Here is a 144,179-nt window from a genome sequence, read left to right as displayed (position 1 = left end):
ATCAGATAGAGTGTTTTTTTAAAGAATAAATGTCAAAATTCTCTTTTAACTGATTTTATTGTCAGCTATGAAAATCTAGACATTTCACTTAAGCCTTTCTGGGGGCACATGTATCGCACGAGCAGATGATCTGGAAGTAGGTAGGACACAATGACTTGGAACAGCGCACTGCTGGACGCCATATCTCTAAGATGGTCCCCGATGGACGTGATCAAAAGGCGTCTCATTCATTCAGCGAGGTTCGTGGTTTCGATATAAACACCTCCTGGATCGACTATAGTTTATGAGCACCGAGTAGGTCTCCATTTACAACCTTGGAGGTTGTTTGGTTCGAGCAAGAATCAAACCAAGCACTGTAATCGATTGAATCGATCAATTAATTTTTTTTTTTTGATGAATTTCGAAAATTTTTCCGAATTTCTAGCTTAATAAATACAGATTTGCAATATGGCTTATAAGACGGTTGACAAGATGTGGGTAACCTGGCAATAAATAATTACTGCACTCTAGCGGGTGTAAATTGAACTAATATGGCTGCAGCGCCCTCTATCAGACAAAATAATATTTTGGATCCAAGATGGCGGCCTCGACCAGATGAAAACAAGATGGGCGGACATGACGTTATACTAACTGACGATAGCTGACGATAGCTGACCTTGGCATTAGTGGTGGGAGGTCAATCTGCCAGTGGTCTCCGTGGAGGAAGGATCCATGGCCATTTATTTTTGCTCTCACCGAGTTCGAACCAAGGACTCTATGATGTAAGATCGTATTTAATTAAAATTTTATTAAAATTGTATTGAAATATTTCTTTTTAAATTTTAAAAATTCTGAATTTTTCTGATAATATTTACGGAATTTCAAGATGGCGGATGATATGTTATAATTTCAAAATGGCGGAACAGTTTTTATTAAAATGCTATAAGTAATTTTTTATTAATTTTAAAATTTTTCTCAAAATTTTTTGATAGTAAAAACAGATTTTCAATATGGCGGCCGTAACTAAAAACCCAACGGTGACGCCTTGCTTTCAAAATGGTGTAAATGACATCATAATGGTCAAGTTCATGTCCTCAGCAGCTTAGGGATGCTTGTAGATGAGGAATTTAAGTTAAGCAGCTTTGAGGAATTTTCAAGTCTCTGGCATTTTTTGAGAACTTAAAAAGGAAAATTTCCCTGAAAACATAAGTAGTTCCCTTGGAATAGTAAATTTTTTATTTTCCTGATTTTTTGAGATTTCTTGGCATAATTTCCCCCCTAAAAACTAGGAATTTTGGCTATATTTTGACAATTTAGAACAAATATTGAGTAGTTTTTGGCAATTTTTGGCAAATTTTGAAGGTTAAGGTCAAGATCAATGTCAACAGTTAAGTTCAAGGTTATCCAACATGGACGCCATGACGTCACAATCCAAGATGACGGACACCGACACCACCTCGCACCGGCACCTGGCGCAGGACATACTAATATATACTACTGAATTGGCGTTCTGTCAGGTGAATAATGAGTCTGGTGTCTCGATCATTACGACCAATCCAACGGTCAGGGACTTCAAAAGTTAAACTTTAAATGAATCGCACGTGGAAATGAAATTACAGATTGCATAAACATGAAACGCTTTACGCTCAGGAGTCGCCATTTTGCGTCAGTAACGCTGCAAGCGAGAAAAAAAAAGCAATACTCGCACAGCCCTTATTTAAAACTGTTTGAGTTACTCTTTAATTGTGAACCTGAACCAAAATTCTACATGGCTTACATTTGATACTATTACAATTTATAACTGGGACATTATTTTAATGGACATACTGTATTTTCTTAAGCATCAAAGTGTGACGTTGAACCCTGTCAAACAAATACACCGCTTCATTACCACACCGGGACGCTGTTATTGGTCAGACCACTCGCCGCACACCAAAGCGATCTTGATTTCTGAGGCCGATGTGTTTTCCTTGGATACTCCCGTTTCCTCCACATGTTCAATCCGTCATCGCTCCATTATGATCTCATCAAGTTCCTTCGTTTCTGATGACCTGATGTCAACGAGACGTCAGTCCGTTCATCCTTGCACTCCCAGACCTTGTTTGGCGGTCTTTTCCACCCCCCCCCCCCCCTCCTCCTCCATACGCCCAACAAAACAAAGGAACAATTGAAACATATACTCTTCCAAACATTTTAAACCCAACCTGGAACTTAAAATTCGCCCGGGGATTTGTTAATTTATTCTTAGGACATTCTTTCCTGATAAATTATCCTCGGGTCAGTTTTATAAATGCTGAAGATCATATTTCCGATATGATCACATATTTGAAAGCTTCTCTAGTACGAAGTCGTGTATTGAAAAAGGTATTGACCTGCACATAAAGTTGCAAGGTGTTTAAAAATGCAATTTCCCCTTTTTCCCGTTGATCAGGGGCGCAACAACAGGGGGGGGGGGGGGGGCAAGAGTATTTTGCCCCCCTCTGAAACCTTGAAGTGGGTGCAAACAGGGGCACAGAAAGTGCTGTGTAATCAATTTTTAGATAATAAAACTGCTTACATAGCACCATTTTCCACCTTGAAATACAAATTTTCCCGGGGGAGGACCCCCGGACCCCCCGCCAATAGGGGGGATCGATGATTCTTTATAAAAAGGTATATTCCCCCCCCCCCCCCTTAGGAAATTTAGTTGTTGCGCCGCTGCCGTTGATGTCCATGTTTTTTAACGGACAGAAACAGCCAGGACCGAGGCGGTGGGGGCCCCGGTGGGCACGCCCCGTGGCCTCTGCGGTTTTTCACGGCCGCGCGGTCGCCATCTTGTTTCGCGACGCCCACCCGTGAACTTGGCGCAGGCCGCTCCTAACATGGCGCGCCTCCCGTGGCGGGCCCGCGTGACGCGCGACGCCAAGGCCGGCCATTGTTCCCGCCTTTGTGTCGCGATGGGAAGCCTACAACTCACGTAGTTTCGGTTCCCTGCAAGAATTTCCGAAGATTTCCGAAGTTTTGCGTTTTGGTACTAACGCCACTTCAGCCGCTAAATCAGAATTTTCCAATGAAAACAAGCATGTTGTGACTGACCTAACATAACCTAACCCTATTAAATTTTTGAGAGAAATCCGAAGTTGCACGAACGTGGTAGGGAACCGAAACTACGTGAGTTGTAGGCTTCCCGTGTCGCGATCTGGCGAGAACGTTCCGAAACATCCGCCACGTTGGGGAGACCTAAGATGCACATAAAGTTCTGCCATTCCCGATTACACCCGAACAACTCACCTTCGGCCAACTTCGGTATTTGTTTTATTTTTGCGCAGGAAAAATGAATTCAAATATTAAAAGTGGTCGGTTAGGTTAGCCACATTAAAACACTTTAAAACACTATGGATGGTTAGTTAGGTTAGTATAGCTACATTAAAATAAACAGAGAAATATAAATATATATAAATAAACCCGAGGTTGGCTGAAGGTGAATTGTTCGGGTGTAATCGGGAATGTCAGAACTTTATGTGCATCTTAGGCTTCCCGCGACGTTGGCGCGACAAAAATGGCGGACGCAACGGATCCCCCGGCGTTACTGGGGTGCGTGTCAGAGTTTGGTTTTCGGAAGTCGTTTGAACTGGTGCATTGGTAATTCATTTTTATTATTCTCGTATTTTTTAAAGATTTGTTTACTTAATTTATGTGTGAAATATCTGAAACTGTTTTCGCACAGTGATTTTTTTTTACAATTGATTGTTAAATTAAATATTTACTCAAACATATCCATGCAAACATTGATGGCTGTCCTGTGTTTGCTGTTAATGTATCATATCATCAAGAGACATTTTATGTAAAGTTGTTTATTTTTATGATTCTGCAGGGGTTCACCACTGCCTCTCGCAGCATGGAGTTGAAGAGACGGCAAAAAAAAAATCCTGGAAGCGAATATTCCCCATGTGAAATATCCCCAGCCAGGCCCCTGAAGTCTACTCACTGAGTCAACGTGTGTCGGAAAACAATGGAGTAGAGGCCGTGCGTTGCATTTAACTGCAAGCGTCCAAGTCTAGGCTACGCCTAAAGAGGTTAGGAATTTCATCAGGTTAAATGGCCAAATCTTACAATGATTACGAGAAAGGCAACGCATCGTTTACAAGAAACATTGAACATGTCCCCCCTATGGTAGGGATGGAATCATGTTCAATTGTTAGAGACCGGAAAAATTCGCGGATTAATTTCGTGATATACTAACATTCAAACAATTATACCTTTGTGCTGCTTCTGCCATTGGTTCACTTTTAATCTGGAGGAGCGAGGGCCAATTAGAGACGCTCAACCATGGAAGTATCGAATCACAGGCCACCCAGTCGAGACGACTCACAAATAATCATCCAATGAACAGGTGACATTTGCCTGAATGTACAAAGGATTTTGGAGGCTATCCTAGAGGTCATTGAACCCGCGAATTTTTCCTGTCTCTACCAATTGTCGTTTTACTGCAGATAGGAATCACGTCCAAGACCTGATCCTTTTCCACAGCAAACAAAAGTTGCATGGTGACGAAAGGCAGTCAGTTTCAAAAATACCATTGTGTACAACAAACAGGCCTTACGAATAAATGTCACATCTTCATCCCACACGCCACGTTGATTTTTTACGTTTTTTTCCCTTCATTATTTTTATTTGATGTCAATTTATAAAAATTTCAACTCAATACCTCTATCGCTGTTTGTTGTTCTGTTACAAATATTTCCAACAGTTATTCACTAGAGTAGTATCAAGGGTGCAAATTTGGGCAAAGTGGTGATAGGTACGAACACTTGCGGTGCCTTTTTTACACCCATGATGTTACACTACGTGACTATCTGTTGAAAATATTTGTGGCAGAACAGATGCAAGGGAGAAATAGAGTTAAAATTTTAGAAAAAGCGCTTACATTGATCCCTTCTCAAAGAAAGTAATAGTTATATCTTTAATCAATATCCCAAATTCAAGCAATAAAAAGAATATGTCATTGTGTAACTGCGTCCGTTTGCAGAATCGCTTGAGAACAAAGAACGATAGAAGGTAACGGAAGAGTTGACGTCACACAAGTATGGACAGACAGGTTCAAGACGGCACACCGTGACCTCCAATATTACAATGTGCCCCAAACAACATGAATAAATAAATTATGCAGACGAATGCAGCGTTTCGGGATGGCGTAAGCGAGGACAATGGAATATGTATACCTAGTTATAGGACTGTTTTATTCGTGTTACCAAACAACACTTTTTTAGGTTTCGAGACTCAACGCAAGCGTGATCGGTGGCGTAGGTACGGAAGGTGACACGGGTGACAGTCCAGAAAACAATAGTGTTTTTTTTTGCTCGAACGCAATCACAATCCCATCAACTTGTAGGGACTGGAAATTTTGTTCATCGCCTTAAGGCTGGTGCTCACAAACCAAGGTAGTTATTTCATTTTCTTGTATTACTATTAACTAAGGATATGTTACATAGTTACTGGTCCACGCGTTTTTTTCCCACCAAATAGTCACAAAAAGTTATTTTAGAGTGGCAAAAGTCACGCCACTCATGATTATGAACGATTGCGTGACTTTTTAACCCTTGTAGATAAGTTTTAGAAAAAAAATCTGTTGATACACAATATAAAACTTACAGTCCTCAAATAATAGTATTGAGAAGAAAATGTAATACCCAGAATGGCGTGTGATATTGAGAATTTTAGAAAACCACACTTTGTGTAGATGTCACATCTAAAATATGAAATATTTTCTTCACATATACGCTGCCCAACTCGTGCGTACACGGCACGAAGACATCGTCAAATGATCCTTGAAAAATTATTTATCACACTTTGAAATATTCTATAAGCATAACAGAGGAATCCTCCGAATAGTAAAATTTCTTGTTATGTTTTTTTTGTGGCTTTGACAACATTTTAGGTATTTATTTGAGAAAAACTTACCTTCTTTCACTCGTAGTTTTTTATTTTCTTCTCGTCTATTTCACCCTCCTTATTGCTATTACAATCAGTTTTAATGTTTGCCTTCTTAAAAAAATTTCCATCTGAAAAAAAAAAACTAAACTTGACGTTCCTTTAAAATATTTTTTGTTTGTCCTGGGAAACAGAACGGTACTGTATTATTGCCACATGGTAACATTTATGCTAACTTCACATACTCTCTTTCTGTGACGTGAAAGTAATTAATTAAAGGCAAATCAACCTGGCTCTGAATATTACGTAGGTAGTAAGAAAAACGGAAGTATGAAACAGGATGGTGGGCTAGGATTGAGAAAGGAGTCAATGTCGGCCACCATCTTGGATTTGTGACATACCTGCTGCTATCTTGGATGACCTTGACATCGAATCCTTACATTGTAATACGATACCTTGATTGCAATTTGACATCTCGAGCACGTTTTGGCCTAAAAATTCAAAACAAAAATTTTACTTAAATATATATAAAAACCTTTATGAAAAAAATTAAATAACAATAAAAAACAAAGCGCCAGTAAAAAATAAAACGTCAGTAAAAAATAAATAAACGTTAAATTAAATAATAAAAGTAAAACAGAGATCCAAAGTTCGTGTTTCAGCGGGAATAAAAAAACACGAATTAAAAATTTGGAAAAAAAAATTAATAATGTCTAAAATAAATATAGGGATTATATGAAAAACCTACTAACGTCATCGACTTTGGAGTTTCGGTTCGAACCCAACGAGTGTACTAATAAAATTTTTCACTTAGCAGTCTTACTATAACCATAATTTTAAGCTAACTTACCACCCATCCACTATTTTTCGCTATCGATCAACACCCACTGCTACCACAGTCAGTGGTAGATACAGGAGTATTTTCTGAGGGATATGGAACAAAAAGAAAAAAAATTCAAATTAGAACACGTGTAGTAAAAAATCCTTCATTACTATTGACACTAACACACTGTCATGTGGGCCTTCAGTAGTAGCCGTTGGTGACGTGGTTTCTAGCTCAGTGCCATAATGTCTTCACTAATATGTTTCCAATATTTCATTACATTAGGGGAGTGGGAGATAATCTCCCCCCACCCCTTTCGACCGCTCCTGACCACACTACTCCCACCAATGTAATGTCATCGCAGCCATATTATATACCACCACATTTTATACTCTTTTCATTTGCAAGAATGTGCTAGTTTACATCGTCATCTTACTCGTTATCAACTTGAGCAGAATATTGTCAGTCACACCATACAGCTTGCCGGCCACCAATCTTGAAGGCCATTTTGGCACAGATCTTGGAAATTCTTATGTATGCCGAAAATTCTAAAACAAATTTTAAAATGTTATTTTCCAAAATTTCATTATTTGGAAAAGTACTGAGGTCCACTCGCTCGGCAATCAAACAGTTGATAAAAAATATAAACATTCTGGAACTGGTGACAGAGGGCTATGAAGCAAAAATTAGCTTTGTGCGGGTTCACTCTGAGGATAGGGTATGCTCCTCAGAGGCAACTAGATGGTAAGGTGAAGATTCAATCAGGCTCACCATGGGTGAGAAGCTAAGTTCCTCAGAGGCAACGAGTCGGTTAGGTGAAGATTCAGTCAGGCTCACCATGGTGGAGAGAGTATGCTCCTCAGTGGCAACGAAATGCTTAGGTGATGATTCAGTCCAGCTCACCATGGGGGAGAAGCTAAGTTCCTCAGAGGCAACGAGATGGTTAGGTGAAGATTCAGTCAGGCTCACCCTGGGAGAGAGAGTATGCTCCTCAGTGGCAACGAAATGCTTAGGTGATGATTCAGTCCGGCTCACCATGGGGGAGAAGCTAAGTTCCTCAGAGGCAACGAGATGGTTAGGTGAAGATTCAGTCAGGCTCACCATGGGGGAGAGAGTATGCTCCTCAGTGGCAACGAAATGCTTAGGTGATGATTCAGTCCGGCTCACCATGGGGGAGAAGCTAAGTTCCTCAGAGGCAACGAGATGGTTAGGTGAAGATTCAGTCAGGCTCACCCTGGGAGAGAGAGTATGCTCCTCAGTGGCAACGAAATGCTTAGGTGATGATTCAGTCCGGCTCACCATGGGGGAGAAGCTAAGTTCCTCAGAGGCAACGAGATGGTTAGGTGAAGATTCAGTCAGGCTCACCCTGGGAGAGAGAGTATGCTCCTTAGTGGCAACGAAATGCTTAGGTGATGATTCAGTCCGGCTCACCATGGGGGAGAAGCTAAGTTCCTCAGAGGCAACGAGATGGTTAGGTGAAGATTCAGTCAGGCTCACCATGGGGGAGAGAGTATGCTCCTCAGTGGCAACGAAATGCTTAGGTGATGATTCAGTCCGGCTCACCATGGGGGAGAAGCTAAGTTCCTCAGAGGCAACGAGATGGTTAGGTGAAGATTCAGTCAGGCTCACCCTGGGAGAGAGAGTATGCTCCTCAGTGGCAACGAAATGCTTAGGTGATGATTCAGTCCGGCTCACCATGGGGGAGAAGCTAAGTTCCTCAGAGGCAACGAGATGGTTAGGTGAAGATTCAGTCAGGCTCACCCTGGGAGAGAGAGTATGCTCCTTAGTGGCAACGAAATGCTTAGGTGATGATTCAGTCCGGCTCACCATGGGGGAGAAGCTAAGTTCCTCAGAGGCAACGAGATGGTTAGGTGAAGATTCAGTCAGGCTCACCCTGGGAGAGAGAGTATGCTCCTTAGTGGCAACGAAATGCTTAGGTGATGATTCAGTCCGGCTCACCATGGGGGAGAAGCTAAGTTCCTCAGAAGCAACAAGACGGTTAGGTGAAGAATCAGTCAGGCTCACTCTGAGGAGAGGCTATGCCCCTCAGAAATAACAAGCTCACATTGTTAAGTTCGTTAATGCACTGTATAGCAGTCCCGAGTTTGACTGTCAACCGGCAAAGCATTTATAGTAATGAAAATCATGAGTACTGTGCAGTTGCAATTAGGAGAAACAATAAATTAGATTTAAAATAAAATTATGTATTCCGTCATAATTATTAGGATAAAGGTTGGACCATAGTTGTATTCATACATCATTAAAAATTAATGTATTTTTGAAGAGTGTTAGTAAATATAATACAAAGGAAAGGGCTTAGGTTACAGGTCTTACTTATGACATAATGTTATAAATATATATTTTTTTATTCGAGAAACAATGTAAACCATTATTTTAATACATATGTTATTATAATTGGCAGGAAAAAATATTTATTTTAAAGGCATACCTACATCATAAGATTATAATTATATAACAGTTTAAAACTATTTTAATACCACAAGGTACTATATTTTATTGGTAAATGGAAAGGTGCAGTCTAAATACACACTGATGGCATAATATAATAGTTATTTTAACATTTAATTTAAAAATTTATTTTTTAATTGTTTTTGATATAATGTACGAATGAAAAATGCATATGTGAATGACATAGGTACTACCTAAGCAAGCAATATAATAAGAAATATAATAGATTTTTTTAGAGTCTAGGACTGATGACATAACTATGCTTTAAGATTATATAAAAATATTATCGTAAAAAATTATCTTTTCTTGGCTAGTTTTTGCTTTATATATCTCTGCAATACCAAATATTGTTATGTTGGCTGAGTAGAGAGATGTGTATGATTGTGCTTGGACAGATTTAAGATAAGCAGTATGGGTACGGTTTCTACTTGGATGGGTGACCACAGTCTTTTTATATACCTAACTGTTAGTAAAACACAGTGATACTAGCTCGCGCTCTCGTAGTAAGCTCAGAACTATTTATAACATCATCGTTCTGGGCCCCTTCCCCTTTCCCCTTCCCCCACCATCGCGCCCTCCCTGGCCCTTCGCCGTCCGACATCCCTTTGATAATTAGCACAATCCTCAATCCTTCGCCTCTCCTTGAACCCCCATTTTATATCTTTTTTCTACGTTTTTCCCAATAACAAATCCTAACCTAAAAATAATCTCCCTTTTGTCCCGACTTCGTACCTCGGTGGGGCATTATTTTAAGCCTGGGTCACAGTACCGCCCGTGGTGTGCTGCAGCTGTCGGAGTGCGCCCTGTGACAACACTGCCAACCACCGCCTTTGCTGTATCTAATATAGATGTTCTTTAAGGACCATTATCAGCAAAATTGACAGCATAAGTGTTCAAGTGTTATTTATCGGTTTCTTGCTCAGTTATGCAAATACAGACTGGCAGCATTTAAGTTTGAATTGGTGTTTTTGTTGTGACACTACTTCCGCTCTGGGCAAGCAGAAGTTGCGCCTATGTGTTCCCTGCTTCAGTCTAGCATGATCCACCGGCGAGGGGTGATGCTGTCTCAGGCAGCTCCCGAACAATCGTTTTGCTGTAACTGATCACTTACCACAATAGGTATTTAAATATATTTCATTCAACCTTATTTACATCAGTAGCTTCGTGTGTATCTCTTTTTCTTCTAAGGAGGGGACCTAAACCATTTCCTTCAGTTTATCCACCTCTTACAGTTATGGCACGCGGGAATGCTTACGGGACAGTTCGACTACAGCATTTTATATTTAATATTCTGTCCACAGACACATGTCGGAAAATCTCGGTTTCCGACTGAAGCCAGTGTTACTTTAAGCTTTTAAATTAACGAACGACGAGGGGTGAGATGTGGATTTAGTTGTATTTTGTTTGTTCATGTTGTCGTTACAATAAACCGGAAACCTGCAGTCACTGCACTGGTGAGTACTGTCTTAACCCCAGTCATCTCTTTACCCGGTAGTGCCTGCATGAGAGTACCCAAGCTGGTCTATGCATGGGTGTATCTACAGGCCTGCAGCATGTTGACCAACTAGTGTTCTGGCCAGCCTTCTCACCACTATAGTTCTCCGACATGGGTACGTCCTCGGGAAGCTACACTGGGCCGAACTGGTTCACTCCAGCTTTTGATTGAGAGGCTGTTCTGAGAACTGGCATCAGGCAAAACAATCATAATCAGCAGCAGCAGCAAACACTCCCGAGCGAGTCCGCTATACTTTTACTCTCTATGTGGAGACCAGCCCACCTCATTTGGCAGCACGAATATGTGGCATACTACAACTAGTCCATAGGAGAATTTTGTGTGGTGTGTAAATGGTAAGGACATTGTTGTACAGCATGAGTGCAACAATCGGGACAATTGAGATACCCCTCTAGGCAGCACTGCTCTTCATCACACGACGATGCCAAGCGACCTTCCCTACCACCCTCCTCCACGATATCAAATCACTGCGACACACGATGGATCTTCTGATAATGCTTCACTGATTCCCATCTTGCTTCCAGATCAGATAACACATTGCCACTTCCCTTCTTGGAGCGACTTCTTATCCCCCCTCCTCCAACGTGATGTCACACCATGGAATGCTAAGATATTGTTCGACTAACATATGCCACGATTCCATTCTATCGGGACTCGAGAACGGGCGAGACCTTTCGCATGTGTGCAGACAGTTTCAGTGAAGAATGGGCAAATTATTATGATCTAGTAAACTCAAATATAACATGTGTTTAGAGACCTGCAAAATTCGCGGTTTCGTTGGCATTCAGGATAGACTGCACATTCTCCTGTACACTGGGAAAATAACGCAAGTTCATTCGTTGTTGACTTGTATGTCGTCTCAGCTGGTTTGTCTGTGATTCGATCCTTCTTTGCTTGAGGGTTTATAATTGGTTGAGATTCGCCAAAATGAACAGTAAGCCAATAGCAAAATTATCTAAGAGGTATATGTGTTTGAATTCTAGCCTATTACCGAATGAATCCGCGAATTTTGCAGGTCTCTACTTATGTGGCACTTAAAATTAATAAAAAAATACAGACGACTGTCATGAAAGGTAACACTTTCAAAGTTGTTATATGCATTATATGAATATTTAATTGTAGTAAAATGGTACATTCAAAAAATGTATAAAAAGAGATTATGTAATCATATATAAAACATTTTTAAAAATAGCTGTTCACACTAAGCTTGGGAATAAGGTAGTTTTGGCCATAGCCAAACTCTACAACTACGTAAGATGCATTGTCACCTTTAGCCTTGGAAATAAAATCTGCCCATAGAGAGTGATGTTTTTTGTATTTCCTTTTGTGGATTTCCAGATTCACTTTGTAAGGATTGTTTGCATCTCTTAACAGCTTTTGGGAACACTCACAACAAAAATCACATATATCTATCTTAGGACATGTAACCCCATATTTAAAATGCTTTTATATCAGTTACGATAGTAATCATATGAAAGTTTGAGAGGCATGTTGGTCTTTTCTTGATATTAGTTCTTAAACATATCAAAAAGGCTTTTAACATTGAGTTTTGGATTTTCTGAATACTTCAGATTTATTTTATAAGTGTGGAAGATGACCTGGCCGAATAAGAGCAGAACCCTGAGATGAAACCTCTACAGATTGCATAGTGAGCACAGAGTGGGCACGAATAATAAATTGTATGATATAATTTAGATCCTTTAAACACATTTGAATAAAATTTATAATAATTAAGGATCCTAACAATACATATATTATACATTATTAACATCCATTTTTAATGTATGCTATAAATACAAGGTACCTAAGTATGAGGTTTGGGTTTGCTTGCTCTCATCCCTCCCCAAGTTATAGTGAGTCATTGCTAGTGATCATCGACCTATCAAGATAAGGATTGCGACATGTGGACAGTGTTTGCTTTTTGGATAATATGGACGTGTCTATAAGAGAGGAAAAGGAACGGATGGTGAGTGAACACTTACTGGCAAAGAGTAGAAGATAGGCAGTTCTTACTTAAATTCCCCTTGTACTTGATGTGTGCATGTGCGAGCTGATGTACTTCCAGCTTACTGACAATCAACACACAGGATGCTTAACTCCTGCGACTCGACACACGCTATCCCAAATGCTCCGAGCTGTAGTCGAGCATCGCCATACCATTTTCTGAGGTTGCTGGCTGTTCCAACCTAGAACAAACACACTGCCTGGAGGGCTGCGGAACCGTGATTCGCAATCCTACCCACTCAATAGGTGCGTCCGAATCCCTGATACCTGATAACTCGATGCATCATGTCCTTGTCTTTACTGTGCTGCTTCCAAGGCCGTGATACCACTGTGCCAAGCAGCCAACGTGGGAATTGGCAACCCGACCCACTTCCGAAGTGAGCATACAGATGGCCTTGACCTGGGTGTGTCCAGGGAGGGAGGCATTTGATGCTGTACCTCTTTAGGGCAGTTTTGTAAGCCCAGGAGCCAGCACTGTTTGTGGTCAGCTGCTGAAGTCTCACAAATCTCCCCAATAATAATTTTGCTTTAACTGTTTTCTTAACAACACCTTAGCTATTTTATTATTTTCTTCACCTTATTGACAACTGGAACTCTGTTGCTATCTCGCCAGTTTATCAGCCATACATAGTTGTGGCATGCAGGAATGGTATTATGAAACTGGCCAAATCTGGCATTTTATATTTATTTTCAGGCCACATATATGTACTGGAAAACCTCTGATTGGACTGAAACTAATGTTACCATAATCTATTAAATTCACCACTGAACTACAGACTGTGAGATGTGCATTTTTGTTGTACTTAATACTACATGTGGATGCTACAGTAATCGGGCCACTGAAGTCACTGGACTTGCAAGTAGGTACTATCTTAACACTAGTCATCTCCTTTCTCGGTAGTTAGTGCCCGCACTGGTATATGCAGGAATGTATCCATAGCTTTGGAACACATGGTTAAACTAGTGTTTTTTTAGCCTTCTTTTTCACCAACATAGTTTTCCGACTTGCGTAAAACCTCTAGAAGCCATACTGGGCCCCCACTTCAGAGGGTTAGGCTGCTCTCATGAGAGCTGGTGCTAGGCAAAGACATCATCATCAATGCTCCTGAATGAAACCTGCTACGTCTTCACATTCACTATGGAGACAGCCCGCATTTCTACATTAAACATTAAAAAAATTGTTTGTGAAATTTAAAAGTTGCTGAAGAATTATATCAAAGGTAACTTACAGAGATGTCTGGTAAAATTAAAATATTAGTGCTAAGTTTTAAATTTTGCCTAAATATAAACGAAATATGATTTTTTTTTACTTACCTATAGTGAATATTGCGATTATTGATTTTATTATTTTATAAAGAAGATCGATATTAACCAAAATATGCCATCTTGGTTTCAAAACTTTAAAACATTAAGGATCGTATAATTAAGGGCGCGGTTACACGGGACCCTGAACTACTTCAGGTGAACATGTTTAAGTAAACACGTTTACAAACGCGAAAGTGTGCGGTTACACGGTAGTTGCTGAAAAGTGTGTTTAGCTCTAAAACCGATTGTCTACTGTCAACGAATGACTGTGTTGTTGATCTCTATTTTTTAATTGCATCCAGAAAACGCGGGATTTTCTCACTTGTTTATACAGCATTATCAGCAGAAATGAAATGTGTTTACATATTGCTCAATATTTTTTTACAAATCGGGAATTCAAACATGCACAGTAAAATTTTTAAACTTATTTTTTATTATTTTTTGAGCGAGAGTACCTATCTCAGTTTTAAGAAAATTAAGGTCAGGATAAATTAAAAAATATGTATAATTATCTGTTGGTTTTTTTGTTGCATTCGGTAAAATATTACTCGAACTTGTGCCAGAAACACTTTCCATCTAGAATTTCTGCAAAAGACTGTTTATATTCTAACCAGCCAATCAGAGGCTAATGTAGAAGATATGTCGATCTGAACTACTTTGCCAACCTGTTTAAGTTAAATGAGAAATGGCCTCGAACGAAACATGTTCAGACTGTGTGTAACCGCACTCAACAGCTGAACATGTTCACCTGAAGTAGTTCAGACTCCCGTGTAACCGCGCCCTTAGTTTTGTTATACATGGCCAACTTTTGTTTCATTTCTGTTCCTTTATCATTCAAAAAATCTCCACAGTTTTAATTTTAGTTCTAAATTTTAAACCAAATATTTGTTCAACGATTCTTAGTGCTTAACAATATTTAATTTATTTACTTTTTCAATTTTTTCATTTAGAATTTCTTTATGACAGAGGAGAGGAAATTATAAATTTCATAGATTACAACAACCTCGTTATACATAATAAAGAGGGAGAGTTATATACCTACGACAGCATACATGGACAGGAGAATATCGACATTACTCTTTCGTCAAAAAATATTAGCAGCAAAATTGTCAATTGGCACGTTGAAGAATCCATCAGCGATCATAATGTCATTAAATGGGAACTCCAAATTTCAAAACTACTAACAATAACAGAAAATAGACTTCATAGATTAGTTAAAGATTGGAATGTGGCAAGAGAGAAAATTAAAAACTTAAAAGCAATCAACAAAAATGATAATATTGAAACTATAATTACAACACTTCAAGATAATATTATACAAGCATGTACACAAAAAAACAAAAACTATACAATCAACACAACAAAACGAAAAATATGGTGGTGGTCACAGGACCTCACGAACATGAAGATGAAAGTTCAGAAAGCACATAGGAAATTTCGAAGATGCTGCATCTGTTCAGCTAAAACACAATATCAACAAGATTATAGACATATAAGAAAACAATATAAGAAACTTATTATAAAACAATCAATAGAAAAATGGTAAGAATTCGTCACAACAGAAATAAAGAAAGACATTTGGAACTTTCCTGATAAATTAGTTAGGAAGAAACTACGAAAAACAGAATGCATTAGTAACATCAAGATCAATAATGAGTACACAACAGGAATTCAAGAAACATACACAAAGCTAATAGATCACCTACTTCCACTCGATCCACTACCAATAACATCAATCCAAGTAAATCAAACTTCAAACACAAGAGAAGAAGACATTACACTAGGAGAACTACAAACAGCCATTAACCACTCAAGTAATAATAAAGCACCTGGACCAGATACGATAACAGCTGAAACATTAAAAAATCTTTTCCAAGAAATAAAAGACGACATGTTATACATCCTAAACCGCTGTCTGCAAGAGGGCATATTCCCAACCAACTGGAAAATAGCAGAAGTAATACTATTATATAAAGGCCAGAACAAATTAAAAACAAATCCTAGTTCCTACAGACCAATATGTCTATTACCGACAATTGGAAAAATATTCGAAAGAATAATACTAAAACGGATCAACAATACAATACAGAATCACCTACACCAACATCAATTTGGATTCAGGCAAAAAGTCTCAACAGAAACAGCAATAAATAAATTATTAGAGATAAATAAAAATATTGAAGATAAATATGTCATAATACTTTTCTTAGACATCAGTAATGCATTTTCAAGTTTAAGATGGGACTTCATTAAGGAAGAATTCAATAAATTAAATTTAACTACAACAATGAAAAAAGTAATTTGGAGCTACCTTAGTGATAGGAACATACAGATAACGAAAAATGGCATAAATATCCACAGAAAAATGGATAGAGGCTGCCCACAAGGATCAGTTCTTGGACCAACAATGTGGAATATAGTAATAAACAAATATATTAACGAAAACCAAAAATATAACAAAGCTTCAACCATAGCATTTGCCGATGACATAGCCATAATACTTCACGGAAACAGTAGAGCAGAGCTCGAACTTATTTCAAACAAGATTCTTTCCGATACATACACCTGGATGTCAAAACACAACCTGGAAATCTCAACCTCAAAAACGGTAGCCATGCAAGTGAAAGGAGACCTCTACAAAAGACCTCCTCATATAAAATACAACAATAACAGTATAAAATTTGTAAAAACATTTAAATACTTGGGTATCCTCTTGGACTTCAAACTTAGTTTTCTACCCCATGTCAAGTATATAACAGACAAAACCAGACAAGTATTTCATCAGCTGCGCCAGAAGATCTGGAATATTAAAAACTACAGTAGGAAGAGACAACGGATAATTTACAAAACTTTATATGAAAATACTATCCTGTATGCTGCGTCAGTATTCTCACATAGACTGGAACATACACATATAGTTAGGACCATCAAATCAAATCAACGCTACATACTACTCAAGACAACATGAATGTGCTCTACAACATCATATATGACAACATTAGTGTTAAATAAAGAAATTCCATTGGAATATGCCATCAAAAACAGAAACTTGATATACCATTTAAAACACAGCAAACCAATGACTATTAACAACGTAGAATACACAGCAGAATTGAAAGAAGGGAAATACTTTTTTCTAAGAAACAATGACCATCCGCTAGATGAGAAATATTTCAAACTTTCTTTAAGAGAATCCAGCATACGAGAGTGGATCGAAACAGTGAACACTAATAATGAAGGCAATTATAACCTTAAGAATCATAACAAAAATTTCCAAGAATGGTATGATAGCAAAATTTACTTCAGTAAAGAAGTAATATCATTATTATCTGGTCACTGTCAGATCAAATGTTATTTTAAAAACATACTAAACATGGACATAGATACAACATGTCAATGCGGACAAGCTCAACAAGACACATATCATATACTGTACGACTGCCCATTCTTTGAAAGTGAAAGAAATAAACTGAAACACAACCTACAAACCCATAATGAAACATGGCCATTATCTCAGCGTGAAATATATAATATCGAAATATACCCACATATAGAAGAATTCATAAAAACAACTTATAATACAATAAAAACTATGAACGATGATCTCGAAGAATAAAAACCAATAGATGGCAGCTTGAAGATAGCTCGTAGACAACAACGACAAAACAAAGACTAAACACTGAAAACTGAAGAATGAAGACGAACGACAAGACGACCGACGATCGCAAATGACCAGCAACAGCAAAGTTCCTGACCTGTCACCTATAGAGCGTGAGAACAATAAAGATGACAGCTCGAAGACAACTTGAAAACCGAAAATTGAAGACAAAAAACGGAGACTGAAGTAGAAGAAAGTTTAGGCGATCGACGATCGTAGATGACCAACAACAACAACAGAGTCCTTGACCCTCGTCACTCCTCGTTTGCTTGAAGACAATACAGACAGAAAAACGAAGACTGAAGAATAAAAACGGTAGAATGAAGACAGAAGACCATACGACTAGACGATCGACGATTGCAAATGACCAACAGCAGAATAGTCCCTGACATGTCACTCCTAGAGCGTGAGAACAATAAAGATGACAGCTTGAAGACAACTTGAACTGAAAACTGAAGACAAAAAACGGAGACTGAAGTTGAAGAACGTTTAGGCGATCGACGATCGTAGATGACTAACAACAAAAATAGAGTCTTCGATCCTCGTCACTTCTCGTTTGAAGACAGTTGCAGAAACGGAAGAATGAAGATAGACGACCAAACAACAGATGACTGACAACAGCGGAGTCCCGACCCCTGTGAATCTTCGCCGCATGAATCAACTAAATAACTAAAAACTTGTGTAATTTTAAAAATATGCGTATTGTATTAGATATAATTGTTTAAACTTATATTAAGCCTATATATTTAACTATGCTTTATGTATATTAATGTATTTGTATGGTTTTGGTGTTTTTGGGGAAAAAAAAAACATAAAAAAAAAAAACATATATAACCTATACCTCATATCCTTAACCTTTCTGAGGGGCTTGGGTCGCCGGGCGGTAGCCTCCCCGTGGTCCCTGCTGGAAACCAGACAGATTATTAATTTTCGACAATATTTTGTCTGGGCTAAATACCGCTCTCCGCTGTGGGTGGAGTATCCTTCAGATGCTCCTCTCACGGCGGACCTCAGGGGATTTCCAAGCCGACAACCTGTTAACTCTCCCTTTAAATAATTATAAAAAAGGACAACAATAGTATGGCCGATGAAATAAATTAAAAAAAAAATAAAGATAAATTTAAACCTCGGTAAGGCCACAAGGCCAAGAGAGGTACAAATTGTGTTACTTGTTTATGTGTGTAACCGCACTCAACAGCTGAACATGTTCACCTGAAGTAGTTCAGACTCCCGTGTAACCGCGCCCTTAGTTTTGTTATACATGGCCAACTTTTGTTTCATTTCTGTTCCTTTATCATTCAAAAAATCTCCACAGTTTTAATTTTAGTTCTAAATTTTAAACCAAATATTTGTTCAACGATTCTTAGTGCTTAACAATATTTAATTTATTTACTTTTTCAATTTTTTCATTTAGAATTTCTTTATGACATAGTCATGCTATAAACAAAGTGTTTCGCTAAAGGAACATGTGATTTTGGTGTTTAATTTGATGCAAATTGTTTGATAAAGTTATAATCTTAATAATAAAGAGCTAAAGAAGAATATGTTATTTCACTTATAGCTAATTAATAAGAAAGCTTATTTCATTAAATTTCCATATAAAATAAGTAATCATAATTTGTGTTTTTTAAAATTTATGATCTCAAATCGAAATTGTAACCCAAAGCTTAAGTAATAAATTATAAGCTTAGAAAATGTGTTAGAGCTGTGTACTGTGGTAGTTGTAGTTGGTTAGGCACAAAATTAATTTTTTGGTTTAGATTAGAATTATTAATATTTTCCAAAGGTATTATTTACTGTATAATGATAAAGGAAAGATATCAGAAATATATGGTACCATATTGGTTGAAATAGATTTCATTCAATTTCAAATTTTAAACTATTTACGTAAAAGTATTCTTTGTTTTAGTAAATTAATACATATTTTGACATCGTACCTCTTGTGGTGGTAAAGCACTGTCCACACCCTGCCAGCATTAATCCTGCTGGCAAAATGCACCCCTAGCCCACTTCGCACGAATCAAGAGAGCGACCTCGTGAGTGGATACTGACGTCGTACCGACCGGAGGCCATTAAGCCCGGCCTCAACCCGCCAGTATTGGCTCCCGCTGGTGGAACACACCCCTCGCAAACTCAACCCGGGTCAAACACAGAGTAGATACGCAAGTACTCCCAGTGTATAAATTTTGTCATGGAACTGCACCTGATGCAAACAACCGATCATAATTCACGGAGTAAGCTCATCAAGCCATCCCCTTAAATTAACACATGATAAGAAATGTGCGTCGTGTTAACCCCCTCCGGGCACAGTGTTTAACGAACGTCCTTAATTCTCATTGCAGCCTAGAGCCTTAATTTAAGTAAGAAACAAAGTGCTGAAACAATATGAGAACAAACCCACAAACATAAACACAACCAGTGGTTTTTACCAACTAGTCAGTAGTCTTTAAGTTGACTCATCTTTTTAAATAATATTTGTTCAATTTATTAAACTAAAGCTTTAATCAATATTTCATAATACATTTAATGTCAGCATTAATATTTAAACAATGATCATTTACAATTAACAAGTAAGTTTTCAATTAAAAACCGAATAATAGTTATTTCTTTTCTTCACTCGTGGTTTGGCGCGCGGCGGAACTGTTTCCCCCCTGCGCGACAGCCCCCTCCGGCAGTCTAAATCAGCTCGCGGCCTGGGGTGGATGTGTTCGTGTGTTCGTTCCGTGGGAAACCTTCAATTTAGTAACTCACCGATTCTTCACTCTGGTAAATATAGTCATGAACCAAATCCTTTGTAACGTCAATTCCCCATGCGACGCCGGGTTGGTTTTTACGGTGCAGGGCTTAACCCGGCCATCGTAATTCCTGCCTTAAGGCCACGGGCCACAGGGCCGCCCTAAGGTCAGTCACTTTACAGACCTGGCCGACTCCAGGACAACCAACGAACTCCCCCCTCTAATGGACTGCCTTAGGGAGAGACAATCATAATTAATCAAGAGTAGTGTCGTGTAATATTGTGTATCAATTATGTCCAAACTATCAATCAAGAGTAGTGTGGTGCAATATCGTGTACCCAAATATGTCCGTTAATAAATACATGTACCACACGTTTTCAGTACCAGTGTTTGTATTACATCTGTAGTTAGGCACCAGCCACCTAATGCTGAACAGGGAGTGTCACCGTTGTCTAATAGCAGTTAATACCACCTTTAAGATACAGCCACCGAGTCTAGGGAAGCACGCTGGGGCCGATCGACCCACCCCATTGGTTATACATACGAGCTAGCCTGGCGCCCTCCCGGAAAAACACACCATAAAGCACCACCAGCCCCTTAGACTCACCGCGGGACTAGAACCCGAAACCCCGGCCGACTGCAATACATCAACGATAAGAGATAACAGAGCATTTAACTTTGTGGAAACAACGGCCGAATAGTGCAATGTCTAATAAAGTTAAGTCATGTATAATGTAGTTGGGCATAATACAGACAAGTAATTACGAGTGGAGTAGTTATAGAATATAACAGACAGTCTCCAACTTGGACTATGTTTTCAAACTATTATTTTACTGAAAATGATATTAACACGTCTTAAACCCTGAGCAGATGTTTATTAAGCACCAGTTTTATTTTCAAGGATCTGTGCAATTGTCATGTCCACCATTTAGGCCTCAGCCTACACGAAATCACTAGCACTGAGAGCACCTAATCTACCTCCCTTATCTTCAGGAGAGGTAATGTCACCACCCACCCACAGATGGTAGGGGGATAGATCTGCCAACAATATATATTAAGCAGACCTATAACATCGCTTGTGATCATTTAGGGTAAATGTTTTAAGTATCAAGTAGTATAATGGTGTATGATGTATTTGTAGAGATACACAAAGTCCAAAACCCATAATGTGTACATCAAATGTAAATAATATATACATACATATCCATAATATATGGTGTAAGCAGGCCTATCAAAGGCCCTTCTTCAGAAAAATCTGGGGAATTAAAAACTTGAAAGGTGAATTATTGGCTAAACTATCCTACTTTCTCTCAACTTCCCTAGAAGGACCATTCAGGACAACTCCAACCCTCTTCCTTGGAATGACCTTTTGGGAACAGCTCCATCCTCCCTCTCCTGAGTGACATTTCGGTCTGGTATCAATTCTTTGGGGACAATAACAAATCCCCAGCTTGTTTTCTTCATGTTTTCTTCCCCTCTTCCTCCACCATGCTGACCAAGAAGGTAGGTCATCCATGTACCAAGCAAGGCATCGGCTGACAGGTCAGGAAGGAAGAACAGCTGCCGGTCTACCATCGGGACTACTTCTCTGCCTCTCCAGCACACCAATGCCTCTGGCTGCCACTGGGGAATGGCAGCATGTATTTCTTCAGAGATTCGGAATCTAGTGGAACATGCTGGTGCCGACGACCCATCCAACAATTGGCCTAGCCCTTGAGCTAGCCCGGCATCCTCCCAGAGGAGCAACAATAAATTTATAACTAACTGCTACTAGGTTCACCCCACATCCCAATAAATGAACGGTGGGCGACAGCAATTTTAACACCATATGAAGTGTATTTTGATTATATTATTTAAGTTTCAAGTTATTCTTAAAATAAGTTTAATAATTAACACCAATGACTAAACAGCAAAAAATATTTGTATCTGTCAGTTTATTTGTTGATTCAGAAATTACACTTAAAGATTTAACTATGCTTCTGTAAAAGAAAATGTTGAAAATCAAACAATTTAAACTTATTAAAGCAAAGTAAATTAAATTTCAAATTTTTGAAGTTATACTTCTTTAGGCGCATTATGAAAAAATGATGAGAGTGAAATTTTAAGATGCGCGCGCATCACTGTAACACAAAAATAACAGGTTGAAGCTGCCCGCTAAACAGCTCATTATGTCTCGGGAAAAAAAAAAGCTACCAACAAAATAGAAATAGAACCATTATTAGTGGCGCATGTTGGCATGCTCGTCGCCCCTGATCACTGTTTTCATAATATATTTATAATATTTATCCACATGTTTCTAGTTTCTACATTCACAACACATGTTTTAGTTTCATACAAGTGCGAATTATATATTTGCTAATAAATTATATTCAGTAGTGATTTAAATTGAATATTTTGATTAATATTATTTACTATTTGTAAATATTAGTAAAAATAATTGTGCTTATATACTTTTTCAAATGCTCCAATATAATTGAGATTAACTATCCATATGAATTATTTTTGATATAAATTAAAATATTATTATTTAATATAATTAATAGTTAATATTATTTAATTATTAATTATTAATGTTAAATATTTATTATTGGTTATTTAATATTTACAAAATAAAGAAATAAATTTAATAAAAAATTTATAAAAAATTTGTGATAAAATTAAAATCGAACATCAAATTAAAAAAAAAAATAATTTTTAATATTTATTATTAAATTGAGAAAATAATAAATATTTATTCAAATAAATGAATAAATTTAATGAAAACCTTTTGATAAAAATGAAAAGTGAATATTAAATTAAGAAAATAATAAATATTTAAAAAATGTAAAAAACTTAAATTAATTTTTTGAATTTATTATTAAACTTATTTATTTTCTTTTAAAATATTAAATAATCAATAATAAATATTTAAAATCTTATAATATTTAGTACAAATTATGTCATATATATTTATTATTCTCTAAATTTTATTTATTTAATTTTTCAAATTTAAACTGAACTTTATTGATTGTGTTGACTATCTTTTTCCAGCCCTTTTATTATTTTATTTTAATTAATTATTTGCATGCAATTAAAAATTATTTTTTAATGATGCCAAAGAAGTATATCTTCTCACGCGCGTACATAAGTACACGCACCCATTTTTTTAATGTACAAAATTAAAGTAGAGCAGTTTTCAAAAAAATAAATCTTGAATTCCCAAATTATGTTCAAACAGCCTTGGAATAATGCAAAACAATTCAATATTGTAGCAATGGTGTTACAAACAAGTGTGCTCTATGGATACAATGATACATGATTTTAACAAAGATTAACAATTTGGTTTAAGTTGATTTCGATTACAGTTGTATGTATATAAAAATAGTGAGAACATCAAATCTGTTTGAAATTAAAGTAAAACGTTGCCATCTTGGTTTCAAAATATTTTATTAAATGATTTGGATTTCTTCATTTTTTATAATTTGGCATCATTTAAGCATAGTTTTAAATTTAAAGTAAGTTTTGAGGTAAATAATGACAGGCTGCTACAAATGGTGTACTCTGTGAAGTTATTTACACATAGTATTATATTTATTTATGGGTATAGCTCCAATTTCAATATTATGTTTAATAGATAAAATGTTATTATATTTCTAAATATATTAATATTGTTATTGGATTAAAAGAAGGCAAATTTTTAAGCACTATCCAATAAAAAATTGTTTGGGAACAAAACAGTTAAAATCTATCTATATTATTTCTTTTCCTATCTCTCATCTCTAACTTCATGAAAAAATATCTACATTCGCACACCTCATGGAATTACCTAATTTTAGAGTGAATTGGAAAAACAAATTCAGTAAAATATGATTTAGGTGGAGTCCAGTTCACCTCCTGCACCTAGGAAAATTAAAATAGTAAATAATCAGATGGTCATGGTATGATAAACACAACTGAACTGCCTGTTGCGGCATATCCATCACATTTCTCTTCTTTGGAGGTTTAATATGTTTTTAACGATTTTCTATTTTTAAATTAATTTTTTTTGTGGTTTATTTGTTAAAGAGGTTTTGGTATTTTTTTAAAAATAATGTTAAGTGTTGTTGGTTTTTTGTTATTTTTTAATTCCTGGTTGCCAATAGAAACAGCCAGTTGGCTATGGCTTTTAGAATGTTACAGTTCTTTCAAATATCTGAGTCAAGTGTAAGGATGTTTTATATAAAATATTGCCAATAATTTTTATAAAGTTATTTGTAATATTTTTGTCTTAATATTTATGTATGCTTTTTAAGTGGACTTTAAATGTTTGTCCTCAGTGAGTGAAAAAATTCAGGCAGAACTTTTTGTTTGGAGTGTGCCGTGAGAGGGTGTGATGTATGCTTGGTTCACTGCTTGACAGTCGCCGCTTGGCCAGGAAACGGGGTGCGCGGAAGACTACCATATCGGAAGACTACCATAATTACTGTATTCCGCTGGCCTCTTCGAAAAAGGCGGAAAAGTACCATAACGGAAACCTGCCATAAGTTCAAAGGGCAAGGCGGAATTCTACCATATTTACTTATACACTCCATGGAATGAGTACAACTGCTTTGCTTTCGAATTAGTGTATAGAATACATCGCTAGGTAGCACTGTTTGACGTCGTACCGACCATGGCCTTTAAGCCCGTGCTCCGCACCGCCAGTACCGTATCCCGTTTTCGGAGCGCGCCCCTTGCCCAGCCGGATTGAGTCAGGCGAGCGCCTCGGGCGTGACCCCAATAGACAACAAACCAAATTAACAGTCACCGCGGCCACTGGCCTTAATTAAAATGCCCGTGAATGTCGGAATAGGAGAAGTCCCTCTAAAACAATTCACAGTGGGACAACATGGTAGTAAATTTACAGTCGCCAACTTGATGTCACATTTTAAATAATTAAATACATTAAAACTATTGTTAAGCCTTAAGCACCAATTACCAGGTGCTACAATTTAATTGGGCACCTGGAACATGTTTTAACTGGTAATATAGTAAATTAAATTAATATAAGTTTTTTGACGCCGACTCACAAAGAAGAGAAAGTTTCTCTTCCTTGCGAGGCGGCCATGTCCGGCAGTCTCGAACCACTCCGCGCCGGGAACAGAAGACGTGTGTCCGTGGGCAGCATCCAAGTTTCTTTCATTTTATTACTTTTTATTCTGTACTAAATCTTTAAAATTAAAACCTTTTGTTAATTCACCGCTGCCCACGTCGACTCGGCGCGTATTTTGCGGAGCCGGGCCTATCCCGACCGTCTTCAGTGTGATACCGCGATACGTATCGTAGCACAAAACGTACGGTACTGGCCGACTCCAGCGAAAGTGTTTTTACTTAAGGACGCCGTGCAGATGCCTGCCGGCTGCACACACGTAAGTGTTTCGCCGAATTTAGGAGCCCGCTCATAGAGCACCCCCTGCACCCGTTAATGTTCGGCGCTGGCCGTCTCCAGCGAGCATCGACCCGCCCCGCGGCTACGGGTTTCGCGAGCAGCGAATCATCCGGGAGCAGGTGGACGAGATGCTGCACGACGGAGTCATCGAGCCGTCCCACAGCCGGTACAATTCGTGCATTGTGCTGGCCAACAAGAAAGACGGGACAAGCCGATTCTGTGTGGACTTCCGGCCGGTAAATGCCGTGACCGTCAGCGCCCCGCCCCCCCAGATTAGCGTCGAGGCCGCCGTAGCCGGCTTGGAAAGGGCCCAGGTCTTCAGCACCTTGGACCTAAAGTCCGGGTACTGGCAAGTGCCCATACGACGCGGGGACCGGGAGAAGACGGCGTTCACGGTGCCAGACGGACGGAGGTTCCAGTTCAGAGCCATGCCGCTCGGCCTAAAGTGCGCCCCGTCCACCATCCAGTGCATGATGACCCGTGTGCGGGAGGGCTACATCGGGCAGTTCGCCCTAGCATACCTGGACGACGTCATAGTGTACTCAGACACCTGGGAGGACCACTGCCGCCAACTGGCCTTGGTGATGGAGCGGTTGGCCACAAACCACCTGACAGCCAACCCAGCCAAATGCCATCTCGGAGCCGCCGAGGTCGACTTCCTGGGCCACGTGGTCAACGCGGAGGGGAACCGCCCCCAACTAGGTCACCTCCAGCAGATCGCGATGGCAGAAGTCCCACGCACCCGGAAGCAACTGCAGCGCTTCATTGGGCTGCTGAACTGGCTCCGGAACTATATTCCGAATTTTTCACAAGTCATCGCGCCTCTGACGGACCTGTTGTCACCCCAAGTCCGCTACCACTGGGGCTCGCCCGCCCAGACGGCATTCGAGGCCGTCAAGAGCGCGTTCACCCGGTGCCACACACTGGCCCGCATCGACCCCGAGCGCCCACTCGTCCTCCAGACGGACGCAAGCGCCCTGGGAACCGGAGCCGTGCTGTACCAGGTGAACGACCACGGAGAACGGCAAGTGGTGGACTACGCCAGCGCGAAGTTCGGCGCGGCAGAGTTACGGTACCACAGCAACGAACAGGAGTGCTTGGCGGTGGTGTGGGCCGTGAAGAAATACCGTCCACACCTGGAGGGCAGGCATTTCACCCTCCGCACCGACAACCGCTGCCTCACCTGGCTCCACACCATGCAGGGGAGGAAGGGGAAGCTGATTCGCTGGGCGCTGCTCCTACAGTCGTTCGACTTTACGGTCGAGCACGTGCCAGGCGCGGAAAATCAGCTCCCCGACCTGCTCTCGCGCGAGCCAGACGGCAGACGGGAGGTGCTGGACGAGGAGGAGTGGGACGAAATCCTGCTTCCATCCCACACCAGCACGACTGCCGACGGACACCCTACCTGCACCCGCTTCATGCTCGGCGTAGAAGGGACCGAAGACCCTCCCAGTACCGAGGCCGACCTGGAGCGGCGCGTCCTCACGGCCCAGCACCGCTCGCCGGACGCCGACCGGCGCCGCGTGACAGCGCGCGGAGGAGACCACCCCGCCTGGCAGCTCCGGGGCGACCGGGTCATGACCAGACCGCCGGGGGAAAAGGACGAGTGGAAGACCTACGTCCCACCCGAAGCGCGCGAGGCAACACTGCGATTCTACCACGATCATGACCTCGCCGGACACCCGGGCTCGGACCAGACCCGGAGAGCCGTCTGCCGGTACTACCACTGGCCGGGGATGAACCGGGATGTCCGGGTCTACGTCCGAGAGTGTGAAACCTGCCAGCGCCGCAAGGCCCGCCGAGGAGACGGGACACAACAACAGCAGCCTCGCCAGCCGTCAACACCGTTCCAGACGCTCGCGCTGGACGTGATGGGGCCGTACCCCTGCTCGCCGCGGGGTAAGCGCTTCCTAGTGGTCGTGACCGACATGTTCACCCGCTAGACAAAAGCCTACCCCTGCGGCAACGCACGGGCGGCCACCTTCATCGAAGTCCTGACGCGCGAGTTCCTCACTCGGTTCGGCTACCCGGAGACCGTCTTGACGGACAACGGCAGCCAGTTCCTGGGGGCCCGGTGGAGAGGGTTGTGCCAAGAGGCACACATCAACCACCACACCACACCCTCATACCACCCCAGGGCCAATCCGACCGAGCGCAGGAATCAGGATCTGAAAACTCAACTGCGGCTGCGCCTAGGGGAGGACCACACCCAGTGGGACCGCCACGTCGCCGACGAACTGTTCTGCGTTCGGCGGCGCGTGAACGCGGCCACTGGGATGACCCCCACCGAGATGATCCAGGGGCGTAACCTGCCGCTGCCCGGCGAGCTGGCAACACACGGCGTACCGCACCTAGGAGAGCAACCGGAGGAGCGCGACGAGCGACGAACCCAGGAGCACGACGCGGCACGCGCAAGACAAGCCCGCTACAGTCAGGGAATCACGCCCCAGACAGCGCGACCCCCGGCACAACTGCGGGCCGGCGATCGGGTGTACGCCCGAGCGTACCCCCTGTCGGCAGCGCCGCGCAATTACTGCGCCGGACTCGCTCCCCGCTGGGAGGGACCCTACACCGTGACGCGGCGCCTGGGGGCGACGTCCTACATGGTGGACTTGGGCGGCCGCCGCGTGCAGAAGATCCACCGGGACCACCTGCGAGTGGCGGCGACCCCCGGGGAACCACTCCCGACCGAACCCGAACATGGAGACACGGCAGACGGACCAGACATCCCCCTTGATGCACTCCCTCCTGGAGGACTGTAGCAACAGTGAGAGGAAGCCGCGGACACCGCTCCAGACGAGCCCGAGTACCTCACCGACAGGGAACTGGGCGCGGACGCACCCCACGACCCCGGCGAGGCACCCTGTCCCGCAGAAACCGCGCCACGAAGGGAGGCCCCCGAGAGCGAGCCGCCCCCGCGGCATGAGGCACCTACGGAGACTCACACCACGTCGCGCCGGCGGAGAAGGGGCCGGCCCCGCCACGCCAGGTGCCGGGTGACAGAAGTCGCGTCGGATGACTCCGAAGACCCCGCCAGAGCGACCCCTGACCCCGAACCCATCATATCCGACCCAGACGACGACGAAGAGGAATCGCCCCCGAGCCCGAATAGAGGTGGTTGGGGGCACGCGGCCTCCCTTGCCGACGCAACTTTCCGCGTCACCGTCACACAACCGCGCGAGGAGGGGGCTGGACGTCCCCGTCGGACACGACGCAGACCAGCGAGGCTGCGGGAGTTCGTCCTGAACACCACCCCGGGGCGGAGCTCACCCAGCCCAGCGCTGATACCCGAGCGGGAACGCCAGCCCTACAGATGGCAAGGCCCGACGAGCCCCGAGGGGAGTAGCCCGCGAGAGCGCCCCCGACGAGAGCGCCGACCCCCGGCCCACCTGGCCGAACACGTCCTGGGCAGTCTCGTAACGCCGCCCCACACATCACGTGCCGCGGCTCCGCCTCCCGGCCCAGCTGCCCACGCAGCAACCGAGGCGGCGTCCGCCTGCGCCAGCACCTCATGCGCCGCGGCGCAGCCTCCCGGCCCAGCTGCCCACGCAGCGACCGAGGCGGCGTCCGCTTGCGCCAGCACCTCATGCGCCGCGGCGCCGCCTCCCGGCCCAGCTGCCCACGCAGCGACCGAGGCGGCGTCCGCCTGCGCCAGCACCTCATGCGCCGCGGCGCCGCCTTCCGGCCCAGCTGCCCACGCAGCGACCGAGGCGGCGTCTGCCTGCGCCAGCACCTCATGCGCCGCTGCGCCGCCTCCCGGCCCAGCTGCCCACGCAGCGACCAAGGCGGCGTCCGCCTGCGCCAGCACCTCATGCGCCGCGGTGCCGCCGCCCGGCCCAGCTGTCCACGCAGCGACTGAGGCGGCGTCCACCTGCGCCAGCACCTCATGCGCCGCGGCGCCGCCTCCCGGCCCAGCTGCCCATGCAGCGACCGAGGCGCCGTCCGCTTGCGCCAGCACCTCATGCGCCGCGGCGCCACCTCCCGGCCCAGCTGCCCACGCAGCGACCGAGGCGGCGTCCGCCTGCGCCAGCACCTCATGCGCCGCGGCGCCGCCTTCCGGCCCAGCTGCCCACGCAGCGACCGAGGCGGCGTCCGCCAATGCCAGCACCTCATGCGCCGCGGCGCCGCCTCTCGGCCCAGCTGTCCACGCTGCGACAGAGGCGGCGTCCGCATGCGCCAGCTCCATATGCGCCGGGACCCCGCCTCCCGGCCCAGCTGCCCACGCAGCGACGGAGGCGGCGTCCGCCTGCGCCAGCACCTCATGCGCCGCGGCGCCGCCTCCCGGCCCAGCTGTCCATGCAGCGACCGTGGCAGCGTCCGCCTGCGCCAGCACCTCATGCGCCGCGGCGCCGCCTCCCGCCCCAGCTGTCCACGCAGCGACCGAGGCGGCGTCCGCCTGCGCCAGCACCTTATGCACCGCGGCGCCGGCTCCCGGCCCAGCTGCCTACGCAGCGACCGAGGCGGCGTCCGCCTGCGCCAGCACTTCATGCGCCGCGGCGCCACCTCCCGGCCCAGCTGCCCATGCAGCGACCGAGGCGCCGTCCGCTTGCGCCAGCACCTCATGCTTCGCGGCGCCGCCTCCCGGCCCAGCTGCCCACACAGCGACCGAGGCGGCGTCCGCCTGCGCCAGCACCTCATGCGCCGCGGCGCCGCCTTCCGGCCCAGCTGCCCACGCAGCGACCGAGGCGGCGTCCGCCAATGCCAGCACCTCATGCGCCGCGGCGCCGCCTCTCGGCCCAGCTGTCCACGCTGCGACAGAGGCGGCGTCCGCATGCGCCAGCTCCATATGCGCCGGGACCCCGCCTCCCGGCCCAGCTGCCCACGCAGCGACGGAGGCGGCGTCCGCCTGCGCCAGCACCTCATGCGCCGCGGCGCCGCCTCCCGGCCCAGCTGTCCATGCAGCGACCGTGGCAGCGTCCGCCTGCGCCAGCACCTCATGCGCCGCGGCGCCGCCTCCCGCCCCAGCTGTCCACGCAGCGACCGAGGCGGCGTCCGCCTGCGCCAGCACCTCATGCACCGCGGCGCCGGCTCCCGGCCCAGCTGCCTACGCAGCGACCGAGGCGGCGTCCGCCTGCGCCAGCACTTCATGCGCCGCGGCGCCACCTCCCGGCCCAGCTGCCCATGCAGCGACCGAGGCGCCGTCCGCTTGCGCCAGCACCTCATGCTTCGCGGCGCCGCCTCCCGGCCCAGCTGCCCACACAGCGACCGAGGCGGCGTCCGCCTGCACCGACACTCCATGCGCCGCGGCGCCGCCTCTCGGCCCAGCTGCCCACGCAGCGACCGAGGCGGCGTCCGCCTGCGCCAGAACCTCATGCACCGCGGCGCTGCCTCCCGGCCCAGCTGCCCACGCAGCGACCGAGGCGGCGTCCGCCTGCGCCAGCACCTCATGCGCCGCGGCACCGCCTCCCGGCCCAGCTGTCCACGCTGCGACAGAGGCGGCGTCCGCATGCGCCAGCTCCATATGCGCCGCGACCCCGCCTCCCGGCCCAGCTGCCCACGCAGCGACGGAGGCGGCGTCCGCCTGCGCCAGCACCTCATGCGCCGCGGCGCCGCCTCCCGGCCCAGCTGTCCATGCAGCGACCGTGGCGGCGTCCGCCTGCGCCAGCACCTCATGCGCCGCGGCGCCGCCTCCCGCCCCAGCTGTCCACGCAGCGACCGAGGCGGCGTCCGCCTGCGCCAGCACCTCATGCACCGCGGCGCCGGCTCCCAGCCCAGCTGCCTACGCAGCGACCGAGGCGGCGTCCGCCTGCGCCAGCACCTCATGCGCTGCGGCGCCGCCTCCCGGCCCAGCTGCCCATGCAGCGACCGAGGCGCCATCCGCTTGCGCCAGCACCTCATGCTTTGCGGCGCCGCCTCCCGGCCCAGCTGCCCACACAGCGACCGAGGCGGCGTCCGCCTGCACCGACACTCCATGCGCCGCGGCGCCGCCTCTCGGCCCAGCTGCCCACGCAGCGACCGAGGCGGTGTCCGCCTGCGCCAGAACCTCATGCACCGCGGCGCCGCCTCCCGGCCCAGCTGCCCAAGCAGCGACCGAGGCGGCGTCCGCCTGCGCCAGCACCTCATGCGCCGCGGCGTTGCCTCAAGGCCCAGCTGCATACGCAGCGACCGAGGCGGCGTCCGCCTGCGCCAGCACCTCACGCGCCGCCGGCGCTAAGGCGCCACGCGCTATGGGATCGCGTGTCGATGGGTGCAGGCTGAGCTAGGGGGTCGTCGTACCGCGGGAGCGGGAACACGGGGCGGAGACGGGCTTCCACTGGGGGGGGCATTTAACGTCGTACCGACCATGGCCTTTAAGCCCGTGCTCCGCACTGCCAGTACCGTATCCCGTTTTCGGAGCGCGCCCCTTGCCCACCTGGATTGAGTCAGGCGAGCGCCTCGGGCGTGACCCCAATAGACAACAAACCAAATTAACAGTCACCGCGGCCACTGGCCTTAATTAAAATGCCAGTGAATGTCGGAATAGGAGAAGTCCCTCTAAAACAATTCACAGTGGGACAACATGGTAGTAAATTTACAGTCGCCAACTTGATGTCACATTTTAAATAATTAAATACATTAAAACTATTGTTAAGCCTTAAGCACCAATTACCAGGTGCTACATTTTAATTGGGCACCTGGAACATGTTTTAACTGGTAATATAGTAAATTAAATTAATATAAGTTTTTTGACGCCGACTCACAAAGAAGAGAAAGTTTCTCTTCCTTGCGAGGCGGCCATGTCCGGCAGTCTCGAACCACTCCGAGCCGGGAACAGAAGACGTGTGTCCGTGGGCAGCATCCAAGTTTCTTTCATTTTATTACTTTTTATTCTGTACTAAATCTTTAAAATTAAAACCTTTTGTTAATTCACCGCTGCCCACGTCGACTCGGCGCATATTTTGCGGAGCCGGGCCTATCCCGACCGTCTTCAGTGTGATACCGCGATACGTATCGTAGCACAAAACGTACGGTACTGGCCGACTCCAGCGAAAGTGTTTTTACTTAAGGACGCCGTGCAGATGCCTGCCGGCTGCACACACGTAAGTGTTTCGCCGAATTTAGGAGCCCACTCATAGAGCACCCCCTGCACCCGTTAATGTTCGGCGCTGGCCGTCTCCAGCGAGCATCGACCCGCGTCCCGCGAGACTGCCGCGGTAACCATTAATGTCGCGTAGCGTTATGTTTTTTCTGTATTAATCGTGTAACGGCTAGACGTCGCCAAGTGTTGGTGAGAGTGTTTGTAGCGTGACTAGATTAAAGGTAATTCTCACCAACTCGTGTATACTAATTTTCCGGAGTCTCCCGTCCTCCACACGGCCGAGCGGCCTTCACAGTCAAGAGTGAACCATTCAGGGTAGATTCAAGCCGTGTACCTGGCGGGGCACGCGGGGGCAGAGTACCCACGACCCCACATCAACGGCCTAGCAGTCCGCTAGCCTGGCGCCCCTCCGGACAACAAGAGCACCGCGACGCCCGTAGCGCCCGTCAGGTACCCTCCGGGCCTTTCACATAGGTCGGGTGACGGCATGTTAACACCCTAGCTGTTTCTTAGGTTAACCTAAAAGGCTACAGATAGCGCTTATGACGGTTACGTTCTGTAGTTCCAGTCATAAATCAAATCAACAGATCGCGCACTAATAGAAACAAATGTTTAAAAAAATGAATTATAGGAAGCAGCCCTATATAAGGTAGGTAACCCAATGGTGGCCCGGGTTTTCAAGGTGGCCCGCAGTTAGTTTTTCATGTTGGCACTGCCACTAGCCGCAATATGAGAATATCTTGTTGGATGGAGTAGCAATCTAGGTAGAGAAACGAGGAACTAAGCCTCTTGGTTGAACGGCCGCCATGTTGTGAGCCATCATTAGAGTTGCGCTGTTCACGCAGGCCACGCTTGTTATTTTCAAGGTGAGTTTGAAACTTAAATAAAACTAGTTAATGTTTAGACATTTCATTGTTGTTATATAGTTTCGGAAAGATCTTTTAATGGGTGTTATGAATATGTAAGCATATATAACATGTAAGTTTTATTTTTTCTCTACGATACCAAAATACTGTTGAAAACGTTGTCGTGGGATAGGTTCCTAACGTGGCCATAGTGGGCCACCTTGGGAACCTTGTTTGAAATTTGTTTAATAATTAGAATAATATAAATATAGATAGCTGTATAGAGCAAATATGAATTAAATTTAATTTTTAACGAGGTACTTTATTCTGCATTCCTCTAGATTCATAAATATTTAGAGGTTAAAAGTTATATCATTGTAATAAACAGTAATTTCAAGCTTAAAGCCAGTTGACAAAATTGTTATTTTTTATGTTAGAATCCCGTGCTAGTAGCTATTGTTGTAATATTTTGGGTTTCTATTTTAGGCCATCATGAAAAGAAAGCTGGGAATATCATGAAAACAAGAGGATCTCACGAAGGCTATGGACAGTGTTTTAAAAGACAAAGTGTCGGTAAGAAGCGCTGCCATCACACATGCCATCCCCAGGAGGACTCTGTAAAATAATCTGTTGTCAGGCAGTTGTCAGAAAATTACAGGTAGGAAACCTGGTCTTTCTATTGACCAGGAGTTAGAGCTGTGCTAGCGGATCCTCAGATTAGCTGATGTAGGAATGCCACTCCAAAAGTCTTGAAAAGAACTGTGTTCAAGTTTTGTCAGCTTAGTAAAATAAAACATCCATTCTATCTCAACAAAGCATCGGCTGGAAAAAAAATGGCTTTGATTGTTCTTGCAAAGGCACCCAACTGTATCCTAAAGGAAGTCACAAAATCTTAACCCTGCAAGAGCACAAAAAATAAACAGATTTATTGTTAATGAGCATTTTGACAAATTGAAAAAAGTTATACTAAAGCTTGGAGTGATGGATAAGCCACAGTCAATTTATAACATTGATGAAAAGGGAAACAGACTTTGTCTTCACAAAGCAAAAACTGTTTTAGCGAAAAAAGGAGCTAGACGTGTACATTATGTGGCTAGTGAACATGGATAAAACTGTACAATAGTAGCTTGTGTAAATACGTTAGGTAATGCAGTGCCTCCTGTCATCTTGTACAAAGGAAATCGTTTGAAACCAGAGTGGACTGAAAATTTACCTACAGGGAGTCAGGTATTTATGACTCCAAAAGGGTCTGTGAATTCCCTGACTTTCGTCAAGTGGCTTGAACACTTTGCAAAATACAAGACTCCTGGCCCTGCCCTCTTAATTTTTGATGGAGCATCCTCACACATTGATGCAAACTTAGTTGTTGCTGCAAAATCACATGAGATAACCTTATATTGTCTGCCTAGCAACACAACACATGAGCTTCAACCATTAGACAAAAAATTGTTTAAGTCATATGAAGTTAACTGGGACAATGAGGTTACATTTTTTCGAACACAAAGAGGGCATGGAAATAATACTGACACAGAAGAAGTTGTTACTGCTGGTCGACTTATCAAGAGATATCAATTCGGAAGTGTTTTTTCTAGGGCCTAGGCTAAGTATGTCACCCCATCCAATATCTGCAGTGGATTTAGAGCAACTGGAAATATCCCTTTGATCCCAGTGCCATCCCTGATGAGGCATTTGCACCAAGTGAACCCACTTTCCAACCACTCATACTCGTAGAAGACACTCTTTCCATTATACCATCAGAAAATGATGCTTTCTTCACACATGAAAATAGTACCGAAGAAGAAATGGGTTTATCAGGGAGCCATCTTGCGGTTGGAGTACAACATACTTGAAGACAAAACAAAAGTCATGTCAAAACACCCAAGAATGTAAAGGTGGAAGCTCTTGCTCAGATTCAGATTACTCTGATCATGATTAAAGCTCTGAAAATCTTGATGTTACCGACCATTCAGAGTCTGAACAGTGTCAGTTATCACCTACGATAACAGAAATTTTGAGAACACCCAATTTCAAGAAAAAAGGTATACCCAAAATTAAAGAAAGATGCAAATCAGTAAACTACAGAGGTCAAAAGGTTATAGCTAGTCTTTTACAAAATGTCATGACTGCATCCAAAAAGAACAGCAATAAAATTACTTACAAGAAAAATATGGCTAAAAGAAAAACAATTTAGAAGAGAAATGAGAACAAATCTGAAAACAAAGAGATACATACTATGACCAAAGAGATTATTTCTGCAACCGAAGAAAAACATTCTAAGTCGAACATGATAAATTCTGAAGCGAAAAGTAAGAAGACCGAGGTTAAAGAGAAAATTAATCTGAATGAAACAAAAAAGAGAAAGATATCAGTGACACATTATGAACTGCCCAGCACATCTTCTCAGAAGAAAAACCAGCCCAATCATTCCTGGTTTTGCCACCTATGCAAGACTGACAGAGTTGAAGATATGAGACTTTGCTATCTCTGTTTGTGTTATGTGCTCGAAGCATATGAAGGTATTGCTCGTGACGATGTAATAGTCTACTAAATTTCCGTTGTATGTTTTGTCGAGATTCAGACTGAAAATTGATTCTGTAAATATGTATCACTTAATAATAATGCATATTTTTTGTGTTACACCTACAGACAATTAATTTAATAACGGTTGTCATTGATAAATAATGTTTTTAGTTATGATTAATACATTTTTATGCCTGAAAAAATCACAGCATTTCCAACCTGTGAACTGTGAATACGGAATATTTGTTAAACGTTACTTGAGAACGATTTACGTTTGCTGTTCAAGTTTTACTGATTAAGTAGTTGTGAAATTAGACCTATATGTTAACTGCCTCAATGACTAAGAAATAATTTAGAAATACTGTAATTTGCTGGTTAAGTGAAAACTTTTCAGAATATTAATTTACGAAAGCCTTGAAATCATTTTTATGTATGTTTACCAGGAGAATAGCCTATTTCCGATATAATTTTTCTTCTTATTCTGAAATGCTTGCTTGTCCGTAAACATATTAATAACGATGTCAATGCAGACGGCAAAACACAACGCCACAGTATAGCGACAATGTGAAAGGAATTAGCCATGACCTACAGTACGGAACCATCCTACCAATTTTCTAGAAAAGATTGGTGGGGTTGTATAGAGACTCACGGCCGTTGGTTTCACGTGAAAATGATATGTCAGCGAGTCGCTTTTAGTTTAATGGTTTAAAATAAAAACAATAAAAACGAGAACTTGACTACGTACTAAAATTTTTAATTCAAAACAGACACTAAATGGTAGCATACTGTTCATTTCGATTAATATTCGACGAAAATTCTGTTTAACATTGGCCTGTGATATGATAAATGAGATACTGAAGGCATAATATAAAAATTAATGTTTTTTGGTGAACGTAAAATCTGTATTGCCCAGTGTTGTCAGTTCTCTATACACAGTCACACGAAACAATGCGCTATCACATCTGAGACGTGAGCTACACTGAACAGAAATTTTTTCCGAACCTATATTAAAACTACGTGTATTTGGGAGGTCTAGGTAAGGAAGACTTAAGTGCGTCTCAGGCCGAAGCCTATATAGTTATGAAAATGTTAAAGCAAGATGATACACACTTTTTCGTCAGACTTTTTCTGGTACCCATATGTTTCGCTATGATTTTTTAGACGTTTCACGTCAAAATATGACAATTACCAGTCGGGATTTGAACCTATGTTCTCTAGGAATACGAATATAGTGTCTTACGACTCGATCCATAAACTTCGATAAGGTATCTTTTCTCATCATCAGATTGCCTTGTAGTGATTCCTTATGCTACAGGTGTGAGTGTAAGATTATTGCATAAAGTACAAATACATAGTTTCAGACTATAGAACTCCATGTAGGCTATCATCACATGTCTTGAAAAATTATTAACATCTAATATTATAAGTACAACTATCAAAAATTACGGTCTCCAAAATTTCAATTCATTCATTTTGAGTATATCGTGTACTAGTGCGTGTAACTACATGTGACTTTTTTTTACACATTTACCATGGGTGTAGACAGTATTTATAAAAGAGGAGGGCAGAAACCAGTCCCTCCTCTGGAAACCCTTTTACAAAGATAATGCTTGAAAATACATTTTTAGGTTAATTGACGATCCCTTAAATACTTTTTGAAATTCCTGCCATTGTAATTTTTGTACACTAATATTCTTTGTCTAATAAATCTGACAACCCTACTTCCCCCACCCCCCATTTTTACTACGCTCTTGACACTTATTGTTACAGAAACAGGTTCCTCTTTTGAATAAGCTTCTCTGAACAAATACATGTGCCTTGTTAACAGAAGTTTAAACAAATATGCTCATAAAACAAACAAAACACAAATCTGTTTAAAGAAAGTCAGTATCCATGTGAATATCAACAAATTCAGTGTAGTCCATTAAATAAAATTTCCACTGTCAAACAACATTTTTATTAATAGATAAATTAATTCAAGATGTAGTTTCGGACATACGCCATTACTAATTAAACTGTATGTCATGACACACATCAGTCTGTTTGTTGTTTGTGCCTTAAGAAGGGAATAGATCTCTTTCCCGAAACGCCGCAACTGTTCTCTTAGGAAACATATATTGTGTTAGTCTGCGCTATCATCGTTGTGGTTTTCAAAATATCTGTTTTTGTCGCTCAACTGTTGCTTACGGTGTTCGTCTGTGCTGTCATCGCCGGGTTCACCTGTGCGTCTCTGTGTAGCCGTTGTTTTTTTCAATTTTTATCCGTAAAGCTTCATCGTTGAGTTATTCTGTTTGCCGTTGTGCACCGTAAATTTTCTTTGTAAATTGAACAGAAATATTCATGTAAACTTACATATTTGTTAATTTGTACAATTACATGTAAATAAATGTATCACTACAACACAGTGTTACCATTTATGCTTCGTGTTGCCCCAGTACCTCCAATATTTAGTTATTTGCAGACAGTTGTTTGAATAGCTTTCCACGGTAAAACAAAAGAAAGCATAAGTAATATAAAAAGTTAACTTTTCTGTGGATTTAAAACCAAATAAATAAAATGTTTGTACATGTTTGTAAGTACACACATATTTTAACTAAACAGACTCTTTTAATATCTAACATTTATTTCAAAATAACTTTACCATTGACAGTGCAAGCTCTTAAATATGTTTTTACTAGTCTATATTTCTATATAATTATTGTACAGCAGGACTGTAAGTTTTTTTGCAGGAAATCAACTAAAAAATTGCCAGACTAATTATACAAATTATATTTCACTGTTATGAAATTACATAATTCATGCTGAACGAACAACATAAGAACACATAAATTTGTTCGTTACCGAGGTTAGATGTTACTGCACGTGTTAATGACACACGAAACTACAGTAAACTCGTGGAATAACATCATGTCAGTGTTAAGAAGACTGTAAATATTCGCTCTACCACTCTGGTTCTGGGGTAGAGCGCCTGCCTTGTGACTTGTAGGACCCGGGTTCGCGCCCCGGCTCCTCCAAGGCGGATTGCCCAGACAAAATGGTGGCATTTTCTCTGGTAGGAATACAATCCCTTGTAACAAGTCAGGCTACCAAAGAAACGGTGGGTGGAACAGAAAAAAACCTTCCAGGTGGCTTCCAAATGGGGAGCCCGTTTCTTTTCTTGGGCTCCCCATGCGGTGGCCATTCCGGGGGTTTCTCCGGGGGAACGGAGTTTTGCAAAAATATTTTTTGTAGTTTTGAAGCGTTTTAGTTTTTGTTAACTGTAGCATTATCATTCCATCATCTTTTAAATAAAGCTCAAACAAAAACTTAAAACATTAAACAATTTTTTGCTTTTGTACATAAAATGTTTGAATTAAATGTGTATCAGTCAGTGAGTGGTTGTATACCGATGTTGTGTGTTCAACCATTTATGGGTATATATTTTCTTGAAGTATTATTGACGGATAAATTTTAGTCAGTAACCTTTGTTTTGTAGTATTTTAGAAGTTTTTAACGAAAAAATATTTATAGGCACATGAATTTTATTCCTGTAAAACCACATTGTTTTCAATCAGGAATATCGTCTTTAACACACGCTTTTTTATATATGCGTGTGTACCAGTATAAATCCAGATATAAATAAAATATTCTGTTTATTTCAACATGAGCAAAGTCTTTGATTATTTCCAACATAATCTTATGATTAAAAAAATTATCATTTTTAGGCCTCGTCAAGCAATGCGCTGTATATACGTTTTAATTATCTTACAAATAGACGCTTTTCAGTCAAATTTGCAAATGAAATTTCATTGTATTAGGTATTTCACAAAATAGTAGTTTATCTCAATTACTCTTTAATATTTAATAAATGATATTCCAACGGTAATTAGAATTGATCATGAAAAGATGCTGATGAAAAAATAATATTATTGGGAAATATGTTTGTGAAACTATTCAGCAAGATATTTCAGCTGTCCGGATCTGATTTCCAAGTTAACAAACGTCTCTGAATTACGATAACATTAATTGTGTAACCTTTAGTCAAAAAACTAATTTAATTAATCAAAATTATCACATAGTAAGTAATGAGATTAAACGTGGTGTCTTCTTTTAAGACCTTCGAGTTATATTGATGCCAAGCTTTTTCTCACCAACCTGTATATAATACTATTAGCAACACATGGAGATCTGTAGGTTTTATTAAATTTAAATCTTTCTCTGCATCAAATGCTTTTAATTAGAAAAGAATTGAAAGTATGCATAAAACGTTCTCGAATTAATATTAAAAAATTTCAGGGATTTAAATTATTTTGAATATGCTACATTCCTATATAACCTATTTGCATTTTCTATTTATTAGATGTTCGATCAGTGATGCAATTATTTTTATTATATACATATTACTACCATTTTTGTTTTCTTAGACGTAATGACTCGGTTTGGATTAACTGATTTCTTCTCCCTGCATGGATGGTAAATAGGGGTGGTATAGTGGCGGACATGCCACTTGTCGCGCCATTGTGAACTGTCTCGCGTTATTCGACAATAGTTTTTCTGGGTAGTTTCACCAGTGAAAAAAAAAAAAAAAACCATGTTCCAAGCTGTTTGCAATGTGATGTACTTGTGCACTGGGAATCGGATATGCCCGATTGACCGATCAAACAGGGAGCAATTGTACTAGGGATCAAGATAAATATGGAAGAATCAGGGGAATGAACTGAAGTTAGAGTGTAGAAACCTAGAAACCCTGAAAAATCTTAGTGCTGTAATAATTCATAAATTTATTTGATTTAACAGTACTTTATGTATTGCTATGGAACACTTGGTTACATTCTTTGGAGTCACAGTATTTCTTAGCAGATCTCATGCCATATTTATATTATTCCGAAAAAGAAATTTGAGCAAGTCTTTCAGTAGTCGCCAGTGATGCGTGAACATCGCACCTCTGTGACGAGCACATTCATGTGTTCTCTTGTTGCAAATAAGCTTATGATACGAAACTTGGACTTACTTTCGACGTGATGTGAAATGAAATAATAACGCTATCTAACATACTATAGTGTGGCCATACTTACTTCATGAGACTGAAACTGGTGAATTTGTGATGCAGTACCTTGTGTGACAATACACCAATAATTAAATGTAACATAATCTTAAGTTTCTTTTTCTGAAGTAGGTATTATTTTTAGTCACAAAGGGATACCTAATTATTTAGAATCATATAATGTTTATGAATTTCTGTTTTTTTAAGTACTCTATATTTCCATTTAATTACATTTCAAAATTTGCGCTGTCTTTTCTTAGTTAAAATTAAGCAACATTTTGGTGTTATGCTTTCTTGGCAGCTATATTACAATTTTAAAATCCATCATAGGTTTAACCTCTAGTAAATTTGAATTATCTATATGTAAAGTGATATTATGCACAATACAAAAATGTTTGGTGAATTTACGGCTATGAAAGACCTGTGAATTAGTAGAATGTAATACATAATTTTAAGATCTTATTATTACTAAGCACTGACAAAGTATAGAACCAAAGGCCCTAATACATGAAATTCATCAATATGATAAGTTAAAGTTTAATTGATTGATTTTTAGGATTTTTTTCAATATTTTAAGGTTAGTAATTGCAGATTTTCAATGTGGAGGCAATATAATATCATCGGTTTTCTGGAGGCTGATATATAAGAAATTTAAACGTCTTTGGGTACAAGTCATCAAATTTATTCAAATAAGTAATTTTAAGGAAAAATTACCTTTTCTTGCCCTGGACAAGGATTAAAGCAAGGACTAAATCAATCAATAGATTAATACGTTATTATTAATGAGTTTTGGAATTGTTTGGTTGATGGATAAAGGTTTTTTCAGTATGGCGGCCAAAATGGTCGACAAGGTGGAGGATGCTAAGATATTTGACTGCCCTTTGATTGACCATAGTGTGCTCTAGCGGGTAAAAAATAAAACAATATGATGGCAGCGAATCTTAGCAGACAAAAAGAAACATGGCTGATCCAAGATGTCAGCCATGACATAATTTGGGCATTATACATGCCTTGGCAGTAGTGGTGGGAGGTCAGTCTGGTTGAGAACATCAATGAGGAAGGACATGTCACCATGTTTTTACAAGTTCATCCACCGGGAAACGAGCGAGTATCCTAATCGATTAAGTAGTAAAATATTTTAATAAATAATTGTTAATATATTTTTAGAGGTTTTTCAGGATTATTTTATACAAAAATGGAATATTTTTAAGTTGATGGTCAAGGCCATGACCTTAGACGGGGCCTTTTGAAGATATATGTCCCACATTGAGGAGTATTGTTCCTGACAGAGGAAAATTTAGCCTCTTTTAGGAATATTGTCCCTCTCAGGAAAAAAAATTGGCTCCTCTGAATGTTTTGAGGGGGAAAAAAAATGTACTTTACCTTCAAAACAGGGAAAATTTCAGTCTTTTTGGATCTTTTTTGAGGGACTTTTGAAGAATTTTTGATACCAAGATGACCACTGTGACGTCACAATCCAAGATGGCGGACCGGCTCCATAACTCTACACCCTGAACTCTGGCACTGGAACTACCAAACTATAGTACTTAAACCATCATTTAAATGTTATGCATGTATTAAAAGTAAAGTTTGCTTAACGTTCCAAGCTTACCACACAGAAAAAATATCTCAGACTCAGTTGTTACAAAAAAAATCATTTTAACTCCTACCTTCTTTGTTTGTGCATTAACAATTGTTAAAATTAATTTTTGTTTATTCGCACGAATTCACTCAATTTTTGGCAAGTAATACATTTTAAATGAACTGTTTGGTTTTATTTAAATAATATTTTCTATTGTGCTTTGAAAAATTTGTATCACACAATTTATTTTTTTGTAATATCATATCATCAAACTAGCATTAAAACCTTTGCTAGATCAGCTCCAACGTGATGCATGTGCGCAAAACGAATTAAATTTTTCCATACATCGGAAAGGCCTGTAAAATCAAGGTCACACTTCTGGGGAGATTTGAAAGAAGTGTGAATAATGGGGTAAGTGCACATACAAGCTGCCGAAATTACAACAGCTTTTGAACTGTCATAAAACATGTCTTGAACATGCTGTTAGCAAATTGTTGACGTTATCAAATATTATAGCGCTTTGTTACAGTGCATGAATCATCTAACAGTTCATGGCTTTCGCATTAAAGTATGCATTATTGAAATAACGAAATTTCATTTAATAATTTTAACATAATCCCAGATGTGTGGGAATACCAAAAGTGAACAATCACTTGTGACATTATAAACATTAGGTACTTTAGAGAGTTCTATTGGAAAATTGTGTGTCAATGATGAGATCATGCGTATAAGACACAAACCAGTCCATGTCATCATTCGTCCATGTCTTTAAAGAATGCGGTGTACGAAGAGTGTTCTCCTAGAACCCCACACAAAATGTTGAAACAAAATCAAAATCACTGTTGGATCCTTGACTCAGCTATGTCATGCAATTTCTCTACAAACATACTAGGCAAGGGTGTTTTGAAGGTTGACCATGGTGCCCGGACCCGTTATTGTGATCAAGCGCAGGGTTGCCATCCGTTCAAAAATTAATGATTGATAAATGCTCACATAGCCTTGTTTCCCACATTGACATGACAACAATAGCCACCTGAAGTTAGTCTCATTAATTCTGAACATCATGTAAAACGTTCTCATATGTGCATGTAATATATTTTTGGATTATTGTAATAATAAAGTGGTCGAGAATGATAAATCACAATGTAATAAAATAAATTTCTTTATTGTCACAAGTCTATTTTCACATTAAGTACATAGAGGATAGTCAATGACTTTCATAAAATTATTTTTTATTAGTCCGACTATAGTAAAACAGTGACTGAACTAAAAACAATATTAAAAAATGTTCATAATTTTCAACAATGGCAGACTATATTCGCAGCATAGCATTTAACAACATTCTTCTCTAAATATATACACTTGTAGAAATACATTTTTTCTTGGTAACGAAAGTGCCAGATTATAATGTCATCGAGGTACACTTAAACATATAATAGCACTGTGTTGAATTTAATCTTTCATGCGTTTCTTTTCATGGAAAAACTTAATTTTAAAATCAAACATAATTCGTTCACCAAAATAAATTAATAAAGTACTTCATTATATCTTGTGTAACTCTGCGGGTATAGAAACCATAATTTTAAGGTGGTATAAGTAACTTTTCACTCATTTTATGATCAGCTCTCTTGTAGTAACATTGATTAATGTTGCTGAAGCTTATTGGTAATATAACAGTTTAACGAGTGATTAAAGGATGTTTAAACTGATAAAAAACTTAAATTCTTGTAAAAATGAGTTATCAAATCCTACCCATTGTTCTGAGTAATCTGACATACGCAGCAATGAGGGAACCAAAACACGTCTGTGTAGAGATTATTTCCTCCACCTTCAAGAGCAACCAGTCTTTTTTGTACGAACTGTTGTTCGCAGCGAGATGTGTAGCCATTAGGAATGGTACAAAGTCCATTGCACTGATTTGACCTGCAACAGAGACGAATGCACTCTTAATCATTTTGTAACAAATAACAAAATAACCATTGGACAATTACTTAATAAATATGAGACGCCCTGAGTCTCAAGTATTTTTTACTTGTAATTCCAATTAATTAAGTAATTTGTATTTACTCTTAATTTTAATTTGTTTGCTACCCACGATTCAGACATTTAGCAGTACACTATTAAAGACTCTTTTCTGGTACGCGCGCCATAGCTTCTGTGTTTTGCGCACCGTGTTTGTGCGACGGGCCGTACCATAAAAATCGTCGTTTTGTGTTAAGTCCATTGAAATGTTACAATTTAAGGACCTAATATTGCATTTTTTTAGAGGACGCAATTTTATTTTTGGGACATGTTTGGGGGGTCAATAGAAGCTTAACCTCAAGTTTGTGGGATCGCCACCCTTGTCCCCCGGCCGCCATCTTGGAAAAAGGGGTGCAAACACTTTTTTCACGATATCTCGGAAACTATGCGTCCTACAAAAACTTTGTAATGACATAATTTGTAGCAAATTGCTTTGCCTACAAATATGTTTTTATAACTTTTTGCCCTAAATTTAAAATTAAAGAAGTTATAAGTAAAAAAGTAAGAACATTTCTATAAAAATTTTCTTTTTAGCTCTATAGCTTTTTTTTCATACATATTACAAAAAAAAATTACCTCAGACCAATCTAGTAAATAGTCTTTCGAGAAAAAAATTTCTCTATAATTTTTTTTAATTTCATTAATTTAAAACGCTGTTACAGCGCTCCAAAGTTGATCGGGTTCCTCAATGCTCATGAGAATCCGGTCAAAAAGAAATGTTTAACTTAGTTGTGTAACTTCTTGTCGAAATTGGGACTTTATAGAAGGTGAGAAACGTTGAGATGAGAACGGAGCATCCAAAGAAATTGCCAATTGGGATACCCCGAGGAAATTATCCAGGTTCGACTCCGCAACAAATCAAAAATAGTTTCGTTTTGACGGCCTGTAACTGAACTAAGCACTCGTCCAGCGCACCATCGCATCGGTCATCGCAAGGGACAGAGAGCTGACCTGGGCGCTGAAGTATGAGGGCGTTGGAGGGACAGCCAGCTGACCTGGGCGATGAAATGTGAGGGCGTTGGAGGGACCGCGAGCTGACCTGGGCGATGAAATGTCAGGGTGTTCGAGGGACCGCGAGCTGGCCTGGGCACTGACGTGTGAGAACATTGGAGGGAACGCGAGCTGACCTGGGCGATGAAGTTGTGCTGGGTGGATCTTTTAGGTTCCACAATGTTATAAGAAATGAACAGAAACAAGGTGTGATTCCGTCTGAATATAATTACGTCAAATTTATTAAAGGAAAATTTATAACAGATATTAAAAATATAAACATACAATATAAATTAAGTAATTAAACAGATCTCAGGTATATTCAGAATATATATATATATATATATATAGGTCAACCCTACATTCAATTATAAAAAGTTTCATTTACTAAAAATACATAAACCAATAAAAAATACAAATATATCTAAAGTATCCCAGTTGAGGTATGTACTTAAAGTCCAGAAATTATGTCTATATGATAAACTTTGTCTGACGACGTAATTTAGGAAAGTTCAAAAAAAGGTTGAAAAATACAGTAGCACCAGATGTCGGGGCTTCGTTTCCCGGAGATCACGCGGGAACCTGATGCCAGGGCGCCTGTGTGGTGTTGTGGAAGGGAGATGCAAATGCCAATTCGGCGTCCGGCTCTCGGACCCTGTCAGACAGGGAAGTCGGCTTCTATTTACCGATGCGTCGCCAGCCAGGAACTGGATCCCGCGAATACGCGGCTGGGCGCGGTCGTTTTCATCATTTAAAAGAAAACAATTTAAAAGAAAAATAACTATTACTCTTGTACTAAGCAGACAGACTAAACTACTTAAAAAAAATTACAGGGATAGCATCCCTTATTTAGGCGACTATATAGTCGGTTGCGGCCGCATGGAAGTCTTGGAGTGTCTCGTTGACTCGCCGATGATTACAAACGGTCCGTCTGCAGTCGCGACGCGAAGTCTCTCGCGAAGAACCGCGTCTTGTAATTAAAAGTAACTGTTCTATCAAAAGTGGAGGGGGGGGGGGAGACTGGGAGTCCGGACCGAAAGGTTCCGAAGTTCCCCGAGTGGGCATCATAAAAAATGACTGATGTCTCGAAGTTGGTAGCACTGGCCGACCTTAGTGCTACCTGTTGAGGGGTGTCTGAAATAAAAAAGAATCGACTCTCCCAAGGCGTCTACTTTAACAAGGGAATAAAGGGGCAGTCAGGAGCTGCACTCTGGTGGCCTACAGGGTAAGTTGGCTGGGCGGTTAGCGAGTTTGCCGCTAGATGTCATGTGCGGTCCATCTTTGCACTCACATTTTTTGTGCAAGGCGTCCTTGGAGACGGTCGCTGTCTGCTGGGGTTTATGACCGGTCATTGGTCTTAGGCGAATTCTTAGAACCGAGAGGGAAGGGGGTGGACAAAAGCGCAACGACGCTGGGAACTAGCGTCCATTACGTGACTCCAGGGGAGTGAACCTAATACGTATTCGTGACGGTAAAGGCTACGGTCAGCTCGTCTCTGAGAAATGGTAACAGCTCGTCCAGAGCTGCTGTATGCAGTTTTAGTCATAAAGTGAAGTAATGTTACAGGCCTGGGACGTGCCTGTAAGCGAGGGAAATTTCAAATGGGCTGCCAACAAAGTCTTAGATCTGCAAAAGATCCTATAGGTATCTGGGAAAGGTGCTTCTGTCTACTGGCACAAAGTTTAACTAAGGAGGGTACACCAGCCTAACAAAACGAAATCACCCAAAGTAACCAAATTATAAAGAAAAATAAAATTCCCAAAAATAATTAAAAATTATATAAACAATTAAAAAAAAAAGTGTCGAAATATCAAATTTCCGGCACAAAGTGTCAGAGCGTTGGAGGGACTACAAACTGACCTGGGCGATGATGTGTCAGGGCGTTGGAGGGACCGCGAGCTGGCCTGGGCACTGAATTGTGAGGGCGTTGAAGCGACCACGAGCTGAACTGGCCGCTGAAGTGTGAGGAAGTTGGCGGGACCGCGACCTGAACTGGGCGCTGAAGTGTCAGGGTGTTGGAAGGTCCGCGAGCTGACCTGGGCACTGAAGTGTCAGGGTGTTGGAGAGACTGCGAGCTGGCCTGGGCTCTGAAGTGTGAGAGGGTTAAAGGGACCACGAAATGGGTTGGATGGTGAATTGTGAGAATGTTATAGGGACCGCGAACTGGCCTGTGCACTGAAGTTTCAGGGTGTTGGAGGGACCGCGAGCTGACCTGGGCGCTGAAGTGTCAGGGTGTAGAAGGGATCGCGAAATGGCCTTGGCACTGAAATGTCAGGGTGTTGGAGGGACCGTGAGCTGACTTTGGCACTGAAGTGCGAGGGCGATCGAGGGACCGCGATCTGGCTTGGGCACTGAAGTGTCAGGGTGTTAAAGGACCACGAGCTGACCTGGGCGCTGAAATAACAGGGCGTTGGAGGGACCGGTAGTTGACCTGGGGGATGACGTTTGAGGTCGTTGGAACGACCGCGAGCTGGCCTGGGCGCTGAAGTTTGAGGGCGTTGGAGGGTTGCGAGCTGGCCTGGGCACTGAAGTGTGAGGGCGTTGGTAGGACCGCGAGCTGGCCTGGGCGTTGAAGTGTTAGGGCGTTGGAGTGACCGCGAGCCGGCCTGGGCGATGAAGTGTAAAGGCGTTGGAAGGACCTTGTGCTGACCTGGGCGCTGAAGTGTGAGGGCATTGAAGAGGCACGAGCTTGTCTGGGCACTTAAGTGTGAGGGCGTTGGAGATCATGTGAGCTGACCTGGGCGCTGATGTGTGAGGGCGTTGGAGGGACCACGAGCTGGCCTGGGCGATGAAGTGTGAGGGCGTTGGAGGGACCACGAGCTGGCCTGGGCGATGAAGTGTGAGGGCGTTGGAGGGACCGCGAGCTGGCCTGGGCGATGAAGTGTAAAGGCGTTGGAAGGACCTTGTGCTGACCTGGGTGATGAAGTGTGAGGGCATTGAAAGTACCGCGAGCTGACCTGGGTGCTAAAGTGTGATGGCTTTGGAGGAATTCGCGAGCCGGCCTGGGCACTGAAGTGTGAGGGCGTTGGAGGGACCACAAGCCGGCCTGGGCGCTGAAGTGTGAGGGCGTTGGAGGGACCATAAGCAGACCTAGGTGATGAAGTGTCAGGTCGTTGGAGGAACCGCGATCTGGCCTGCTCACTGAAGTGTGAAGGCGTCCGAGAGACCGCGAGCTAACCTGGGCTCTGAATTGGAAGAGCATTGGAGGGACCGTGAGCTTGGCTGGGCACTGAAGTGTGAGGGCGTTGGAGGGACCGCGAACAGACCTAGGCGATGAAGTGTCAGGTCGTTGGAGGAATCGCGATCTTGCCTGGGCAATGAAGTGCAAAGGCGTTGGAAGGACCTTGTGCTGACCTGGGTGATGAAGTGTGAGGGCATTGAAAGTACCGCGAGCTGGCCTGGGTGCTGAAGTGTGAGGGCGTTGGAGGGTCCGCGAGCCAGCCTGGGCACTGAAGTGTTAGGGGGTTGGAGGGACCGTTAGCTGGCCTGGGCGATAAAGTGTCAGGGCGTTGGAGGCACCGCGAGCTGGCCTGGATGCTGAAGTGTGAGGGCGTTGGAAGGACTTCGAGCTGGCCTGGGCACTGAAGTGTAAGGGCGTTGGAGGGACCGCAAGCTCACCTGGATTCTGAAGTGCGAGGGCGTTGGAGGGAACGCGAACTGGGTTGGGCGCTGAAGTGTGAGGTCGTTGGAGGAATTGCGAGCTGACCTGGGAGATGAAGTGTGACGGCGTTGGAAGGACCTTTAGCTGACCTGGGTGATGAAGTGTGAGGGCATTGGAAGATTCCCGTGCTGGCCTGGGTTCTGAAGTGTCAGTTCGTTATAGGGACTGCGATCTGGCCTGGAACTGAGAAGTGTGAGGGCGTTGGAGGGACTGCGAGCTGAACTGTGCGCTGAAGTGTCAGTGTGTTGGAGGGTCAGGGAGCTGACCTGGGCACTGTAGTGTCAGGGTGTTGGAAAGACCGCGAGCTGGCCTGTGCTCAGAAGTGTGAGGGTGTTGGAGGGACCACGAACTGGGTTTGGTGCTGAAGTGTGAGGGCGTTGGAGGTATCGCGAGCTCGGTTGGGCGCTGAAGTGTGAGGGCGTTGGAGAGACCGCGAGCTGACCTGGACGCTAAAGTGTCAGGGCATTGGAGGGAACGCGAGTTGGCCTGGGCGATAAAGTGCTAGGGCGTTGGAGGGACCCCGGGAGCTTACCTGTGCTCAGAAGTGTGAGGGTTTGGAGGGACCACGAACTGTGTGTGGTGCTGAAGTGTGAGGGCGTTGGAGGGACCACGAACTGGGTTGGGTGGTGAATTGTGAGAGCATTGTAGGGACTTCGAGCTGGCCTGGGCGATGAATTGTGAGGGCGTTGGAAGGATCGCGAGGTGACCTGTGCGATGAAGTGTGAGGGGATTGGAAGGACTGCGATTTGGCCTGGGTGCTGAAGTGTCAGGCCGTTGGAGGGACCGCTATCTGGACAGGGCACTGAAGAGTGAGAGCGTTGGAGGGACCGCGAGCTGACCTGGGCGCTGAAGTGTGATGGTGTTGTAGGAACCGCGAGCTGGCCTGGGCACTGTAGTGTGAGGGCTTTGGAGGGACAATGAACTTTGTTAGATGCTGAAGTGTGAGGGCGTTGGAGGGACCGTGAGCTGGCCTGGGCGCTGAGGTGTGAGGTCCTTGGAGGGACCGTGAGCTGACTTAGGCACTGAAGTGTGAGGTCCTTGGAGGGACCGCGAGCTGCCCTGGGCGCTGAAGTGTCAGGGCGTTGGAGGGTCCGCGAGCTGACCTGGGCGCTGAAGTGTCAGGGTGTTGGAGGGTCCGCGAGCTGACCTGGGCGCTGAAGTGTCAGGGCGTTGGAGGGACCGCGAGCTGACCTGGGCGCTGAAGTGTCAGGGCGTTGGAGGGACCGTTAGCTGGCCTGGGCGCTGAGGTGTGAGGTCCTTGGAGAGACCGTGAGCTGACTTAGGCACTGAAGTGTGAGGTCCTTGGAGGGACCGCGAGCTGCCCTGGGCGCTGAAGTGTCAGGGTGTTGGAGGGTCCGCGAGCTGACCTGGGCGCTGAAGTGTCAGGGCGTTGGAGGGACCGTTAGCTGGCCTGGGCGCTGAGGTGTGAGGTCCTTGGAGAGACCGTGAGCTGACTTAGGCACTGAAGTGTGAGGTCCTTGGAGGGACCGCGAGCTGCCCTGGGCGCTGAAGTGTCAGGGTGTTGGAGGGTCCGCGAGCTGACCTGGGCGCTGAAGTGTCAGGGCGTTGGAGGGACCGCGAGACTCACACGCATGTTTCCGTGCCGACGAGCTGGGTGTACCGGTCGTCCACTTCGGGCACGTTCACCACGTACATCCAGTTGCCCTCCTTGTTCATGGCGGCTTTGGGCGTGACGAAGCTGGTCGTGGTGGGGCACAGCGTGTTCTGGTTGCCGGAGCCGGCGGCCTGGCGCCTCTTGCGCCCGCCGGAGAGGTTCCAGCTGCTGCTGACTCCGTTGTTGCCCTCCGAGTTGGTGTTGGAGCGCGCGTACCTGAAACCGCCAGTCCGGCTGTTGTAGCCCCAGCTGCTCAGCCCTGGGACGGGGTCCATGCACGACTTAGAAACACAACTTATAAACTTCGTAACTTAGAAACACACAACTTATACACTTCGTAACTTAGAAACACACAACTTATAAACTTCGTAACTTAGAAACACACAACTTATAAACTTCGTAACTTTGAAACACACAACTTATAAACTTTTTAACTTAGAAACACACAACTTATACACTTCTTAACTTAGAAACACACAACTTATAAACTTCGTAACTTAGAAACACACAACTTATAAACATTGTAACTTTGAAACACACAACTTATAAACTTTTTAACTTAGAAACACACAACTTATACACTTCGTAACTTAGAGACACACAACATATTAGTGTCATGAGTTATAAACATGTAAGTTAGAAACACACAACCGTACCACACAATTTACAAACATAACTTTTAGCTTTCATAAAGTAGAAACACGTGACTTAAAAAAAACACAACTTAGAAACATAATATCCTAGAAACAACAACTTAGAAAAATTTATCCCGTGTGTGTTTCACGTGATGATAGCAACCCCCTCCGGGACGAAGCTTTTGAGGAATAATTAGTAAAGTCTCCACGTCTCACGGACACCGAGGTGTTAGAGACGGTGAAGGGCGAGGAGGAGATGAGATGAGCAGTCACCAGTGTGCCTATCATCTCCCCCCCCCCCTTAAAGTTGTATTGTTATGTCACTTCGAGTCATTGTGAAATTGGAGTTGTGTTGTTGGCGTATTAAGACAAAACAAATTACATCCACGTCTTACTCGGGATTCGAAGCCAGAGCCCCCGCACCGTAGTCCGGTGCGTTAGCGACTGCGCCACGGAAGCCGACTCTACTAAGCCTCTTGGGAATCCAGGAGGAGGATACGCAATATATTCATTTAATGCCAGTTTCCTTAGGTATTTTAAAACTTGTGTTTACTTTTTCCAATGACTATTTTAGTTTACCAATTATATTCCTGGGTAGTTTCATTATCATAAAGTTTTGTTTGCCACCCCAATACAGTTGGCATGTCCCATAATGTTTACGAAAGTAACTATATACGGGTTTATGCTGCTACACGTGTGTCCGCCCTCTGTGACACATTTACGTTCATCGATTTCCGTTTCACTGCCACAAAATTACTCCTACTAAATTTCGTATACCAAGAGCTAATGTGTTTACATAGCAGAAATTGTTGATATAAAGTGGGCAGTAGTATGGAATAAAAATGACGCTTTTTACACCATGGCCAATATGATTTCTGATTCAATTTCGGGCTCACCATAAACCTTATATGAATATGTTATTGTTGTTTCTTTGCCTAAGTAATTTAACTAAGAAAAAGTAAATCATCTTCAATCTTAAACTCAACTAAATGGAGCACTAGCTCCTTGTGTATTTTTAAGAAACCAGCGAAATAATTTCTTTTTGCTTCCAATTTATTTTGGATCGTATTTTGGTTAAAGCTGGGTGTTGTTTATTGGTTATATCTTCAGTTTAGTTAATGGATATTGGTATGATCTTGTAAATAACATTTAAATCATATGGTCTTCAAAACATATGTTATGTTAGGTACCCCTACCTAACGATTTTGCCCCTAAACGGCAGGACATCTGCGAAACGTCCAAGTCAAGCGGGTTGTATAACACTCAGGTATCGACAACTCCTATAGCTACAAGAGAATCGCTGGTGGCCACGTGCTCGGTAACAGCTAAGCGAACGGCTATTGGGCGCTGATGCGGTCATCCACCGAGGTCCGCGATTGGATACTAATGATGTCATTTTCATTTCGCCGAGTAAAAGAAGGGGTCGCCTGATAAGAATCAAGCAGAAGGTGCCTGGTGGGCGGCCAGAGGCGAAATCTTATACAACCTTTCCGAAGATACCAACACAACTTCACGCTGCCACCATCCGCTACGTCACACGTCAACACCACGACGCCCGAGCACGAGTCGGGACTTAGAAGATTCCGGGACCGCCGCGAAACAAGACCGACTACGAGGGAGAGCCGAGATCCAGCAACTCTACACCAGGGACGTCTCGCGGTGCTTCAACACGCCTCCCGAGACTGTCGTGACACTCAAGGCCGAGGCGGGACTTAGAAAATATCTACCACTGTAAGTCGAACTTCAACGTATTTTTTAGTCAAACTTCAACGTATTTTTTGTGGTTTGGGACTTAGCCGCTGGCGACGGTAGAGAAGAGACGGACTTAGCCTCAGACGCAAAGACTCGCTAACAGTACTCGCCGTGAGCGAGTAGGGATCGCTCGGCGAGTAAATTGTGGAAAACTGCTCTTCAAATTTAGAGTCCTCAGGTGAAGGCAAACACCCCCTGGAGGTCGGGAGGGCTGAGGGCAGACTTTCGTTTTCGGGGTCACTCGCTCAGCGAGTGACGAGCGAGCAAGTCGGCGCGCAAGGTGCGCCCGTAGATTTAAACGTCGTCACCGAAGGTAACATAGGTATAGTGGCAGCGAGGACAACCAGCACCGGACGAGACTAAGAACCTAGAGTATGAAGGAGATAGAGATGTAACTTCAAATAACAAAGGCTGTTGTACGTGTTCTGTTTAACGTAGTTGTAAAGACGCACTTCGTAGATTGTAGGCGTTTCGGCAATAGGAAATTCATTTAAACTGCGTGTTTATGTTGTATGTTTTGGGTAAGAATAGGTGTTTATTCATTATAGGTCAGTCTTCAGAATATAATCAGGAAGAGGGTTTGTGTATTTATTGTTTGTTTAGTATTTATAAATACTCCTTCTGTTTACAGAGTCTTGGAAGCCGTATCCTGTTAAGCGATACTTCACGACGGCTGTTGACGCCTACCTAACGTGCCAAGTTTACATTTGTGTCATCTGTAAATCTTGTTCTAATAAAAAAGTGTATCACACCGAACTGTTTTAAGTTTGATCGCAAGTAAACCTAACCCATTTCTCCTTTGGCATCTCTTGACGAGCTACCCACAGGAGAGATAACACATTGTTGCAATGGATGTTACTTATTTGGCGAGAATGTCCGTAAATATTATTGATATTTATGTGGGGAGAACTACTGGGTTCGTAAGGGAGTGCCCAATTAAGTTTTATTACTTTTTTATTTGTTACTAATGTCTACACTATAAAATTAATTACTGCACTCAAAATTGCTGTCCACAACAAATAGTCTTACAAGTATAATTGAAACATTAACACTATCCACTGGAGCTTGGCTCGACACTGGCTTGCTCTTCTGTCCGCTTCCTTCGCACTCTCACCCACACCGCGCCGCAGTACAGTCCTCAACTATCGCTCGTCGCACCCGACTGGCTGGCCAGGCCTTCACTCGCAGGTATCGCCTCCCGATAGGTCCGGTTCGCTCAGCAAGGGCCACTTGCTCTGTTCTCCTCGCTCTCGCTGATCGCAAGTGTATAGCCAGTACCACTCCCCGAGGGGGAGACTCTCTCCGCTACTCTCAGAACTCTCCGCTACTCTCAGAACTCTCCGCTACTCTCAGAACTCTCAAACCCTCGGAACTCGCTCGAAACTCGCTCGAAACTCCCGCGGAGGCCAGCGTCGTCGCTTATATACCCGTGGCGTCCTTCTCGAAGGGACGAGAGCCGCTGTGACGTGTTGTGTCACCCCGGGCCGACTTGACGCCCGAAACGCCCGGAACAGCGACGCTTATTTACGCCACTCCTCGCGGCGACCTCTGTAAGCCCGGACTTCCCAGGCCGCTAAAGGTGACAATAGCCAGTGGCAGGAAGGTGTGCGGGAGTGGAGGGGTTGGGTAATCCGGCCAGGCACGCGGGGCATGCCTTACTTCAGTGGACGGCGCGTGACGTCAGTGGCCGAGCGTGACGCCAGCCCGCTCCGAACCTGGCGCCGTCGCGGTCCTGTCTGCGTTCGTGACAATATCTATGAAACACTGAACCCAACCTAAGGTTAGCTAATGTCAGAAAGAAATGAGAAAATACCAGTGTCAGTTAGAAGAAGGTTTTAAAGCATACAAGACTACACGAAAAATTACTGAAAAAGTATTAAAAACGGATGACAGAACAAGGAAAAAATCACAAACAATGAATTGTCTTCAATTGTTTTCTGTGTTTTTTTTTTTACATATTTAGATACAAATATTTTAATTATCAGCCTTATTTTTTGTTCAGACAAGTTAATTTCAGTGACATTTGCCTATAAATTCTCGCAGCATATTTAGTGATAAACAAAATAATATGTTTGCACGTCGTAAAACAAATTTGGGGATGGCTTGAGGTGATAAAACACGCACTAGCTGCCGCGGAAGTTCACGGGCTGAATTGCAATCTGTTCGCTTCGTGCCAGGACGAGTTCAGCCGAGAGGAACTCCCGGGGCCGCCTCCACGGCCGGCCGACGCACACAGTCTAACCGTGGCCATCCGGGGTCATTACCGATTTTGCTCACCACGGCTGGATGGCTTTTCGGCCACTTCAAGGAGACAGGACCGGGTGGCCGGAAAAAAAAATTGGTTGCCTGTAAAGTCGGTTTACGCACGATAGTTTAACGTGACAACGTCATAACAAAACATTGATGAAATGATTGCATACTTTTATGAATAAAATTGAATCATTTTTATTGAATTATCACTATTTTGTATGCATACAAAGGAGTGAAATGAAATCTATAATTTAATTAATAAATTTACTTTTATTTGCACTCATTAATTCAAATATGTTTATTACTTTAACGAAGAGATTATTTTAACTATAATTTTTGTATATGTTTGCTATTGAACTTCTTCCAATCTGTGTTATTCTGTTAAGGATAGGACGATGATAGGAAAAGTAAAAAACGAATGGGAGTGTTTCAAGTTTAATGTGCCTCGAAAAAGTCAAATCGATGGTTGTTCCAATCGAGTGGAAGAGAGATAGATGCGGCGCAAGCGTACAATGAGTGTAACGGGACACAGCGTAACGGGACAATGTGCGTTACGGGACACTTTTTCGTGAGTGCAGCCGGCGTTCATCGATTTATTAGACGTTGTCACGTCAAAATAATGAAATCGCCAGGTCGCGTTACTCGCGCGAAGTGCACGACAAGCGAAGACACGCGCAGGCGCGCTCAAACCTCGTGGTCGTGAAACATGAAAACTGTTACGTACTCCCAGCCAAACCAGTGTAAAACAAAATCATAAAATTGCATTAACAAATGTTCAGTAAATCGACAATTCGGTTGTGTAGATTTAAAAAAAGTTACAATTGGTGTAGTTTTACGCAATTTTTTTTTGAAAACTAAATTGTTCTACAGGCTTCGGTCAAAATACACACCACAGCCCATGTAGATTTTTATTTTTAATTTTTTCGTCTTTACTATTGTTTAATGGCTGTTTCTAAAATTTCAATACAATACCTCTCATGCATTTCTTGTTCTGTTACCTACTAAATTTCCAATATATAGTATGTAAAGATTCGCGTAAGTGTTAGTAATTATTATCACTTGCCCGACTTTTTAAATCCTTTAAATTTCAGTTAGTGAATATCTGATGAAAATGTTAGTGACAGAATAGCAAATACAAGAGAAGTACATGTGTTAGAAACAGCCCTTAAATCAGTGGCGGCTCCAGTGGGTATGCCATATTTACCAAAATAAATTGTGCTTGTTCTTTACACATTTGATAGTATTTTATTTGATCACAATAGTAGATTCATACGAACACTTGTTAACAAAATTGTCGTTATAAACCTTAACGATCCTATGTGACTAATAGGCTTGTAAACGTGCATAAAGTAATATTGCAGAAGCTGTTAGTGAACTATCGTGCAGTATATTACTTCATGTAAACGTCTACCACCTGCTCGTATGCAAGCCCCGACAGCAGTTCCGAAACCAAAAGTCTTGTATCGAAGCCTTTAGGAGATCTTCCCTCGTAGCATGCGGACCTAGAGAGCAGGGATCCAATTTGCCACGTGATCGTGTGGTGCGACATATGGCATGGCCGGCTTCTTGTGCCTTTCTTCTTTGATGGAACGGTGACAGGTGAAAGTTCACCGCGGTTGCGTGCCAATGAGACTTTCCCGATGGGATGCTTCCAACTTTGGTTTCAGCGTGACGGCGTGTGCTCGACGTTCGACACTCAAAGGAAGCTTCCAACCTGGTTTCAGCGTGACGGCGTGTGCTCGACGTTCGACACTCAAAGGAAGCCTCCAACCTGGTTTCAGCGTGACGGCGTGTGCTCGACGTTTGACACTCAAAGGAAGCTTCCAACCTGGTTTCAGCGTGACGGCGTGTGCTCGACGTTTGACACTCAAAGAAAGCTTCCAACCTGGTTTCAGCATGACGGCGTGTGCTCGACGTTTGACACTCAAAGAAAGCTTCCAACCTGGTTTCAGCGTAACGGCGTGTGCTCGACGTTTGACACTCAAAGAAAGCTTCCAACCTGGTTTCAGCGTAACGGCGTGTGCTCGACGTTTGACACTCAAAGGAAGCTTCCAACCTGGTTTCAGCGTGACGGCGTGTGCTCGACGTTTGACACTCAAAGAAAGCTTCCAACCTGGTTTCAGCATGACGGCGTGTGCTCGACGTTTGACACTCAAAGAAAGCTTCCAACCTGGTTTCAGCGTAACGGCGTGTGCTCGACGTTTGACACTCAAAGAAAGCTTCCAACCTGGTTTCAGCGTAACGGCGTGTGCTCGACGTTTGACACTCAAAGGAAGCTTCCAACCTGGTTTCAGCATGACGGCGTGTGCTCGACGTTTGACACTCAAAGAAAGCTTCCAACCTGGTTTCAGCGTGACGGCGTGTGCTCGACGTTTGACACTCAAAGAAAGCTTCCAACCTGGTTTCAGCGTAACGGCGTGTGCTCGACGTTTGACACTCAAAGGAAGCTTCCAACCTGGTTTCAGCGTAACGGCGTGTGCTCGACGTTTGACACTCAAAGAAAGCTTCCAACCTGGTTTCAGCGTAACGGCGTGTGCTCGACGTTTGACACTCAAAGGAAGCTTCCAACCTGGTTTCAGCGTGACGGCGTGTGCTCGACGTTCGACACTCAAAGGAAGCTTCCAACCTGGTTTCAGCATGACGGCGTGTGCTCGACGTTTGACACTCAAAGAAAGCTTCCAACCTGGTTTCAGCGTAACGGCGTGTGCTCGACGTTTGACACTCAAAGAAAGCTTCCAACCTGGTTTCAGCGTAACGGCGTGTGCTCGACGTTTGACACTCAAAGGAAGCTTCCAACCTGGTTTCAGCGTGACGGCGTGTGCTCGACGTTTGACACTCAAAGAAAGCTTCCAACCTGGTTTCAGCATGACGGCGTGTGCTCGACGTTTGACACTCAAAGAAAGCTTCCAACCTGGTTTCAGCGTAACGGCGTGTGCTCGACGTTTGACACTCAAAGGAAGCTTCCAACCTGGTTTCAGCGTAACGGCGTGTGCTCGACGTTTGACACTCAAAGAAAGCTTCCAACCTGGTTTCAGCGTAACGGCGTGTGCTCGACGTTTGACACTCAAAGGAAGCTTCCAACCTGGTTTCAGCGTGACGGCGTGTGCTCGACGTTCGACACTCAAAGGAAGCTTCCAACCTGGTTTCAGCGTGACGGAGTGTGGTCGACGTTTGACACTCAAAAGTGCGAGAACATTCTTGAGGATCTACACCGGGGAAAAGAATCAGCGAGCATTCGTATACAAATCGGTTCGAACACTGTTAAAAATGTTTTATACTTTTACAAGGATGGTCCTTGGAAACACAGTTTCCAACGATACCGCTCGTAAAATTTCAAAGCAAGGCTTGGTACCATTTGCAATTTTGCAAAGCTCTGCCTTGCAGTTTTAAGTGTGCTATCGTTGGCAACTTTGTTCCCAAGAATTTTCCTTGTAATAAGTACAATTTTTTTTTTTACAGTGAGAGGTAGATTTCGTACAAGAACTATGCTCTATGCTGCTCAGTGGATGATATTCTGGGCATTATAACGTACGTATACGAAACTAACGACCGAAGTGAGTATCACTCCGTGGGTCTTTGTTTGTAAATGAATCTGTAATTACAACAGTTCACGGTAGGAACTACTTATTAGTACATTAAAATAAACTTTAAAAGATTTATGCAAAGGGAGTGCATGACTTGATGTAAGTTTTTGGACATACGCCATTGCTAAGAACTTTTTCTGTTGAAGAAAAACTAAAAAAATAAAATTAATAAATTAATTAATTTAAAAAAATACCCAAAAAAGACAAAAAAACACACAAAATTAAGCAAACATTTGCTGTTGTCAACAAGGATATGAACACCACAAAATATTCCGTAACAGGAATATGGTCAACAAACAAAGAAAAGCAAAGAAAAATGTACTAAGAGAACGAAAAAAAAAACCCACAAATAATGACAACACAAAAATATTGAGCCCAAAATAATTCAGCACAACAGTTGAAACGAGACAAAAACACGACAAAACGAAAAGACAAACAAACACAATAGTTTTACCAAAACAGAAACAAGCGACGTTTCGGGAACTGCTATCTGCTCCCGTCCTCAGGCAGAGACGCATATGGTACGGAAACACTTTATTTTATTTTTTAGTTTTTCTTCAACAGAAAAAGTTCTTAGCAATGGCGTATGTCCAAAAACTTACATCAAGTCATTAAAATAAACATTACACTGTTTATAACTATTTAAATGTCAAAAATATATCTAAAAGCAAAAGTTTAAGAATTAAAGCTAAGCTAAAATAAGTACTTTCTTTAAGATGAGATAAGAATGAATATTTTAAATTTTTTTACTTAGTTTCATTTTGCATAATACATACTATTTTCTATTAATCAGTAATATATATTATATATAAATTAAAAAATAAACTACAAAACAAAGTTTAAATCAGATTTTTTAGTAGTTAGTTTAGTTTTCATTAAACTTATTAACTAAATATTTATAAGAATACAAATCAATCAATTGCAATAAAACTGTTTCCTAATGTTCAAGTGATTTTTTTTCGATGGGGAACAGCGCGTGTAAAATCGTTAATTTATGCGATGTAACTGTTTACACAGCCATTCTGTAACCGGTACACGAGCCATTTATTCTTTCTTTGTGTACGACGGATAGATCTTGCTGAGGAGCTACCACACATACAAAGTTCGCATACAACTTCGTATACGAAGGCTTGGGAACTGTTCGAGCATACCAAAAGTTAATATCTTACTAAAGGAATACGTTTGTTATAGCAATAAAATATCAAGTATAGACTCCTTGGTCCGACCGTTACCGTGCGAACGGATTGATGAACCTTTTTGTGGATTGGCAAACATATAGCTTTGAGCTCTTAACAATGGATTTAAGCCTGTGGGACTACTTTAGCTAATTCTGAAATAAAATGCTACTTGTAGAATTTTTAAGTTACGTAAATTTTTGAAGTTAAATATATACGTTTCTCACTGTTTTTGCATAATTAGTTGTAAAAACAAACGTTTTGAAATTCCAATTACTAAAGTAAATTTAGTGGAATACAGAATTGAAACTTTTGTGGTTGACCGACTAACATATTTCTGATAAAATAATTAAACCAATATGTTAGCAGAACTCTCTAGCTCACGATGTGTGCACTACATGACACTAGCGCTCCTAGTACATAATCCTGAAAACAAGGTGGTGGTTGTGATGCCATAATCCAAGATGGAGGCCTCCAGCAAACGGAATTACATGGTGTATCCAAGTCGGCGCACGTGATGTCATACTACCTGCCGTAACATCTGACTTGGTAGTAATGGTGGGAGGTTAGACTGCCGATGGCCTCCATCGAGGAGGGCCTATCGTCGTTTTTAGTCGAATGACCTCGCCGGGTTTGGAATGATGACTCCATGATGTAAGTGCGTTTTTACTAAAATTTTATTAAACTCATATTTAAGTAGTGTCATAAATTTTAATATTTTTCCCGAATTTTTAGCTTAAAATTATGGATTTTCAAGATGACGATCATGAAGTCATAATTTCAAAATGGAGGACTTGACGTCATAATTTCAAAATGGGGGCTGTGTCATAATAATTTCAAAAAGTGGGATTATTCTACCTTAACAAAAATTGCAATGTTGACATAATTCAAAATGAGGACATGATGTAATTATTCAGTATGGTGAACGTGATGATAGAATTCAATAGGTTGACATGATGTCATCCAAGATAACGGCCGTGGTCATGATCAAGGAAAAAGGTCAATGGTCGAGGTCTTCCAAGATGGCCACCGTGACGTAACAATGCAAAATGGCGGACACAGGCTCCATCTCTTCACACAGCAATCAGGCACAGGACATATATTACGGCAGTATGCAGGCAGAAAACACTTTCACTGCTCATTATACATGCTCCTCAACTTGCGTGCGCAACTGTCGTAGCAAAACCCGTTGCCATGTACATATATGCAGAAGACATTAACAATAAAATGGTGAGATTTCACCACGAATAATTAAATTCTGCTTTAGGGGAGGTTTTCTCGAAATTTCACCTAGACATTGGCATTCCTCGTGTTTCGAAGGTGAAGTGTGCAAAATTTCATCGAGATCAGAGCAAAACTGTAGCTTTTTATATGTGAATAAGAAACAAACAAACGGTAACTCAAGGAACTATTTAAAATTCATTCGAATCTTTTTTTTTAATCTAAGGTATGTCACAGTCCGCATGGCATCTAGAGCGAGGACCACTCAATAATGACCTCATTTTAATATTAATAAACTTTAAATGGGAGCTCGCCATATATTTAATGCACTTGGTTGTGAAAAAACATGTGATTTTATTGTTATATCTAGTGCTACCATCACCACAGCGAGATAAAATATACACCAGTTTTAAGTCTAATCATTAGCTTTAAAACACAAAAGGTTTCATCAAAATCGGCCGAGTAATTTTTGCGTGACGTTCGAACGAACAAACAAACCGGCAAACACACTTCTGTTACAAAAAAAAAAGGGGGGGGGTTTGTCTGTAAAGTCGGTTTACAGACGATAATTTTTCGTGATAACGTCATAAGAAAACACTGACGTCTAATTGCATATTTTGAATTTTCAAATATTATTTACAGTTTCTTGCAAAATTAATTAAATAATTTGTTTAAATATAATCACGAACAATTAGTTATAGAAATAAACTGAAATCAAATCAATGTCAATAAATGGTTAATTTGAAATGACGAAATTGGACAAATAATACAATTTTTTTTAAATTGCTGCTTTTAAAAAGCCCGCCTTAACCTGTTTGATATTACAGAAGATTTTCTCGCACGTTGGTTGGCCGGTTCTTGCACGCTCGGCTCAGGCGGAACGTGACAATTTTTCGTGCGTGCAGCCGGCGTTCATCGATTTAGACCGGAAAAATTCGCGAATTCATGTCGCGATAGGCTAAAATACTAATAGTTATACCTAGGGACAGGAAAAATTCGCGGATTCAATGACCTGCAGGATGAACTCCATAGTTTTACGTACACTCGGTAAAATGTCACCCACTCATTGGCTGCTGTCTTGTGAGACGTCCCAACGTAGCAGCCTGTAATTCGATAAAGCTTTGGTCGGGTGTTTCTCATTGGACCAGAGTCATCCAGGTGAGTTGTGAGCCAATAGCAGAGGCAGCACTGAGGTATAACTATTTGTATTTTAGCCTATCGCGAAATGAATTCGCGAATTTTTCCGGTCTCTAGTTATACCTCAGTGCTGCCTCTGCTATTGGCTCACAACTTACTTGGATGACTCTGGGCCAATGAGAAACGCCCGACCAAAGTTTTATCGAATCACAGGCTGCTATGTTGGGATGTCTCACAAGACAGCAGCCAATGAGTGGGTGGCATTTGACGAGTGTACGTGTAACTATGGAGTTCATCCTGCAGGCCATTGAACCTACGGATTTTTCCTGTCCCTATTTATAAGTAGAGACCTGAAAAATTCGCGGGTTCATTTCGGGTTTTGCTAAAATGCAAATAATTATACCTTAGTGCTGCTTCTGCAATTGGTTCATTGTTTATCTGGAGGACTGAGGGCTAATTAGAGACCCTCGCTCATAGAAGTGTCAAATCACAGACCACCCAGTCGAGACGACTCACAAGTAGGGGCAGGCACTTTTCGCGAAAAGATCTGAACACTTATTAGACTGCAACAAGGTGTACCCACACCTGTGGTTTCTTACTTGTGATTGGCGGCCGTCTGTGAGAGAAGTCGTTGCCTTGTTTGACCGAGCCACTCAGGACGCGTTTACTTCCGCACTGAATCACTGTGATTGGTGTTGTTACAATCGACGCGTACCTGGGAGAAACTCACCCAATGACGAAACACAGACGGTGCTACATTGTTTTAACTTTTTTCGAGTCTCGAAATCTCTTTGCGTTATCTGCATGCCCCTACTCACAAGTCAGCACCCAGTGAACAGTTGGCATTTGCTCGAGTGTGTAGAGGATATTGGAGTCTATCCTGAAGTTCATTGAACCCGCGAATTTTTCCTGTCCCTGTTATTAGACGTTACCACGTCAAAAAAGAGCACGGTTGCACACTGCACCTGGTCCACCAGTCGTCGGGCGAGTACTGCGGCAGCGAGGGCTGCAGCAGCGCCGTGTAGAGCAGGGGCGACGTGTACAGCTTGTAGCGGCGGTCCGGGTAGCCGGCGTGCCCGCTCGTGTTGGCCGGCACGAGCAGCGGGTAGTAGGACACGGGCACGGACAGCTTGGGCAGGTGCGGCACGTGCGGCGAGTACGTGTCTCGCAGCGGGCCGTAGGCGGCGGGCGACCTGCGTCACACGCACAGCTGCAGCCGTTTCCCCCGCTGCTGCCCGCGCGCCGTCATGGCGGACCTTTGTTTACATTCGCGTCAGCTGTTGGGGGGGGGGGGGGACCAGAGATGCGGGAAGCCTATGATTAGGGACACGTGTATTTCGCGATTTCATTTCATGTCAAGGTATTTCACAAAACAAGAGTCATGGCTAGGGACCGGAAAAATTCGCGGGTTCAATGACCTGTAGGATGAACTCCATAGTTCTACATGCACTCGGTCAAATGTAACCCACTCATTGGCTGCTGTCTTTTGAGAAGTCCCAACGTAGCAGCCTGTGATTCGATAAAGCTTTGGTTGGGTGTTTCTCATTGGCCCAGAGTCATCCAGGTGAATTGTGAGCCAATAGCAGAGGCAACACAGAGTTATAACTATTTGTATTTTATCCTATCGTGAAATGAATTCGCGAATTTTACCGGTCTCTACTCATGGCTAGAGACCCGTAAAATTCGCGGGTTCATTTCGTGTTATGCTAACATTCAAATAATTATACGTAAGTTTTGCTTCTGCCATTGGTTCACTGTTAATCTGGAGGACTGAGGGCCAATTAGAGACCCTCACTCATAGAAGTGTCGAATCACAGGCCACCCAGTCGAGACGACTCACAAGTCAGCAGCCAATGAACAGTTGGCATTTTCCCGAGTGTGTAGAGGATATTGGAGTCTATCCTGGAGGTCATTGAACCCGCGAATTTTACGGGTATCTAGTATGGCTAGAGACATGCAAAATTCGCGGATTCATTTCGCGATAGGCTAGCATTAAAACAACTATACCTTCGTACCGCTTCTGCGATTGGCCCGCATTTTATTCGGGGAACTGTGAGCCAATGGGAAACACTAAACCAAGAAAGTGATGAATTACGGACAGCCTAGTTGAGACGTCTCACGCGTCAGTAGCCAATGAACAGGTGTCATTTCCGCGAGTATTTAAAGGACTGTGGAGTCTATCCTAGAGGTCAATGAATCCGCGAATTTTACAGGTCTCTAGTCATGGCAAATTGTGAGGGTGCAGCAGTACGGTGACCACATTCTCATTGGCCCCGTCAAGAGCGGGACGACACCTTTCACCGACCTCAGCCAATAACCACAGGAGAAAAGCTACAGTATTTTGTGAAATACCTTGACACAAAATGTATTCGCGAAATACAGGTGTCCCTACCTATGATGTACATTCTATATTGCACAGACCCGAATACTCACGTTGGCAAGCCTTCTTTCAACAAACGAGAGAGTCAAACGCCTGATCGTGCATCTTCAGTATTTTTTTGTTCAATGTAAATAAATATACAACTCATGATAACTAAATGGTCAATTAGGTTAGGTTAGCTACATTATAAATATTTTAAAACATTGTGGACGGTTGATTTGGTTAGGATAGCTACATTAAAGATACTGTGAAATCATGTAAACGGTTTCCTAGCCCTGGATAGCTACATATTAAAAAGTAATTTGCTAAGCAACCATAAAATGATTTTACAGTATTTTTAATGTAGCTATACTTACTTAATATAACCAACCTTCCACGATGTTTTAAAGTATTTATAAAGTAGCTAACCTATCCTAATCGACCGCAAAATTTTAATGACACACCGGATTATACAATGAGATAGAACGAAAATAAAAGCGAGCATGAACTTTGGGTTTGGCTCTATCTTCTGTGAAAAGTAGGCTTGCCAACGTGAGTATTCGGGTCTGTGCAATATAGAATGTACATAATAGACTTCCCCTTATTTGCACATAAATTTCTGCCATTCCCGATTACACCCGAACAATTCACCTTCGGCCAACTTCGGGATTTGTTTTATTTTTGCGCAGGAAAAAGTAATTCAAATATTAAAAGTGGTCCTTTAGGTTAGCTACATTAAAACACTTTAAAACACTATGGACGGTTAGTTCGGTTAGTATAGCTACATTAAAATAAACAGAGAAATATAAATATATATAAATAAACCCGAGGTTGGCCGAAGGTGAATATTCGGGCGTGTTCGGGCAGGGACAGAACTTGATGGACATCTTAGGCTTCCCCAGCTGTTGCGGCCTGCTCTGTGAAGCTATTCGGAAGAATTTTACCGGTTAACATGTTTATATACAATTAAAAAGTCCAAAAAAAAAAAAAAGAATCTTCATCACAAATGTAATGATGTAAGTTGACATTTTTCTCCATTTAGAACCATTAATACAGGTACAGCTGACGTATTTGTAAACAAATGGCCGCCATATTGGTACGCGAAGTTCACTGGAATCGGACATCCGTCTGTATGTTTCACATATTTCTGGGCACAGTCGATAAGTAACTGTTAGGCCTGGGCGGTAATTACTAGTAACAATTATTTGTTACAGAAATGTTATAGGTAATCCGCTACATTTGAAAACCAGTAATTTTACAGGTAATTATTTACAAAATTTTCGATAGAGTAATCTTAGTTACAGTAATATGTAATAATTTAATTTATTTTATCATTGATACTATTAGTAAAATTGCTGTGTGACACGATGATTTTTTTAGAAAATAAACTCGTGTGTAACATAAAAACAACCTACAAAAACATAAACTCTAGATAGCAATGCTGCCAACTTAGCGCCTATTGTAATGACTGCCAGTGTTCTCCAAAAACTTGGTACTTGGTGTGATCCAGTCGTAACTGATTCTGAATGGGATACTGTCAACACATTTCTTCAAATAGAAAATACCAATCTAACAGTAGAAGAGAAACTCCAACTCTGTTTTCAAATAAGGTTGGAGACGAATATTTAACAGTGTGACATGGCCTTTAAGGCATATCAATTTACTTCTACATACCTATTTTGGAAACGTGTCTTCATAAGTGTCACAAACTTTCAGAAATGCAACTCGACTGGTGAAAACGAGCTTTGGGAAGTTTCCCGGCTTAAAAGATAGCATAAATTGGCTCTTGATCTACGGAAGCTGACCTTTTAAGACGGTTTCTTAGCAAACAAGTGCAGAACTCAAGTCCCTGGTAAGACGTACTAACAAAGTTTTTCTGTATTTGTTTTTGTACTTCCCCGCTGACAAGGCGTTGCGTCGCACGGCCATGCACAGAGGATCGAGGCGACGTGACCTCAAGGTGACGACGGGCTCCGAACCACGTGGCGCTCGTGAACTGCAGTTTGTTTAAGTAGATACAATTTCAACAGATTTCCGTCCTTTCCTTTGATTTATTTCCTTACAATTCATGCATTTAATCATTGAAATTCGTTTCTATTAAAGTACACCTATTTCCTTATAAATGGGTTCTTTTGATGCTTTTTGATGTTTCTTTTTTACTTTATTTTATTTATTTAAGTACATTTGTGTAGAAATAATTTTATTTTTATTGTATCGAGTGATTTTGTTTGCTGTATTATGTTTCCAACTCATTTAGGTATATGTGGATTTATTTCATTTCCATTGGTCTCGGAAGGGTCGTTACCACAACGCCGAAATACCACAAAGCCGAACGTACAATAACGCCGAATACCATAACGCCGAATGCCAAATTGACCGCAACGCCGACAGCTAGAAAACTGCTATGTACCACAACGCCGAAATACAGTGACGCCGAAAAATGTTGCTGCGGGGGGGGGGGGGAGGGGCACAGGAGCAAAATGAAAAACAACTGAATTAATTTGTGTACCTAACCTAACCTAGGCTAGCCTTACCTAGCCTAACCTAACCTAACCTTTGTGGCAGTCGTGCAATGACATTTTTCGGCGTTAATGTAATTCGGCGTTGTGGTACACAGCAGTTTTCTAGCTGTCGGTGATGTAGTCAATTTGGCATTCGGCGTTATGGTATTCGGCGTTATTGTACGTTCGGCGTTGTGATATTTCGGCGTTGTGGTGCGTCCCCGTCTCAGAAGCGCTTGCCTCGTCTCACGAGAGCGGTGCCTCCACGCAACACAATTCTGTTCACTGGACACTCATTTACTCGTTAGCCTTTTTAGTAACATACCATTCCTGGATCGAAAAAACAATCTCACATGTGATGATACAATCAGTTCTGCGACGTAACGTGTCATAGACTTTGTTATCAGCATAAGAAACTGACGTGAGCCACCATATACATATAATCAGCTGTCACAAACTCGTACGTAAAATTTAAGCTATCCATCCATTTGATAAAATAAATGAATACAAAACTGAAACCTATCAGATATAGCATCGATTTTTTTATGGTTAACGACATAGTTTAAATTTATCTCAAATAATTTTAGAGGTCAAATTTTGAAACAGTCAAAATACAACTATTTGCGATATAAATTATATTAAATTGAATATGAAAGACAAAGTCAGTCAGTTATATACATGTAAAATGTTTTAAATTTTACTTGTCATTGTGGTTGTCGACCCGGGTGACCGGGGGGGGGGGGGGGGTGTTGAATAACCACGGACTTCCTTTCCTGAATTAAAATGTCTGTGTTTGTGGAGGAAATCGTAACTGTGAACGGGGATGATACACGTGATAATAACACTAAAGAAGGAAGCCTTTTTGAATATTGTAAAGTTTTTTTTCGTTCATTGCACGCATGAGGGCGAGATGACGGTTAAAACAACCCCCGTCGTGAAACACGGCTTCTGCCGCCTCCCCTTGCTTGTCGTGTTTACTGCCGGCGCTGTACCTGTAGGTCTGTGAGTGTATTTTGAAGCAAGTTGTAACCTGTCTGCTTTTCTGGGAGATCTGGCTGTCCCAAGAACACAACCCGTCGAGCCGAGGTACGGCGGGTCGGAGGGTACTCCGAGGCGACGAGGACACCCCGTGGCTTCACTCTGAATGGTGGCGGTCTGGTATAGCTACCGGCGAACAGTCTGCCGAGTAGACCACAAGCTGGTCGTAGTACGGGGAGAATCCGCCATGTTTGAATGGCGCCCCACTGAGGTTTCCTCTAAGGCCCAGGATTCTTGTTGGGAAGGACTCGTACTTGGGAGTGGTGCCCCGAGTGCTTTAGGGGCAGGTATCAGGGTTCCCTAGCCCATTGAAGTGCTGACGTTGTGAGCGACGAGGACAGCTCCGGTTACCAGCCTGGACAGCTGGAAGAGGTTGGGTAGGCCTCCACCGGACCACGAGTTCACTGGATGATTGAGGAGTCCCAGTGTGAGGCGGGAGACTGGGGCAGGCGCCAGAAGTGATGACAACTCCGAAGGGCTAAGGGAGCATCCAACTTTCTGGTCAGCTGAGTGGGGTAGGGGGCCGAAGGTGGTACATATGCTGAGATGGGTAGCCTCAGCCCCTGTGTATAGCCCAAAGCTCTAACGCCCTTCCCGGTTGCGTATGCGGCGTGATCCGCATCCATGCCCATGGGGGCCCCAGGGCGGTAGAGCTTCGGCTAAGAGCGCTGGGTCAAAAAAGAAAAGGGGGGAAACCCCTGTGTCAGGTACTCACTGTCCCAAGAACACGGTGCTACTCAGACTCCACAGAGGGGGCCAGCTCTGTAGGTGGAGGCGAGTCGGTGGGGCCGAAGTTGGGATGGGTCTCCTCAACCTCTCGACCTAGCCGTGCGCTCACCAGCAACATGCCGCGATTGGAAATTGCGAATCTATTTCCCGGTTCTCGGAACCCATGTCAGGCACTGGCAACAGTGTCAGGCATGTAAAAGACCCATCTTTCTCCTAACCAGGATAACACCCTAACGGGATCATATGCCTGGGGGAGTATTGGTGTATTCTATGATGTGTGAACCTAAGTTACATGTCCCAAGAACACGGTAATGTCCAGTCGTGCTCTATCTTGACTGTTGTTGGGAACCACGCCTGGTCTCTGGAGTGTCTGTACCGATCACCCTGGTTGAAGAACCATCAATGTCCTCCGCTCTAAATGGCGCACTTGGAAGGGGTGTGTAGTGTCATTAATCTCTGGGGCACGGTTCTGGTTTTCCTACCCGGATTGACAAGTTAGTTGGTTGAAGCCTGTCTGGTGGCAGACCTCGGTGGTCACCAGTTTCCGAAGTCAGTGCGTACTGGTTGGGTCTGTGCCTGCCGGGCGAGCTAACTTCCTGTGAAACTCTGTCCACTGACTTGCATAGGCAGTTGGCGGTCCGCTAGTTGGATAGAGTTGAGGGGACCTGTCTTCCAAGTCTAGTTCAGATGTTGGGCTCTGGATTAATAGGTAGAGACCGGAAAAATTCGTAGATTCATTTCGCGATACGCTAAAATTCAAATACACATACCTTCAAGCTGCTTTTGTTATTGGTTCACTGAACATCCGGACGACTCTGGGCCAATGGGAAACACTCAACCAAAGAAGTATCGCATCAAAAGCAAACTAGTTGAGACGACTCACAAGTCAGCAGCCAATGAACAGGCGCTATTTTCCCGAGTATACTGAGGACTGTAGTCTATCCTGAAGGTCATCGAAAACGCGAATTTTTCCAGTCCCTATTAATAAGATCTGTAAGACGACTGCTGTTCTACCCTTAAAGGCCACAGACACAGGAGGGGAGGTGATGGGGGAGCCGGAAAACAGTGTCACAAGAACACCACAGTGCTTACGCAGTGGCACGTCTTGAAATGAAAATAAAAACAAAAATTTGTAAACATCCTCACCGAGACTACACTGTTAAAAATTTACAAAAAAAAAAAACGTTGGTTACAAATTATCCAGGGATCTTCGTAAATATACCGGTGTGTTAGTAAATGAATGGGAACTAAATTCAGTTACTTCGAACATAAATCCAAAAGCGTTATCTTAGTACAGAATCGAAACATTCAAAAACTGGCCAAGAAAACTGCAATATAAAAAAATAAAAAAAAACATATTTCTTCCACGTGTGTGTATTTTCCTTGTTTATACCGAAGAACTGAACTCGGAAATAGAAATACGGAGGTTTTTTTTTCTTCTAAAAAGAACTCTTCGTTTATTTGAGGTAAATTCTTCGTTGAGAGGTCCGTTCATTTACTGTGAGTTTATGGGAAGGAAGTCAGACACAAAACGTACACGATGAGTGTGAAGTTACACAAACAAACATTTGGCAGCACAGTGTACGGAACATCACGATCAAGCAGTCTCACCTGTAGTTGAAGTCGTCTCTGGACTCGTCAGTAAAGAGCGTGCTGTAGTCATAGCCCCACCTCTCAATCAAGTACCGAATCAATTGCCTGTTGGAAATAAAAGTTCATAACAAACAATTTCATTTTCAAAAAGGAAGATAATACAACAAAAAGTGAAATTAAAATAAGATAGTTAATACATATTATTTGTAATAAATAAATTTTTATGTTAGCCAAAACGAATCTTAGACCAGTGCTTAGACATATGCAGTACGGCTGGAAAAAAACTGTATTAACAATGAAAGTTCAAGTTTAATTTTAACCACAGTTTATGTTGGCACTTCCCACTGATCTGCTAGAAGCAGACCAGAAGCATCTTCTTGTCAAGTAAAGAGTTATGATAAAACTTATCTTTGATATGATTATGAAAACCAAGTTTATCTAAAAACCTAATGAAATCTAAAACAAGACATTGGAAAACTCATCACATAATTTAATAGAAATGAGCTTAACGAAAGCTGTTTTGAAGAGATAATATGCACACGCACATTAAAAGAGACACTAACAGGAAAGTGAACTCATGCGCTAGCGGTCGAATGGGAAGATGCAAAGGAAGGGGGATAGGTACGTAGCTAAGCATGCTGTATGCTGGTTGTAACGGCCGGAAGGGGAGACGGAAGTGATGCTACGGAATTCTCGTAACGCTGCTTGTGTACGTCTACTTATCAGTAGAGACCTGCAAAATTCGCGTATTCATTCGGTGATAGGCTAGAATTCAAACACATATACCTCTTAGATAATTTTGCTATTGGCTTACTGTTCATCTGGACGAATCTCAACCAGTTATAAACCTTCAACCAAAGAAGGATCGAATCACAGACAAACCAGTTGAGAAGACTTACAAGTCGGCAGCCAATGAACTTGCGTTATTTGCCCGAGTGTACAGGGGTTTATACAGTCTATCCTGAAGGCCATCGAAACCGCGAATTTTGCAGGTCTCTACTTATCAGTTTTCGTAACGGCTAACTATTGACGCTACCATATTATCTTAAATTTTATTTAAGGTACCTACAGTTTATTTATTCGTGTGGAGAAAAAAATATTGATTTGACCATTTTAGTTTATGATTATCATTCATTTTCATGTGGATAGTTTGATTGAAAATGAAAATAATTTATCTCTATGCATACGTGGACTCCATGCTCACAATATTATGATTTTTAAATACCAAGTAGGTACCTTGTGTATGTTTTTTTTTTCAAAGATGGAAAGGGAAATTGCTTTAAAGGGCGAAAACATATGTGATTCTAAAAAGAAAACGTATCACAAACATACAATAACATTTAAAATGTTTCCGTGTCAACCAGTTGACCCGAGAAGCAACAGGAAAGGTACAAGCGATGATAAATTGAGTATGTAAACTATGTGTAATGTGTATCTACCCGTCTCTTATCCTTTTCAGTTTACAGATATTTAAAGAGGCCACAATCAAGTTCGTCGTAGAAGTTTGGCTACTGGGTTGTAGCCGTGTCCTTGGCTAATAATTCACCAACGTTTCGGTCGAATTGCAGTATGTAACTAACATTGAGTAAAATTGAGTATGTAACTGCTCCCTGATGATGGCGACTGCAACGTCGACCGAAACGTCGGTTAATTATCCGCCAAGGACGCGGCTACAACCCAGAAGCCAAGCAACTTGAGACAGTGGCCGTAAAAGCCTGCGAACATTATCAATTTCGACGTAGTTCGCAATAGAACCTAGCAACAGTGCAGGCGATGCTCGACTGACAATTTATTTTAATGCAATCAAAATCTGTTAAATGCAAAGAAACCTTCTGTTTTCGTGTGACTGGCCACAAAGTTAGCACTAAATTCGCACACTGGACGCCAAGAAACCAATCTCACTATGGCCGCCATTAAAATACCATTAATATTTAAATATCCCCAGAATATTAATAACATATGAGAATCCCTTATTCATGGAATAGTTATGGTAATAATCTTTCACAAATTCTTATTTACGTTTCTGTAAATTTTGAGACCTATGCATTTATTCAATAAAAATCTTATTGCTTTTATTCATTTAATTCTGGTATCGCCCTGCAAAATTAAAAAAAAAAAATCTTGAATTTATTCAGGCACATGTTTAAACGTACATAATGTAATGAAAAAAATTACATTTTAGGTAGACTATAACAGTTGCTTAAAGCAAACACTATAACAAATTATATATAATATTCAATTATTTTTCATTACTAATGTTGATTACACAATGCTGGCCCAAAAGTTAAAATATTGTTTTCCAACAAGTAACCAACATAATGGATAACTATTATTCTGTTTGAAGTAATTGTTTTTTGCCCATTTTAAAATTTTTGAGAAATTTGAGCAAATCTATGAAGACAGGTACACTAAAAAAATTTATTTGAATGGGCATAGTAATATTAAGACAATGTTGGCCCAAAACAAAAAATACTACCAATCACCAATCCAACATTGTCTTAAAATATAAATCATGGGATGCAGGAAAGAAAAAAAAGATATCAATAAACGTGAACAGAAAGAACCGATAATGAGGTGACACCTTTTCATACATAGCGACAAAAGTAATTTCAATATATTTTTTAAAGAAAACATACAGGTAAATAGATTTGAAGCTTGCAGTGAGTTCCTTGGTCTAACTGGACAGGCCTCAATCTTTAAATCCTTCACAAGTGTGCACGCAACGCACTGTCTACGCTGGAGTAGAACGTCTACCTCTCCCTTCTCCTAATCTTACATTCTTTTAAGAAATCTAGAATTGATATAAACGTATGTTGCAGCTGCAGTCAAATATAACACTTGGGTTGACTAAAGGACGTTTCACGACTACTACAGAATTTTTAATGAAAAACATGGTACATGTACTTTTGCAACTGCACAGTGTTAAATGCTGAAATGTTCGCTGCGCTGTGTTTGCAGTCTTAAATTATGTCTTTAATATTTCGTGCGATTTTTTTTTAGGTATCTTATCGTTCTCGGCATGATGCTAATAATTCCTTATTTCCTACGCCTTTCGAATTTTAAGCCAGAAACACATTCTACATGTGTGTCATAAGTCTCCACACAAATGGTGACAGCGGTGACTTATTTATTTTTCGTTTCCAGGAAGGTGTACCAACTGAAAAGAGATGCCACTAACAAACGAAGATCGGATTGACATTATCTTGTAATCCTCATACGATACCATTTGTTCTATTAAAATAAACATTCATCACCGTTTCACCATTTGTATGAAGACTTATTGTTACTGCGCATAATTCATAAGCAAAAATGTAAAATGTAACCATTTCTGCTATTTTTAAAGTCAACAGTTGATTCTCACACGACACGTCACGACACAACACACGACAATTGTAATCTTACTGCCTTTGCATAAATAGAGACATAACTTAAGTACATGACTAATTCTTAGTATTTAATTTTCAATCGTAAACCCACCTTTAGAGGAAAGTGGTGTTCAAATAAATGTAGCAATATGACATAAAAACATCATATATGTTGTGTAACTAGAATAATATACATTGTTTTACTAGTTTATTGTAAAGCGTGTCCATAAAAGAAGGTCCCAGTTTCAATAGTATATTATAACAGTTTAATTTAGACTATTTAATATAAATCATACATCAAATTGAAGGTTAATTAACCTAGTTTTTCTTACAAATGTACAATGTGTGCACCTTTAATTTTAAGGCACACAACCAACCTAAAGTACATACAATTCTCCCCACACTTTGGTTAGTACGTCCGGAGTAATGGAAGCAATAGCCTATTCACTTCTGTCTCTCAACTCTGGCAGATCATTAGGCAGCGGCGGAACGTAGACACGATCTTTTACAAAGCCTTAAAGTAAAAAAAATCTCACGGTTTTATGTCAGGTGAACGTGGAGGCCAGCGAAAAAGAGCTCTGTCGTCTCGACCATTACGACCAGTCCAACGGTCAGGGACTTCAACTGTAAAACTTTAAACGAAGCGCCGGGTTGAACTGAAATTACAGATCCACTCTTAACGAATTACAGATCACAAACCGATTTATGCTCAGGAGTCGCCATTTTGCGTAGGTGGCGCTGCAAGCGAGAAAAAAAAGGGGGTTGTCTGTTAAGTCGGTTTACGGACGATAATTTAACGTGATAACGTCATAAGAAAACATTGATGAAAAATTGCATACTTTAAAATTTTTAAATATTATTTACAGTTTTTGCAAATTTAATTTAAATAATTTGTTTAAATATAATCACGAACAATTAGTTAAAAAGCCCGCCTTAACCTGTTCGATATTATAGAAGATTTTCTCGCACGGTGGTTGGTCGGTTCTTGCACGCTCGGCTCAGGCGGAACGTGACAATTCTTCGTGCGTGCAACCGGATTTATAAGACGTTATCACGTCAAATAAAAACAACAACAGTACTCGCGCATGCGCTTATCCAAAACGGTTTGAGTTACTCTTAGTGACCTTGAACCAAAACTCTACAACGGTTACAGTTGATGCTATTAAAATTGGTAACTGGGGCGTTCTTCTGCGGAGCGGCAGTTGAAGTAGAGAGATAGTGTCGGTTCGGGGCGAGCCGGACGAAGCACAGGCACTCACGTGGGGTAGCTGTCGATCTTCTCGCAGAAGGTGGCGCCCGGCTTGGCGCAAGGCGGCGTCTTGCCTGGCGGCGCCGGCACGAAGGGGAAGTGGTGCCGACAGCCGCCGTAGTGGTCGCACTGCGGGCTCGCGCGCGCTACCAGCAGTAGCGCCAGTAGCGCCACCAGGCCTAGCAGCATGGTTGCCGGCGCCTGCAGACACGACATTCACTCGCGCACTGCCGCTGCTCTCTTGTTTCACACGGTCTTGCATCGGGTGCGCAGGGAAATTTAAAAAAAAAAAAACTGGCAACTTAACAAAAAAAGTTTTTGGAAACCAGTTACCAAGATTTTTTTTTATATTTATTTTAAGTACAAGAAAAACGCCATAAATTCTGCAGCATATAGGAAATACAAAGAAAATGCTGCAGGTGTTTGGCTGGTGTCAGTGAACTAACTGTTATAACTCAGGAACTGCAGCAGTGGAAAACAGTGAATTGAAACCATGTTTTGTGCGACATGTGATGCTCTCTGTTGGGTGGGCTCGTAAGTACTAGCAAACAAAAACCCGGACGGGAGTTCTTTGTAATGTTAATTTAACTACTTGACGACTAATTGCTTAGTAGAAGAGCTTTATACTGAACAAATAAACACGTAATACAGTTTTGTAATAATAAAAAGCATATTGTTTATAAATGAGTAGCAGATGCTATATTTCTGGTATGTCACACCTCGAAATATGTGGCTACCACAATCAAGTGAAATAATTTTCACTGGGTTTTTTGCTTGATAATAGCTGATGTAATGAATTTCTCACAATCAATTTAGTTATGATTGTAATATATCGTTAAGGCTATTATCTAGCAGCTTGGAACAGGACTACTTTATAAGCTAAGTCTCTATGTCGGCAATTAAAGTTTGTCTCTCACGCAGTTGAACATGTTATTCTAAATCAACCGTTCGGCCCACCGCTGGTTTGTAGGATCTGCAGGCAATGTTTTGTAATGTCGCAGGTCACAGCAGGTTTTCTCTCAGGGTGTAACATCCTTCCTAGCAGCGATCCTCATGAAGTGATTCGAATTAGCTGCCTTTATCTTGAGTTTGCGATGGAATATGTGACATAAAACTTTACTTTTGTTTTGTACATAAGCATTAGAAAAATTGTAATTACATAATCCGGAGAATATTACGTCACTTGGTAACTACACCCACTGATTACCGGGAACTATCATATGGCCACACGTTGGGTTTGGTTGGCGAAACGCACAACAACTTGCAACACAATTGCGTGGATTGTATTTGACATTGCGTGCCATCTAGTGGCCGTTGGCACAACTTCCAGAGAACATTGACCATGGTACGAGCGCGTACAGAAGTTCTGTATTGTTAAAAACAATTTTTAATACAACTGCCACTTTTATTGTAACTGTACAAGAGACACAGGATTACAAAAAATATTTGTGTACCATTACAAACATTTGTACTTCCAAAAAATAATTCAGTTCCAATTATAATTTTTTTTCTGGGTAGTTGTGCATATAGGCTTACTGCTCGTCTCATACTCTGGGCTGGTTATTTAATTCCCTTCTAATTACTAATATTTGAAGGCTATTCTTTTAAATTCACCACGATATTTACATTCAAATTTATATATCGTCTCAAATAATTTTCACATGATACATATTTCCTAAATAGTATATATTAGCGATAAAATAAAACTATGATCACTTGCCTGACCTTTCACAGTTCGAAAATAAAATTTAGTAAAAATCTGGTCAGAAAATTTTAACCCTAGAAGCTAATTCAATAGAGCTGTCTGAATAAATTTACAGCGTTATGCATTAGTAATAAATAATAGGGTATTAATTAACATGCTCTAGTTTCTAACCAGTGAGCAGATGAGTGTTTGCTTTTGAAATTTATTTTTTGCTAAATGTCTCGTTTGCAGGAAATTACTAATTTTTCCAATTTCAAACTTCTGTAGAATAAGTTGTTATGCAGCAAACGCAAACAAAAAAAAACAGTTTTGATTCTGCCTTATGTTATGAGGTTACAACAACGATTATGTAAGGGTGACAAAACTGATCGTTAGTGATAGCAATCATACATTTGCTGTCACTGGAAATTATTTGAAAGAATGAACTTTCGTAAAATATCTTCTGGCTGTCTTACAGATTTATTTGACAACGTGCAGACGCATTTTTTTTTTCTCTCGCAACACTTCACTTTGCCTCGGGACATTTTCCTTACGCGGGTGGCATGGGAATTAAAACCGCAATGCACGAGAGCACGTCTGGCCTTGCGCAAGGCCCAGGTCGTTAAAACGAAAGGGGCGAACGAAGCAGGGAACGCACCGCGGTACGTGGTTTAAATAAAGTCGACGGCGGGGCGCAGAGGTTGCGGCCGCCGTGGAAGGGACAATCGCAGGGCTATGGCGTATCACGTGACCGTATCTGGTTCTCGGCCAGTTTCGGCGGAGCCCGACCTCCCCCGAGTGTAGTGCGGTGGGGATAGGAGTGCGGGGAGGGGGATAGGGTCGGAGGAGGGGGATAGAGTCGGAGGAGGGGAATAGGGGTGGGGGAGGGTAATAGGTGGATGGGGAGGGGGGTGGGGCTCGGGGGAGTGGCAACTGGAGCCGCGCGCCGTGGGTGCGCCGCCCCAAGGACGGACAATTTATTGTGCAAGGCCTTGATCCAGACGAAAACCTTCTAAGCAGCTGACAACACGCCCGGAATATAAATATTACGTCTGCGATAAGATGTCAAACGCAGATACGTTTGAGTGGGTTTCCGTTCCTTTTGCTTTTGTCTCTCGGTAACTAGATCGCGTCGGTGACTGGCACAGTTCGCGTAGCGAAGCATGACGAGATCGTATCTGCACACACCTAGTTCGTAGAAACAATACATTCTAATGAGTTCGTAATAACAGTTGTAGCCGCCCAACGTACATACCCATATTTCACGTGAATACTTGAGCTATTTCCGTACAGAAGACGACCCAAATGAATGCTAGTAATTGTTACCTACAAATTTAATTTAATAATCAGACGTCAAGAACACGTCCATAACAATTTCTTCCTCGAAATGTTTAACATGTACAATAGTACTTTAGCCTCAAACAATTCCATAACTTATAAACGGTTACTTCACCACCATAATTTTCACCAGAGTAATTTATTTAGTCAAGTTGGTTTTAGCAACAAATAAATTAAACCAAGTTGCCTAAGTCTTAACATGAGCCTCAGTAGCCCAAAACAGGTTGAGCCACGAAAGCTTGAAATGCTCTTACAAGTCTTGTCTAGTTTAGTTCATACAGCAAGCCACCAGATTCTTCGTGCCCTCCGATTAGTCTACAAGCTAAAGAGACCAAATAAAAAAAGCCAAAAAGTCAATACAGCACTAATGACGCGTTATTATACACGGCTCCCCAAGAAACCCACCTACCAACTGAAATCCTCCTCCCTTATATTATTTTAAAAATGCCAACGATATTTTAGTTTTGTTTTATAATTTATATTATTAATAATAAAATCTAACCATAAGTCTTAGAAAAAAAGATTTCCAAGCTCTCTAACGTTAGTAGAAATGGTATTAATTAACATGCTCTAGTTTCTAACCAGTGAGCAGATTAGTGTGCTAGCTTTTGAAATTTATTTTTTGCTAAATATCTCGTTTGTGTGAAAGCCATTAGAGACGGTAATACGCAATAACAAAGGCCTAGTAAACTGTAAAATAAATCGGTTATGGCCTACAGTAAGAAAACAACCAAACATTAAACTGGAGATATTTCGGGGAACCAAGGCAAACATACCAACTTTTGACTGGTGGTATTTCGGGAATCAAGAAAAACACCGTCATTTGACTGGAGGTATTTCGGGGAACCAACAAAAACATACCAACATGTAGGGGAACCAAGGAAAATATACCAACATTTGACTGGACGTATTTCGGGAACCAAGAAAAACATACCAACATTTTACTGGAAGTTTTTCGGTAAACCAAAGGAAAACATAGAAACATTTTACTAGAGGTATTTCGGGGAACCAGGGAAAACTAAAACCAGGATGGTACTTGAACCAGTGTCCTCTGGAACGCGAGACCAGTTACTTATCACTGCACCACCCCGCTCCTTTACACAAACGACACAACAGTTAAACGAGACCACGAGAAAAAGTTTATTTTAGTAGAGTCTAGAGCTAGACAATATGCATTGTCAAGCCATAAAAATTAGTGCAAAATCTGAACCACATGTTGCTGCCTAATTTTAAACACTCCAAGGTGGAAGAAATTATTACATTCTTAAAAGGATTTATAAATTTCAACATCAGGTCAGTCATTGTTTTGCCTACGCCATCAGCAACTCTACTAGTGGCGAGTGTTGGGGAAGGCATTACAAGAATTGTCCAACTCCGATATTCGCCTGCTGCGCCTGATCACCAGCCCTTGATGGGGAAGGGGAAAAATTGTAAGTTTCGCTAGGAATAATTTTTTATTAATAACGTCTCCTTGAAATCAGGGTCTTTAATGGAGGGTGGGGGTCGAAAATGTGAGATGAAGCAGTGTTGGAGCATCTGGAGTGGAAATAGGGAGAACCCCGAGAAAACCCATTGGCTCTAGATAACGTTATCCTAGTTTCCCACTCGGTGAAAATTCAGGATTGATACCAACGATGGATACGTTTCCTTAAATAAACATTGCTAGACGCTCAAACGAAAACTCTTTTTGTCTAATCTTGGTTTAGTAATTTATTTCTTTTAAAGTTGTATAGATGTTCTTGTTTCAAGTTATTGTTTTTTATTTCTTAAAAATATTTTGAAGTATAGGCTTGACACAACGGCAAAATTTATTTAGGAATTTATCTAGGATTATTTTATAATTCTTATTAATTTAATGAGCTATTTCGTAACCTTCAATTTGACAGTTCTTGGTCTCTTTGAGTCATATTGAATGATAGCTGTATCAGACCTTTTCAAAGTGTGCTGTCAACTGTCGGACAACATTGTCAGTGGCTTTAATATCACCGTCAAAGGCTATCGAGTTTTGTCGCACAGGTATATGTAAATGGCGAAAAGGTCACAGTAAATGTCAGCTGCATAGTAAATCCACCAATGTGTGATCCATTTGAATACTCATGAGACTAACTTTCTTTTGGAAACTTGTCAAAAAAAATCTGTTTCCTTTAATGCCGAGTCTTAGTAAAGATGAGTGAAGTTCAACATGTTTTATAATCCATAGGTGTTTTAAGATGGTTTTCATAATTGTTGCTACTGATAATTTGTAAATCACAATTGAATTCAGTTACTCTTTGTACACATCAATTTGCACGTTAAATTTTCTGGCTTCTTTTTGGAACATTTCCCAGTCCACACAACCCAAAACAATGACAATATATTTTTTTTTATTCACAAGCATGTTTCCTTTTTTTTCAACATTTGAACTGGCTTGAACAACTGCAGCAGTAAGAGCGCTGTCTACTCTACCGGTTTAGCCAAGAACATTACTTTGTACTGGTTCGTGCAGCCTAAGATTATACCGGCACGCATTGTCTACTGTTTCACAAGCTTGTTGTACCCAACTGGTAGAATTTACTTTATGCACGTAAAGATTTGAGTCAAGATAGTTTAGTTTATAACGTGCAAGGCGTTTCAACACACAAGTCACTATAAACTGTCTTTCCCACTCGTTTTCTCCAGGTAATTAATTTAGAACCTAACATGACTCCATGGTAGTTTAGTCCAGTATTTCTGTGTTTAGAGTTTGGTTAAATTGTTTGGTGTGCTACTGGAAAAGACTTAAAAAAGACATGTTTTTGAGGTATTTATTGGCAGTTTTATTTTTATAAAGACCTCTTGGTTTCGGTAGACCAGAATGCCCTCCCCCATTTTGGTAGAGCAATGAAGTGTTGGCAGGACTAAGCAAAGAGGGATATTGGCGGTTGGGGAGTGACTGGCTACTGGAAGTAGGTCGCCCAGGAAAGAAAGGAACGGGAAACATTGTCTGATGTCGGCGCATGGTTTTTAAGGTCCTTGGTCGCCAGACAACAATGAGATAAGTTTCCAAGCGTGCCCAATGCTGTGCTAGGTGATTGCTTAATTTGAGAGTCAACCTTTCGTTTTTTCCCTCCTTGTCTCAGAAGTACACATTTCACTTCAGGTCTACGTTCCCCCCAGCCCCCCAAAATGAGATCATATAGATAATTACCAAGGTTAAGAGACACATTTTATTTGGGTAGAACTGTTTGTAGGACATGATAATTAGGATACTGATATTCAAACAAGGTCTTCGTTATGTTCTGATAGCAAATGATTCAATTCACGGGAGTATGTTGAACATGTGGCCATGTTCAGTAACTGAAACATCAAACTCTTCTTAGGAAACCGAACCATAACCTAATTTGAAATCCACAGAAGCTGCGCTGATGAAACATCGCGCCAGACATTGGGACAGTTCGCTGCGGTGTTTAAGCGCACAGGACACGATGTCTGCGGCTTCCTGGAATCTCAGGAAAACTAACCCCTTGGTCCATGAATGGTATTGAAAACTAACGGTTCGTGTTTTCCATAAGTGTCAAATAAGATCGGTTCTCTTGTTGGATAAAAAAATGTGACAGCCTTAAACTTTTATTTTAGGAAATTCGCACATAGTAACAGAAATAAATATATATTATATTTTTGACAATATTTATAATACTGACTACACTGTACATTTTTTTGTGAACGGAATATAAATATTAATGTAAAATTACAGATATTTGTACATTTGTACATTTACATGAAAACAACTTTTTCACTAGAGAATATGATTTGCAGTAACACTGGGTTCGGATTCTTACCCGGGAATAAATGCTTTGCGTTATCCTAGTACCTAACAGTAAAAGTTATTTGTAAATCGCATTTTAAATATGCATTAAAACTATATTAATTTAAATGATTGAATATTCAATTATCTTTAAAATAATTTAAATAACAATAATGCTCACATGAAACATCGATTAAAATATATAATTATGCGTCAACTTTAGACAAAGGTTTTCACATATGCAAAAAAAAACCATGGCCATGTGTTTTACAATATAATAGTATCTATCTTCCAGTATGTATTACAATATGTTCCTTGGAAACTGGATTCCAAAAAATCTTTAGTAAAAGTTATTTTTCTCTCTCTTTTCTGCGTACCACGCGAACGGCGGCAGAGACCAGTGCCGACTACAGTGTCCGGATGTTCGCCGCAGCGTGAGCGCCCCTAGGCGAGGCGACGGGCCGTCACCAGGGGGCGAGCCTGAGGACACGACAAGGCGAGACGACGGGCCGTCACCAGGGGGCGAGCCTGAGGACACGACAAGGCGAAACGACGGGCCGTCACCAGGGGGCGAGCCTGAGGACACGACAAGGCGAAACGACGGGCCGTCACCAGGGGGCGAGCCTGAGGACACGACAAGGCGAGACGACGGGCCGTCACCCGGGGGCAAACCTGACGACACAAGGCGAGACGACGAGCCGTCACCCGGGGGCAAACCTGAGGACACAAGGCGAGACGACGGGCCGTCACCTGGGGGCGAGCCTGAGGACACGACAAGGCGACACGACGGGCCGTCACCAGGGGGCGAGCCTGAGGACACGACAAGGCGAGACGACGGGCCGTCACCCGGGGGCAAACCTGAGGACACTAGGCGAGACGACGGGCCGTTACCCGGGCGCAAACCTGACGACACAAGGCGAGACGACGAGCCGTCACCCGGGGGCAAACCTGAGGACACAAGGCGAGACGACGGGCCGTCACCCGGGGGCGAGCCTGAGGACACAAGGCGAGGCGACGAGCCGTCACCCGGGGGCAAACCTGACGACACAAGGCGAGACGACGAGCCGTCAACCGGGGGCAAACCTGAGGACACAAGGCGAGACGACGGGCCGTCACCAGGGGGCGAGCCTGAGGACACGACAAGGCGAGACGACGGGCCGTCACCCGGGGGCGAGCCTGAGGACACGACAAGGCGAGACGACGGGCCGTCACCAGGGGGCGAGCCTGAGGACACGACAAGGCGAGACGACGGGCCGTCACCCGGGGGCAAACCTGACGACACAAGGCGAGACGACGAGCCGTTACCCGGGGGCAAACCTGAGGACACAAGGCGAGACGACGGGCCGTCACCTGGGGGTGAGCCTGAGGACACGACAAGGCGAGACGACGGGCCGTCACCAGGGGGCGAGCCTGAGGACACGACAAGGCGAGACGACGGGCCGTCACCCGGGGGCAAACCTGAGGACACTAGGCGAAACGACGGGCCGTCACCCGGGCGCAAACCTGACGACACAAGGCGAGACGACGAGCCGTCACCCGGGGGCAAACCTGAGGACACAAGGCGAGACGACGGGCCGTCACCCGGGGGCGAGCCTGAGGACACAAGGCGAGGCGACGAGCCGTCACCCGGGGGCAAACCTGACGACACAAGGCGAGACGACGGGCCGTCACCCGGGGGCAAACCTGAGGACACTAGGCGAGACGACGGGCCGTCACCCAGGCGCAAACCTGACGACACAAGGCGAGACGACGAGCCGTCACCCGGGGGCAAACCTGAGGACACAAGGCGAGACGACGGTCCGTCACCCGAGGGCGAGCCTGAGGACACAAGGCGAGGCGACGAGCCGTCACCCGGGGGCAAACCTGAGGACACAAGGCGAGACGACGAGCCGTCACCCGGGGGCAAACCTGAGGACACAAGGCGAGACGACGGGCCGTCACCCGGGGGCGAGCCTGAGGACACAAGGCGAGACGACGGGCCGTCACCCGGGGGCAAACCTGACGACACAAAGCGAGACGACGGGCCGTCACCCGGGGGCGAGCCTGAGGACACAAGGCGAGGCGACGAGCCGTCACCCGGGGGCAAACCTGAGGACACAAGGCGAGACGACGAGCCGTCACCCGGGGGCAAAACTTACGACACAAGGCGAGACGACGGGCCGTCACCCGGGGGCAAACCTGAGGACACAAGGCGAGACAACGAGCCGTCACCCGGGGGCAAACCTGACGACACAAGGCGAGACGACGGGCCGTCAACCGGGCGCAAACCTGAGGACACAAGGCGAGACGACGAGCCGTCACCCGGGGGCAAACCTGAGGACACAAGGCGAGACGACGGGCCGTCACCCGGGGGCGAGCCTGAGGACACAAGGAGAGACGACGAGCCGTCACCCGGGGGCAAACCTGAGGACACAAGGCGAGACGACGGGCCGTCAACCGGGGGCGAGCCTGAGGACACAAGGCGAGGCGACGAGCCATCACCCGGGGGCAAACCTGAGGACACAAGGCGAGACGACAAGCCGTCACCCGGGGGCAAACCTGAGGACACAAGGCGAGACGACGGGCCGTCACCCGGGGGCGAGCCTGAGGACACAAGGCGAGACGACGAGCCGTCACCCGGGGGCAAACCTGACGACACAAGGCGAGACGACGGGCCGTCACCCGGGGGCAAACCTGAGGACACAAGGCGAGACGACGAGCCGTCACCCGGGGGCAAACCTGACGACACAAGGCGAGACGACGGGCCGTCAACCGGGCGCAAACCTGAGGACACAAGGCGAGACGACGAGCCGTCACCCGGGGGCAAACCTGAGGTCACAAGGCGAGACGACGGGCCGTCACCCGGGGGCGAGCCTGAGGACACAAGGCGAGACGACGAGCCGTCACCCGGGGGCAAACCTGACGACACAAGGCGAGACGACGAGCCGTCACCCGGGGGCAAACCTGAGGACACAAGGCGAGACGACGGGCCGTCACCCGGGGGCGAGCCTGAGGACACAAGGAGAGACGACGAGCCGTCACCCGGGGGCAAACCTGAGGACACAAGGCGAGACGACGAGCCGTCAACCGGGGGCGAGCCTGAGGACACAAGGCGAGGCGACGAGCCGTCACCCGGGGGCAAACCTGAGGACACAAGGCGAGACGACAAGCCGTCACCCGGGGGCAAACCTGAGGACACAAGGCGAGACGACGGGCCGTCACCCGGGGGCGAGCCTGAGGACACAAGACGAGACGACGAGCCGTCACCCGGGGGCAAACCTGACGACACAAGGCGAGACGACGGGCCGTCACCCGGGGGCAAACCTGAGGACACAAGGCGAGACGACGGGCCGTCACCCGGGGGCGAGCCTGAGGACACAAGGCGAGGCGACGAGCCGTCACCCGGGGGCAAACCTGAGGACACAAGGCGAGACGACGAGCCGTCACCCGGGGGCAAACCTGACGACACAAGGCGAGACGACGGGCCGTCAACCGGGCGCAAACCTGACGACACAAGGCGAGACGACGAGCCGTCACCCGGGGGCAAACCTGAGGACACAAGGCGAGACGACGGGCCGTCACCCGGGGGCGAGCCTGAGGACACAAGGCGAGACGACGAGCCGTCACCCGGGGGCAAACCTGAGGACACAAGGCGAGACGACGGGCTGTCAACCGGGGGCGAGCCTGAGGACACAAGGCGAGGCGACGAGCCGTCACCCGGGGGCAAACCTGATGACACAAAGCGAGACGACGGGCCGTCACCCGGGGGCAAACCTGACAACACAAAGCGAGACGACGGGCCGTCACCCGGGCGCAAACCTGACGACACAAAGCGAGACGACGGGCCGTCACCCGGGGGCAAACCTGACGACACAAAGCGAGACGACGGGCCGTCACCCGGGGGCAAACCTGATGACACAAAGCGAGACGACGGGCCGTCACCCGGGGGCAAACCTGACGACACAAAGCGAGACGACGGGCCGTCACCCGGGGGCAAACCTGACGACACAAAGCGAGACGACGGGCCGTCACCCGGGCGCAAACCTGAGGACACTAGGCGAGGCGACGGGCCGTCACCCGGGGGCAAACCTGATGACACAAAGCGAGACGACGGGCCGTCACCCGGGCGCAAACCTGACGACACAAAGCGAGACGACGGGCCGTCACCCGGGCGCAAACCTTACGACACAAAGCGAGACGACGGGCCGTCTCCCGGGCGCAAACCTGACGACACAAAGCGAGACGACGGGCCGTCACCCGGGGGCAAACCTGACGACACAAAGCGAGACGACGGGCCGTCACCCGGGCGCTAACCTGACGACACAAAGCGAGACGACGGGCCGTCACCCGGGGGCAAACCTGAGGACACAAAGCGAGACGACGGGCCGTCACCCGGGCGCAAACCTGACGACACAAAGCGAGACGACGGGCCGTCACCCGGGGGCAAACCTGACGACACAAAGCGAGACGACGGGCCGTCACCCGGGGGCAAACCTGACGACACAAAGCGAGACGACGGGCCGTCACCCGGGCGCAAACCTGACGACACAAAGCGAGACGACGGGCCGTCACCCGGGCGCAAACCTGACGACACAAAGCGAGACGACGGGCCGTCACTCGGGCGCAAACCTGACGACACAAAGCGAGACGACGGGCCGTCACCCGGGGGCAATCCTGACGACACAAAGCGAGACGACGGGCCGTCACCCGGGCGCAAACCTGAAGACACAAAGCGAGACGACGGGCCGTCACCCGGGGGCAAACCTGATGACACAAAGCGAGACGACGGGCCGTCACCCGGGGGCAAACCTGACGACACAAAGCGAGACGACGGGCCGTCACCCGGGCGCAAACCTGAGGACACTAGGCGAGGCGACGGGCCGTCACCTGGGGGGGCGTGCATGAGGACACGATAAGGCGAGGCGACGAGAGTTGCCTGCGCGTGATCTCAGCGCACAAGAATCCCGCAGGTGCGGCCTAAGAAGGCGGTGGAGACACGCATTTACGGAAAGAGGGGGAAAAATGAAAAAAAAAAAATAGAAACATTCTAAAGGAGTTTTTTACGCCTGACCATTGTTCGCACAAAATGGATATCTTCCCCCCTCCCCCCCTCCTTGCTCATGTATCAGGCCTCGGCGGGCCCAAATCATTCGCCGGCTGACCCGTGGCGAGGTTACGCAGCGACCAAGGACGCCTCAGGTCTCTGTCACAAACATGACAAAGAGAGTTAAGCATTAACGTCGCATTGTGTAGGACAGCTTCAACTGTCTATGCTAAAAGGAATTGAGCCACTCGCACGGGTAAGCTAATACTTATCAGCTAGAGAAATTCTTATTGTAAGCTAAAAGGGTTGCTTAGAGACAGATTTATTCGTTTTTTCTCATAGCTGGTTGGTTGGACTGAGGCTCTTTAAGCAAGTGCCGATTCAATTAAGAAACACAAGAGAGTGCACAGCAGGCCATGCATATGACTGTATACACGACTTTTGCGAAGTCTGTTCCCAATTGATATCTCACCGTTGACTTCAGCCAATGAAATTTCGCGATGCAACCGACATCTGATGGCAGTGTTAGTAATTAACTATAATAACTATCAAATATTTATCCCTTGGCATCTGACCACCAATCTGCGACCACAGTTTTTCAACTTGCTAAAAAGAAAGGGGTTTATAAAATATTTTGTTAACAATTATAAACACGACACATTTTTTATTTGCAATTTTTGCAAGTATCAGTAAGAATTTTATTTTCATAACAGGAATCACTACTGAGCATAGTACTTTTTTGACAATTTCTTGCCACAATATGATTGATAAATATAAACTGTTCTCTAGCCCGCCAAAATGACTTAAAACTGCTCTCATTGGTTGTAGCGCCATGCGTCCGTAACAGCAATAAAATATGTTCGTTTCCCACCTATGCGCACGACCTGTCTCCCACGCACATTACCTACCTATGCACTTTGTGAACTACACTGTTCCTATTCAATAGGCATATATATTTAAACTTTTGTCTTCTTGATATAAACCCCGAGGGGTATGCAAGAAATAATTTATTTTACAAATTTAATTCTGATGAACGTTTTTTTGCCACAGCATTCTCTTGATTATTTTATTTTTATTTGGTTTAAGGGCATAATTCCTTCATATATGTTTTATATTTATTTATATAGATTAGTATAATTATATATGATTAAATGCGATTATATATGTATTTTTACATTTCATCAAAATATATTTGCTTATGTAATTTTCCATTAATCAAATCCATTTTAATGCAGGTCCGCATATAATCCATTTTAAGCAGCACATTTATTCTTGCTCCGGTAGGTTGGAAAACATGGCAATCAATCTTGTGCGCACCGCCTACTGTTACTGTAATTTTTTGAACTGTGCACCCAGCTTTACTCGCCAGCAACTGGCTACGCATGCGCGCTGAGGTCACCAAGGTCTCCCTGCTTCGTCCGGCCGCTATACGTATGTACAATGTGCAAGAATGACCGAGCTTTCACTCCTCGGCGACTGTCGCCGGAGTTCCCGGGCCGACAACGCCCGCTAACAGCTTTCCACTTCTGGGAATAGCCTCGGCTGTGGGCGCCTTCAAGCTGTGGGCCGGATCAGGACTCTGCGCTCCCTTTCCACTTCTAGGAATAGCCTCGGCTGTGGGCGTCCGCTGGAGCTGTGGGCCCAATCAGGACTCTGCGATCCCTTTCCCCTTCTGGGAATAGCCTCGGCTGGGGGCGCCTGCTGGAGTCTTGAGTCAGATCAGGACTCTGCGATCCCTTTCCCCCTCTGGGAATATCCTCGGCTGGGGGCGCCCGCTGGAGTCTTGAGTCAGATCAGGACTCTCCGCTCCCTTTCCACTTCTAGGAATATCCTCGGCTGGGGGCGCCCGCTGGAGTCTTGAGTCAGATCAGGACTCTGCGATCCCTTACCCCTTCTGGGAATATCCTCGGCTGGGGGCGCCCGCTGGAGTCTTGAGTCAGATCAGGAATCTGCGATCCCTTACCCCTTCTGGGAATATCCTCGGCTGGGGGCGCCCGCTGGAGTCTTGAGTCAGATCAGGAATCTCCACTCCCTTTCCACTTCTAGGAATATCCTCGGCTGGGGGCGCCCGCTGGAGTCTTGAGTCAGATCAGGACTCTGAGATCCCTTTCCCCTTCTGGGAATATCCTCGGCTGGGGGCGCCCGCTGGAGTCTTGAGTCAGATCAGGAATCTCCGCTCCCTTTCCACTTCTAGGAATATCCTCGGCTGGGGGCGCCCGCTGGAGTCTTGAGTCAGATCAGGACTCTGCGATCCCTTTCCCCTTCTGGGAATATCCTCGGCTGGGGGCGCCCGCTGGAGATGTGAGCCTAATCATGACTCTGCCTGCACTGTCCCGTAGATGTCGAGCCACGGCTCTCTCGTGGACTTACTGTTAGGGCATGGAAATACTCGCGGTTTCAATCTCCGCTAGGATAATGGAGGTAAGAAGGATGGGAGTTGGTTTGTGCAATCTTTATCCATTTTAATACTTGAAGTCAAAATGAGAACGAGTCTCTCTGCGTAGGAAATTATATTTTGGTTATAATAAATTTTAAAGCCAGATGTGTTGTAATTATGTTTGTTAAGTAATATTCACTACACGATGACACTACAAGTATTCTTCCTAGCGACTTCCTTTGCACTATTAAACTAACTTATATAATATTGGTCTTAATACAAATTTTTTTTTATTCAATTGCTAACCAGCTGACTTCAACTTCAGAACAGATACGCACTTAAAAACTTATACCTCCATGTCTAAGATGGACTTCACTTTCCTAAGCATTCTTAGGTAAAAGTCCCCTGAGCATTGGTTGCTCACTTGAGAGATTTCTGATCTATGATGCCTGTGATTTGATACTTACTTTGATAATGATTTCTTACTGGCTTAGTCTTTTTTACATAAACCGTCATCCAATCGTAGAAGCAGATCAATGTTAAAACTGTTTGAATTCTAACCGACAGCAAAATGAATCCGCGAATTTTCTGGTCTCCACTCATTGGGGTCAGAGTATTCTGTTTCGCATTGATAATTAGCAACGGGGTGTATTTTTTGCAAACTAATGTTATTGTTTATTAAACTGCAATAAGGTATGCGTGCGCTAGCGTTTGCTTCCTTGTAATTGGTGGCCGTCAACAAGAGAAGCCATTTTCTTTTTAGGCCGGGCCATTTAGAATGCGTTTGCTCATACACTGGATGGCTGTGATTGATGTGCTAACCGCATAAATATACATATATGTACATATATATTTATGCGTGTGTGTATTTTTGTGTGTGTAACTGAAATAAACCCAGCCAATTACGAAACACACACAATGGTACAAAGTTTTTACTCATAACTTGTCTGGACAGCTATTCGCGAATAATTTATGACCCTAATAATTGGACTGCTGTACTCACCACACGCCCTTGACGACAGGAAAGAAGAAGAAGCAGAAGAAGAAGAAGAAGAAGGAAGAAGAACAATAACAAGAAGCGATAACACAATCATTAGGGACCGGAAAAATTCGCGGGTTCAATGACCTGTAGGATGAACTCCATAGTTATACGTACACTCGGTCGAATGCCACCCACTCATTGGCTGCTGTCTTGTGAGACGTTCCAGCTTAGCAGCCTGTGATTCGATAAAGCTTTGGTTGGGTGTTTCTCATTGGCCCAGCGTCATCCAGGTGAGTTGTGAGCCAATAGCTGAGGCAGTACTGAGGTATAACGATTTGTATTTTAGCCAATCGCGAAAGAATACGCGAATTTTTCCGGTCTCTATATGCGTGTGTGTATTTTTGTGTGTAACTGAAATAAACCCAGCCAATTACGAAACACACACAAAGGTACAAAGTTTCAACTCATTGCTTGTCTGGACAGCTATTCGCGAAGAATTTATGACCCTAATAATTGGACTGCTGTACTCACCACACGCCCTTGACGACTGGGAAGAAGAAGAAGAAGAAGAAGAAGAAAATAACAAGAAGCGATAAACCCAATCATGTGTAACCCGCCAATTGCTTTCGACCAATGATCACTCTACGAAGAATTCATTGTGTAAAGGCCGGTTGAAATGAGCCTGGGGCGAAATGAATCAGCGAAATAAACGCGGCTCTATGAACGGGCTATTGATGGCATCGGAGGTCAAGGGGTCAGCACGCCTCACTTGTGACTCTGAGGTTGTCTGTTGGAGTCCCGCTAAGGAATGGCTTTATGTTTAGAAAGAGTCAGTTTCCAAGCCGTCCTACCACTAAAGGTGGGTTTACGATTGAAAATTAAGAATTAAGAATTAAGACTTAGTCGTGTACTTACCATATGACTCTATGTAAACTAGTGGAATGGTTTATGATTTTCGTTTGTGAATTTTGACGGGTCGTGTGCGAACCATATGATGACTTAAGACTTAACAGAAATGGTTATATTTTATATTTTTCGTTAAGACTTAAGAGAAGCGACCAATCACAACAAACCGGAACCTTTCAGCCGGAAGTTTTTGTCTTGGTATTGTACCGAGCGAGGCAGTATTTTGGGTTATAATTCATATATTTGTAATTTGTAATCATCATCCATTTCGAAAAATAGATATCCCATTCGTCAATAACCTTTTTCAAACCTGCTTCTCCATTTCGAACAATGGCCGACCATGTGTTTTGTGCTGTGATTGGTTGGAATTAACGACTTCTATGTCAATCATAAACTGGAAAATGTAGTTTCGACTTAATCGTGTGCTCGATGTTAAGTTATAATTCTTAAGGAAATCAATCGTAAACCCAGCTTAAGCCTCTAGGCACAAGGTATGAGGCTCCACCATGTTGGGTTTACAAATGCTTGGCCACAACATGCAATGCAGCTTCCATGTTATATCAATTTTGTGCAAAAATAGCTTAGAACCTTGCTTTGTGCACCTGTTGAAGTCGACGTTTGCGGACTGAGGTATTTCATAAGACATTTTGTAGTCAATATATTGTAAGGAGGTACATCAGCTTGGAATATTATATGTGAATAATGCTTTGGCACGCCAACATGTTGATCAAATATAAATTAGACATTTCTAAACTATAGCTGAATAAATAATTATTTACGTTCATTTTATGGACGTTTTATTTATATAAGAACTCACAATTAAAATTAAAGAAAAAGTTCAAAATTTTTAGTAAATTAATGGCTAATTGTTTTACTTAGTGAATATTTATTAACGATATACGTTTATTTATTCAGACAAATATATCATAGTCATAACTATAGCCGAAATATTCTTTTAGTGGAGATAATTGTTAAAAATATCACGTGCAATGCAGCTGAAGAGTATAGGCCTGCTCTGCATATTTTAGCTTTTATCTTAGTATTTAGGTACGTAACACATAGTTTTCATTCTATTAAGTTCTGAAATGTACATTAAATCAAACAAAAACACTTGTAGGTACTTTCTTTTCGTGTCAAATTGTCAAAGTCACAATTTTTTTGTTCACTTTTTGAGCCCAAACCAAACAGAAATGAAGTGCAGAAGTTGTAAAAAAAAGTAACGAAGATTGTGACACTTAAATAAATGTATAAAAATTTCCCAGAGAAAATGAATAATTTTATCACTCATTCTTCAGCGAGATTGAATATAAAACTTGAAAATTTTGATATGTACTCTTTTCAGTTCTATGAAACCTTCAGTTCCTCAGAATATTAAATAGGTGAAATTTGACAGCTTATTTTGCCAAAATATAGGAATGTTAATTTTTTGAATTTTATGAATTTTTTTTAAGTATAACAACCCTGTCTAAGTGATATTTAAATTGGAACACGAAGAATTTATAACATCAGATTGCAGTAGGTGGGTTACGTACAAGAAAACCTGGTCGTACATCGCTTGCAACAAAATAACTGACTGACCGCTTGAATTATCGTGGCTGCTCGACAGATTTCGCCGTGCACGTAGAGGCGATGATGCAGATGATACACCTGCCGGCTTCTTCCTTATCGTCCCCTCGCTCCTGGGGCTCAAGGTCCTAGTGGATTACTATTTACGACTTGTTTGATATCTATACTGTTCAACTTGAACGTATTTTTCACTAAAAAAAAAAAAAAAAAAACCCGCAGCAAATTTATTATTTTTGGAGCATCTCAGAACAGAAATTTTCCATATTTAAAGTACACGTTACTATTTAATCGTTATACATTAATACAATTACCTTCTTATAAGCATATATTCTTTATCTGCGTGTTAAGATTTAAAATAATTCTGTAATAGGCTATATTCAGTTTTTTAATTGTGCCTCAACATGTTAAAAATGGTACTTTAAAAGCTCACTATGCAAAATATATGAAAATATATATTTTTTTTTCATGGAAATCACATCACTTAGAAAACCTGCAAGTTTAATAATATCACACATAGATTATAAATTGTGATCCAGTACGCTTTTCAACTGTTTCACACGCTTGAAGCGCAGGAGAAAGAGAGCAATAAGGGTGACGCCGGCATCTGTGACAGCTGTAACATCACCTCTACGAGCACGGTGACGAGATGTCGTGCAGTCACGAGACTTTGGGACCAAGTTTAGTTCATTGTACCTAAAAATTAATTTTTTTTTACCTATAAATAGAGACCCGGAAAATTCGCGGGTTCATTTCGTGTTAGGCTAAAATTCAAATAATTATACCTACGTTTTGCTTCTGTCATTGGTTCTCTGTTAATCTGGAGGACTGAGGGCCAATTAGAGACCCTCACTCATAGAAGTGTCAAATCACAGGCCACCCAGTCGAGACGACTCACAAGTCAGCAGCCAATGAACAGTTGGCATTTGCCCGAATGTGTAGAGAATATTGGAGTCTATCCTGAAGGTCATTGAACCCGCGAATTTTACGGGTCTCTACCTATAAACCACTTTTAAAATACCCAGTTTAGTAATTTCAACACGCCTCCAATAAGAAAACACGCGTTAGCGAGCACTTAAGAAATTGGCATTCGAAAAGAGGCGTGAAAAGTTCTTGAACGTCTCTAGAAGCTAGACTCGATAACAGAATGTTCAGAAGTTTTAATGACGGAATACTTTTATAAAGGTCTGGCACACTGTAAAACTTTAGCTTCCAAAACTTTCCAATAAATGTAGTTAAATATAGTTCGATTGTTATGGCGACCCTGAAAACGTTAGTAGAACAGCCACATTTGTTTGACAAGTACGATGGCTTAGGTTTACATAAAATATTTTGCAAATTGGAAAGGCTCCAATTTTGATCGCATTTTTGACGAAACTAACCAATCATAATCTTGCCCAGCGAAAACTTAAATATGAAGTTCCAGTAGCAACAAATTTTCAAATAATGATGGAATACAATGATATAGCCTATAAGAAAATACGAAATTAAAATATGTTCGTATGAATGCTGCCATAAGTTCAGCGAGTCCTAGTGTGGATTACTAAGCTCTATTAAAATTCATCCAATCACTCAACAGAGATTCTTCCATTATAGATTGTATTCGTTCCTCAATCACATTTTGCCCCCATTGTTAAGTAAACATTTACGATGTATAATTTCATAAGAATGACACAATGTTAATTTTGTTTGTTTTAAATGGGGTTCGTTATTTAAATTTATTTTTAAGTGAAACATGTTTACTGCTAGTAGGATTAATCGAGACGAAGGCTCTTCAGAGTAGGCTGAGCGATGAAGAGGAAGGTAACGAATTAAGAGAGAGCTAGACAACTGTAAGACTCTTCTGAGGTTTACGTTGCCATGTTTGTTATGTGTGAACCTCCGGAGTCAGCCTCCATTGTGCAGTTTATTGTTCAGTGTTATTGTTCGAATGTATTATTGGCTGTTTAGTTGAGACGTTCAAGTGGATACTTGAAGTATGAAGTTTAACTTATAACGATAGTGGCGGCCACTCGCACAATGTTTTTTGACGTGACAACGTCTAATAAATCGATGAACGCCGACTGCACGCACGAAAAAGAGTCCCGTTACGCACATTGTCACGTTACGCACCTTGTCCCATTACGCTGTGTCCCGTTACGCTCATCGTACGCTTGCGCCGCATCTATCTCTCTTCCACTCGATTGGAACAACCATCGATTTGACTTTTTTGAGGCACATTAAACTTGAAACACTCCAATTCGTTTCCTACTTTTCCTATCATTGCCCTATCCTTAACAGAATAACACAGATTGGAAGAAGTTAAATAGCAAACATGTATAAAAGTTATAGTTAAAATAATCTCTTCGTTAAAGTAATAAACATATTTGAATTGAGTGCAAATAAAAGTAAATTTATCAATTAAATTGTAGATTTCATTTCACTCCTTCTTTGAATCCATACAAAATAGTGATAATTCAATAAAAATGATTCAATTTTATTCATAAAAGTATGCAATCATTTCATCAATGTTTTGTTATGCCGTTGTCACGTTAAACTATCGTCCGTAAACCGACTTTACAGACAACCAATTTTTTTTTTTGTTTATTAAAACGGATACCTTCCGTTTTGACCGTCACGCGGGACCAGTGACGTCAGCGGAGGCGCGCGCAGGCGGGCGGCTACGGCGCATGCGCAGTCTGGCGGAGGCCGGGCCACGTTGTAGCGGCCTGTCGGGAGAGAAGGGAGACCTGAGATGCACATCAAGTTCTGCCATTCCCGATGACATCCGAACAATTCACCTTCGGCCGACTTCGGGATTTGTTTTATTTCTGCGCAGGAAAAATGAATTCAAATGTTAAAAGTGGTCGGTTAGGTTAGCTACATTCAAACATTGTAAAACACTATGGACGGTTAGTTAGGTTAGTATAGCTACATTAAAATAAACAGAGAAATATAAATATATATAAATAAACCCGAGGTTGGCCGAAGGTGTAATCGGGCAGGGACAGAACTTGATGGACTTCTTAGGCTTCCCAGGAGAGAAGGTGTAGCGGAGCGACGGCGGAAGGACGTAGTGGTGTTGGGACGACATCGGGAGGTCACCGGCAGAACAGCGGTGCAGGGGTCAAGGGTCGGCACGCACGGACCGTCACCAGGGAACGGCTGTGACATGGCTGGTGCAGACCAGGACTGACGTAGTGCAGGCTACACCGGGTGACCCGGGCACCATGCAGTTCCGCAGGACGGCGGGTCGTGTCTTGGGGAGGAACAAGCATATGGGCAGGGGCGTAGCCCGGGGGGGGGGGGGTGGGTTTAGGTGTTCAACCCCCCCCCCCCTTTAGCACCAAATCTTTAATTAATTTCTTATTCATCACTCAAACAAATTTCATATTTAAATTAATAAAATTTTCACCATTACAATATTTAAATTTAAGAACCGAAAACTGCTAAAATAGCACTATTTTACACCTTAAAATCAAAATTTTCCCGGGGGAGGACCCCCGGACCAACCGCTTTAACACCCCCCCATACACAAATCCTGGCTACGCCATTGCACATGGGTATCCTGGTTGTTGACACTGCATATCTGCGCGAGGAGCTTCGTCCAGGGCAGCACTGGAAGGAGAGACCTGCCGAGAACACTCTGCCACAGCCGCGCCGCCGAAGAGGAACATCGGTGAACAGCAGAAACTAGGCCGCAACGAACCCATCGTCGCGGGCGCCCGGAAAACAGCGATGTTGAGGTTGGATCGACAAAATCGTCAGCCACAGTGGCGGACACTTAGGTCGGTTAGGGATTATTCTAGCACGAACTAAAAACTGTAAAAGGCCCTGAACTAGTTGTTTTTGTCACCGTTCTTTGTGACCTATGGTTTATCAAATCTGAGGGGCAAAATAAATTATTGCTATTTTGTAAAACGCGTAATTTCATTGTATAATAGGGGTTGTTATTTTAATGACCAATAAAATCAAAACGATAGAGAGGAAGTGGCGAGGAAATTAGCCTGTTCTTGAACTCTACTGTTTTGTATCAAAACGGGCAGCGAGATAATTGGTCGGTTTGGGAGCTCGCTGAATTCGCCAGTTCGGTGAACTCGCCAGCTTGCGGTGGCTTGGTGAACTCACCACATCTCGCGGCTCGCTGACTCACCAGCTCGTGGCTTGCCGCACTTGCCAGCTCGCTGCTCGGTGAACTCACCAGCTCGCGGCTCGGCGAACTCGCCAGCTCGCGGTGGCTTGGTGAACTCACCACATCTCGCGGCTCGCTGACTCACCAGCTCGTGGCTTGCCGCACTTGCCAGCTCGCTGCTCGGTGAACTCACCAGCTCGCGGCTCGCCGAACTCGCCAGCTCGCAGCTCGGTGATCTCGCCAGCGCGCTGCTCGGTGAAGTCACCAGCTCGCAGCTCGACGAACTCACCAGCTCGCCTGCCGGGAGCGCATCACCGCGCCGGGAGGTTACCTAACACCGCGCGCGGTGCGTCATCTCCCGCTTCCCTTTCTTTCGGGGTCCGAGCGAGTGAACTGATCGCCGAGAAGGAAAGTGCGCGCGGCGAGAAAAAATTAAAACAAGCGGAGAAAGCTGCGAAAGAGATGCGTGAAAGCGAAGTTGGAAGGAGTCGTCTGGGCGAGCACGTGGGATGCGAGCCGCGGCGGTGGCCCTAGATCTCTGCATGGCCGGCACGCGTCTGGCCTCACGGAGTGGTCTGCCCGCGGAGTGATCTTCCCGCGGAGTGATCTGCCCGCGGCGGGCGGCACTAGATCTCTGCATGGCCGGCACGCGTCTGGCCTCACGGAGTGGTCTGCCCGCGGAGTGATCTGCCCGCGGAGTGATCTTCCCGCGGAGTGATCTGCCCGCGGCGGGCGGCACTAGATCTCTGCATGGCCGGCACGCGTCTGGCCTCACGGAGTGGTCTGCCCGCGGAGTGATCTTCCCGCGGAGTGATCTTCCCGCGGAGTGATCTGCCCGCGGCGGGCGGCACTAGATCTCTGCATGGCCTGCACGCGCCTGGCCTCGCGGAGTGATCTGCCCGCGGAGTGGTCTGCCCGCGGAGTTGTCTGCCCGCGGAGTGGTCTGCCCGCGGAGTGGTCTGCCCGCGGAGTGATCTGCCCGCGGAGTGGTCTGCCCGCGGAGTGATCCTCCCGCGGAGTGATCTGCCCGCGGCGGGCGGCACTAGATCTCTGCATGGCCGGCACGCGTCTGGCCTCACGGAGTGGTCTGCCCGCGGAGTGATCTGCCCGCGGAGTGATCTTCCCGCGGAGTGATCTGCCCGCGGAGTGGTCTGCCCGCGGAGTGGTCTGCCCGCGGAGTGGTCTGCCCGCGGAGTGATCTTCCCGCGGAGTGATCTGCCCGCGGCGGGCGGCACTAGATCTCTGCATGGCCGGCACGCGTCTGGCCTCACGGAGTGGTCTGCCCGCGGAGTGATCTGCCCGCGGAGTGATCTTCCCGCGGAGTGATCTGCCCGCGGCGGGCGGCACTAGATCTCTGCATGGCCGGCACGCGTCTGGCCTCACGGAGTGATCTGCCCGCGGAGTGATCTGCCCGCGGAGTGGTCTGCCCGCGGAGTGGTCTGCCCGCGGAGTGGTCTGCCCGCGGAGTGGTCTGCCCGCGGAGTGGTCTGCCCGCGGAGTGATCTGCCCGCGGAGTGATCTGCCCGCGGAGTGATCTTCCCGCGGAGTGATCTTCCCGCGGAGTGATCTGCCCGCGGCGGGCGGCACTAGATCTCTGCATGGCCTGCACGCGCCTGGCCTCGCGGAGTGATCTGCCCGCGGAGTGATCTGCCCGCGGAGTGGTCTGCCCGCGGAGTGGTCTGCCCGCGGAGTGATCTGCCCGCGGAGTGATCTGCCCGCGGAGTGATCTTCCCGCGGAGTGATCTTCCCGCGGAGTGATCTGCCCGCGGCGGGGGGCACTAGATCTCTGCATGGCCGGCACGCGTCTGGCCTCACGGAGTGGTCTGCCCGCGGAGTGGTCTGCCCGCGGAGTGATCTGCCCGCGGAGTGATCTGCCCGCGGAGTGGTCTGCCCGCGGAGTGGTCTGCCCGCGGAGTGATCTGCCCGCGGAGTGGTCTGCCCGCGGAGTGATCCTCCCGCGGAGTGATCTGCCCGCGGCGGGCGGCACTAGATCTCTGCATGGCCGGCACGCGTCTGGCCTCACGGAGTGGTCTGCCCGCGGAGTGATCTGCCCGCGGAGTGATCTTCCCGCGGAGTGATCTGCCCGCGGAGTGGTCTGCCCGCGGAGTGGTCTGCCCGCGGAGTGATCTTCCCGCGGAGTGATCTGCCCGCGGCGGGCGGCACTAGATCTCTGCATGGCCGGCACGCGTCTGGCCTCACGGAGTGGTCTGCCCGCGGAGTGATCTGCCCGCGGAGTGATCTTCCCGCGGAGTGATCTGCCCGCGGCGGGCGGCACTAGATCTCTGCATGGCCGGCACGCGTCTGGCCTCACGGAGTGATCTGCCCGCGGAGTGATCTGCCCGCGGAGTGGTCTGCCCGCGGAGTGGTCTGCCCGCGGAGTGGTCTGCCCGCGGAGTGGTCTGCCCGCGGAGTGGTCTGCCCGCGGAGTGATCTGCCCGCGGAGTGATCTGCCCGCGGAGTGATCTTCCCGCGGAGTGATCTTCCCGCGGAGTGATCTGCCCTCGGCGGGCGGCACTAGATCTCTGCATGGCCTGCACGCGCCTGGCCTCGCGGAGTGATCTGCCCGCGGAGTGATCTGCCCGCGGAGTGGTCTGCCCGCGGAGTGGTCTGCCCGCGGAGTGATCTGCCCGCGGAGAGATCTGCCCGCGGAGTGATCTTCCCGCGGAGTGATCTTCCCGCGGAGTGATCTGCCCGCGGCGGGCGGCACTAGATCTCTGCATGGCCGGCACGCGTCTGGCCTCACGGAGTGGTCTGCCCGCGGAGTGGTCTGCCCGCGGAGTGATCTGCCCGCGGAGTGATCTGCCAGCGGAGTGATCTTCCCGCGGAGTGACCTTCCCGCGGAGTGATCTGCCCGCGGCGGGCGGCACTAGATCTCTGCATGGCCTGCACGCGCCTGGCCTCGCGGAGTGATCTGCCCGCGGAGTGATCTGCCCGCGGAGTGGTCTGCCCGCGGAGTGGTCTGCCCGCGGAGTGATCTGCCCGCGGAGTGGTCTGCCCGCGGAGTGGTCTGCCCGCGGAGTGATCTTCCCGCGGAGTGATCTGCCCGCGGAGTGATCTGCCCGCGGAGTGATCTGCCCGCGGAGTGGTCTGCCCGCGGAGTGGTCTGCCCGCGGAGTGGTCTGCCCGCGGAGTGATCTGCCCGCGGCGGGCGGCACTAGATCTCTGCATGGCCGGCACGCGTCTGGCCTCGCGGAGTGATCTGCCCGCGGAGTGGTCTGCCCGCGGAGTGGTCTGCCCGCGGAGTGATCTTCCCGCGGAGTGGTCTGCCCGCGGAGTGATCTGCCCGCGGAGTGGTCTGCCCGCGGAGTGATCTGCCCGCGGAGTGGTCTGCCCGCGGAGTGGTCTGCCCGCGGAGTGGTCTGCCCGCGGAGTGATCTTCCCGCGGAGTGGTCTGCCCGCGGAGCGATCTGCCCGCGGAGTGGTCTGCCCGCGGAGTGATCTGCCCGCGGAGTGGTCTGCCCGCGGAGTGGTCTGCCCGCGGAGTGGTCTGCCCGCGGAGTGATCTTCCCGCGGAGTGATCTGCCCGCGGAGTGATCTGCCCGCGGAGTGGTCTGCCCGCGGAGTGGTCTGCCCGCGGAGTGATCTGCCCGCGGAGTGGTCTGCCCGCGGAGTGATCTTCCCGCGGAGTGGTCTGCCCGCGGAGTGATCTGCCCGCGGAGTGGTCTGCCCGCGGAGTGATCTGCCCGCGGAGTGGTCTGCCCGCGGAGTGGTCTGCCCGCGGAGTGGTCTGCCCGCGGAGTGATCTGCCCGCGGAGTGATCTTCCCGCGGAGTGGTCTGCCCGCGGAGTGATCTGCCCGCGGAGTGGTCTGCCCGCGGAGTGGTCTGCCCGCGGAGTGGTCTGCCCGCGGAGTGATCTTCCCGCGGAGTGATCTGCCCGCGGAGTGATCTGCCCGCGGAGTGATCTGCCCGCGGAGTGGTCTGCCCGCGGAGTGATCTTCCCGCGGAGTGATCTGCCCGCGGCGGGCGGCACTAGATCTCTGCATGGCCGGCACGCGTCTGCCCGCGGAGTGGTCTGCCCGCGGAGTGATCTTCCCGCGGAGTGATCTGCCCGCGGAGTGGTCTGCCCGCGGAGTGATCTGCCCGCGGAGTGATCTTCCCGCGGAGTGATCTGCCCGCGGCGGGCGGCACTAGATCTCTGCATGGCCTGCACGCGCCTGGCCTCGCGGAGTGATCTGCCCGCGGAGTGGTCTGCCCGCGGAGTGGTCTGCCCGCGGAGTGGTCTGCCCGCGGAGTGATCTTCCCGTGGAGGGCATCGCACTTGTTCTCCCGCCTCGCCCACTCTAACGCACCCCTGACCAGGCGAGTCTAAGCTGGAGTTCACGACATCTGTGGAGTCAGCCCGAGGAATTAAGCACGCGCGACAGAGTTTCAGAATGGAAATATTTTCTATCTGAATAGCTTGGCGGATGCGACTTTAATGAAATACGTGTCACAATTTCGTTTTTTAATGATGGTTCAACCGGTGCAGTGGTATTACAATCAATTATATTGAAATCATTTTTGAGGTTTTGTTTATAAATATTTTTGTGAAATATTTTCAAATGCAGACATTTTTTTTTTCTCGAATTTACATAAAATTTGGTTGAAATTACTTTTTTCTAGAGCAGTATGTAAACATGGATTTTTGTCGTATATGTGGTGCCAATAATTTAGCAAGAAACATTTAAAAAAACTTAATTGTTGTTTCTGTTTGTCGCGCAGTTATCAACAGTATCCTATCTACGACACGTTGATGACGACAAATGTTTTGTTTTCCCCACACTAAGTCTCAGGTTTAGGTTAATCATACCATTTATAATGTCCTCAACAGTTTTATTTATTTTTTGGTTTAGAAACATTAAAAGAAAACAAAAATATCTGAAGCGTCTCACGACCTTACACGGTCACAAATTAACAGACATATTCTCTAGGTCGTTGTGGTCAAAAAAATAGGGTGAATTATTTTACAAAAAACATAGTCATGGACCCCACATTCGATTACGGGCCCTGTACCCAGGATCAAGACGCCCCCCCCCCCCCCCCAAATTTTACAGTCACGTGCCACCTAATAATTGCATGGTTATTTCTTAGCTACACTCTTTTTCTAATGTTATTTAACCTGAAAATACAGGGTAAAATTATGGTTATTATTTTATAAGTCCAAACTAAGCTTTATTTATAAATTATTCTATATGTTTTTCTAGTTTGTAAAAATTATAATAGTTAAACATTTAAAAATAAACAGGGCTGGGTCCTGGACCCAGGGGTCTACCCCCACCCCCACCCCCCTTGTGGGGGCCATGAACATAGTAATGAGCTTACATCAAATTGGAACTAATCTCCTTCAAAATATTCTCCTTGGCTAGCGATGAGCACCTATCACAATGTTGGCTCCATGACTGGAGGCATTCCTGGAAGGACCTTCAGCCGTGGCCCTCTCAATGTCGGAATGTTTTCAAAACTTTTCCCCCTTAAGAACGACCCATTTTTCTGGTATCCGATTCGCAAACAAAACTTAATGTTAACGCGTTTTTTTGAAATCCAAGATTAGTGGGAGTAGGCACTTTTCGCGAAAAAAAAAATCTGAACGCCCGTGAGACTGCAATATCGTATTTCTGCGCCAACAGTTTCTTCCTTGTAACTGGTGGCCTTATACAAGATAGGCCAATTTGCCTTAATTGACCAGGTCATATGCTTCCGCGCTGAATTATTGTGATTGGTGCGCTGATGGTAGACATGGGCCAAAACGAAACACAGACGATGCTAGAGTGATTTAACTCTCAGTTAGTCTCTGAATCTTTCCGCGAAAATTGCATGCCCCTAACGATTTGAGATACGGAAATTTCGCGCACTCATTATGTCGCAAGTTGTAATGCAAACCTTCACACTCACGCACAGTGTTCATGATTGGACCGCAGTTATTATGGACACGCCTTTCTACGACCGTGAGTCAACGATTTCCAGCAAGGAAAGAATAATAATAAGCTAATCAGGTAGCGCCAATTCACAAGAATAAAAATATACTCGCTAAGAAATCTATCATTGGGGGAAAAAACACGAGTTTAGCAGACTTATGACTTTGAATTACCCTGAGGCCAGATGAATCCGCCAAATTTCCGTGATGCACGACGGGGACGCACCACAACGCCGAAATACCACAGCGCCGAAATGCCAAATTGATCACAACGCCAACAGCTAGAAAACTGCTGTGTACCACAACGCCGAATTACCACAACGCCTAAATACACTAACGCCGAAAAATGTAATTGCAGGACTGCCACAAAGGTTAGGTTAGGTTAGGTTAGACTAGGTTAGGTTAGGTTTGGTTAGGTTTGGTTAGGTTTGGTTAGGTTAGGTTAGGTTAGGCTAGGCTAGGATAGGCTAGGTAAAGTTAGGTTGGGTCATATTACGCTAGGTTAGGTTAGGTAAGGTTAGGTTTGATTGTGGTATTTCGGCGTTAAGGTACATTTAAGAAACACTCCCAAATTCATTCAGTTGTTATTTCGGCGTTGTGGTACACAGCAGTTTTTTTAGCTGTCGGTGTTGTGGTCAATTTTGACATTCGGCGTTATGTTATTTCGGCGTTGTGGTAACGACCCATGCGTGAAAGACTCGGTAAATATGACCTCTTTCTTCTGGCTCTGCAAGCAGACTGACAAGTCACACAACGGATCAGGCTGACGGGCGTATAACTTCAAATAGATGTTGCTTCAGCAGTTGCCGCTATTCAAATTAATTCACTGTATTCTTTGATCACACTTCGTAGGCTATATAATAATACAGAGAGAGAGAGAGACTAAACATATTCACCTTTATGCTGCTCGCAAATTTGGCTCACAGTGTATCCGAAGGACTCTCTACCAAAAATAAAATCCTCAACTAAAAGGTAATTAAAAAATACATGAAAATTCAAAACATAAAGCCAAGATTATTCCGTGGATTAGTTAGGCAGCTGAGTGTACTACAAGCACATATACATCTGCTTCACGTTGCTGATTGGACAGCAGTGGTCTTGACACGCCCTTGACGACCCTGAGCCAGTTGTAAACGAGGAGAGGAAATGCTCACCCAATCTCGTGTGAGAGGCGTGGGTCGCCTGGCCATTAGCGGCCTGTCAATCACGGCCTTCCCCTGCTCCCCGCACGCCCTGCCGCAGCCCAGAAGCGCGGGCCCGGGCAGTTCCTGGTATTTACCAACACGCCGCCGCCGCCGAGGTGTCTGGAGAGTTCTGGGGTCGTCGCCTCGGGGGACGAGTGAATCCTGCGCCATCGGGACAGGGACACTTGTGACGTCGACCGCGGCTTCTGGGTGCTTCCACACCTGACCAGGGACACTTGGCTCTGGGTGCTTCCACACCTGACCAGGGACGCTTGGCTCTAGATGCTTCCACACCTGACCGGGGACACTTGGCTCTGGGTGCTTCCACACCTGACCAGTACGCTTGGCTCTGGATTCTTCCACACCTGACCAGGGAAACTTGGCTCTGGGCGCTTCCACACCTGACCAGTATGCTAGGCTCTGGATTCTTCCACACCTGACCAGGGACACTTGGCTCTGGGTGCTTCCACACCTGACCAGGGACACTTGGCTCTAGGTGCTTCCACACATGACCAGGGACACTTGGCTCTGGGTGCTTCCACACCTGACCAGGGACACTTGGCTCTAGGTGCTTCCACACATGACCAGGGACACTTGGCTCTGGGTGCTTCCACACCTGACCAGGGACACTTGGCTCTAGGTGCTTCCACACATGACCAGGGACACTTGGCTCTGGGTGCTTCCACACCTGACCAGGGACACTTGGCTCTGGGTGCTTCCACACCTGACCAGGGACACTTGGCTCTGGGTGCTCCCACACCTGACCAGGGACACTTGGCTCTGGGTGCTTCCACACCTGACCAGGGACACTTGGCTCTAGGTGCTTCCACACATGACCAGGGACACTTGGCTCTGGATGCTTCCACACCTGACCAGGGACACTTGGCTCTGGGTGCTTCCACACCTGACCAGGGACACTTGGCTCTAGGTGCTTCCACATATGACCAGGGACACTTGGCTCTGGGTGCTTCCACACCTGACCAGGGACACTTGGCTCTGGGTGCTTCCACACCTGACCAGGGACACTTGGCTCTGGGTGCTTCCACACCTGAACAGGACACTTGGCTCTGGGTGCTTCCACACCTGACCAGGGACACTTGGCTCTAGGTGCTTCCACACCTGACCAGTATGCTTGGCTCTGGATGCTTCCTCACCTGACCAGTACACTTGGCTCTGGATTCTTCCACGCCTGACCAGTACACTTGGCTCTGGATTCTTCCACACCTGACCAGTACGCTTGGCTCTGGATTCTTCCACACCTGAACAGGACGCTTGGCTCTCGATGCTTCCACACCTGACCAGTACGCTTGGCTCTGGATGCTTCCACACCTGACCAGTATGCTTGACTCTCGATGCTTCCACACCTGACCAGTACGCTTGGCTCTGGATGCTTCCACACCTGACCAGTATGCTTGGCTTTGGATGCTTCCACACCTGACCAGGACGCTTGGCTCTGGGTGCTTCCACACCTGACCAGGACGCTTGGCTCTGGATGCTTCCACACCTGACCAGTACGCTTGGCTCTGGATGATTCCACACCTGACCAGGACGCTTGGCTCTGGGTGCTTCCACACCTGACCAGTACGCTTGGCTCTGGATGCTTCCACACCTGACCAGGACGCTTGGCTCTGGGTGCTTCCACACCTGACTAGTACGCATGGCTCTGGATGCTTCCACACCTGACCAGGACGCTTGGCTCTGGGTGCTTCCACACCTGACCAGTACGCTTGGCTCTGGGTGCTTCCACACCTGACCAGTACGTTTGGCTCTGGATGCTTCCACACCTGACCAGTATGCTTGACTCTCGATGCTTCCACACCTGACCAGTACGCTTGGCTCTGGATGCTTCCACACCTGACCAGGACGCTTGGCTCTGGGTGCTTCCACACCTGACCAGTACGCATGGCTCTGGATGCTTCCACACCTGACCAGGACGCTTGGCTCTGGGTGCTTCCACACCTGACCAGTACGCTTGGCTCTGGGTGCTTCCACACCTGACCAGTACGTTTGGCTCTGGATGCTTCCACACCTGACCAGTATGCTTGACTCTCGATGCTTCCACACCTGACCAGTACGCTTGGCTCTGGATGCTTCCACACCTGACCAGTACGCTTAACTCTGGGTGCTTCCACGCCTGGTCTCCGCGGGTATAAAAGGGCCCCAGCCGCGGACGATGGGAGAGTCTCCCCCTCGACCAGTAATACTGGCGATACCCGTGTGATCAGCGAGAGGTGAAGAGGGCGACTGGTCCATAGCGAGGAGTCTGGATCTCTAGGGGAGTGCAACCAGCGAGACATCGGAGCGACTGTCCACCGAGGAAGAGTCTCTCAGGTAGCGGTACCAGCAAGGGCGACCCGCGAGAGAGGGAGTGAGAGTGCGTGTGTGTGAGTGTGTGTTGCTACGTGGTGTGTGTGAGTGGTGCGAGGTAGTGGTCGATGACTACGATGAACGAATAGAGACTGGCAGAAGATCGAGCCACTGTCGATCCAGGTTCCAGTGGCCAGTTTTAATGTTTGAATGATCAGCGTAAGACTAATATTGTTGTGGATAGAGATTGGACTAAGAGTGTTCCTGAACTAAGTTTAAAGTGTGATATTAGTAAAGACCGGAAAAATTCGTGGATTAATTTCGCGATACGCTAAAATTCAAATACACATAGGGGAACCTGGGGCAAAATGGGGTATCTAATGGTTGGAAGGTAATATAAGTAGTTAGAAATGTTACAAATTGATAAATTTGATGTAAAAAGGATACTTTAGTCTATGAAGAATAACTAAATCATAAATTGAAAATTTAAAATTAATATTGATTTTAATAATCATCATTTAAATAATAAAGTGCATTTTACCCCATTTTGCCCCTAGTATGGGGCAAAATGGGGTATAGTTATAATAAATTTTGAAACCAATAATTTGAATTTTCTAAATAAGTTTAATATATAGTTAACATTAAGCATTGAATATGAGCATACAATTATGTTGAATGAAAAGACAAAAATTTATTGCAGTTAGTGTGCACAGGGTTCACAGATGTGAACCACTTCGTCATCATCACTGTCAACACCAGCACACGAATTGTGAGCCAACTTTAAACATCATGAACAACTTATCCATCCTTCATTTGACTTAGAATAAAAGCCATTGCAGTTCAGGCACTCCGCATCGTCATCTTGACTTTCTTCACTCTCACTTATTGAGCACTTGAGGAGAGGAGACTTTATGTTTTTCATTTTTTCTTTTTTCGCTCATCTAAATTGAGCTGTTTCTGTGCTGCTCGTGTCAATTTTTTGGTCTTTTTATTCTGGATGACTAGTAATTCTGCCTTATAGGGAGATGCAGTAAGAATTGCTGTTGTTCCCCTTTTACGTGTTTTCCTCTTTTCGCCTTGTGCTACTTTGGGGACAGGTAAAACATTTTCAAGAGAACAATTTGGAAAAGTGGAGAGAGTAGCTCTACTTTGAAAGGATGTTTCAGGCAAGGGCGTTGAAGTTGATGTTTGGAGTTCTGCATCTACCGAGTTAGAGCATCCTTCTTGGGGGTCATCTGTGGGAGGAATTTGCAGAGGTGGTACAGTGCTAGGACCATCAGCTAGTAAACCTATGTCAGTGGGATCTGCAGGAAGAAAATCTAATTCAGTGAACACATTCTTATCAACAGGCCAGATCCCAGTCTTCCGAAAACCATTGATGGCAGTCAACATAGTTTCAACCTGCAAGTAAGCTGATCCAAACAGAGATGCATGCTGAAATAACGTCACTACGCGTCCAGGATGAGAACGCAACAATTTCCTCACTTCATCTTCGTAATACTTGCTGAGGGGCTTCATGAATGATACATCTAGTGTTTGTAGACGATGGGAACTGTGAGGAGGAAAGCACAGTAAAATAACACCATTTTCCCGGGCTGTATCAATAAGTTTAAGGTTTTTAGTATGAGATGCATGCCCATCAAGCAAGAGAAGCACTGGTGATTGTTTGGATGCTCTAGAAAAGATAAATTTATTAAATCACGAAATAAATGATTCCTTTGTGATCCATCCTTATTCAACCTCAGCCCATGATCCAGGAGGTAGTCCTGTTTGAAACTCTTGTTGCATCATTTTCCTTGGAAAGATTAGCATAGGTGGTATATAAACACCTTCAGCCGAAAAACAAATTTCTGCTGTTACAGTTTCCCCTCTTTCAGCTGAAGTCACAGTACCAACCTGCCGTCTACCCCTCTGAGAAATAATTCGGGAATGACCTTTGGGATTAACCGTGATTCCCGTCTCATGAACATTATAAATTTTATCTGCAGTGAGGCCATATTTGTCAAACATTTAGTTAAAAAAAACATGGGGCAAAATGGGGTAGTAGGTACCCCGTTTTGCCCCTTGAGAAACATTTTCGGTTACAACGTTCTAGCTAAAAAAGTACTTATCTAAAACATTAGACGGCATTCATAAATTGTCGCTAAAGACATGCACTTTTTTATTAGTATAAGTATAAATTTTAAATAAGTAAGTATATTTAGTTACCTTGGCTGGAATATCCCGTAAACATTGTAAAACACTCAGTCTGAAACAGCATACTGCCACTTCTAACGAATTGCAAACAACAAGATGGCTCCGGATACGCTGTGGCATTGCGTTTCACTTTGGAGTTTAAGATCCGTCTACACATAACAGGTGGCAGCACGTTATTAACGATAAAATCGTGGTACCCCGTTATGCCCCGCTACCCCATTCTGCCCCAGGTTGCCCTACCTTTAAGCTGCTTTTGTTATTGGTTCACTGATCATCCGGACGACTCTGGGCCAATGGGAAACACTCAACCAAAGAAGTATCGTATCACAAACAAACTAGTTGCGACGACTCACAAGTCAGCAGCCAATGAACAGGCGTTATTTCAACAGAGTATACTGAGGACTATGTAGACTATCCTGAAGGTCATCAAAAACGCGAATTTTTCCGATCCCTAGATATTAGTTAATAAACAATAGGGAAGTTTAGTCTAGCCTGGAGTGACACAGCCGTGGCTACAGCAATACGCCAACACGGCAGTTGAGGAAGGGTTCGCCTGGCTGGGGGGCACGGTTTCTAAGGACGACAATGGCTCGCGCATCACACGCCTCGTCGTGAACTGGCGTGCAGTCTTCGCGGTGGTAACGCGCCTCTATGGTACTTACAGCGGCGACCGCGTGATCTAAAGGTATAACATTATGAATAAAGACCCCCTGCTCTTGAGTGTAATTCTCAACGTCATTAAAAAAAGTGCCAGTAATTTAAACCTTAAAACTCCCGTGAATTACAGCCGTTTTGGCCTATTTTTGATGTCCAATAAATACACACACTTTTTAATCAGTCATGCCATGAGTAAGAGTGATTTAAGATACCTTGGACATACGGCATGGCTGGTTTGCGCTGGTAGTCATGGGAAAACCGTCAGAAATGAACAACAAAGACGAATACATAAATACACGAAGAACAAGCACATATCGGCTAGTTTTAAATGTAACATGCTCGGACTTCACAGAGAATTACGAGGGATGAATTTATTTAGTAAATTTGACAGTAGCGACGAACATAGCAGGATGACAATAGCGAAACAGCTGTAACAAAAAAAAAGTAAATACGTACAGAAAAGTAACTGCAGGCAACATAGCGACGTACAAGCGAAATCAGCAATGAAACTAAGCAGATTGTCCGGACGACACTACGGCAACAACACGGACGAATAGCAGGCTTTCTTTAAGTAAACAGTTGCGACGTTTCGGGAACTGGAATCTTCTCCGATCATCAGACACAAACCGATTAGTAGAGACCGGAAATATTCGCGGATTCATTTCGTGATAGGCTGAAATTCAAACATGTGTACAATTCTGGTGGTTCTGCTATTGGCTCGCAGTTTAACTGGAGCTCTCTGGGCCAATGAGAGACTATCGACCAAAGAAGCGTCGAATCACAAGCTACCCAGTGGAGACGCCTCACAATTTAGTACCCAATGAACACGCGTGTTTACTTGAAAAATGCAGAGGATAATGGAGGCTATCCTAGAGATCATTGAATCCGCGAATTTTTCCGGTCCCTACCGATTAGTCATTCGACATCATCTGATATTTGCCTGTTGTTCGTGTGCTTATGTTTTCATTTTTTGCTGTCCATTCCTGAGGTATTTTCTGACAGCCAGCGAAACCGGCAGTAACGTATGTCCAGGCGGTATGTTAAATAAATCAATATTGGCTACATGGTACACTAAAAAATAGGGACCGGAAAAATTCGCGGGTTCAATGAGCTGTTCAATGAGCTGTTCAATGAGCTGAGGATGAACTTCATAGTTCTACGTACACTCGGTCAAATGTCACCCACGCATTGGCTGCTGTCTTGTGAGACGTGCCAACGTAGCAGCCTGTGATTCGATACAGATTTGGTTGGGTGTTTCTCATTGGCCCAGCGTCATCCAGGTGAGTTGTGAACCAATAGCAGAGGCAGCACTGGGGTATAAATATTTGTATTTTAGCCTATCGCGAATTTTTCCGGTCTATACTAATAAAATTATAGTGGCTATTAAATGATATTCGTAATAAGTAGAGAAATGCAAAATTCGTGGTTATTTTCTGGCTTCAGGTTAGATTCCACAAAAGTTCGCTGAATCAAGTCGATGTCAAGAGTTAATTAACTGCAGTCACACGTGATTTGGTCAGCTGTATTTTAGACGTTTGTTGTTGGTTTCGTGTCCTTCAGAGCGTACCCAACAACTCGTAATCCAATGATAAGGGCCAATTCGGCGTTCAAACGTTTGCAATCTATACTGTCATCAAATAATCCCGCTAAAAAATAGAGCCAGAATTATTCTTAGACTCAACTTGTCTATACACAATGAAGTAATCTTTAAGAGTGCTCATTGGTAGATTAAAATATGTTTACACGCGATAGTTTGTAATAATAATAAAATTTGTTTACACAATAATAACTGTGAAGCATATGTAGGCTATACGTGCTTCAAATCTACTTTGCTAACCAATGAACTCGCGAAATAATTGCGGCTAGAGATTCATCACGTGATGGGGTAAAATTCAAACAATTTCACCCTGTGATGTTTTTTCCTTATTCGTTCTCAGGTTATGAGAAGGACTCCGGCTCAAGAGAGACCCTCAACCAAAGAAGTATCAAATCAGAGACGTCTCACATATCCGCAGTTAATGAACAGTTGACATTTCCCCGCGTATGCAGAGGAGTTTGGAGTCCATCCTGGCGGTGAACTAAAACCCGAATGTCCCCGGTCTCCCAACGCGGCCCTGTTAGCAGACGCTGGGCGGGTTGTGGTTGCGAGTGGCTTGTCGACAGCCAGAGGAGTGCTCTGAGGCTGGAGGCGGCCCCACGGGGTCGAGTGCAGCTCCGGGACTGCCGTGTCCTCTCCCAGGACTCCCGGCCGGCCCGCCGCACAGCACCGGCCAAGGGGGTGCGTTCCTAGATTAGTGTGCTTCTGATATTTATTATGATTAGGGGCAGGCATTTCTCGCGAAAAGATCTGAACGCTTATTAGACTGCAACAAGGTATGCCCTCACCTATGGTTTCTTCCTTGTGGTTGGCGGCCGTCTGCGAGAGAAGTCGTCGCCTTGACTTGACAGAGACACTCAGGACGCGTTTGCTTCCGCACTGAATCACTGTGATTGGTGTTGTTACAATCGGTGTGTACCTGGGGTAAACTCGCCCAATCACGAAACACAGACGATGCTATAGTATTTTAACTTTTATCTAGTCTCGAAATCATTTCGCGAAATCTGCATGCCCCTAATTGTGATTTTAATGACGTTCATAAATATACCATTCCTATTCGCAGAGACCGGAAAAATTCACGTATTCATTTCGCGATAGGCTAAAATACAAATAGTTATACCTCATGCTGACACTGCTATTGGCTCACAACTTACATGGATGACGCTGGGCCAATGAGAAACACCCAACCAAAGCTTTATCGAATCACAGGCTGCTACGCTGGGACGTCTCACAAGACAGCAGCCAATGAGTGGGTGACATTTGACCGAGTGTACGTAGAACTATGGAGTTCATTCCTGCAGGTCATTGAACCCGCGAATTTTTCCGGTCCCTACCTATTCGTTTACTATACCTTTCTTAAGTGAAACTTCTTTACTGAGGGGGCAACAATTTTCGAGCGTTACGGAAATTCCGACCGCATGAGGGGAATAGTAAGGTAAGTGGTGGGGGAACCGGTAGAGCAGGAGAGTGCGGCAGCAAGCGCTAGCGGTCGAATGTGAAGAGGACAAAGGAAGGGGATAGGTACGTAGTGGAGCATGCTGTATGCTGGTTGTAGCGGCCGGAAGGGGAGACGGCAGGGGAGAGGTGGAAATGACGCAGCAGCGATGCTGCTTGTGTTGGTCTACTCCTCAGTATTCGCAACGGCAAGGATTGACGCTACCAAATTTGTATTATTTTATTTAAAGTATCTACAATTTATTTAGTCGTGTGAAAAAGAGGTTTTGATTTATGCAATTAAATGTGTAAGTATTATTCATCTTTATGTGAATAGTGTGATTTGAAATGTAAATAATTTATCTCTATCTATACCCAATAAGCAAGAAGTTTCTCTTCTGTCGCTCGTAGACTAGAGGCGCAAACTTTTCTAATAGCCTACTTAACCAATAATTTTATTTAGTTCTCAGAAACCTTAAAGGTAGTTTTTTTATGTAAGTCCTAGCATGCACTTAAAGCGTAAAATCAAGTGCTATGTTTTTTTTAACTAATCGTTCATAAACTTGACTCAACTCCATAATAAACTTGACTCAAACTACATAATTTTCGTTCGGTAAAAAAATCGTTTGTTTTTCCTCTTGGAGAGGGGGGTGGTGGTAGTTACAATTCATAGTTTGGCATGTCGGCTAAACAGAGCTCAACTCAGATAAACACAGTTTAACTCATCTCAAAACATCTCAACTCAGCTCAATACAGCTCAACTCATTTGAACACGTCTCAACTCAGCTCAACACAGCTCAACTCAATTTAGTTCAAATCAGCCCATCTCATCTCAAATCATCTCAACAGAGCTCAACTCAGCTCAGTTCAAATCAGCCCATCTCATCTCAAATCAGCCCATCTCATCTCAAATCAGCCCATCTCATCTCAAATCAGCTCAACAAAGCTCAACTCTTCTCAACACAGTTCCACTCAGCTCAACTCGCTCAACTGAGCTCAACTCTGGATTGTGAGCCGAGGATCCTGGGGTCGATTCTCGGTTGGGCCGCTGAGATTTTTCACGTGTGAAAACTTTTATTGCTGAGTCCAGCACTCGGTGTTTTGCTGTCCCTTCGCCACCATTTTGCGGAAGGCAGTGGGCAATCGTCGCAGAATCATTTCGCCTAGTACGCCGCAGTCACGCCATGGCGAATATCCTGATGGCGATAACAGAGGGTCTGAACCTGCCTCTGTACTTATCAACCCATCGTCATTATTCGCGAAGGAATAACTAGCTCATCAATCATAATGTGGTCTGAGTACATTGAAATCATAGTTTAGTTTGACATATCGGATCAAAAACTAATAAATAGGAGCTCATTTAGAAAATAATCATGCCTATTATGGCTGTGATATAAAGTGCAAAATCTTGTTTGGAAAGCTTTTATTAAAAAAAAATTGTAGCTCAAAAAAGTTTTTTTTGTAGTTGGTATCAAAAATAGTATTTTGACTAACGGTGTTAATAAATATCGCATTTAATAGTTATACATTTCAATATGAAGTACTCATTAATAGGGACATGCATATTTCGCGAAAAGATTCTGAGACTAGTTGAAAGTTGAAACACTGTAGCATCGTGTGTGTCTCGTGATTGGGTGAGTTTCTTTCAGGTCAATACCGATTGTTACAACAACCAGTCACAGTGAGTCAGTGCGGAAGAAAACACGTCCTGAGAGGCTCGGTCAAACAAGGCAACGACTTCTCTCGCAGACGTCCGCCAATCACAAGGAAGAAACCGCTGGTGTGAGTATAACTTGTTGCAGTCTAATAAGTGTTCAGATTTATTCGTGAAAAATGCCTGCCTCTACTCATTAACGTCATCGCTAGAGACCCGGAAATTTCGCGGATTCATTTAATCGCAAGTCAGAATGCAAACCTTCACACTCTCGCACTGTGTTCATGATTAGCACGCAGTTGTTTGGACACGCCCCTCTACGACCGTGAGCCAATGATTCCCAGCTAAGAGAGAAGTAAACGAATAAGGTAGTGCCCAATAACAAGGATAAAAATGTTCTCGCTAAGAAATCAACCAATGGGAAAGTAAACATGGGTCGAGTACACCTATAACTTAGAATTCTATGTTGAGGCCAGAAGAATCCGCGAAATTTCCGGGTCTCTAGTCATCGCTAAGTGTGACTACGTTTTGAAAAAAATACGAGCAGTGAGATTGGGCATTTGGAAAAATTTTTCGTGACGAAGCGACGCAATATTATTGTCCCGGGTCTCGTCGATATGCATCTTGAGGCGCGTGCGGCCTTCAGCAAGCAGTTACATTCTAATACGCGCTGTCGCCGCGCATGTGGCCTGGTTTCCCTTGCTGCCGCCTCCCAGTGTCGCAAACATAAACTGCGCCGTTTCTCTTTCCTCCCCGCAGCGGATTGAAACACTCAAATTGGGGATTTTTTTTTTTTTTTTTTTTTTTTTTAGAAAATGTCCACCAACCACCAACGACTGAATTAGTTGTAATGATGAGAACCAGGAGAATTACAGTTCGGTATTAGGTAAGGATAGGACGATGATAGGAAAAGTAGGAAACGAATGGGAGTGTTTCAAGTTTAATGTGCCTCTAAAAAGTCAAATCGATGGTTGTTCCAATCGAGTGGAAGAGAGATAGATGCGGCGCAAGCGTACAATGAGCCTAACGGGACAATGTGCGTAACGGGACACTTTTTCATGCGTGCAGCCGGCGTTGATCTATTTATTAGACGTTGTCACGTCAAAATTAAATAAAATAGCACAGAAAATTCCATAGAAGGATCGAGTCAAAATATTATTACAGCAAAGACGAACACAGTGGGCCAATAAGACAAAACAGTAGCCACAAGAACAATACATAAAGACAAAACCCCCTTGTACAACACAACGACAAACAGAATAACCCGACGATGATACTAAACAGATAAAATGGTCACACCGACAACACAGAGACGCAGAGGTGAAGCCAGCGATGTGACCAAACAGATATTCTGGACACCGCAACGACGACAGCACTGACTAAGACACTGTTGTCCGCTTGATCATATTGAACCCTAAGAAAATTTCCCTGTTAATAAGTTTAAATCTCTAAGTACCTGGGAAAACTTCTTAACAGGGATTTACCGGGCAGACGGCCACGGTGACCCATAAATAACGCCTGTCATATTTAGACTCTGCTGAGCATATGGCATCACTCTAGAAGATTTGGTCGTCAGCATTCATATATCTACATACGTAGTTTAAAAAAATTCACAATAAATTTACGAAGAACAGTGATAACAAATCATTCAGGTAATAGTGTAAACTTACGGATTCCTTCGTAAATTAACAAGTGGATACCGAGTCTACTCTCTTTAAACATTTACATACAAGAATGATGTTGAAGTACCAGCAAAATCTTCAAAAAATTGGTCAAGTGTGCAGCAGAAACTCATTCCTTCTTCCGCGAGAATATGTACTTTTTTTTTTCAACAGAACGTAGAGCTCGGAAGTAGCAATAGGTAGGGACAGGCATTTTTTGCGAAAAAAATCTCGACGCCTATTAGACTGCAACAAGGTATACCCGCAGCAGCGGTTTCTTCCTTGTGATTGGCGACCGTCTGCGAGAGAAGTCGTTGCCTTATTTGACCGAGCCAATCAGGACGCGTTTGCTTCCGGACTGAATTACTGTGATTGGTGTTGTAACAATCGACATGTGCCGGAAAGAAACTCACCCAATCATTAATCACAAACGATGCTACAGAGATTTAACTTTCAGCTAGTCTCGGAATCTTTTCGCGAAATATGCATGCCCCTAGCAATAGGACGTAGTTTGTACGAAGATCCAACTCTCTGGAACTACGGAAAACCCTTCGTTTATTTGAGAGTATCTTCGTTTAAGAGTCCGTAACTTTATTGTGATTTCTAACAGTGTAGGATTTCGGCCGACTTGCTCAGTCATGACTTGAAGTAAGCTCTGAGCACCCTGCAGTGTTTTTTTTTATTCTCCTTGCATGATTTTTCAATAGGTCCTTTATTTAAAACAACGCTCCCATAATACACAAGTAAATTATATCTGCGCAGTCTGTGTCGAATGTCATGAAATTCAATTCGGAGGATAAGCAGCTACCAGGATAATTTTTCAATTGTTTGATATGAATATTCCAGCCTTCTACCATGCGGCTTAGTGAACAAACACGTACTTTTATACCTTAAGTGGCCTCAAATAAGCTTACCAGGAATGCTTTTGTATAAATCTACATACAAGGCTTGTAAAAATAACCTAGAATGAATGTTAACTTCTTTTTGTATCCCTTCCAAGGTTATAAGAACGTGCGTATGGACTGCATCTGAAATCTGGTTGTTTGATATGAGCGTGTAGATGCGTAGGCATTGCCAATGGCAGAATATTTTCAGTAGGGAAGATTTTTTGGGACAAGCATATAACTCTTTTGTCGTAGTGACTCAGCAGTATAAGGTAATTATTTATCCTCCCACGAAAATAAAAATATAAAACATCGTTCCAGGAAGCCAAACGCAGATGTCAAATTGCAACCGAGGGCACAGTGTCTATGTTATCTGATGTACTACAACAAAAACAGGTCAGACCAAATTGGCTTGTCATGACGTAGCTATACTGATTGCAGCATTTTTTTTCAAAAAACGTTTCCAGAACTTACTAGTCTTAGACAGTGATCCAGTCGGCATGTTTTGTTTTCAAAGTGGTCAACTAGCCAGATTTCGTCAACAGTATCTGTAACATGGCATGTTACAATTTTTTTTTATTTAGTGTTTTATAAAGAAATCGCCGCCGTGTTAGTTCAAACTTGCCCAATTTACTAAAAGCATGAATAAATTTATTAGAATATAAAAAGTTCATATTCGTCTTTAAAAATTTTCAGAAAAAAGTTACGTTAATAGTTGCAAAATGCATGTAAGTTTTTTTTTTAATTTTTTGTTTGATATTTTTTGCCCGTCAGTTTGGGCTTTGGCAGTGCAAAACAGTGACCAAACAAAAAACTAACGATTTATTTGAGAAATCGGTATGTTATTTAGAGACATGCAAAATTCGCGGATTCATTTCGCGATAGGCTAGCATCAAAACAACTATACCTTCGTACCGCTTCTGCGATCGGTCTACATTTTATCCGGGGAACTGTGAGCCAATGGGAAACACAAAACCAAGAAAGTGCCGAATTACGGACAGCCTAGTTGAGACGTCTCACGCGTCAATAGCCAATGAACAGGTGTCATTTCCGCGAGCATTTAAAGGACTGTGGAGTCTATCCTAGAGGTCAATGAATCCGCGAATTTTGCAGGTCTCTAGTTATTATATTACAAATATTACTTCACATTTACGCTGGAAGTCTAGCACACAGTGCAAGTCACAAGTCGCAAGTCGCAAACAAGAGACGGCCGGAAGAGATCTAGTTGCAAGACCGAGAAGTTCTGAAGTGAAACCGATCGGGAGGCGCCATCACATTTCGCGAGTCAAGACACGGCAAACAACTGAGGTCGTTGAGATCGCCGCAGGAAGAATCTACGTGAGTGCGAGTGCAACATTTCTCGTTAACGGTACGTATAAGGCCCATCCTACGATAATCACGCGGAGACGGAGACGGAACAGAGTTTCTTCAATAGCACGCAGTTGGAGACGAACCCGTACGGATTAGCTCGGCGATGCTGAGCGCTTCCAATTACGTTGTTCCGTGCGACCAATAGAAACTGTGGTGGTAGCCATGTTTGTTTATGTTCTAAATACGTTGAAAATTGTTTCAAGTTCAATAATTATTGGTGTTCTATTGTTACTTTGTCGTTTATGTTTATTATATATGTAAATTCGCCCCGTATGCTCGAAACATATATTTTTTTAAATAATTAATATTTCGTAACCTTGAAACGAAATATAATTGGTTGTCATTTGTTACGTCTCCGTGCCTTCTGGAAGCAGCAGAAACGTGATAGTGAAATGTTCCGGGAAATCCGTCTCCGTTAAATGATCCGTCTTTGTTTTGAAATTGTTTCGAGCATTCTGGCAATAAAATAGTTTTGAAGAATTTATTAATAATAATACTTTATTATACAAGACTGGTATTGCTTCCGTTCGAGCCTAAAAAAAAAATGGGGCGTGGCTGTGTCATGGACACGGCCGTGTGTTGTACGTGAATACGTGTATTTGGATTCGGCTTTTTGACGCGTATAGGCCGACATTGTATATTTCTGATTATATACATATTTTATTTAAACACCATATATATTCACTGTATTTTACACTAATGTGTTTATGTATGCAATCGATAGATTTTGACGAGAGCTGACGAGTGAAACTCAAACGAACGTCGTAGCTTCTCCGAGTCAAAAGTTATACTAAATGGAAATTTCGAAACGCAGCAAAATGACCTCAAAATGGCGGCACTTTCCCCTCCACAGCGCGCGATGTGTCACAGTCCTCACTTAGCGTAACGAATTCTTTGATCTTTTAGCTATCCAGTGGTGTAATTAAATTTTGGAAGGAGATGATAGATATGTAGCTGCAACACCAAACTGTATCCCCCGATTCTGTTATCATTCGTTTTTTATTTAAATTCCCTCCCGCTATGGAAGCAATTTTAAAGACGTGTTCACGTCGAAAAATTCCTTGACAAACGATTTCTTCAACATATCCCACCGTGACGCACTTCCGAACGTGCTGCCTCGTCTGTATAGGTTCGCGGACGGCAGATTATTGCGACCTTAGGCCGGCTTTCTCGCGTTCCCCTCCCACATATGCGCCCTAATGGGGGTAGGGTGGGAGTAGCATTCCAGTTCTCTTTATTAGACATTCCAGAGATTTTAGTAAACGGACCTGTGAGGGATCGCTCCCTATTGTTGATCGGGAGGGTGTTAGATCAGAGGCTGGGGCCACCAACCCAGCATGGTCGCCGCCTCAGCCCCTTTACCGCACTCAGCTGGCTGCGTCCTGAGCCCTGAGACTTTATCAGCACTGCTGGCGCCTTCCCCGACCTCCCACCAGGGGCGCAACAACAGGAGGGGGGGGGGCAAGGGTATTTGCCCTCCCTCTGAAACCTTGAAGTGGGGGCAAACGGGAGCAAAGAAAATGCTGTGTAATCAATTTTTAGATAGTAAAACTGCTTAAATAGCACCATTTTCCACCTTGAAATACAAATTTTCCCAGGGGGAGGACCCCCGGACCTCCCGCTTCAACAGGGGGGATCGATGATTCTTTATAAAAAGGTATATTGCCCCCCCTTTGGAAATGTAGTTGTTGCGCCCCTGGTCCCACATCGCGCGGACGGCAGTGCAGTGCGTGCGGGACCGGAGGAGTGTGTTGTCTCGCGGAGAGACAGTCGCCGCGGCTGCCAAGAGCGCAGCGGACTTGACCCCGGCGCAAGTCCTCGACCCCTGGCGCGCGTCCACCGGCGGGAAGCGCCCCAGTGGCGGCTCTCTCCGCCCTCCTTCCCCTATCCCCCTCCCCCATCCTCCCCCTCCTTCCCCCATCCCCCTCCTCCCATCCCCTCCCCTCTTCCTCCCCCCTCCCTTCCCCGCGGCGGCTCCAAGACACGCACTCCCTCACTCGGAGCCGCTGTTACCGTTGTTTCACTTGAAAATTCCTTGACCCCTAAGTCCTTTTTTGACGTGCCAACGTCTAATAAATCGTTGGACGCCGGCTCCACGCACGAAAAAGGATTACTCATTGTCCCGTTACGCTCATTGTGCTCTTGCGCCGCATCTATCTCTCTTCCACTCGATTGGTACAACCATCGTATTTGACTCTTTCGAGGCACATTAAACTTGAAACACTCCCATTCGTTTCCTACTTTTCCTATCATCGTCCTATCCTTAACAGAATAACACAGGTTGGAAGAAGTTAAATAGCAAACATGTATAAAAGTTATAGTTAAAATAGTCTCTTCGTTAAAGTAATAAACATATTTGAATTAATGAGTGCAAATAAAAGTAAATTTATCAATTTAATTGTAGATTTCATTTTACTCCTTCTTTGTATCCATACAAAATAGTGATAATTCAATAAATATTTTTCAGTTTTCTTCATAAAAGTATGCAATCATTTCATCAATGTTTTGTTATGACGTTGTCACGTTAAACTATCGTCCGTAAATCGACTTTAAAGACAACCAATTTTTTAGTGCTGATCAAGGATCGAACCGAGGACATGTATCGTTCTAATCAATCAATACTTTATTAGGTTATTTGTTACGACTTTTTGGAAAAAAAAAAATTTCTCGTAATTATTAGGTTAATAATTACAGATATTTGTTTTTTCTACACGGTGGGCAAAATGGCGGATACTACGTCAGTCTGATGATTGACACTTCTGCACTCTGCCAAGTAAATCTAAACCAATCCGGTGACAGCGAACTCTAGCAGACGAAAACATGATGGTGGACCCAAGATGGGCGTCATGATGGCGTAATATGAATATTCCATGATTTTAGTGGTGGGTGTCAGTCTGCCAGTAGACACCATGAAGGAAGGACTCGTTGCCATTTTTGTCCTCGCCGGTTTCGAACTGAGGAACATGATGCAAGTTCTTTATTGGAATTTTATTACAATTGTTATTAAATATTTTTAAAAAAAATTCTATTTTTTGCATTATTTTTTTTTATGTGGCGGACATGACATCATAACTTCAAAATGGCGGAACGTTCTAGAAATCAAAATGGTGAAATCCAAGATGGCGGAAAGTTCTAAAATATCAGATGGTGGAAGGTTGTAGAAAACAAATTGGTGGCTGTGACGTTATTATTCCAGAACTTTGAATCTAGATTTTTAAGGTTTCTTTAAAAAAAAAATTTGAGGAATTTAGAATATAGAATTTTTTGAAGTTTTGATGGGAAATTTCCTTTGGAGAGGGAAATTTTTGAAGGACAAGAAACCAATAAGTACATATCAAAACTTACAGGACTCAAATAGGTTTAACGTCTCGTCGGCAGGGAGGTTATTTTGAACGGACACGTAAACTACAATTCAGGGAAACAGGAGAAGGAATCGACCATATTCCATGGAAAACCGAATAAGGGATGGATGTAACATGATTTGCATCCGTGTCCTTCAGGAGTCCATGTTCAATGTTTTGGCATTGCACAGCCACACACAACTCATTTTAGTCGCAGACCTTATCATGTGGTGGTATAGTTTATCACCAGTCTGCCCTCCAAAAGCCTATCGTTTCTACGTCTCGTGCCATTGGACCATTGTTAATCTGACCATCACTAGAACACAACCAGCCTTGTGAATCGTAAGTAGATGAGTTAAAGACGAAGATTGCAACCAACACAAGTGAGCGCCAAGGAAAACATTTTTAGCATCCTTCGAGTACATGTGAGACAGGACACAGGAGTCTAATATGGTGGTTAAATCGGTATACCGAGAAACCATAGAGCCTCTAATTAATTATAGTTTATTATTGAAAAAAATCTACTTAATTTTGACATTGTACATGCAGTGTATAATGGGATTGATGAAGTTTACAATGACTGGCTGCAGGAAATGGTTGCCGTTGTAAAATCAGTGGGGGGTTCAGAATTTGATTAATACCGTAGACTGACTTGAAATGTAAATTTATCATCAACCTCCCCCCCCCCCCCAAATATTAAATGTGTTCTTTGTGCATTAAAGGAGGGAAATTTTCAGCAATGAAACACAAAATTGATATGACCTGAAAACTGTGAATCCCAGATGGTGTCTTTCAGCTACTATCCCTCCCCCGTAGTCGATGATTAATATTTTGGGGCGAGAAGATGCAGCGATCTGAAATTTGATTCGCACTGCAGATGAGCCGGGCTCGAAATCCTGCAGGAAAATGCCACACTGGTTCTTCATACTCGGCTGAGGCCTATTCTTCCCCCAATAGTCCTTCTTCAACTGTGCCGTTGTGTGTTACCGTCTCTGGTGAACTCGCGGTCGATGCAACACGATATAAGTGCATCTACGTTTGTTGACTGGTGCTGACGTAGTCTAAGCCGCAAATGTGCATGTTTCCCTCAAATTCATTCCAGTTTTACAACTAGTTTAAAGGTTTTGGAACAAACGCTTTTTAAAATTCGAATTGTTACATCTGTCCATTTATTTCGGGCTGGTACCATGAATTTCTAGAGCATATCCAGATTTCCTGAGTCAATGTCGTTAATTTACCCAAGTTCAGTGTACAGGGGGTTTAAGGCGACGGAGCGTACACGATTATAGCGGGCTTCGAACTCAGTTCCCACGAACTGAATCAAGTCAACGAGGTGGACTCGAACCTGCGACCTGACTCACGGCCAAAAAAGAACCGTGGTTCGTCACACCGCGGGCCGTCGACGCGTGTTTGTTTTAGCGACGCGTTCCGAGTTAAGTATGCAGGCTTTTCACACAAACGAAGATAAACAATGGAGAAGGGAAATAGCCTTTGTGCTTTTGTGCGTTTCACAAGCGAGACCCCGTGTTGGTGCGACGTTATCACTGCATGGGAAATTCTTTCTGCCATCTGATGTTTCTTATGAAACGTGGAAAAAGAAAAAAAGAAAAAGCCTTTGTGTCAATGGAATACCAGTTGTGAAATATTCGGTCGAAAGTTTACCATATATTTTTGAGAGCCAAGAAATCCACTATGTTTCTAAGTTCGTCGGCAGCCATCTTCGTTGTTCACATACATATGTCCTAAAGACTATGCTCAAATTTAACATATGACCTAGCTAACTTGGTTACGCTCAAATAGCTATTTTTTATTATTTATTTGTATTTTATAAACTGAATACTAAATATATTAATTAGAGCTATCCCTAGTTGTGACACCAAATGTTTTGTGTGGGAAAACAGGTTCGGAAAGGATAGCTCAATTAATTAATTAATTATAGTTTTATTTATTATTAATATTTACACTATTATTGGATTAAAACACTTAAAATAACTGTCCACAAATAAATCTCTTCTTCGTTCAGTCCACATTTCACTCTACCCTATTGGAGCTCAGCTCGATAGTGGCTCTTCCTACTGCTCGCCTTTTACCTCGCACCTTTCAAATTTTAAATTGTAACTAGGAGCTCGTATTTTTCGAGAAATAATCTGATCGCTCTTTAGCCTGCAATAAGGTATGCCTGCGCCAGCGGGATACATCCTTGTGATTGGCGGCCGTCTGCAAAAGAAGCAATTGCGCTTTCTGGCTAGGCCATTCAGGACGCGTTTGCTTCCGCACCAGGTGGCTAAAATCAGACATACACCTCAAATAAACCCAGCCAACCCCGCCAACTGCAGATGATAACGAAACACTGGCGGAATGCAAAGGTGGGGAAAGGGAACCCACCAAGTAAGCTCACCAGGTCACAACAATTACCACCATGTGTCCCACTCGCGAGATCGACCCTGGATCCTGGATCCTGGATCCTGTTAGGCGAGTGATCTCACCACTGGGCCGCCGTGGCCACTGACTGCAGATTTAGTGGCTTTACCGTTTCCGAGGTACCCACCAATTTCAACCTTATGCCCACGTGGTGGGGAATATTTCAACGGAATTACTTCGTTTTTGGACCAAAAGAGTTTGTGCAACTGTAAAACACTGGACTTGTGTTCAAGAGGACTTGTGTTATAACACCGACTTTAGTCATCCTGATTTTCAGATGGCCATGGTCTCCCGAAATAATTCCAGGGAAATGCTGAGACAGCTCGGCCATTGCCGATTCAGTTCCCTGCATACCTACACCACGATTATTTACCGTGCTCTTTTCGCTCTAGAATAAATAAAAAATCCTCTGTAAATATTCAAAACCTTTAAAAGTCGAAATAGCTTGGCTTCTGGGTTGTAGCCGCGTCCTTGGCGAATAATTCACCGACGTTTCGGTCGACATTGCAGTCGCCATCATCAGGGATCTGCGGTAAATGCTCCTTGATGATGGCGACTGCAATGTCGACCGAAACGTCGGTGAATCATTCACCAAGGACGCGGCTACAACCCAGAAGCGAAGCTACTTCAGACAGTGGCCGTGAAAGCCTGCGAACATCTTTAAGAGTTCTTTTTAGCAGGTAGGTACCTGGTCATCCTTGGGAATCAGATGCACGTTGTTGATTCAAAACATGTCCTCGTGTAATGGGTTTTGGTAACGATTAGAAACTCATGTGATTGCTATTGTTACGAGGATACCGTGAGCACGGCCGCGAGGTGGGCCAGTGGGCCCTCTAGCGGTCGTCTGGCCCACTGGCCCCCGGGTGGGACACGGCCCACTGACGCCGTCAGACTAGTGGTCTCGCCTCACTGCCCCCTCCCTCCGCTCGGCACACCCCCGGCGCTTTGTCATCGATCCCCCAGTCCTCTGGAGCGTTCTGTGGGCCCACGGAGGCCGCTGTAACATTAACATTGCAACATTAAGTGTGCTTAATTTTGCCAAACGATGGTTTACTTAATGCTCAATCACTTCATCTCATAGACTGTCGGAGCAGTAGTTAATGTTGTTAACGTGTGGACCGGTTCTGGCCTTAGTGGTTCTAGTGATCAACATGACTAACCTTCATTACTAGGGTCGCACGCTTTGGATTCTCTTCGTGCATGGGTAGGAGCGGGCATTTGTCGCGGAAAAAAAAAATAATTTGAATTTTTATAACGCTGCAATGTGATTGGCGGGCATTTGCAAGGGAAGTTGTTGCCTTGTGTAACAGGCCCACCCATGACACTTTTGCTTCCCCGCTGAATGGCTGTGATTCGTGTGCCTGAAAGAAACTCGACCAGTCACAAAACACCGGCGATGCCACAGGGTCTCAACACAGGATCAAAATCGTTTCACAAAATGAACATGCCAGTATGGGTTTGTAGGATCTTTCAGCTGACCGTATACTACAAAGCCTCCTGTACGAGTCGTCTCGCATGAAATACGCAACCAGACTGGCTGTGCGTCCACTTCCTTGTTAGTTAACTCCTAACAGAGTTTCAGTTGATAACATGACCTCTAGCTCTAACTTCACTTCGTACGGATTTCTATTTCATTCCCGGCTATTGAAGTTGGATAGTCTCTTTACACAGCTCGATTTAAATCTACAGTTTCATTGCTAGACAAGCACAAGATTTTGTGTTTGTGGCCCTAGTATTAGTGTTCTCTCTTCATATCTGTCCATAAATATGCACGGTTAGGAATAGCAGTAATTATTAAACATTTAGACGAATAATGCACCTCAAATCAACGTGGTCTTCCTGGTTCTAGATAACTGGATCTTCGTAAAACAACGCCGAATCCTAAATTTCTATTTTTGTGAGAAATTTTAAAAATTTAATGTGGAATTGACGGATATAGGTTTTTTTTACGAGCCCCTGGATTTACTGGCAGAACCATGTCTCAAAGAGGAATTATAAGTATGAGTTTTCTCTGATTGATAAATGATCAGCTATCATTTACTTGGTGTTATTTGTTCAGCTTTTGGCGCGACAGGCATGAATAAGTAATTGCTCCCCCGAGCTTTCCTGCGTTGCAACATTCTTGCGTTAATTAACGAGCTCGGTGTTGTAACGGCCGCGCGGCGAAGAACAAACCTGCAGACGGGGGCGACTGCACATGTCGCAATTCTGGAACTGGTCCGAGAACTCCGACGGCGACAGGTGTGGAAAGCCATGACCAAGGCCGCGTCGAGCCCCGAAATGTGTCACACACTCTATATGACAGTGGCGGCCTGGTGTCTCAGCAGCCCACATGACGATTATCGGTCGTGATCGCAGTCTAGAGTAAAACAAGCGATCATGACTTGACTGTCTGTTGTCTCGAAAAATGAGAAATGGTTCAAGTCGGGAGCCTTAAAGGTTTCACGTTTAGCACACAGGAGAAAGGCGGCAATGACGGCGACCCCGTCTGGTGTCTCGGAAATGAGAAATAGCGCCAATCAGGCGAACCACAGAACTCGCCTCCCTGGAGCAGTTTGCATATTTAGGTCCACCTCAAGCAAGAGAGCAATAAGTGCGACACCCTTTTTTTGTGGCCGCACACAGGTATATGTTCAAATAAAAAAAAATTCAGGAACGTGGGAGCAACTACACAATTAAAAAAAATTTTACCTTCAATTTACGAAAAACGCTGTTTACAAATTATCCAGGGATTTTCATAAATTTGCTGTTCTATTCGTAAATATACGGACACTTAGCTGAACATGAATACAAATATATATATATATATATATATATATATATTCCTAATATATTAAAAACAAATCAAAAACTGGTTAATTCTACAGCAAGAACACTTTTATTTTGTCCATGTGTGTGTTTACCTTTGTTAAGCACAAAACATACAATTCGGAAGTCAAAATATGGCATAGTTTCTATGAAGCTCCGGTTATTTGAAATTACGAAGATCTCGTCGTTTATTTGAGTTAAATTATTCGTTGAAAAGTCCGTAAAAATACTTCAATTTCTAACAAAGTAGAGTTACGTTGTCTGGTACCTCAAAATGCAGGAAAAGCTACAAAAAAAGTGCCTTAAAATTACCGAATACCAATATATGTTTGCATATACACAGGAAAAACGCAGGAAGAAAGAAATAGGGCCTGCCTAACCTGTATCTGTTTGCACATTTAAAGCTCATGAGCATGGGAAAGTTTAGTGCAACAATGTTTGATGCCCCTAAGATTGCAATAGGCCTATATCTCCTACTGGGCACCTCAAAGAGTCTGCCTATATGTATCAGAAAAGCATTGCACAACTTAAGCTTTTTTTTTTGCGCAGATAGCCTACAAGAAAACATTTACCCAATATTCCTTTCATAAATTTACAAAAAAAAAAAAAAAAAAAAGATGAGTAGATTTAACAGTTTCTTGCAATCAGTTGGCGCTGTTATGAAATAGTTTCCACTTTAAAGGACTAAGCTCGACTTCATCTTCCATTTTTGTTCTTTAAACATTCACGTTAAATTGTTTATGTTATTGCAATGAATGCGGATGTTTTGCTAGGCAGTGTTTCAGACTCCGTGGAGCATACGTTAATGGTTGGCAGCACGCAACAGGGCAAGCACCAATACACGCTCGGAACTCATTCGGCGGAGCGCTTTCCAGTGCGCTCGGGCTGATTTCTCGTGTTCCGACCTTTTTTCCCCCCACCGGGCTCGTACAGAGAGCCTCATTCGCGAGGGAAGTTACGTCCATCCAGATGAAGACTTGTTGCCGGCTCGGCGCCGTACGGGACGTGCCTGGCGTTCCCGCAGACGTGCGGCTCAGGAGGCCGCATCCATGGCGCGAAGCCTGCGTCACTGTCGACAGCCGCACGAGACGTGCCTGGCGTTCTCGCAGACGTGCGGCTCAGGAGGCCGCATCCACGGTGCGAAGCCTGCGTCACTGTCGACAGCCGCACGGGACGTGCCTGGCGTTCCCGCAGACGTGCGGCTCAGGAGGCCGCATCCACGGCGCGAAGCCTGCGTCACTGTCGACAGCCGCACGAGACGTGCCTGGCGTTCTCGCAGACGTGCGGCTCACGAGGCCGCATCCACGGCGCGAAGCCTGCGTCACTGTCGACAGCCGCACGGGACGTGCCTGGCGTTCTCGCAGACGTGCGGCTCACGAGGCCGCATCCACGGCGCGAAGCCTGCGTCACTGTCGACAGCCGCACGGGACGTGCCTGGCGTTCTCGCAGACGTGCGGCTCACGAGGCCGCATCCACGGCGCGAAGCCTGCGTTACTGTCGACAGCCGCACGGGACGTGCCTGGCGTTCTCGCAGACGTGCGGCTCACGAGGCCGCATCCACGGCGCGAAGCCTGCGTCACTGTCGACAGCCGCACGGGACGTGCCTGGCGTTCTCGCAGACGTGCGGCTCACGAGGCCGCATCCACGGCGCGAAGCCTGCGTCACTGTCGACAGCCGCACGGGACGTGCCTGGCGTTCCCGCAGACGTGCGGCTCAGGAGGCCGCATCCACGGCGCGAAGCCTGCGTCACTGTCGACAGCCGCACGGGACGTGCCTGGCGTTCTCGCAGACGTGCGGCTCACGAGGCCGCATCCACGGCGCGAAGCCTGCGTCACTGTCGACAGCCGCACGGGACGTGCCTGGCGTTCTCGCAGACGTGCGGCTCACGAGGCCGCATCCACGGCGCGAAGCCTGCGTCACTGTCGACAGCCGCACGGGACGTGCCTGGCGTTCTCGCAGACGTGCGGCTCACGAGGCCGCATCCACGGCGCGAAGCCTGCGTCACTGTCGACAGCCGCACGAGACGTGCCTGGCGTTCTCGCAGACGTGCGGCTCACGAGGCCGCATCCACGGCGCGAAGCCTGCGTCACTGTCGACAGCCGCACGGGACGTGCCTGGCGTTCTCGCAGACGTGCGGCTCACGAGGCCGCATCCACGGCGCGAAGCCTGCGTCACTGTCGACAGCCGCACGGGACGTGCCTGGCGTTCTCGCAGACGTGCGGCTCACGAGGCCGCATCCACGGCGCGAAGCCTGCGTCACTGTCGACAGCCGCACGGGACGTGCCTGGCGTTCCCGCAGACGTGCGGCTCAGGAGGCCGCATCCACGGCGCGAAGTCTGCGTCACTGTCGACAGCCGCACGGGACGTGCCTGGCGTTCCCGCAGACGTGCGGCTCAGGAGGCCGCATCCACGGCGCGAAGCCTGCGTCACTGTCGACAGCCGCACGGGACGTGCCTGGCGTTCCCGCAGACGTGCGGCTCACGAGGCCGCATCCACGGCGCGAAGCCTGCGTCACTGTCGACAGCCGCACGGGACGTGCCTGGCGTTCTCGCAGACGTGCGGCTCACGAGGCCGCATCCACGGCGCGAAGCCTGCGTCACTGTCGACAGCCGCACGGGACGTGCCTGGCGTTCTCGCAGACGTGCGGCTCACGAGGCCGCATCCACGGCGCGAAGCCTGCGTCACTGTCGACAGCCGCACGGGACGTGCCTGGCGTTCCCGCAGACGTGCGGCTCAGGAGGCCGCATCCACGGCGCGAAGCCTGCGTCACTGTCGACAGCCGCACGGGACGTGCCTGGCGTTCCCGCAGACGTGCGGCTCAGGAGGCCGCATCCACGGCGCGAAGCCTGCGTCACTGTCGACAGCCGCACGGGACGTGCCTGGCGTTCTCGCAGACGTGCGGCTCACGAGGCCGCATCCACGGCGCGAAGCCTGCGTCACTGTCGACAGCCGCACGGGACGTGCCTGGCGTTCTCGCAGACGTGCGGCTCACGAGGCCGCATCCACGGCGCGAAGCCTGCGTCACTGTCGACAGCCGCACGGGACGTGCCTGGCGTTCCCGCAGACGTGCGGCTCAGGAGGCCGCATCCACGGCGCGAAGCTTGCGTCACTGTCGACAGCCGCACGGGACGTGCCTGGCGTTCTCGCAGACGTGCGGCTCACGAGGCCGCATCCACGGCGCGAAGCCTGCGTCACTGTCGCCAGCCGCACGGGACGTGCCTGGCGTTCTCGCAGACGTGCGGCTCACGAGGCCGCATCCACGGCGCGAAGCCTGCGTCACTGTCGACAGCCGCACTTCCGAGCAGTGGTTGTGACTTGGGATTTGTGTGGCGGGGAGTTGGAAGTAAAACTGTGTTCCCTGAATTCAACGGTGCCCTGTCATTCCGTCTCTTTCCGTCTTTCTCTTCTCATTTCATAACACAGCACACACCAACAAGAGCGTAAGCTAAATTTAATTTCTAGAAACCAGTGGAGGAGAGGGGAGGGGTAGTCCAAATTTTCCCGCTGTTTGCTTTTAAATTCTTTCGTTTTGCTGGTTGGAATGATAGCTTTTACTGAGATTTTAGGGGTTTTTTTTGGGGGAGGGGGAGATACATTTCCTCAACCCCCCCTTCCCCCTGGTGTGCCAATGCACGCCGACTTCTAGCGTTTGAACAATAGAGTTCCGAGCATAAATATAATAATGTGTGATGATTTTTGCGTGCCTATTTGTGTACCATACCTCGTAACGAATGTATCACGATTTTTGAAATGTACCTTCAATATGCGTTGCATGTAACTTTATGCACCAGAATATTCATAATCAAAAGTTTCGCTCAACTAATTACATTATGATATTGTAACTAGAAGTTTATTGTATGTGTTTTCACAGATAAGCAAAGCATAAAACTTTCCTTCTATATTCCCACTTTCTATATATTTGTAAGTTAATATTGCAAAAAAAAATGTTTTCAGAAGCTTATAGACAAAGTTTCTAGGAAGGGATTTCGTTTCTGTTTTTATGTGACATAAATAACAATAATTTCCTTTTTGGCAGATACTTCACTTAATAGCAGGACCCGGAAAGTTACTTTTAAAAAGTAACTCAGTTACAGTTACAAATACTCCATTGAATATGTAACCCTGTTACAACTACAAGTTACACTACTGAAAATAAACCAGTTACAGTTACAGTTCTGAGAAAAGTAACTGTAAGTTACTTTAACAGTTACTTTGTGAAAAACTAAAAATGTGATACGTAATACTGTTATAATTAAAAGCTAATAAAACATATTGTGTTTAGTAAAGATATATGTTTATTTAAACTGAAAAATTTTAAATAGGTCTTAAATTACATTGAGTAATTAGTTCACACTACAAAATTGTTCGCAGAACCACACAACAAGCACTTCACAATAAGGTTATTTTTATCACTCGACATAACTTCAAAAAAATTAGAATATGAAGGACACGGCAACGAAAATTCTGGACTGCTTTCTCGGCTTCTCGCTTCATTAGATTCGGTCATTGCTTTCGCGCATGTGCACAGGTAGGTTAATTAATTAAACAGCACAGCAGTAAACCCGCATGTCGCAAATATTCAATAAATGACAATCAAAATACGAGCGCAGGCTAGCCAACAGCAGTTTTACAAGTACAAGCAATACCATCGCAAATAATATGCTTGTCGGGATTTTCGTTCTGGGATTGAAAAAATCAACAAAGCGTTGTTCTTTCAATAAGAAATACATTAAAAAAATGTAACGCAAGAAGTAACGACAATTATCGTTACTTTAAGGCAGAAAAATGTAATTCAGTTACAGTTACAGTTACTGAAAACTTAATATATTGCGTTACCACGATCGTTACCATAAAAAGTAACTGTTACAAATAACGTCGTTACTAGTAGCGCGTTACTTACAGTCCCTGCTTAATAGTCAATAATCGCGGTGGTGGGGACCCGCCTGCGCCAGACGCCATCCGACTTGCTGGCATATAGTAAGGGAGTCTTTGGGCAGACGGCAACACAACGGGGTTTGAGATTATTGAAGTGAAACTGCTTCAGGTGCGATGAGAGTAAAAATTTTCAATTATAATTTCAAGGTCGAATTTTAATGCAACGTTTTCGTGAAGCGTTGTTTGAAACATCGTTTCCGACGCCAAAGAGATCCGTATAAAGAGAGCTCTCACGAGTCGAGGTTTGAATTGCCAAAGAGGTTTCACTTCTACCACGTGTATACCGAGTTAAACACGCTATTCTTCTTATTCTTCTTCTTTTTTTAGTTATTCAGACGGCAAAGTAGCGTGACGGCTGTGCTCGGGACTGATCGCGGGCGAGCGAGCTGCAGGCTCGAGGCTCGGCGGAAATGAAACTCGCGCAGCCGCCGGGCGAGTGGGCCAGCTGGCGTGGAACTGGAGCAGTCGTGCAAGGTCACACCGACAGCCGACAGCCGACAGTCGCGTGACCGACATTCCCGCCAGGGCGGTCACACGTGCCGCGCCACGATCACGGTGCGTGTGCCGTTACCGACAGCCGACAGGCGACAGCTGACAGCCGACAGCCGACAGCCGACAGTCGCGCGACCGACATTCCCGCCAGGGCGGTCACACGTGCCGCGCCACGATCACGGTGCGTGTGCCGTTACCGACAGCCGACAGGCGACAGCCGACAGCCGACAGTCGCGTGACCGACATTCCCGCCAGGGCGGTCACACGTGCCGCGCCACGATCACGGTGCGTGTGCCGTTACCGACAGCCGACAGGCGACAGCCGACAGCCGACAGTCGCGTGACCGACATTCCCGCCAGGGCGGTCACACGTGCCGCGCCACGATCACGGTGCGTGTGCCGTTACCGACAGCCGACAGGCGACAGCTGACAGCCGACAGCCGACAGCCGACAGTCGCGCGACCGACATTTCCGCCAGGGCGGTCACACGTGCCGCGCCACGATCACGGTGCGTGTGCCGTTACAGAGATGAATCGGTTGTGGCGCGCCGATGTACCGTCACCAGAATGTACTATAATTAAACGGTGAAACGGTTACATTATTTTTTTTATGTACTAAATCTCAACATTACACTTCTGCGCGCATCAGAAGTTATACTTTTTTTTTATTTAAGACACTGAACTTGTTTGAAATTTACTGGAATTAAAAATTAATTAATAAATACTCACCTTTCAATACTAATATAAACATGTGTACAACATTAATTATTCAACATAGTAACACAATTGATATATATTAAAAATTTTACTGAAAATGAATAAATATGGTTATTGTTTATTTTAATATATTAATTTTAAAAATAATTTTAATAATAATGTAATAATTTATAATGCAGATGAATTATACATACGGGAACCCTCACTTACGTAGATAGATACATTTAAAAATAAACTTGCAACAAAGTTTATAAACACGATTTCTGTCATGAATATTCACAATAAATAAACGTTTTTAATTAAATAGGCCAGTATTCAGAATCAATCACTAAATTTCTTAACTCGACTGACATATAGTTCCGCACCCACCGCTAGAATTCGCTACCGGAGCAGCTATGTCGACTATCGAATCATTCGATTTGCAGAGCGAAATATTAAACTATATAATGAAATGTCTTTGATAAAGACGAAAAAGATTTAAAACACTAAACCTCGGCTTAGTCCTGATTTTGAAAAGGAATTTTACCAAAATATTTCTCACCATGTTAAAATTTACTAAAACGTTTTTACTATATAGTTTCCGCATACGTTAAATGACTATAAATTATTAAAATTAAATGATAGTTTTAATATGAAGTTTTATTATTTTACCTATGCGAATTCATGGGCATTGATTTCCTAACAAACGTAATTAATTAAATATTACTTTTAGTAAAATAGAGGTTATAGCCCTACCTAGTATGAAATAATCAATCCAATGGACTGAGATATGTGTTTAATAATATTATAGTAATACGATAAACAAATAAAATGTATTCAAAGCAAAATTTGTATAATCTAGTAAATTGAAATTAAAAAAACAGTAAAAATCAAATCTCTCTGCCGAGTTTCGAACAACGTTCTTAGAGATTAATATTCCAGCTCTCTAACTACTGTCCTACAGAACCTAACAGAGTATTGTAAGAGAATATGTATTATAATAGTTGTAATACCAGTATAATTTAAGTTTTTGAAAACTTGAAATTACTCTTTACTATGACTATTTTAGTTTACCAACTATATTTCAGGGTAGTTTCACTATCGTGAAGTTTCATTTGGCACGCCAATACTTTTGGCATGTCCCCTAATTTTAATGAAAGTGACTACACATGGGTTTATGTTCATACATGTGGGTCCGCCATTTTCCTGTGAAAATTGCCTTGCATGGTCCGCGCATCGTAAAAATTCACCCTCGTTATTTATCCATAACGCGCCTAAGGAATTATAATTCAATTAGTTTTTGTTTTTTTTAATTTTCAATATTTTTCTTAGCTCGCTTCCAACTTAACCAAATAAATGAAAGAGATGCGGTTAAACGACGCATCGAGGTCACTGAAGGCCGATGATTGGTTGATCGGGCGAAAGGTGTTATCGTCAGATTGAACTGTGGTTAAGGAGGAGGAGGGAAAGGAGTACTCCGAGAAAACCATCCAGTCCACGGCAACACTCGCCACGTTGGTACACTTGGCGAGGAATCAGGTTCGAGCCCGACTCGGTGGTAGGCGAGTGAGTCACCCAACCTCCCTGTCCCCGCCTTCCTGAGTTGTATCGCGAGTCAATCGCAGTCGACGGTCTCTGTTGGCATCCTGAATGTGGTTAGCACAAACTCGCTGTCTTCTTGGTCGGTTGAGCACCGCACTCGAAACTGATGGAAATTTAGGGCAACAGTGGAAAAAGAAAAAGTTCATCATATACTTAAGATAAACGCATGTAATCTGAAATATGAGAACACAAACAATGGCCGACATGCATAAGCACAAGAGAGAAAAATTACTGGACGCGAATAAAGGTATTGTCAACAATCGATACATCCAAAGAGGTTGTTCATATAAGCACACTTTCCAACAGAAACAAACTGGTACTGGGCTGTCGTCAGACCAAGAAACTTCCCACCCAGAACGAGGCGTCTGCCAGACAGTCTTTGTGTCGTGCTGCGCGAACTTAAGCTCAGAAACATGAACAGAGAAAGGGCGACTTAACAGTTATGCAATAGACTGACAAGCTAGCAGTTACCATAACATTCTAAACCACAGTTTATAACAGTTACAAGTGCTGCAGGAACAGCTGTATGATACGAAAACTCGTATGCATCAAAAGTCTATACTGGTTTTTGGTACCGAAATGCAGTTCTTGAAACCAGATTTTTTACTTCAGAAAAATTGCCCTTCAAATAAATTGGATATGATAATTGAAACATATTTGTTCTGATTATCTTCTCTTACTCGACTTTCTCAATTTTACTACCTAAACGTTTAAACACACTTTAACGAGCATTCAAAGAAAAAAAAACACGCGTATGGGTGCGTGTAAAGATTTCCTAACTGCCATCACAAACCAGACTCTTCAGCATAATGTTTAGCCATTTCCAAATAACAGACAGTTTGTAAATCTCAGCGAGGGTTCACTGGGTAGCAAAGTACACTTGAAGCACATATGCATCTGCTTCCCGCGTTGCTGATTGGACAGCAGTGGTCTTGACACGCCCTTGAAGACCCTGAGCCAGTTGTAAACGAGGAGAGGAAGTGTAACCTGCCGACCTGTCGAACAATGAGCACTCTCAGAACTCCTGACTATGCGCAGGCAAGATGGCGCATAGCGGAACAGGTAACGCGCGTCTCTGCCTGCCTGGAGCCTGTGTGAGAGACAAGGACCACGACGCTAGGATGGTATCGCCTCTTAAAGTGACGGTGTGCAGAAGTGTCACCATGCAATATGCGACTATAAAACGTTAAATGGTGATCCTAACATTTTATAGCTAGAAAGCTATGAAGTTTCTATCATACGTAAAGTTTGAAAGTTCCCTTCTTCAGACGACAGATGTGTGAGTTCTTTTTGACGTCACAACGTCTAATAAATCGATGAACGCCGGCTGCACGCACAAAAAAGGATGACTCATTGTCCCGTTACGCTCATTGTACGTTTGCGTCGCATCTATCTCTCTTACGCTCGATTGGAACAACCATCGATTTGACTTTTTCGAGGCACATTAAACTTGAATCACTCCCATTCGTTTCCTACTTTTCCTATCATCGTCCTATCCTTAACAGAATAAGACAGATTGGAAGAAGTTAAATACCAAACATGTATATGAGTTATAGTTAAAATAATCTGTTCGTTAAAGTAATAAACATATTTGAATTAATGAGTGCAAATAAAAATAATTTATTAATTAAATTGTAGATTTAATTTCACTCCTTTGTATCAATACAAAATAGTGATAATTCAATAAAAATTATTCAATTTTATTCATAAAAGTATGCAATCATTTCATCAATGTTTTGTTATGATGTTGTCACGTTAAACTATCGTCCGTAAACCGACTTTACAGACAACCAATTTTTTTTTTAGATGAACATTTCGAAAAAAAATACGTTATAGCTGTGGAAAAAAAAATTGGTTGGATGTAAAGTCGGTTTACGGACGATAGTTTAACGTGACAACGTCATAAATAAACATTGATGAAAAGATTGCATACTTTTATGAATAAAATTGTATCATTTTTATCTTAATAATAAAAGAATAAATACTTGAAATTATACTAGTAATCAGATTTTTAAAATGCGAGAATAATTAACCTTTATTGCCGAAATTGTTGTTGTAATAAGCAATGAAAACCACATTAAATTTTCACTTCACTTTATAAACAGTCGACGAAACAGTTCACGTGTAGATGACTTGTAATTAATTTTAATAACTGGCGTTTAGCTATAAAGTTTAAATATAATAATGAACAAGTTTTCATATAAATAAACTGTAATCAAATATCTATCATCAATTATATGAATCACCATAGTTTTTTAGTCGATTGTAACATAACCTATTATTACTGCACTCGCCGACAGCGTAACGGAACACAGCGTAACGGAACAATAAGCGTAACGGGACACAGCGTAACGGAACAATGAGCGTAACGGGACACTTCTTTGTGCGTGCCGCCAGTTGTTGATCGATTAATTAGACGTTGCCACGTCAAAAAAAAAATTGGTTGTCTGTAAAGTCGGTTTACTGACGATAGTTTAAAGTGACAACGTCATAACAAAACGTTGATGAAATTATTGCATACTTTATGAATAAAATTGAATCATTTTTATTTTAATAATAAAAGAATAAATACTTGAAATTATACTAGTAATCAGATTTTTAAAATGCGAGAATAATTAACCTTTATTGCCGAAATTGTTGTTATAATAAGCAATGAAAACCACATTAAATTTTCACTTCACTTTATAAACAGTCGAGTGGAAGAGAGATAGATGCGGCGAAAGCGTACAATGAGCGTAACGGGACACAGCGTAACGGAACAATGTGCGTAACGGGACACTTTTTCGTTCGTGCAGCCGGCGTTCATCGATTTATTAGACGTTGTCACGTCAAAAAAAATTGCCAAACAGGTTGTAACGCAGTAGCCTACATTTATCAAGTAACCAAGTAAGTAGAAGTGTTTCTTAGGAAGAAGCCAGCTATAAACGGCTGCTCTTTTTATATTTAGCCAATTAATTCACAAGTTGGAATGCATTTCGAATTGACTTGCTCTACCTAGGAAGCAATACAAGCTGCTGGGGCAAATCAAGCTGTCTAAGTCAAGTACATTCGAGACGAAGAATCATGCCACTTGGCGTGACACCCCGGCGACCAGTGACCCCACTCTTCCACGCCTGAATGAACGAGGTCATCAGAAGCCCATGAGGGATGATCAATCGCGGAACGCATCGTGGGGCTTGGGTGTGAGTAGTGGGGGGGGGGGAGGGACCGGAGAAAACACACCCGCTCGCGGTGACGTTCGCCACTTTCCTGACTTAATAAAAGTTCTGGGGCTGACCCCGCCGGCTCTAACCCGGATCACCTTGGCGGTAGGTTCGTGATCTGACCACCACGCCAGAGCTCTGACGGCGAGCCAATACGATTGTAACACATTTCTACGATGAATTTCTCCTGTTGGTGTTTCCGCTTGAGAATCTAGCAGGGGCAAGCACACTTTAGAAGAAATTACGTACACAAATCAGCTTTATGTTTTGGCATTGTTTTGTTATTGATTCAAGATGGCGAGTGTGGTTTAATTATTTCACTAAATCTTGTCCATTCCCGGTCACTAATGATGATGGTGTGTCCATTTACGTGGATTTTTTAAAAATATACATGTATCGCTTCGTGTGAGTAATGGATGCACCAGAGGTTATATACTCTGCAAGTGTGAAGAACGTCCCACTACTGTGTGCCCAGGAGGTGTCCATGTAACGTGACTGAGGGGATTATACAGGACTCCGAGCTACTCGCTATTGCAACTCGGTGCTCATCAGGTGACGTGAGTTTTGCCGGCAGCTGGACTCGAACCATCGACTCTCGCTTCGTAGCAGAGCGCGTAGACCTTGACTCGGTCAGCTTCCCCATCCTCGAAATCCCGTTTGAAACTGTTGTTACTAGATTGGTTTCACACGAGAGGGGGGGAAAAAAGTCAACCTTAGGTACCAGTAAGTTTTTTTTTTTTTACTTTCGGTTTAATTTATCAGCACAAAATTTTATGGTTTATGGTAATAGAGACCCAGATTTTTCGTACATTAATCTGACGGCAGGCTAAAACTGAAATCCCATACATGCTGTAGCTTGTCGACGTTCTTTATTCCACTTGTTGTTTTAAGGTTCTTTTAGCGAGCTCTCATTGCAAAATAGTGGTAATGATTGACTTACAGGTCGTAAAGAAACGTGTCGAACTCATGCAAAAATATAGGTAATGTTTTGCAATCTGTGGGTGCCTTTACATGGCACTCTGAACTACTTCACGTAAACATGTCCAACTTTTACAACACAAGTCTGAACATATTTCATTCGAGGCCATTCCTCATTCAACCTAAAAAGGTTGGCAAAGTATTTCAGAACGACATCTCTTCTACGTAAGCCTCTGATTGACTGTTGAGTGTTGAGAGTATAAACAGTCCTTTGTGATAATTGCAAGATAGGGAATGTCCCTGGCACAAGTTCGTGTAATATTTTACCGATTGAAAAAAAAAAATAGAAACAGTTAAACATTTTTATTTTTCACTTGATAACGTCTTAAAAAAACGATGAACGCCGGCTGCACGGACGAAAAAATTGTCACGTTCCGCCTGAACCGAGCGTGGAAGAACCGGCCAACCACCGTGCGAGAATATCTTCCATAATATCAAACAGGCTGAAGCGGGCTTTTTTAACTAATTGCTCGTGATTATATTTAAACAAATTATTTAAATTAAATTTGCAAAAAAAAAACTGTAAATAATATTTGAAAATTAAAAAGTACGCAATTTTTCATCAATGTTTTCTTATGACATTATCACGTAAAATTATCGTCCATAAACCGATTTTACAGACAACCCCCCTTTTTTTAAAAATTGAAGCTGACAGTAATTATTTAACAGAGGTACACTCGCTCAAATCGATTGAGTCGATGACCGTGGACCGACTGCAGTGTGGCTGCAGTGTGGCTGCAGTGTGGCTGCAGTGTGAGCCAGGGTCGCGAGGCAGCGCGGTACTCACGAGTCTGGGCGGCAGGTCCGGCATGAGGAGCGACAGAGCGGCGAGGCGCGCGTGGCGGTCGACTGGCGTGTCTGCGCCGGCCGGCGTGCGTGAGCGCCCCCAGCGCGACAGTCCGCGGCCTAACCTACTTGCGGCCACGACCGCTGCACGGCGCCGGCGCACTTTCACTGGCCGGGGCGCGGGGGAGGGGCGGGGGCTGGGGGCGACCCCGCTGCCGGAAACGCTCTGCAGGTGGGGCAGGGCGCGGCCTAGGGTGCGCTCCGTCCGTCTCCGTCCGTCTCCGTCCGTCTCCGTCCGTCTCCGTCCGTCTCCGTCCGTCTCCGTCCGTCTCCGTGCGTCTCCGTGCGTCTCCGTCCGTCTCCGTCCGTCTCCGTCCGTCTCCGTCCGTCTCCGTCCGTCTCCGTCCGTCTCCGTCCGTCTCCGTGCGTCTCCGTCCGTCTCCGTCCGTCTCCGTCCATCTCCGTCCGTCTCCGTCCGTCTCCGTCCGTCTCCGTCCGTCTCCGTCCGTCTCCGTCCGTCTCCGTCCGTCTCCGTCCGTCTCCGTCCGTCTCCGTCCGTCTCCGTGCGTCTCCGTCCGTCTCCGTGCGTCTCCGTCCGTCTCCGTCCGTCTCCGTCCGTCTCCGTCCGTCTCCGTCCGTCTCCGTCCGTCTCCGTCCGTCTCCGTCCGTCTCCGTGCGGTCTCTAGTTTCTTAGTTCTTAGGTGCTGACTGGCGGCGGAGTGAGTGGTCAGTGTAACCACTCACCACCAGGGGCGCTTGCGTCCCTGGTCACTAAATACAGTCCTGGATAAAAAGCAAAGCGGACCACGAGTCCAAGTACCCAACCCCCGCATGGTAGATTCTTTTATACTCTGACCAACACCTCATCCAGACCATTCTCTGTCTCCTGTAAATTCCTACACGTAATGCATGCCATATTGCATCCCGCATGAATGTGCCCAGGGTTTTTTCCCTGTGTCTATGCAGGTTTTACCTGGGCCCAACCTATCTCTGGTTATAGTCTAGATTTAAGAGTGAGGGGAGTTAGTCATGGCGCCAATCGTTGCCATGGCTGGCAAATCCCCTCCTAGCACATGATGCATGCGACCCTCTCCCTGCATGGCTAATCCCAGCATGACTAGGCGTATAGGCTTCGGCCTGAGACGCACCTAGGTCCCTCCCTAACCCGGACCCCTCCAAAATACACTTAGTTTTAGTTAGGTTAGGAAAAAAAATCTGTCTTCAGGAACACGTGAGAACCGACTTCCCCCACCCACCAGTTTGTCCAGTGTAATTCCCCCTGCTTGCATCTGCCACTACCTGAGGTGACCTAGCGGGATCAACCACTGGGCTGGACTTACTGTCCCACTCACACTCGAGGGATGGCTGCGTCCTTCGCCAACAAGTCGAGGTCTTCCAGCTCCAGACAGACTCGCGATGGTCCAGTACACGGATGTTTGTGGGGCAGCCCGATCGTGAGATACTCAGGGTGTCTTGCTATGGATGATATTCAGTGATTGACCTATTTTTAATCGAAGGAAACCGATTATACTGTTACGATTTATAACGTGGGGAGAACTGGGTTCGTAAGGGTTAGCCCAATTAGGTTTTTTTTTCCTTCACATGTTTAATAATTACTAATATTAACATTAATAGGGGAACTGTGCCTAATACCGCACCGCTTCCTAATTCCGCACCCCATGGTATCTCGGCCGGTATGTGCTGCAACCTAGCGGCAATAAGCACAACTTGTTGCTGCGTGCAAAGTATCGTGTTGGTGGGAGAGTATAAGCGTCCTCACAAAGATTTGCGTGTGCTAGGACAGAATGAATTTTTTACTGTGAGCTAAATATTTGTAAGGGGCCACTTCTTCGATTTGTTTCAACAACAAAGATATGTGTTTTTTACAATTTGACTGTATAAATAGCGTGTCATAATACCAAAGTGTTGCTAGTAAGAGTGGTTATTTTAATTGAAGTTACGTTTTTTTGTGACAATGGCCGCCTTTTGTTTTGCTTGCATTTGCCGAATACCGCACATTGAAGTAGTCCTAATATCGCATGGTGCGATATTAGGAATACCTTAAATTTTCTATGACTAGCAGCTTAATACAATACAATGCAGCCTACATTACATTATTATCTAGTCAGATATTATACATTATTGTATGTGGCATGTTACTTACATAGTATATAAAACAAAATATGTCATAAGTAGAAAAATACCTAACTATTGAAATTACTTTTGCGTAGTTTGAAAATAGCAAGCGATACATTGGTTAAAGCAAACACAGTTTAAAATTGTCACATGCACACACATGCAAGCACGCTGCCTGTAATGCTATCTGAGTGAATGATTTGTGATGTGTAGCTTAAAGTTTTGTTTTGGGGGATGTCATGCGTATGCATTTAAGAGTTTATTTCAAAAGAATTTTGTATATTTGGCATTTTTCTTTACAGATGGCGCCAAAAAAGCGCAAACAGTGGTCACAAGAAAACATGAGAGATGCTATATTAGCAGTTAGAGGAAAAGAAATGGGATTGTCACGAGCATCGAAACTGTTTGATGTTCCTGAATTTACATTGAAAGACAAAGTTAATAGTCGTGAGGAAGATGTAGATAAACTAGTTGCTACAAAACTTGGAAGGAAGCCAGCACTTGATGATGAAATAGAGGAGGCATTGGTAAGGTACGCATTGGAAATGGAGGCTAGGTTTTATGGCTTAACGCTAAAGACATTAAACGAATGTATTTTGAACTGGCAGAAAATAATGGTAAATGCCATATTTTTTCTAAGGGAGAAGAAGCAGTGGGATGGAAATGGCTACGTTCATTCATGAAGAGAAATTCACAACTTAGCCTCAGAAAACCCCAAGCAACATCACTGGGAAGAATAAGAGGGTTCACACAAGAAAATGTCAAGCTATTTTTTGACATCTTTGAGCCATTTATGGATGTTATTAAACATTCCCCAAATAATCTCTACAACTGTGATGAAACAGGTCTCACTGTCGTGCAGCACAAAGTTAGTAGGGTGGTTTCAGGGGACGTCAGGTCGGAGCAGTATCTTCTGCCGAAAGAGGTTCCTTGGCGACTGCAGTTACGTGTATGAATGCCTCGGGTCACTATGCCCCACCACTTCTAGTCTTTCCTAGAGTCAACATAAACCAGAACTGCTTGATGGCACTCCAAATGGTTCTATAGCTGTATGTCATAAATCTGGTTGGATACAAATGGACAGTTTCCTTCAGTGGTTCCAACATCAGTTCTTAGCCATTGTGAAGCCTAAAAAAGAAGATCCTGTCATATTGGTGCTTGATGTACATTATTCCCATACCAGAAATCTTCAACCTTTGGAGCTTGCTCGTGAAAATAGTGTGCACATTGTGTGTTTCCCCCCCTCCCCCCACTGCACACACAAAATGCAGCCCCTTTATGCTGCATTTATGTTGCCCCTGAAAACTTACTATGCTCAAGCAATTTAAACTTGGCTCAAGCAAAATGAAGGCAGAGTGGTAACTCACTATCAAGTTGGAAGACTTCTGGGAGAAGCTTACAACAAGGCAGTTACTGTTGCAACAGCTACAACTGGTTTGTTCCCTTGCAACCGCAACATTTTCGGTCAACATGAGTTTGTTAGCGAGCTCAACAGTAGCCCTCTATACAACGATAAAGTAAACAAACCTCATACGACACCGCTCTACAAAACAAAGGAAATCGGTCGTTAGGCATATCAACAGCAAGTAGGCCTATCCAACAAGAGCTTCATAAAAGTCCTAGTGACATCTGTTCATCATCTCAGCCAAGCACAATCATGGCGTCAGGGATTCTAGTAGGTCCTGCTGACATTTCACCTGTGCCTTCTCTGAAATCCAACCAAACAAAACCATCAAGAGGGATAGGTCGACCAACCTGCCCTGCTGCCGCACTGACAAGTTCGCTTTACAAAAACAAGCGATCCGATTATGTGAAAAACATATCTATAAAGGGTAGGACAAAACAGCTACAGATGGGCTGCAAGAAGAATACTGCACGAGGGAAAAAAGAAGTTGTGAGATAGGTAAACCTCTAAGCAAGAAGGAATCTGTTATGGACAAGAGCAAGGAACAAAAGAAACGGAAGACGAAGATATCACTGTCTTCAGAATCAAGTGAAGAAGAGATGGCTGAACCTCTGACAGTTTCCACAGATGAAGAAAATAGTGACGATGAAGATTGTGTGTGTCCTTACTGCAACCAGTTGTATTCACAAGACAGGCAGATGGAAAAATGGGTTCTCTGTACAAAGTGTCACATTTGGTGCCACGAAGAGTGTTCAGGAACAGATGATTACACTTCATTCATATGTGATTTTTGTTTAGAAGGGTAATGCTACAAATATTTTGAAGATTTACGAGACTCGTATTGATTTCATTGTTCTAGTTTCAAAATGCACATTAAAAATTTAGTTTTAATTAGAAACTCTTCTTTTGCAATATACTAGTATAAGAACGATGTAAACTGAAACATGTGTTAGTTATTCTTTTTAATGGAAGATGTGCCAGATATATTAGTTTAAAAAAAATGGTGTCCCAAATATCGCACACTAGTGCGATATTAGGAACACTGTTTTTAAAATGACGAAAGTGCATCAAATTCCTTTCTTTGTTATAAATTTCAAAATAATAAAAATTAAATCATGTCCAGCATAACATGTTTTGCAGTAATAA

The 144,179-nt window shown here is 44.4% G+C and overlaps 3 protein-coding genes across 3 annotated transcripts; 1 reads left to right on the top strand and 2 right to left on the bottom strand.

Annotated features, from left to right (window-relative positions):
* Nucleotides 1-28,723: 28,723 nt before the first annotated feature.
* LOC134528986 (glycine-rich protein 1-like) lies at nucleotides 28,724-31,230 on the bottom strand. Its single transcript, XM_063362653.1, has 5 exons — nucleotides 31,183-31,230; nucleotides 30,689-30,826; nucleotides 30,089-30,226; nucleotides 29,053-29,186; nucleotides 28,724-28,919 (listed from the first exon to the last, which is right to left on the bottom strand). Exons 1-5 carry the CDS (start codon nucleotides 31,228-31,230, stop codon nucleotides 28,724-28,726), a joined length of 654 nt encoding a protein of 217 aa, XP_063218723.1.
* A 12,686-nt stretch (nucleotides 31,231-43,916) lies between these two features.
* Nucleotides 43,917-139,611, bottom strand: LOC134528826 (protein spaetzle 5). Its single transcript, XM_063362491.1, has 6 exons — nucleotides 139,494-139,611; nucleotides 75,657-75,847; nucleotides 71,051-71,137; nucleotides 63,778-64,005; nucleotides 51,032-51,274; nucleotides 43,917-44,693 (listed from the first exon to the last, which is right to left on the bottom strand). The coding sequence occupies exons 1-6, from the start codon at nucleotides 139,515-139,517 to the stop codon at nucleotides 44,519-44,521; spliced, it is 948 nt and encodes a 315-aa protein (XP_063218561.1). The 5' UTR covers nucleotides 139,518-139,611; the 3' UTR covers nucleotides 43,917-44,518.
* On the top strand, nucleotides 81,348-87,315 carry LOC134529887 (collagen alpha-1(I) chain-like). Its single transcript, XM_063364446.1, has 3 exons — nucleotides 81,348-81,358; nucleotides 82,865-86,467; nucleotides 86,514-87,315. Exons 1-3 carry the CDS (start codon nucleotides 81,348-81,350, stop codon nucleotides 87,313-87,315), a joined length of 4,416 nt encoding a protein of 1,471 aa, XP_063220516.1.
* Nucleotides 139,612-144,179: the final 4,568 nt, after the last annotated feature.

Source organism: Bacillus rossius, chromosome 2, assembly GCF_032445375.1.
Source record: "Bacillus rossius redtenbacheri isolate Brsri chromosome 2, Brsri_v3, whole genome shotgun sequence".
In the NCBI taxonomy this organism is placed as follows: domain Eukaryota; kingdom Metazoa; phylum Arthropoda; class Insecta; order Phasmatodea; family Bacillidae; genus Bacillus; species Bacillus rossius.
This window is presented reverse-complemented; position numbering and strand designations above follow the sequence as displayed.

What these genes read in the sequence shown, in the direction of transcription:
- LOC134528986 (XM_063362653.1), bottom strand. Translation starts at nt 31,230, where the DNA reads ATGCGGACGCCGCCTCTGTCGCAGCGTGGACAGCTGGGCCGGGAGGCG. An exon ending in GACAGCTGGGCCGGGAGGCG is followed by an intron (nt 30,827 to 31,182) that starts GTGCCGCGGCGC and finishes GTCGCTGCGTAG; the next exon opens with GCAGCTGGGCCGGGAGCCGG. An exon ending in GGGTATCAGCGCTGGGCTGG is followed by an intron (nt 28,920 to 29,052) that starts GTGAGCTCCGCC and finishes TGCGTCGGCAAG; the next exon opens with GGAGGCCGCGTGCCCCCAAC.
- LOC134529887 (XM_063364446.1), top strand. An exon ending in CGCAAACCTGAGGACACTAG is followed by an intron (nt 86,468 to 86,513) that starts GCGAGGCGACGG and finishes GATGACACAAAG; the next exon opens with CGAGACGACGGGCCGTCACC.
- LOC134528826 (XM_063362491.1), bottom strand. Translation starts at nt 139,517, where the DNA reads ATGCCGGACCTGCCGCCCAGACTC. An exon ending in AAGATCGACAGCTACCCCAC is followed by an intron (nt 71,138 to 75,656) that starts GTGAGTGCCTGT and finishes TATTTCCAACAG; the next exon opens with GCAATTGATTCGGTACTTGA. An exon ending in AGAGACGACTTCAACTACAG is followed by an intron (nt 64,006 to 71,050) that starts GTGAGACTGCTT and finishes CGTGTGACGCAG; the next exon opens with GTCGCCCGCCGCCTACGGCC.